The sequence below is a fragment of the Cupressus sempervirens genome, chromosome 2, assembly GCF_028749045.1.
Source record: "Cupressus sempervirens isolate cs-2001-9-10 chromosome 2, ASM2874904v1, whole genome shotgun sequence".
In the NCBI taxonomy this organism is placed as follows: domain Eukaryota; kingdom Viridiplantae; phylum Streptophyta; class Pinopsida; order Cupressales; family Cupressaceae; genus Cupressus; species Cupressus sempervirens.
Window position 1 is genome coordinate 76,760,557 of NC_143119.1, and position 144,179 is coordinate 76,904,735.

At 36.9% G+C, this 144,179-nt stretch overlaps 3 protein-coding genes across 3 annotated transcripts; 2 read left to right on the forward strand and 1 right to left on the reverse strand.

Annotated features, from left to right (window-relative positions):
* Positions 1-16,115: 16,115 nt before the first annotated feature.
* On the forward strand, positions 16,116-108,224 carry LOC149571122 (RNA polymerase II transcription elongation factor). The gene is made up of 4 exons (XM_089812683.1): positions 16,116-16,470; positions 16,622-17,001; positions 61,350-61,398; positions 107,166-108,224. Exons 1-4 carry the CDS (start codon positions 16,356-16,358, stop codon positions 107,594-107,596), a joined length of 975 nt encoding a protein of 324 aa, XP_089668809.1. The 5' UTR covers positions 16,116-16,355; the 3' UTR covers positions 107,597-108,224.
* LOC149571123 (uncharacterized) lies at positions 44,665-47,040 on the reverse strand. Its single transcript, XM_089812682.1, has 5 exons — positions 46,827-47,040; positions 46,557-46,709; positions 46,071-46,471; positions 45,561-45,966; positions 44,665-45,425 (listed from the first exon to the last, which is right to left on the reverse strand). Exons 1-5 carry the CDS (start codon positions 47,038-47,040, stop codon positions 44,803-44,805), a joined length of 1,797 nt encoding a protein of 598 aa, XP_089668808.1. The 3' UTR covers positions 44,665-44,802.
* Positions 108,225-143,311: 35,087 nt separating the features above from the next.
* LOC149571124 (uncharacterized) lies at positions 143,312-144,013 on the forward strand. Its single transcript, XM_089815678.1, has one exon. The coding sequence runs from the start codon at positions 143,312-143,314 to the stop codon at positions 144,011-144,013; it is 702 nt and encodes a 233-aa protein (XP_089671804.1).
* Positions 144,014-144,179: the final 166 nt, after the last annotated feature.

Genomic DNA, 144,179 nt, shown 5'->3' on the forward strand with positions numbered 1-144,179 from the left:
CTCCAAATGCAAATCTTTTGCAGCCACAATCTTAGAACAGTGTGAATAGAAGTCTTTTTAACAATAGGAGAAAATATTTCATCAAAATCACTGCCCTTTTTCTGTGCAAATTATTTAACAACTAGCATGGCTTTAAAAAATTTCTTGCCTCCATCCTCCTCTTTCGACCTATAAACACATTTATTCTATAAAGCTCTTTTAGTACAGGTAACTTACATAAATCCCAAGTCTAATTTTTTAGCAAGGAGTCCATTTCTTCTGTCACTAGTTACTCCCACTGAATCTTTGTATCCACCTGCATAAATTTATCATAACATTCATGTTCACCAACATCTATTAATAAAATAGATTACAAAGAGGGAGAAAAGCCTTGTTGACCATTGAACATTCACTAGGGTGTGTGTTATTTGTTGTTGTAGTTGTTGCAAAGCATGAGGGACTATTAAAACATCATCCTTTCTATATCATCCAACAATACATAATCATTTTATTTCTTCTTATGCTACTGCAACATATCTTTATACAACACTTTCTTATTCAATATGACATTCATGCTTCTTATTATTTTATGATTTTCAAACTCTCAAAGCCTATAACCAAATTAATCAATGCTTCCTCTAGAATACCACAATCAAAAGGAGTAGATGGACATCTATTAGTCTAATATACAATAGTATTGATAGCCTTTTCCCACATGTTTAAGGACAATCTAGCATGCAACCTCGCACTCCTTTATTGTTATGTTCATGTGTTTAGCCACTCTGTTTTTTTGTGGAGTCCTTGGAACATTTTTTTGCCTACGAATACCATTAGTGGAACAATAATTTTCAAATTTATTACTACAATACTCACTGCCATTATCAAATCATAGATATTATAAGCTTTTATTAATCTCATTTTCAACCAAGTATTTCCATTTCTTAAAAGTTTGAAATACATCATATTTATGTCTAAGAAAATAAACCCATACTTTTCTTGTTGCATCATCAATAAATGTAACATAATAATGAGAGCCACCAAGGGAAGATATCTAAGCTAGTCCTCATACATTTGTATGCATGAGCTCTAATTTCTCATCTTTCTTTTCCTTCCCACTCTTCACAAAGCTCACTCTTTTTTACTTTCCATACACAATTTTCATAGAAATCCATTGACACATTTCAAACCTAGTAAAACATTCTTCGAATGAAATAATTTTATACTATTCTCACTCATGTGCCCAAGTCTGTTGTGTCATAGTGTTGTATAAAAATCTACAACATCTATTTGTTCTCCCCGCTCAACTACTACAACTATTCTTAAACATTAATTTTTCTCTAAAATAATTAAAGTAGAAGGAACAATATGACATGTACAAAGATATAAGGTGTTTACTTCCACACCTTCGTCTACTACAATGGAATGTTTTTAAACCTTCCAAATTTTATAATTAAAATTAACTTTGCAACCCTCATCACCCAGTTGCCTTGGTAAAATTAAATTCCTACTTAGCCTTGGGATATGTCTTACCTCTTGTAGTATCCAATGATTCTCATTTTGTAACTTAATTTTATTTTTTCCCTTTCTAACAATCTAACAAGGTTCATTATCCCCCAAATAAACAAGCTCAAAATTCTCTTGGACAAAATCAAAAAAATAACATCTATGGGAAGCAACATGAAATGAAGTCCTAGAATCTAAAACCCATGAATTATTAACACTTTCTAAGGATAGAAGCAAAGCATCCTCTTTAGATTTGTTACTTACCACATTTTCCTCCTTACTCTCATTTTTTCCCTCATTCATTACTCTTTGGAGTCCATCAATATTTCTTCTTATGTTCTAGTTTCCCATAGTACCAACAATGTCTTGGTCCTCTTGATTGAGAACTCTTCCTTTTTGATTTATTGCGATTTCCAAAATTATTTCCTCTCTCATTTGTTGTCTTTTCTTTGTACCTTCGAAACACTTTCTAATGTAGATCCACCTAAGCTTTTCCTATGAGTTTCCTGCCTTAGAATAACACTAATCATATCATCAAATTTTAGGGTATTAGATCCAAAAATAGAATTAATTACTCACAACAATGACCAAGTCATTCCATTTTTCAGGGAAAGAACACAAAATCAATAGAGCCCTAATTTCTTTCTCAAAATTAACATTTATAGAATATAATTGACTAGAACTGTATTAAACTCATTTAAATGGTCTACAATAGATTTGCCTTCTACCATCTTTGTATTAAATAAATGCTTCACGAGAAATACCTTATTCGAAGTGGAGGGTTTTTCATACAACTTTTCTAGGGTTTTCATCAACTCTTCCATCGTCTTTGCTTTTGTAATATTAAATGTCATTGATTATTCTAGGCATAATCAAATACTTCCAAGTGCCTTTTATCCAAACTATCCTAGTCTTCATCTATCATAGTTGTCAATTTCTTGGATTTTCCTTCCAATGGTTAACATAAATCCTTCTTATAAAGATAATCTTCCATTTGCATTTGCTATAACTAAAAGTCCCACCAATTAATCTTTTCAATCTTTAACTTACCCTCGTCTGTCATTCCTCTCACTTAGCTGTGAGACTCCCACTCAACTGTGAGACCATTGTACAAACGATAACTGAAATAACCTCACTCTAATACCACTTGTTAGGATTAATGAGATAGAGATAACAATTATATGCAAATATATCCAATATCATTAAATAACAAAGCTCACAGAAGAGAACACAAGACAAAAAGATTTAACATTCTTCATCCAATCCCTGGGCTATGTCCACCAAACAAAAAATCCAATATTTTTTATTATCCAGTGATTATAACCTGATTACAATCTACAATCTATAATCCCTTATAGCTCAATATCTCCACAAGAAGCTACTATTACATCACACACACTAAAATCCCTAACCCTAATCTATTTTATACAAGTATTTTTGTTGTTTTATGGTTAGAATTAGTTACAACATGTCATCCCAAAAAGATTGATAAAACAATCTTGAACCCTAGCAAGGAATTATGGTTAGTGTACAATACTTTCTTGATGAGTCACCACAACCCAACAACGTTTTCCTCTTTCATCTACTTTGTTTGACATATATATCATCAAACTCGAAGAATGGCTAGACATGCAAAATAGTGAGGTTATCCAGTTAGGTTAATTTTTAATAAGGCTTCTCATGTATGCAAACAATCTCATTTTGATTGCCAAATCTGCACATGGTTTGCAAAAACATTACTCTCACTTGAGTGTCTTTGTAAAATGGTAGGTATGTAGGTCAATATCAGTTTAAGACTAAAGTCATGATTTTTCTCTAAAAGAAAAAGTGAACATCAAGATAGGTTCTATTTTGAGGGAAGTTGTGGAGTATAAATGCCTTGGGATTGACTTCAACAAATATTTAAGCTGAAAAGGTTGTAAAAAGAAAAGATTCTTAGGAGGATGAAAGACACTTTATGCACTTCAAAATAGGTGTTGTGGTGTAGATTTTTGGGATTAGAAAACTACTCTAACTTTGTTTGGGCTTCTTGTGTTACTGGATGTTCTTTATGGATGTTAAATATGTACCAATGACACTTCAACCTTATGATGGAAATAAATTGAGAGCATTAAAAAGCACTAGATCACAAGAAAGTTTTAAATCAAAAGCACTATTTCATATGATATCATGCTTTGTGAAGTGGGAGTTGCACCTATTGAGGCTCTTGCTATTATTCAGCTCATTAGCTTTCTTAAAAGAATTGTAAAATTTGTGCAAGTAGATGGCATAAAGTGCTCTTTTGATGATATTGTGTGCAAATGTAAAAAGACAAGGATGTAACAAAACATCAAGTGTATGAGCAAATGGAATTTCCATTTCAATGTGTCCAACAAATAATAAAGTAATATAGGTCTTTTATGGAGAAATTCTATAAGAGAAATTGGGGAAATGGGCTTGTAGGGAAAATACTAATTACATCAATGAGTTCAACCCCAAATGCAATCAACTCCAAAAGGCGTACATAGAGGCCAACATTGCTTGGAGATCTAAAACCCTTATTACACATCTAAAAATGAACTCTCACCAACTTTTTTTCTAGACCATACAGTGGAAGATGCCAAAGAATTTTGAATGACATTATGTTATAAGCAAAGGTACTCCAAGGGGTAGTGAAGGCTGTTGTGTGCTAATCTTTTGGAGTCATAGTAATCTGATTGTATCTTGAGAACATGTCAAGCATGGACATCATCTTTGAACCAACTACAATTTGCAAGATATGATCCATATGAGGTAAAGAAAAATAGTCTTTCAAGCTATCTTGGTTTAGGTTCTTGAAATCTACACATTCAAATTTCTCCACTTTCTTTGTAACTGGAACTATATTGGCTACCCATGTAGAATGATGGATCGGGTATATTGTATGTGCCTTTAGCATTTTGTCCACTTCTTTGAAAATTGCACCGACTACCCTAGGGTTATAGTTCCTCAATTTCTAATGGAAAAGAATCGTGCCTAGTTTTAAATGGTTTTGATGTTTGAACTTCCCTTGCCAAAAGGCCTTCAAGTCTTCATAGGACCATGTGAACACATCTCCAAACTCCTTCAACAATTTTAAGAATCTTTTTTTTTTTAGATTCATTATAACACTTGTCTAAGTTAACCAATTTCAAATTATCTTCAGTACCAATATTAATCTTCTTGCATTCCCCTAAAAGCTCTTCCCTTACATTGGTAGTCTTGCTATAATAACAATCCTTCCTATCAAATAATGATTCTAAGGTTACCAAACCTCACAAAATATGATTGCCTTTTAATTGAATAACATCATCACAATTCTCTTTTTCACCTAAAGGAGGTTCATGACATTCTAGGATTGAACCTTCTAAGTAAAGAGATTGAAATTGCCTAGCCCCTTGGAGAAATGCATTGATATGCAAGTCATTATCAAAAACTTTCCAAGAGGTTACATTATCTGGTATGCTAGAGTGATGGATGAACTCAATGGTATATACATCATCAAAAAAATTAGGATGTGGGATCATGAGGGAAGCTAAACCAACTAAAGCATCTGCTCTAGCATTATATCCCTGGGCATGGATTCTATAGAAAAGGCTTCAAAACCTCCGAGCTCATCCCACACTTTGTTTCTATAATATTTTAGCCTAGGATTCTTTACAACAAAGATGTTTTGAACCTGCTTGACAATCAGTTCAACATCTCCTTTGGCCCTCAATATTTTAACTCCTCTTCTCTTAGCCTCCTTAATAACCAAGATAAAAGCCTCATATTTGACAGTATTATTCATGTTTTCAAAATCATGATTAAAAGCCTTTGGAATAATCTTGCCTAAAGGTAGGATCAGGATAACTCCCACTCCGGAACCAATCGAGGTGCAACTACCATCAAATTCTACTCTCCATAGTTCTTTATCTACTAGTTCTTCTAATCTTGCAATGTCCTCTTCATGCAACACAAGATAATTAGAAAAATAAGTCTCATTATACATGATGTGAGACCTGGGATCTTCAAATGGAAAAAATGTATACTTGGCTTTGTTTTTTGGTTTCAAGATAACTTTTTTTTTATCCCCAATGGGTATAGTAGCCAGAGACCAATCTAATTTTACCTCACTTGGCTTTGTTTTTTGGTTTCAAGATAACTTTTTTTTATCCCCAATGGGTATAGTAGCCTGAGACCAATCTAATTTTACCTCCACATTTGAATCTATACAAAAATTTATGCTCAGGAGCATCTCGTAGCTAGCTAGAATGGCAACAACTAAGATAGTCAATTTGACTCTCTTATCAAGGAATTCATTCAAATAAACCTAACAATCTTTGATTTGACCCGCTAAGGGGAGTTGTTTGGAATCCATGGCATAGCATTTACCAAATGTTTTGGTCAAGGGAAAATCTAGGGCTTTGGCTACTATAGATGGCATGAAGTTATTTGAGGCTTCAGAGTCAATGATGCAACTACTCAACCTATGACCATGTATGAACAAGGATATATAGAATGGGTTATGGTTTTCAACCATTGAGCAAGTTTAAGTGGTTTCAACATGAATAAAAGATTTATCAATATTAGGTTCTTCTATGGGTTCAACGAGTGCTTTGATAGTTACCCCTAAATTGTTCTATTGAATTGAACTAGAGGGAACACAACCTTTAACATAATCAATCTATCTATCTAATTCATTGGGATTAGAGTTCAAATAATCAAAAGGAGAAATCTGAATCTTTGTAGACTTACAAAATTCAACAATGTCAAACATAGATTCGAGTTTAGAATTTTTTAAGGATCTAACCTCTTGAACAAGTTTCTTTGGAACTTTGAGCTCTTCCTTGCACTATCTCGTTTGGTCACACCACTTGCCTGTAGGTGTGGAAAAGGATTGAACAACAAGAAACTTGTCATTTTGATTTCTTCTTATAAGCATTGTACATGAAGGATGTTCAAGAGTAGTATAAACGTCACCACATCATTTTGACTAATACTCATATTCAAGGAAATAAATTATAGAGTTTCTAGGTCCTCTTGAAGACTCTTCATCAGTGGGTACTTCTTCAATAGTCTCCTAATAATTAACTTTCAATTCTTGACATTGTATCATCTGAGGGAAAGAGAGTCCACCATGTTCATCTATAAGGTGGAAGATGCACATATTTGTTTTCTTGTCTAAGGGACCTTCACTTGCCAATTTTTGGCTATTTGTTAGCATGTTTGGTTGTCTTCCTGCCACTCTCAAATGTTGGAAGTTCTTTGGGATGTCATTGTATAGCACCCTTGTTTTAGGCATTTTCCTTTTCATCTTTGAGACATTGTTCAACAATCTTTGAACTAGAGGATCTATTGAACCAGAAGTAGATGCCTATGAATTAGGAGTTTGCATATCTCGTCTCACCTTGCCTGTGGCAAGGAGATCATCCTCTAACTCAACAACCAATCTTTGGACCACATCAACATCTGCTACCCTGTCATGCCTTAAATGAAAGCTTATGTCAGGTGGTATGGCATTACTGAAGAATTTTTTCCTTTTTTTTGTTTGGCCTCTTTGTAGCAAGGATTTTGTGTAGGATTTTGTTGAACTTTTATATGAAATACACATGGGTTCATGCATTTCCTTCTTGAGTTGTGACAATTGTAGTAACAGGGTATGTTCATCATTAACAACCTTGAATCTCACCTGAAAAGCAATCCTCATAGAGGCCTAGTCAGTAATGGCATCATTAGGGAGATGATGAAACCAATCTACAACAACTTCGATCAAAGTTTGTACAAACAACCTGACTGCTATGTTTTCAGTTGGAACGACAAGGACTCCAAATATGGTGTTGACCACATTCAAGGTTTCATCTATTATTTTCTTCCCATCACCATTGAACTTGGGAAGGATATCCTTGGATCCTTTTGGGAGAGGGCCAGGATTAGGTCCCAGGGCAAGGTGTCCAACTTGGGCATCCCAACGATTTGCAACCATGTTTGGTAGTATGAAATTGATTGGTTGTGCATTGAAATATGTTGGGAATAGGGTTCTAGGTAGCACTAGGGTTTGTAGAGTCATAGTAACTAGTGTAGGCCTTTTAGGAGTGGGTGGTCTACTCTTACACTTGGTTATTCTTTTCCTTCTATGAGTGAGATCAGGAGCAAAATTATGCAATTTCACAAGCTCATATGATTCAACTATGGAACCTTTATACCTATCACTTTAGGTATACTTACTCCCAACCAATCTATTGAATTAGGTTCAATGGTTTGGTTGTTGAACTAGGTTAGGGTTATTCATTTTAGGCAGTTGAGCCAATCTTTCTACCGCTATTGCTTCTTGAGCAACCATTACTCCTTGGATTCTTCTTTGTCTTCAAGGATTTGACTAACCCATAGGTATTGTTCAATGCTAGTTCTTTTATTCCAACCCATGTGTTTAGATCATAAATGATATCCTCTTGGGTATTGTCAAAACCTAAGCTTGGTTGAAGAACAAGGAAAATGTCTTGACGAGGCAAGACTATTATCTATTATTAAACAAGGTTTCCTCGATAGAGTCACCAAAAACTGTTAGCAAATAGTTTTTTCCCCTTATCAGTTAGTATTTTAATAACATGAAAAAAATTAATTCACCACAAATGAGTCTTAAAATATCCTTTTTAAAAGACTCTCTATGTTCAAAGGCACGACTCCCTTCTTAAAAGATTAACCTTTATAACCCTTATTATAAAAGAATTGAATTATTTTCTCTTTTAACCTAAAAGGATGTAAGGTAATTAAAACATTCTCCCATAAACATAAAGGAATATTTTAGATCTAAAAGATGATAGCCTTACAACCTATACCACATGATGACATACATTAATGTGCTTCTTTGAAATCTGATCAAACTTACTAAACATCCAAAATGAATGTACACATTATTTCAACAAATCAATGAAGAATATATAATCATAGTAAGACTAAATTACACATGAAACATAATCCAACCAAATAACCATACGATCATATGAGAGATGACAAGAAAGTAACCACATGATTAATATTATTAATTCACTACCATAGAAAATGAAGTTTATCGATTGTATCAAAATAACTATATATGTTCTATGTTTGAACAGAGAGTCGACCCTTCAAAGATCTAACTAAACAAAATAAATAGCCATGTAGGGCTTCTGAATCAGTTTTTAAAACTAACTCCACAAGGAGTTACAGAGTGTTAAATAAACAAAGTTTTTTATGAAAATATTGGCCAAAGAAAATAAAACAACTATGGCTCATGTCCTCTAGCTCACTAACTAATTGCCAGCTATGTTGTTGAAATCAACATTCAGTTCTAGGGTTGTAGAGAAACCACCACCAGCTTCTTTCCAAGCTTTGTGAACTACTAGATATCTGATCAACTCATTTTGTTGATGGACTCCAAGTTGTTCAAGGCACACCTTCCTCATCACCATAATCTAAGTAACATGTTCCAGCTTCTTATCTTGTGCTTCCAAATGGTCAGTGCAGATAATAATCATTGAATTGACCCTAGCAATTATGGTTAGGTCTTTAACAAAAACCTCCTTCGCCTGCTTCAATGCCCCTATTCTTGAAAGGAAAGCCAATTCCAATTCTTTGGAGGTTTTTACCTCTTGGTCTGCATTCGCCATGATTTTTACATCAATGCCCTTGATGTTAGCAGTTAGGATTTCCTTCAAACAATTGATCTCCTTTTATAATTCAACACACTTCTCCAAGCATTGTTCAATTATGATGTTTCTCCATTTGAGATTGGCTTAAGCTATGAATAGGAAATCTACATTAACATTAACTCTAGGTTTTTCAGCTAAGAACTTATTAACCCCATTTTCCTAAACTTCAAAAATATCAATAATATATTCATCCCATTTTATCTTCTTAGACTCTCAAGCATTCATCTCAAACTCTAGAGCAATCATCTATTTTTTTGCCCTTGCATTGGTGTTGGTGAAGTGAGAGAAATAACTAACTACTTGAGTATTTACCACATTCAACCATTCATCATAAGCATGGGCAATTGACATGTCCCTTTCGACCTATTCAATGAAGCTTTTATTAATGAAGGAAGTAACATCTATAACGAATATTGCACTTGGTAGGGTTTTTGTATCCAGATTTTGAAGTTCATGTATATACTCTGCCATTCTATGGAGAGATTGCTTAAGCTCTTGCTTATCCCTTTGATCTTTCCAGTCATGCTGAGAAATCTTAGAATTACCAATGGTTCATATCTTCATGTTCACGGATCTAGATGTGGAGCCAATGACGATCTTCTCTACTGTGTAATCTTGTGGAAGCACATCATCTAAACTTTTGTTGATTGTTGGCCTTAGAACATCTGCCATCCAATGCCCTATTTTTTCATTAATATCTAACATAGTTTCAAATTTTGGCTTCTTGTCTTAGGATTTTTTCCAAGGCGCTTACTCACCATATCTTCAACTGGAAGGGTTGAAGGAACTAGACTTCTCTTCTTAAAAAGAACTTGCTTTGCCAACAATTTTGCCTTTTCTCTTTTTGACAACAATCGTCCACTCATCTTTTTTCGTGGTCATAGCAGGCTTAGCTTCTAGGGCTAGCTAATAGTTATACTCTAGTAGGAGACAATCCCTAATCTTGTGTTCGACAGACAGGCAATGATAGCAAGTGTTCAAAGATTTAGGTAGAGAACCTTTTGGGTGAAGGTGGTACTACCAACCTGAATCTCCATAGTTTCCTTGAGGTCCCTAGAAAGGTCAACCTCAACGCAAATCCTATGCTGAGGGAGAGCATTTTAAAACTTGTCTGGCTCAAGGAATATAATCTTGCTAATAGTTTGCACAATAGTTTGCAAGAATGACCAACATGGTATTGGGAACCCAAGATGTTAGGATTAACCACAAACATAAATAAAAGTTACATGTGGATATAACCAATATCGAAAAATAATAAAGTGCACAAATGAGAACACAAGACACAAGAATTTAACGTGGTTCACCCAATCTCTAGGCTATGTCCACCAACAACATGTCTAGTATTATTATTATCTAGTGATTACAATCTATAATCCCTTACAACTTAATACTATTGCAAGAAGCTACAATATCACCATACATTATGAAATCCCTAACCCTAAGCAATTTTACACAAGCTTTTGTCGTTTACAAAATTAGGGCTAGAATAAGTCATCCAATAGAAAAATAGTAGTTGACGCCTTTTACAATAGTAGGGTCATTTTTGCACCCATTAAGGGGGGCTACCCCTTGACCCCATCTTGGTGGGCTTTCCCCCAAACCCTCGTAGAAATAATCTTGGGGGAAACCATGCCAAATAAACCCCTGAGTCTGATTAGGCTTTACATCACAACAATCTCCCACTTGGAGACTAATTAGACTCCATGACAATAACCTCCCACTTGGAGACTGATCATAGCACCACTAAACCTGTAGCTCCCATTGGAATATCAAACCACCCTAGACTCTGTTGTTCTTTTATTCTGTTCAATTTAGAAGATCAACGGAAGCTCAAGAGGAGTTCAACTTCTCCCTTGTTACTACCTTGGGAAACATATCTATTGGATTATCATAGGTATGTATCTTCTCTAACTTTAACCGTTCGTCATCCAAAACTAACCGAATAAAATGGTAGCACAATTTTATGTGTTTTGTCTTTGAATGTAGAGCAAAATTCTTTGCAAGATGAATGACACTCTGGCTATCTATAAACAAATAATTATCCCATTGTGGGTGTCCCAATCATTCCATGAAGAACTGAAGCCATATCATCTCCTTAGCTACCTCTGTAGCAACAACATACTCTGCCTCAGTAGTGGATAAAGCATTAATCTTCTACAACCAATAAATCTAAGTCACTATTGTCCCACCAACAATAAATACATAACTTGTACTACTCTACTTGACATCAATATCTTCTACCAAAGTTGAGTCAACATAGCCTTGTAAATTAGTAGTAGAGCTCCCAAAATGTAAACATTTACTGGATATTCCTATCAAATATCTAAGAATCCATTTGATTGCATTTCAATCCTCAATCCCTATATGACTCATATACATGCTAACAACTCCCATTGCATGTGCAATATCTGGCCTAGTACATACCATAACATACATTAAGCTTTCTACAACTGAAGCATAAGGTACCTTGGACATCTTATCCTCCTCTTCTTGTGTCTTTAGACCCATCTCCTTAGTCAATTTCAAATGACTAGGTAAAGGCATGCTGACAACTTTGGCATTCTCCATAGAGAAACATTGCAACATCTTCTCAATATAATCAACTTGAGATAATGTAAATTTTCTGTTCTTTCTATCTTTGCAAGTTTTCATACCAAGGATTTGTTTTGCTACCACTAAATCCTTCATAGAAAATGAATGGGCTAACTATTGTTTTAAACCCTTAATGTGATTTATGTTAGACCCAACTACAAGCATATCATCAATGTATAAACATTAAATAATGTAGTTGTCATCATCTAACCTCTTAAAATAAATAAAATGATCTGAATGACACCTAATATATCCATGCTCATGCATAAAACTATCAAATTTCAGATACCATTGCCGAGGTGCTTGCTTCAAGCCATATAAACTTTTCTGCAATCTGCACGCTAAGTTCTCCTTACCTTTGACCTCAAACTCTTGTGGCTATACCATATATATCTCTTCATCCAAATAACCATGAAGAAATTTTATTTTAACATCAAGCTCCTCCAAATGAAAATCTTCAGTAGCCACAATACTTAAAATAGTGCGAATAGAAGTCATTTTAACAACATAAGAGAATATCTCATCAAAATCAATGCCCTTTTTCTATGCAAATCCTTTTACCACTAACCTGCCTTTAAATAGTTTCTTACCTCCATCGTCCTCTTTCAACCTGTAAACCCATTTATTCTGTAAAAACTTTTTTACCTGTAAGCAACTTGCATAAATCCCAATTCTTATTTTTTAGTAACGAGTCCATTTCTTCTTTCTTTGCAGACTCCCACTGAATCTTTGTATCCACATGCACAAATTCATCATACCATTCAGGTTCACTAACATCATTTAGTAAAATAGAGTACAAAGAGAGATAAAATCTTTTTGGAGGTCTACTTAGCTTTGTTAACCATCTAACATTCACTAGGGTGTGTGGTATTTGTTGTTGTAGAGCATGAGGAACTTCTAAAACATCATCGTTTGGAGTATCATCCAACACTACATAATCATTTTCTTTCTTCTCATGCCACTGCAATAGATCTTTGTACAACACTTTTTCATTGAATATGACATCTTTGCTTCTTACAATTTTATAATTTTCAAAATTCCAAAGCTCATAACTAAATTCATCAATGTCATATCGAACAAATACATATTTCTTTGACTTAGCTTCCAACTTGGTTCTATTTTCAGAATCTATATGTGCAAATGCTTCCTCTTGAATACCACAACCCAAAGGAGTAGAGGGACCTCTATTAATAAAATATACAGTAATAGTATTGACAACCTCTGCCCACATGTTTAAGGGCAGCCCATCATGCAACCTAGTGCTCCTTGCATGCTCCATTATTGTTTTGTTCATGCGTTTAACCACTCCATTTTCCTGTGGAGTCCTTAGAATAGTTTTTTGTCTGTGAATACCATTAGTGGAGAATTAATCTTCAATTCTTTACTGCAATACTCACCACCATTATCAGATCTGAGACATTTTAGCTTTTTACCAGTCTCATCCTCAACTAAGCATTTCCATTTCTTAAAAGTTTTAAATGCATTAGATTTCTGTCTAAGAAAATAAACCCATACATTTCTAGTTGCATCATCAATGAATGTAACATAATAATGATAGCCACCAAGGGAGGATACCTGAGTTGGTCCCCGTACATCTGTATGCACAAACTCTAATTTCTCATTTTTCTTTTCCTTCTCACTCTTCACAAAACTAACTCCTTTTATTTTCCATATACACAACTTTTACAAAAGTCCATATTGACACATCTCAGACCAGGTAAAACTTTCTTTGGGTGAAGTACTTTTATATCTTTCTCACTCATGTGCCCAAGTTTGTAGTGCCATAGTTTTGTATCAAGATCTACAACAATTGTTTGTTCTCCCTACTCAACTACAACAACTATTCTAGAACATTCATTTTTCTCTGAAACAATCAAAGTAGAAGGAACAATATGACTTGTACAAAGATATAAGGTGCCTACTTTCACACCTTTTGCTACTACAAGGGAACCTTTTGAAACCTTCCACTTTTTATCATTAAAAGTAACTACACAAGCCTCATATCCGAGTTGCCTTGTTGAAATTAAATTCCTACTCAACCTTGGAACATGTTTTACCTCATTTAGTAGCCAATGGTTCTCATTCTGTAACTTAATTAACTTTTCCCCTTCCAACAATCTGACAGGGTTCATTATCCCTCAAATAAACAAGCCCAAAATCCCCTTCGACATAATCAATAAAATAACCTCTATGGGGTGTAGCATGAATTAAGCTCCATAATCTGAAACCTAAGAATCAAAAACACTTTCTAAAGAAAAGAAGCAAAGCATCGTCTTCGAGTTTGTTGCTTACCACATTTGTCTCCTTGTTCCATTCTGGTTTATCTCCTTCATTGTTCTTTCGAGTCCAACAATCTTTCTTCTTATACCCTAGTTTACTACAATAACAATCTCTTGGTCCTATGGATTGAGACCTCTTTCCCTTTGGCTTTCGTCTTGATTTCCCATGATTTCTAGAATTGATTCTTCTCTCAGTCGTTTTGCCTTTGCTTATGCATTCAAAGCACTTCTTGATGTAGATCCACTTGAAGTTTTCCTACGAGTTTTCTCACTTAGATTAACACCAATCACATCATCAAATTTTAGGGTATTAGATCTAGAAATAGAATTGCTCACAACCATTACCAACCCATTCCAACTTTTAGGTAAAGAACACAAAATCAAGAGAGCCCTAATTTCTTCATAAAAAATTGACATTCACAGAAGATAACTAACTAGTAACAGTATTAAACTCATTTCAATGATCTGCAATAGATCTACTTTCTGCCATCTTCATATTAAATAAACACTTCGTGAGAAATACCTTATTTGAAGTGGAGGGCTTTTCATACAATTTCGCTAGGGTTTGCATCAACTCTTTCGTTGTCTTTGCTTTTGTAATGTTAAATGTCACTAATAGTGTCAAGCACAATCAAATACTTTCAAGTGTCTTTCTGGTTAAAATCTCCCAGTCTCATCTGTCATAGTTCCTTACTTGAATTTTTCTTCCAATGACTTTCATAAATCCTTTTGATAAAGACAGTCCTCCATTTGCATTTTCCATAACTGAAAGTTCTACCCATTAAACTTGTCAAGCTTCAGCTTACCCTCATCTACCATTGCTCCCACTCAACCACGTGACTCCCACTCAATTATGAGACATCCATGCAAAGGATTGCTAAAAAAATGACTACAGTCTGGCTCTGATACCACTTGTTAGGATCAACCACAAATAGAAATAACAGTTACATGTAGATATAACCAATATCAAAAAATAATAAAATGTACAAATGAGAACACAAGACACAAGGATTTAACATGGTTCACCCAATCCCTAGGTTATGTCTACCAACAAGTCTAATATTATTATTATCTAGTGATTACAATCCACAATCCCTTACAACTCAATACCGTCGCAAGAAGCTACAATATCACTATACATTATGAAATCCCTAACCCTAAGCAATTTTATACAAGCTTTCGCCGCTTATAAAATTAGGGCTAAAATAAATCGTCCAATAGAAAAATAGTAGTCGATGCCTTTTACAACAATAGGGTCATTTTTGCACCCCGTAAGGGGCACCACCCCAAACCCTTGTAGAAATAATTTTGGGGGAAACCACGACAAATAAACCTCCGAGTGTGATTAGGCTCCACATTACAACATAGGAAACTCAACCCAAACCGACACTTTAAGCTTGTGGTCATTAGAGACAACAAAGTCTTGAAACCATCTCTAGAAAACTAAAAGGCAAGACCTAACCGACTAGGGCCACATGAAAACACATGTTAAGCCCAGCTAGGGTTACCGAAACAAAACAAAAAAAAAACCCTTGGTAAGGCTTTGAACACCCTCAAGGCGGACACCCTGTGGTGTTTAGACCGTAGAAACTCGTTCTCTAAGCATGCTTTCAGAAGGAGTATGACCAACAAAATAGCCTATTAGAGTTTTTTGCTTGAGCCATGCACATGTAGAATCAAAATCCCTAGCATTGAAAACAATATATCAAGAGAAGAAACAAACTTGTGCGGTCATTTACTCGGAGGAGCCATTAGCGCCAATAACAACTCCAACACCATCATTAACTGTTGGGCCATAGAAGGTCCAGACCATTATAACTTATAACTAATTATCGTAGTAAATGTAGTATGATACGCGATAAAAATGAAAAGTTTCAAAAGAAAGCCGTTCAAACCCTAACATAGCTCATCCAAATTCCAAGTCTTACTAGCAAATATGTAATAAAAATAAATTCAATTTTTTTAAATATTAAAAAAGTTAAATTTATGTTTAATATTGATTTTCTTATATTTTCTTGTAATTTAAATTGACTCATATTTTTTAGTAGATTTTTCTCGCACTTTATAAAGCTTCATTGGAAAACCAAATTCACGAGTTTCAATCTAGATGTCGAATTAATTAAAAAAAAAATACAAGTGCCCTAGAATTTCAAAGTTTCTTTTGGAAATTCACTCCCAGTTTTTAGCCTTGTGGATCTAATTTAATTTCTTGTGAAATTCTATGGCCATGGAATAGGAAGTTTGAGGAATTTCTATGTCTATGGAATTGTAAGCTTTGAGGAAGTTCTGTCGCTAGGGATTAGCGAGTTTGTGGTGAACGTGTGAATTGTAAATAATGGCGAAAGCTCCGAAGGAGCCTAACACGGCGCCAGACCCCGAGAAATGGTATCCTTTCACGCTCGGTTCTTCTCTCACCGCTGACTCCAACACCAAGTTCTGCTCCCTTAGATGTAAGAAATCTAAACTTACCTTTCCTCCAAATTCATCTCCAATTTCTGACAATTCTTCCAAAAACCTATATTTCCAAAATTCAATACTTTTACAAGCCATAAATTTCCAAAATTTCAAATATCATATGATTTCAATCTTTTGGCTGTGCAGATGAATTCAAGCCTGCTTCTATTGACTTAACCAGGCCGGGATCCCTCCAGAAAAGCAAGGAGAACAAGGTTACCGTGGAGTTTAATAATAACCAGGCTGGAAAGCCTAAGTGTTCGTTTCAGGGGAGTGTTGAGGACTGCAAAGACTTGGACGCTGTCCTTTTCTTTGACGGGCAGAATTTCAGGCTAGAACGCTTGCACAAGGCCGTCAAATGCCTCAGATACGTCAGAGAGCCCGGTGAGTCAGCAATCGCCGCCTCGTCAGCACCGGCAGCGTCTACAAGTGTCAATGGTTTTGCTGCCACTGCTGCAGAGTCCAGGTCCCCTCCGGCTAGGGCTTCCAAGGGTGCAGCCATTAGGACTACGCTTAATTCTGCTCCAGTGAGTGATTTTAATCAGTAATGGAAATTGCCATTATATTTGTATTGACAAATCAAGAAAGTGTATGTTCAAGGCATTTAAAATTTTTTATGTTGAGTTTTGCTATTATTTGACTTCCTTTTCCGAAACAACTTTCAAATTTTTGTTCATAAGAAAACAAGTCCAGATAGCTATTAAAATTGAAAAAACCAACTTGAAAGAAATCATTCATATATATATATATATATATAGAAGTTTATAACAATGATTAAAATTTTATTATATTAATTATCTAATTAATGAATTGACATGTCCCATTCATGGGACATGTCTCTTCAGGGCTTATTCTCATTTAAATAAGAGGTTGCTGTCAATTGGAAAACACATATTAAATATAATGGCAATGCTTAGTATAGAGGCAGGTTCAAATGTAAGAAAACAACAAATATAGATACCACAAGACTCTTGTCATCGGTACTTAATCCACAAGAAACATGAGTCGTTGCCATGCCTGCAATTTGTGATCAAGTTGACAGAGGTGAAAAGAACGGATTAAGGTGTTTAATCAAGACAGAATACATACGTGTTGGAAATACACTTGGGGATGGCATCTACTTCTCCCGTGAAATGAGACGTTCAATCTATTATTCCAATGCTTTGCTTTTGAGAGTTCATGGAATGATCAAAGATTATTATCTGATGGCTGTTTGTGAAATCATGTCGGGAAAAATAACATATTCAATTAAAAGGATCTTCAAAGAAGCTTCAAGGAAATATAAAAAATTTGTGATTCTTGTTATTAGACATTGTGCAGTTGGCCAGAAAGGATTGATTGGAAATAAGAGTAAGTGACTGAAGCTAAAATTTGTATGGACTGAAATATTGGTAATAATCTGCAATTTCTATAAGTCTGGGACCGCTGGGTCTGCTAGGAACCTTCGTGTAAAGTGTGAAATCTGTTTGGAGGAGCTATACAGACCTAGGGCAGGTCAAACAAGCTGAAGAGGATCAAATGTATTCAGAACAACCTCTGTTACATGCCTGAGATTAGCTAGAACTGAGCCATATGAGACAAAGAGTGATTAAGAAGGGTGTTGCTCTCATTATTAGTGGATATTATGCGCTGCTGGGCTTGACATGCCGCATCTCAAACTGCGAGTTAACAGAAGCAACTTAAATCAACTCTCTGAATGTGTGATGGGAGAAATACATAGGTCCTATTTGATGAGATGCATGAGGTTTAAGAGATTGATGATGGTGGGAATGCATTGCTGAACATTATTGAAGTTGGAGCAACAAAATCGCTAATTACTTATAATTGTATTTGAAGAATAACAGTCTGTTGGACTGATTGGTATACTTACATCTTGAGGTGCTATTGATGATAATTATTGACACTACCCAATATGGCTCATAGAGATATATTATGGGGAGAATATATGATTCGGTGCAATCAGTAAAAGGAAATCATTATGTGGGAGATACATACGTCGTTTAATGACCCACATTACATGTGGTTAAGGTGGACCCACTATAGAGTAATAATTATAAATATTGGGGAATATTAAATATTAGTTTCTCTTATTATTATTTATTTCAATAAGAATTATTTGCCTTGATCTTTTTTGAGAATGTTTCTTTTAGGGAAAGGAAGATTGATATTAGACTTAGAGGGAGATTGAGATTTAGAGGGAGTTTAACATTTCGCCAAAGGCATGTTTAGATAAGAAGTTGAGAAGATTGATGTTCAAAGGGAGTCTGACACATTCGTTTGAAGGAGTGAATAGAAGATATGTTTCAATTGATCCTTGAAGATCTTGATCGTATCAAAACGAAATGGAGTTTTGACTTCATGTAAACATTTGGTATCATGCGTATGATTGCATGATTCAATGGGCCTACCCCTTGTGTACATCATGAGGAAGTGATGACTTCCAAATGATCATCACTTCTATTTGCAAAAGTTATTGAAAGATGACGATCTTACAATAATTTAATTTTCTATTGTGATGGATATCTTACAATGTATATGCATATCATAATAGATTATACTTTGCATGGTAGATGTTTATATGGTAAGCATTATGAGAATGCGTGTGCGCATACCTTATAAATATTTTTTTTAAGTATATGGGAATGTAATGCAAATTGATGTTCCAGAGGCCATTACACAGAGTACTTGGTGAATATCACATAACTTGATGTTCAAGAGACCATTACTCACAATACTTGGTGAATATCTTGCATCTTGACATTTTGGAGGCCATTACTCAAAGCATATTTGGTTAATATCATATGTTGATATTCTATAGATCATTACCTTATTGAGTACATGGTGAATATCAAGTGTTGATATTCTGGAGACCATTACATAGAGTATTTGGTGAATAACATATGTTGATATTTTGAAGGCCAATACTTGTGACATCAAATGTGATATCAAAATGGTGGATATCTTTTGATCAAAGATATCTTTAAAATTTGTCATTCCTAATATTACCAAGGGTATAATATATGTCTTGTGTTATCCTCCCTAGCTAAGAGGGAGTGTTGATGTTTGGTAGCTTCTTAGATAAATCTATATAAAATTATATTTGAGATATATATATATATATATATATATATATATATATATATATATATATATATATATATATATATATAATCTAATTAATGAATTGACATGTCCTATTCCCTTTTCATGACTTTTTCTCAATCTAAATAAGAGGTCGCTACCATTTGGAAAACACATACCAAATGTAATGGTAGTGCTTAGTACATTTGCAGGAGATCCGGGAAAATTAACAATATTTAGCGAGGTCACTCTTGAGTGAGCGGGCAAGACCTCTAATAGGATCTATAGATTAAATCCTTCAACCAAGTAGCTCCTAGGAGGAGTTTGGAATCCCTTAGCAGGGTGTTCTTAACAGGACTTGGATACTATCCTTTAACTGGGCTAATAATACTCTTAATTGGGTATACCTTAAAAGGGTGTTTGTATGGCTCCTAATAGGAAAAATTTCGTCAGTGCACTTTAGAGGAACATTGTGGGCATCACTCCATAAGTGGTTTTCACCCTCTAACAAGGTTTTCCACAAAAAAATTCGTGTCATGTGTTCGATTTGTGTAAATACTTTATTTGATTAGTGTCTATGTGATATTTTCCTTTGTATGCTTTTTGTTGTAAAAGTTGTTGAGGAAGAGCTTCAAAGTTTTGGATTCACCCACTCTCTTAAAGCTTTTTAGGCCTAGCAATTTTATCTACATGCTTCTCTCTCCAATGTTGCCTCATGCTCTGCAATATATCTTAATAATATTTCATTTGGTATAGGCACATTTTTTTTCCAGGGCATTTTGTGACTCCTCTTTCAGAGATTCCACACAAATGGCCTACCACACAATAATATAAACTATTCCTTTCTACATCACAACCTTGACATTTCCAATGAAATGCACCACCTCTTGGAACGGCTCTACAATATCAACACACTTCCACAAAGGAGATTTAGAATCTACAAAGATTTGATATTTTAAAAATAAAACTTAAACTTTTATTAAAAATGAGGAGAAAAAAACTTTAAATATTTCTAAAATAATTTTAGAAATCTACACGTTAAAAAATTTTGGAATCTAATTCCAACCATGAAACTACAAAAACTAGCCTATGGACATCGTTACCATGAAATGATATTTGATGAGTTAAAAAGGAAGGCAATAGCTCCGTAAATAGAGATTAGAGTTTCTAAAACAGAATTAAAAGACACAGAAGAATCATTCCAAATAAGAAAGCATATTAACTTAATATATCGAAAGAAACTATGGACAAACTTTATGATTAAATCAATAACTTTAGCACTCAGAACAGTGGATGAAGACTTGCAGATTTGCAAAAGATTGAGAGACTATTGATACTAAAAGTTGCAACTCGGGTAGGTGCTAAGATACACAACTTGCAAACCTATTAGAGTTTGCCTTGAGATGTACCCAAAGATGAAATGACTTGATTATGACACTTGTTGTGTGACATATCCTCTTCAATACTGATAACACTTCAATTTTTGCATCAAACAAACTTACTTTGCAATCGCAACTTCGTCAACCACAGGAAAACTTGATATCATCATTAATTTATAACAATTTCAAGTCGGGTAATTTCCACCACCTTAAATGAAGTCGGCCTTCCAACTAACTTTTTCCATCGACGATGCCAAAACCCAAAATTGAAATATTCAAGGTCAACCCTAAACATATCAATTCACAAACAAAACAATGTCATCGACAAAATTGATGGGCAGAGCACAATATATTGCAATATAAAAGAGTAGAGTACTTGGTACTTATGCATTACAATTTGCATCTTGTCTCACACAAGAATAAAGAATACAGTGAAGTGGAGACAAAGAGGTGCAATATAAATGTAGAGCTTTTAGACTTGGATGCGTCCACTTCTTGGCTTGCGCATGATGAATTTGAATAGTTTGACACAAAAAATATTATTGGTGTATCTGATCGCATTCACCTTAGCTTTGTTTGTGAATCAACTAATGCCAATGAAGAAGAAGAAGATGAAGAATGATATCAATAAATTTCTAATCTGTAAGTTGAACTTAAAATAATGATACTTGAACTTGTTGGTTATGATTTATCACTTGACATTTTAAAGTGTTGAATCTTTGATGTCAAGAACTTTAAGCATATGATGCTATGATGGTATGATCATGTTTCATGATGCTATGATTACAAGTTTATGATGTTTTTGCTGCTTTAAATGTTTTTATGATACTATGTGACATTCTAATCTTAACTCATGCTTTTGGGCTTCATAAATATGTATATATATGTAATATTTACATGTTTTTGTACTAGCAAACCTAAACCCCTTTTCAAAATTTTGCTGCATTGGGTAACCAACCCCTAGAAGCTGAACCTGAACCAACATCCTAGCAAAAATCATTGATGGAGGGTTTGCTAATTTGTTTCCATAGAAAAACATGGATGAATGGGTTTTCTGATGTTTTTCTACAAAACATTAGGGAGGGAGGGTTTTCCGATTCAAAAAAATAAATATGGAGGGTTTTGCATGATTTTGTCTTAAAAATGATTGTCCTATATTTCTAGATTTTATTTATTTTCAAAAAGAATCATGAGAGGGTTTTTTGTGTAATTTTTTTTAATACAAAAATTGTGGTTCTATTTCTCCAGATTTTTGAGTTTCTGGTTTTTCTTCAAAATAAAGTTTTTGCCCATTTTCCACAATATTGTGATGCTCGTTTTGATGATTCTTTGGAAATTTTCTGAGCAACTAATATTGATTTTTGCATCTCTGAATAGTGGGAGGGAATCATGTTAGAAGGAATTTGATAAACTTTGTCATATCCAAAAGTTGTGTAGAGTCAGGGAGGGTCTTAATTGTAAGCTCATGTAGCATGATGTTCTGAAGAGAAGGGGCAACTATATTTGTGACCAGATGACTTGTAGATTATATCAAGTATTTTGTAGGGTAACTAGTAGAATGACGCAAGGCAGGATGACCAAAAGGCCAATCACAAGCTACCCTTGCTAGAGTTACACACAAAAGCCAATAATATAGGAGGAACTACAACAAATTATTTTGAACTCAATGCAGATATGATGAGACAATCTTCTTTATACATGCTAGGCATAAGGCCTATCTGTTTGCTGCCATATACATCCAAATTACAATTTGTGATCGGGCTTAGAGAGCCAAATTCTTATTATCTTCCTTTTATCCAACTTCATTCTACCTTTCCTAAATCTAGATCTCAAATTATATAGTTTACAAGACCACAAGTTGGCCTGTCAGGCGGTTTATTACAAAATAGGTCCTGTCCCAAAAGGAGAAATCAGAGACCAAATAATTAAGCAAAACAACATCTGCGGGGACAAAGATAGGTCCACACGTAGTCCAAGAAGAGATCCCCAAGGCTATGGAAAGCCTTGATATCACAAATAACCTTGTCGAACCAAACCCGCACATTACTCTAGCTGCCAAGAAATAAGCACGCTACGAACAAAGAGAAAGATAACTTTTGTATATGATGGAATTGGGTTCCGCAAACATAGGAAAAAGATCCATGCTAGGTCCACATTAAGAAGCCAACTATGCAGAAAGAAATAAACCAAACAAGGACCGTGTCACAAACAACAGACAGGAACAAGAACAATAAATATTTTTGGTTGTTGCAAGATTGCCAAAGTACCCAAGATGCTCTTGCATCTAACATTTGGGGTAAATAAAAGACTGATGTCCACATCAAGAAGCCCTGATGTTCGAAGAAGTATCATAAAGATCCAACTCAGCTTGAGGTATCCAAGAACTGTCTTCGATTGGTTTATTCTACCATTGAACTAAGTATTTCTTGTAATCTCTTCCTCTGGTGCTTTTGCTGATTCTAGTAGCCAAAACTTTGTCTATACCTTATATCTTCTTTGTAGGATAATCAGATTTATCAAATGTCTCTTCATCATAGTCATAATACTCAAAGATGTCTGAAATATTGAAAATAGGTGAAATACCCATATCCTTAGGCAATTCAACTTCAAAAGCATTTCCACTCTCATGTTTCTTCTGTAATGTCCCCACTATTAGGGTTAGTTTGGGACAAGTAATACCTACAAGATAATGGTTAGAATCACAACAATAACACAACTAGCTATATTCTTCTACCCTCTAATTTAACCCCAACCTTAAGGATGTCTCTAGATCGAGCTTCTTAGCTCATAGCTACCTTCTTGGGAGTGCACCCCTTAAGATTCTTCTTGGATGAGCATCCTCTATCCAAGGCCAATGACATGCATATATTGACAACATCACAATATTTTGGCACATTGATTCTTGGCCATGGCGAACAATGGAGCTCTTAATATCTCACATGCTCCATGCTTCAAGTCTCATTAATATCCATGGTGCTAACCCCATAGGTTAACACAATATTATCCACAAGTATGATTCATCAATATAAATAAATTCGTAAACATAATTTAACAAATATAATTTGTTTACCTTCTTCTGTTGGTCCATGTGGCTCTATCCTTAGCCCTTCAATGAATTATTCCTTCTAGACTTATCTCAACTCTATATTTACTCTCTAAAATTTTATTCTAATTATAAGGAAAAAACAAAATATACTTTTTTGTTTCTTCTTTTGCAAGAGTCACAACCTTTCATAATACAAATCCTTTGAAATGTCACAACACTTCATAGTTATAATCCTTTCGAAAAGTCACAACACTTAACAAATAAAATCCTTTGGAAAAGTCCCAATACTTTATAATCACAACATTTTTGAAGAGTTGCAACTATTCATAATTATGACTCTTTCAAAGGTTCACATCCTTTCAATATCATTGATACCTTTTCTGAAAGTCATTTTCTTATTTTCTTCATTTTACTTTCCTCTTCCATTTTTCCTTTTTGAACTCCTCTCTTCTTCTTCTTTTTTTTCCCTCTCTAAAGTAAACTCTCCTCCCTTTTATAGCTTAAATTTAAGGAGTCATGTCTAGTTGTTAAACATCTCTTGACTTTCATTAGATTTAGTTAATTTATATTATTCTATGTTATATTATTTATTTACTTACTTATTTGTGTTTATTATTATTGATTATTAAATTCTATTTAGAAAGTTAACATACTTTCTACACTATTGTCTCTTGTATTTAATTTTATTTCTTTATTTACTCATTGGAATTTTATTTATTTTTAATTATTTAAAATATCATACTAAATATTATTTCATTAATAATAAAAATTAAATAATAATTATTTTCTAGTTTTATATTTCTATATTAGTTTTAATATAACTTTATTGTCATTATTTATTTAATAACATTGCATTATCTAATTATTATTAAAATTCTAGCTTAAAATGGGAATATGACATCTTCAAGGTCTTACAAGGCCCAAACTTCTTTATCTTCAGCTTACTGTAAGTTCCAACACAAAATTTATTTTTCTTCAAATGTACCACTGCTTCATCTCCAACCTCAAAGGTCTTATGTCTTGTCCTTTTATCTGCTCTTTCCTTATAGTTTTGATTACTCTTATTTAGATTAGTGTTCACTTCTTCATGCAAATTTTTCATAAAGTCCACAAATTCTTCAACTTCAGCACTATGTTTCAACTCAAAATATCAAGCTCCTTAACTCTGTAGTTCCTCTAGGGTTTAGTTCTTAGTACTTTTGTTCACTGAATTGTTATATGCAAATTCTACTTGTGCCAAAACCAAGTACCAATTATTAGGTTTGTCTCCAATCAAACATGTCAACAAGTTACCCAAACTTCTGTTTACAACTTTGGTTTGTCCATTTGTCTGTGGACGAAATATAGAACTAAATTTAAGCTCAGTATTGAACTTCTTCCAAAGTGTTCATTAAAAGTAACCAGTAAACTTATTATCTCTGTCTGAAACAATAGTCTTCGGTAATCCATGTAGTCTCACAATTTCTTTGAAAAATATGTTTGCTATGTGTACTACAGGTGATGTCTTTTTACAAGGTATGAAATGTGCCATCTTAGAAAATTTGTCAACCACTACAAAGATAGAACCATTACCTCTTAAAGTTCTAGGTAATCCAAGAGCAAACTCCATAGTGATATCTTCTCAAGGTTTATTAGGAACATGTAAAGGTGTATACAATGCAACATTTTGACTAGTTTCCTTAGCAATTTGACAAATTCTGCAACTCTTCACCATTTTCTGAACATTCTTATACATTTGTGGCCAAAAGTATCTTTTTAAAATCAACTTCACTATTTTGTCAACCTGAAACTATCCTGCAAGTCCACCACTATGTTTCTCCTTAATAACATTCTTTTTCATAGACCCTCTTGGTATACACAACTTTATTCCTTTAAACAACAAATCTTGCTTATCAGTTATTTGATTCTTACAAGCTGTCCAAGGTTCTGAAAAATCAGAATTAATTTCATATAGAATTTTCAAATCTAAGCACTTAAACTCTCATTTATGTCATCAAGCTTCTTCTACTCAAAGCATTTGCAACCTCGTTTGACTGTCCACTTCTATGCTTCAACATGAAAGAACACTTCTGCATATACTCAACCCATTTCATATGTCTTTGATTCAACTTATTTGACTTCCCAAAAACTATAAATCTTTTTGATTAGTGTCCAACACAAACTCTCTAGGCATCAAATAATGTCTCCATTTCTTCAAAGCTTGAATAATTGCATAAAATTCTTCATCATAGACTGAGTACTTCTTCATAGTATCATCAAATTTTAACTGTAAAAAGCTATAGGCTTACCTTCTTGACTCAAAACAAGTGCAATTGCACTTCCACTAGCATCACAATCAACTTGAAAAACTTTATTAAAATTAGGTAAAGCATCTACAGGCAATTCTGTGACCTTTTGTTTCAATGTTTAAAAGCTTCTATTTGCTTCATGTGTCCATTTGAATTCCCTTTTGTCACCTCTCATTGTCTTTGTCATCGCATTACATATTGAATTGATATTTCTAATAAACTTTCTATGGGAACTTAACTTCTCCAACACTTTTAGGTGTAGGCCAATCAATAATAGTTTTAACCTTCTCAAGATCTATCTTCAAGCCATCAAGAAAATTGCAAAACTCAAATATACAAGTTCCTCTTCCATAAAAGAATATTTCTCTAGATTTATTAACTTTTTCTCTTTCAACCTCTGCAATACTTGTCTGATATGCATTAGTTGTTCCTCGTTAGTCTTACTATAGATTACAATCACAAACTTACTCAAGAATTTCTTCAGAACCTCATTTGTCAACTTCATAAAAGTACTAGGTGCATTAGTTAAACCAAAAGGCATAACCAACCACTCATACAAGCCTTCATTAAAAGCAATCTTCCATTCATCTCGTTCTTTGATTCTAATCTGATGGTATTCACTCTTCAAATCAATCTTTGTAAAATACTTTTCTCCACTCAAACAAGCCATTATGTCATCCATTCTAGGCAAGGGAAATCTATACTTAATTGTTATTCTGTTTATAGCTCTAGAATTAGTGCACATTCTTCGTTCTCCATTCTTCTTAGGTTTCAATACAACAGGTATTGCAAAAAGACTCAAACTTTTTCTGATCAAACCATTCTCAAGAATTATTGCATTTGTCTATTCAGTTCTTAATTCTCTGCAAGTGTTAGTCTATGTGGCACTTTATTAGGCAAACTAGCTCTAGGTATTAAAGCCATACAATGACTAATACTTTCTTACAGGTGGTGCTTCATCAGGTACATTATCTAAGATAATATTTTGAAATTCAATCAATAAAGATCTAACCTTAGTTGCATGCTCAAGTTCATCTTGTTTCTTAGTCATCCTAGGGATTAACGCACATTTCCAGAATACCGGCAATTGGCCGCGATTCTGCTCCCTGTCTGTTATGGCAGACTGTATGGAATCAGACTCAACTCAGAGCCAGCAGATCAACACTTACCAAAGGAGGTTGTGTGACAGAATTGCAAAACTTGAATCCGACAGTGTTCAGTTGAGAGAACAGGTTTCCTCCCTTAGTATTACCATTTCCGAACTTAAGGGTGTCACCACCTCTAATACGGCTCGGTTTCAATGTTTCTCAGATACTTTTGCTAAGGAGACAGCAGGTTTGCAAGTTAATATCAGTTCTATCATCACACAATTGGAGGGTCTTGATGCCATTAAAGAACAACAATCCATCATAGCAGCTAAACACTCCTCTCTTATTTCTAATACGGAACAGAAAGTCAAGACATGGGCCTCTCTTTGTAGTAACACAACTTCTCAACCTCTGGCCAATATTGATAAAATGGTGCAAGGTAAGATTGAGGATGAGCGTGTGAGGCGGGTCCGTGAGCTCAATCTATGGGTTCGTGGACTCCCCTCTACCCATGATCCTCTCGCAGCGGGACGCTCTTTCCTCTGCGATCAACTTGGTCTTACTGAGATTACGTTGGATAGGTGTTGGTTTGGATAGGGGGAGGTCCTTTTTATCAGATTCTTTTCACTTGCAGATAGGCTTCAGGCTCTCCGTGCTAAGAGGAAGTTGTTTTCCCTTCCTTCGAAGATCTTCTTGGATGAAGATCTCACAAAGTCCCAGGTTGCAGAGCTCAAACATGCTCGTGGTATTGTTGCTAAAGCTAGGCAGGATGGTAAATGGGCTGTTATCAGAGATCTGAGAGCTATTATTAGAGATTCCTCCCCCAAGTGGTTGGGAAAAGAGGCAGGCCCCCAAGGCCAAATGATGGTCCCACCAGCAGTCGGACAAGAGGGAGGCCCCCATTTGCTCCCTTCTTGTTAACTGCTGGAATGGTAATGGATCTTTATGGTTCTTACCTGGTCTTCTTCTTGATGCTGTGGGTTCTGCCGATATTCTTGTCATATCAGAGACTCACGAGAGTCCTGTGCGTCCTCTGCCAGGTGTCACAGGTTTCCAGTGGTTATCCATTTTTAGGGATGAGGTTCGTGTTTCGGGTGGTGTGCGGGGTTTAGGGGGTGTGGCCTATTTGATTAAGGATGATGTTTTCAGTAGCACTTCTATCGTACACTCAAATTTGTTTGTCAGATTTATGTGGGTCCGTATTGATCGTAAGTGTTATCATCAAAGGGATATCTACTTGGCTGCTTGCTACTTTCCACCGGCTGTATCTCACTATGCTATTCATGGTACCGATGACGGTGATTCTTTTATTGATCTTTGCGAGACTATCTCTCAATTTACTGCTTTAGGGGACATTATTATTCTTGGGGATTTCAATGCGAGAACCAAAGCACTACAGACTCCACTTTATGATCGTCGCTCTAACCCCTTGTGCTCCACCGAGATTGATCCTACTTCTTTAGGGCTTCATAGACTTTCTGAGGATGCTCTTGGGCCGTTATCCGTGTATGGTAGACATTTGTTGCGGTTTTGTGAGTCTTCTGGTTTGGTGATCCTGAATGACCTCTCTTGCTTCCCTGGTTCTGAGATCTTCACTTGTTGGCCTCATGGTGGTGGTGCTAGTGTCATGGATTATGTTCTTGCCTATCCCTCCTTCATCCCGTGTTTTCACAGTTTCACCATCTTGCGCCTTCCTCTTGCGGATCATTCTCTCCTTAGCATTCGTTGTAGCCTCTCCCCTTTTTCTGCGCCCTCACTCATGTCACCTCATCATTCTTTTATTACCGCTCACTTGCCCATTTGCTTCCATTTCATTGATGGTGACTGTGAGCTCTTCTCCGCTCATCTTTCCAAACTCCTCAGCCCTTCGGGGTTCTCTGACTCGTTCGAGGCCACCCCCATGTTTGACTTACTCGCATCGGCTATTCTTAAGTTTGCCACTCCTTCCATCCCTCATCGCCCTCCCTTGCTCCTTCGCAGCAAGCGTCGTAATACTTGCCCCATGTACCAGTGGTTTGATTCAGACTGCAAATCCTTTCATTGTGCTATGCCCTCTGCTTTTGAGGCTCACTCCACTGACTTGGCCAGAATTCGCTCGTCTTATCTCCGCTTGCTTCGGAGTAAGAAGCGTAACTTCACTGCCTCAAAGTGTAAGTCACTTTGTTCCACACTGGTTAGCAATCCCCAACTCTTTTGGCGTACTCTTTTCCCCCATCATCCCCCTCCGCCTTCCACCCTTGACTTTCACTCCCTTGCGTTGCATACCATGGCTCTTTATGATATTCCTGGGTAGCTTTCCATTCACCCCCCCTCGCCTCCTTTCGTTCGCCTTTTCACCCCTTCCCACATTTATGAGGCTATCAGATCCATGAAATGTAGTAGAGCTGCTGATGAGGAAGGTTTTCAGGTTGAGCTTTTCAAGTTCGGTGCCTCAGTTCTGGGTCCCTATCTCTCTATTCTTTTTAATAGAGTGATTCACACTGGGTTTTCGGCTTCCTGGTCTAGGCACTTGATTCATCCCATTCACAAGACTGGGCCTGTCTTTGATCCGGGGAACTACAGAACCATCATGATTGGGCACACTTTTGCCAAATTGTATGCTACTGCTCTTAATACTATGCTATCAGCGGAGCTCGACAGGATTGGTTGTAGGGCTAGAGGACAGGCGGGCTTTTGGATGGATTATCAGACTATGGACCACATCTTCACGCTACGGGCTATTATTGAGGAGGCCAGACACAGATCGGAAAAGGTATACTGTTGCTTTGTTGATCTTCGCAAAGCTTTTGATTTTGTTCCTAGGGTGGCTCGGTTTGAGAGACTTAGGGAGATCGGTATTTCTGAGATGCTACGTATTGCTATTATGAGATTATATGAGACTGTGGTCGGCAGATTTCGGACTCTTGTTGGCTTCTCAAATTCGATCCATTGTACTATTGGGGTTAAGCAGGGTTGTCCTCTCTCTCCTACTTTATTTGGGTTATATATTGATGAGCTGGAGGACTTCCTCTTGGAGTATTCGCTCCCAGGTGATGGTTGTTATCTTCATTAGGTTCTGATCTCGATCCTTCTCTTTGCGGATGATATTGTTCTCCTTGCTTCCTCTCCTGACAGGTTACAGAGACTTCTTGATAGATTGGCTTTATTTTGTGATTAGAGACAGCTGGTGGTTAACTTGGGTAAGACTCAGATCATGGTCTTTAATTGTTTAAAGACCTCTCATCTTCACTTCACATTTCGAGCCCAGGAGATTGAGATTACTTCATCCTATTTGTATCTAGGTGTTATGTTTTCCGGACTGCGTTTTAGCATGAGACCTGCTATCCAGCCCAGAGTGAATAAGGGCATGGGTTCTCTTGCTTTGCTTGAGAAACAGTGCTTCAGACATCATTTTCAGGTACCTCGTCTAAGCTATTTCTCCTAGATTCTCTTGTTCGACCTATTGTTCTTTGTGGTTCTGTGGTTTGGGGTCCTTCTCTCCTTAGCTCTGATTGGGCCTCGATTGAGCGGGTCCAAACTTTGTTCTTGCGGCGCATTATCAGATGTCATAGATCTACTCCTCATGGTATCATTCTTGCTGAGTTCGGGGCTCATCCTTTCAGACTTGCAGCCATTTTTGACTTAGTTTGGTTTCTTCATCGCCTTCGTGGGTTTGTTGATATGGTTGGAGACCGTGATCGTTACTCCTATTTAGCTTATTGCTCTTCGGTTTCCATGGCGGCTGCTGAGTCTGGTGCTCATGCGCGGTGTTGGTATGCACAAGTCTCTTCTTTGTTGAGTTCGATTGGGATTGATATTGATCGTCTCCCCCCCTTTCAGTTTTCTTTGGATGCCCCTGCTCATCTTCTCCCTTCTCGGCAAGAGTTGAATGAGCATGTTCGTCCTGATATTTATAGATGTTACATTACTGCTACCTTGGTTAACCCTCCTGGTGGATTACGCCCACGGATGTCGTTTTATGCGACACACTTTTTGGAGATCTCAGATGGGATTATTGCCCGACCTAGCTATCTTTCACGGCGTCGGTCTCATGCCCTGCGAATCTCTTTAGGTTCTTTCAGAGTTGGTTCCCACCGTCTTCGGGCTCAGTTGGATCATCATATTGATAGGGAGGGGCGGACTTGTTTGTTCTATTCTTTAGGGAAGGTGGAGGATGAGGCTCACTTTCTTTTTCGATGCCCTATTTATTATGAGATCAGAGGGAGGTTCTTTTGTTTGTTTAGAGAGTGCTTCTCTCTCTATGATTTCTTCAGCTATTATGATCAGAGATGCCTTGCACTGCATTTGCGTGAGGCCACTATGCTCCAGGATAACATGATTCAGACTCTACTTCCACACTGGCACTCATCTACTCAGCTCATTACTGCCTTTTTTACACCTTTATCCCCCTTGCGTGGTGTGAAAAGGCCCTCTAGCTCTATTCGGCCTAGTGATCTTTCTAGATGCGTCAGATCCCGTTTTGCTTATAGGCACCAGCGACACTCTTCTGGGACAGGTCGGAGACAGTGTAGTACCTCTACGCATCGACATGTGTATCATTCTATGACTGATTTCTTCTCACCCAAGAAAGACTCCTAGTGCTTTCTGTTGCTTGTATTTGTTTGTTGTTTTTGCTTTTCTTCGGACACCTTTGTGTGCTCCTGCTGGCTTCAGCCCTGCTTTGTTGTAATCTTTCAGTCCCATAGACCTCTTTTTGGTCTTTTGTTGGACATTAATATCATTATCTTATCTTATCTTATCTTGTCTTTTACAATTTGATTTCCATCAACCAAACAGATTCTAACTGTAGTGCAATGATTCTCTTCAAGTTTCTCAATCAAAGGAATCAATACTTGTTTCTTTCCATTAGCCCAAATAGTATAGATTCAATCTACCATCAAGCAAAGTTTTCCTATCATATTGCCAAGGTCTTCCCCAAAAAATATGACAACAATCCATAGGCATAATATCACACAAGACTTTATCAAAGTAATTCTCAATCTTGAATTTCACAAGGCATTGTTCACTTTCGAGTAGTTTGTGTTCATCCTTACCCATGCAATGTGATAAGGGTTAGGATTGCTCAAGCTCTGCAAGTTTAACTTAGATACCAACTCCTTAGATGCTAAATTATCACAACTACCATTGTCCATGTTCACTTTGCAACATTTTCCTTCAATCTTATATTTGATTTTGAAAATACTTTTCCTCAAACGAGGTTCCTCATTCCTTTGTTCATTCCACAAGGTTCTTCTAATCAAGTTCTCTCCCCTTTCAGGTTCATTAGGCGCATCAATGGTTTCTTCTTGTATCAAAGCTTTTTTGCTATTGCTTCCTGTCTTCTTACTAGAAAATGTACATTAAGAGGCTTTATGGCCTTCTCCACACTTACAACAAGTACCTTTAAACCAAGATCTGTCCTCTCCTTTATCAATATTGTTATTTCTAGCGTAAGCAAAAGAATTACTTCTAGTATAGTTACCTCTTCCTTTTCTAGTATTGTCTTCTTTCCATTCTGATTTGCCTTTATTGTTAGATGTATTATCAGACCTGCTACTCTCTCCATAGGATCTTCCTCTACTTCGCTGAAATCTTTCATATCTTGTCCTTTGTCTACGCTCATGTTTCTTTGCCAGTTTTTCTTCAACTTTCAAGGCATACAAATATGCTTCTTCAACACCTTCCATTTTCACAAAACAGATCTCATCTTTTATAAAAGTTTTCAAGCCATTCAAATATCTAGCAACCTTTTCAACCTCGTCATCAACATGTCCAGATCTAATGTCCAACTTATAGAATTCCTCAGTATAATCTTTCACAATCATGTCTTTCGGTCTCAAGTTTTGCATTCTTCTCAACAAATCAACTTGATAATTAGTAGGAAGGAATTTCTTTTTCAACTTACCAACCATCTTCATCCAAGCCTTGATCTTTTCTTTTCCTCTTCTTTGTCTATTCGTCTACAAGTGTTCCCACCAAAGAGAAGCATGTCCCTTCAACTTTGTAGCTGCTATTCTCACTTTTCTATCCTCAGGGATACTTTCATAATCAAAATACTTTTCAGTCTCAGAAATTTAATCCAACAAAGAATCATTATCATGCTTTACACAGTAAGTCGAAAGTTTAAAAGTTGGTCTTGAATTCGCTCTAGCCATGCCCTAAAAAGTCTTTCCTCTTGTTCTTCTTCAGGTTCAAGGTTAGGTGCGACCAATTATTCTTTATCACTAACATCATCAAGATGTACTCTTCTCTGTGCTATCTCAACAGCTTCAAGTCTAGCTGTAATTTGTCTCAACATGTCCATTATAGCTTTATCTGCATTTCCTCTACCTCAAACCATTTTGACAATAGTTCGTGCAAGAATCTTAAACCTTTGAAAGTTATAGGTCAGAATCAAATTTGCCACCCTACAATCAATCCAATCAGGGTTCGTCATGATCCCAAGACTTTGCAAGGAACGAAACCTTCGCTTTGATACCGTCTGACGCAAGATAGGATGACCAAAAGGCCAATCCCAAGCTGCCCATGGTAGAGTTACACACGAAAGCCAACAATATAGGAGGAACCATAAGAAATTATATTGAACTCGATGCAGATACGATGAGACAATCTTCTTTATACATGCCAGTTATAAGGCATACCTGGTTGCAGCTATATGTATTCAAAATACATTCTGCAAGCTTAGAGGCTCAGGCTTATAGAGCCAAATTCTTATTATCTTCCTTCTATCCAACTTTTTTCTACCTTTCCTAAACCTACATCTCAAATTATATAGCCAACAAGACCACAAGTCAGCCTATTAGGCAGTTTACTACAAAATAGGTCTTGTCCCAAAAGGAGAAATTAGAGACTAAACAACTAAGCAAAATAGCATCCGCGAGGACAAAGGTGGGTCCAAACATGATCCAAGAAGAGATCCCCAAGGCCGTGAAAAGCTGTGATATCACAAATACCCTCACCAAAGCCAAACCCGCACTTTATTTGAGCTGCTAGGAAATATGTTATAAATAAAGAGAAGGATAACTCTCGCATATGATCAAATTAGGTTTTGCAAACATATTAAAAAGATCCATGCTAGGTCCACATTGAGAAGCCAACTGCATTGAAAGAAATAGCACAAACAACAAGGGCTATTCCACGAACAACTGACAAGAACAAGAACAGTAAATCTTTTTGGTTGATGCAAGATTGCCAAAGTACCCAAGATGCTCCTGCATAATAGAATGACCATCAAGGGCGAGTGTTAAAATAATTATGTAATGTCTCAATAATGGTCATTCTATTAGGATCTTTTATTTTTGTAGTTTGTTCTTATGTAAAATGCTTCTTTTCTATCCTTCGTTTTTGTGTTAGAAACTTTCCTTGTAATCTCTATTTAAGGAGCACTTGTTTGCTTTTTTTAACTCATTGAATATCAATCAATTATCATTTCAAAAATAATTCTGCTCACAACAAGTTTGGTTAGTTATTTTTTGTATATTCAATTGATGTCTTTATCTCCTATCTTTTTGCTCAATATACACCTAGAAATGTGTTGAAGATTGCAATAGTGATTACTATCATCAAACTAGCACATAATTGTGATTGTACCTATTGAATGTTGATTCCATTGTAACATGCTTGGAATTGTGCTTATGTGAGTGGAAATGACTTGGGGAAAAGTGAAAAAAGTGTCCCTTGTGAATTGCAGTTGGCCTCTACAATAATGATAGGTCCTTTAGGGTTTGGACCTTTAATTGACTCATTAATGTGGCTTAAATTGATTTCTTTGCTTGCATAGTTTGATGTATATGTTACTCCATGGCCTTGTTATTAAATCTTGCTGTTATGGACATGGAAACCCTTTTCAAAGACACATCATCAATTTGTGCCTTAATGGTTATTCATTTGTATAGAGAGTTATGTGGAGACAAATGGTGAAAAAAGGTGGGAGTGTTAGAGTTTGAGTGTTAGGAATGCCTAATGACGTAGAGGTCTGAGGTTTGAAAGGAAGGCAAGTCGACGAGGTGAAGTTTGACTCTCTAACAAGGTTTTGTGAAGGAGTGGGCTTTTGTAGAGGTATGCTATTATGGGCTTGGCCAAAGATGGATGTAGGTATGATTGAATGCCCAAGTCTGACACTTTGATGAACACAGGAAAATTGGAGTTGGGAGGAAATGCATGTTTGGATAGGGAAGTTTAAAACTCCAATAGGGATGAAGGAAAGGTTATACTTAGATGGGATCACAAAGCTTGGACAAAGAAACCCAAAACTCTGATGACTTGCATTGACCTAGAGGATTGGTCATGCCGTCATACTTAGAAATTATGAGGGTCTTAGGTGAATACATGGGGGATGAAAGGGAGGAATACATTCCTAAGATTGGATGAAGTGAGTTGTGGGAATCAAGAAATGGTTATTTTTTACTTTCCGCATAAATTGTATAAAAAGGGGACATGACAAGTCAACCCCCTTCAAATTTGCCTACCATTAAGCAATCGCAACTTCAGATGTTTCAATATCTATGGGCTTTCTCATGTGACATCTTGTTTGGGTAGGTCTTTCATCTAACCAAGTAATTCATGATGCTCTCAACTTTCATTCTCTTACCTTCATAATTGCTTTGAGAATCTTATTTAGTTTGAGTTCCCCATTCAACAGGGGTATTTGTTTGTTACATCCCAATTTTTGACCTAATTTTAAATTTGCTCATAGCCGTTAGATTGAACAGATTTTTCTTTCATAATCATGTGAAGTAGGTAGTTATTTATATTTGTTGTATTAACTATTAATGAAGATGGTCGTTATCCATTATTTGTCATGTGATGTTTAGCAGTTACTTGGTTTTGGAATTATGGTTAATAATTAAATTCTTTAAATGTTTATATGAAAATTATTATGAAACTTGTTATTATTGTGGAAGTATTGCAAGAGAAGATGAAGGGGGGAAGCATTGCTAAACAGGATCAACGGAATGGGATACTAGCCTACTCCAGTCATCAAGATTGATAGGTATGACCTTAAATTGCCTTGGCAAGGACCTAGCGACTTGAACTTCAGGATACAACTGAAGGACCACATGAGCTATTAAATAAATAATTTAAAACATAAAATAAATAAATTAAAATGTAATACATACCTCAAGGATTTTGAATGATCTTTCACAATATTATTTTAATATATACCTATGTACGTACACAGATATAAATATTAAGTGATGCCATAATATTATTTTCTTCTAATATAATGATGCCACCTCACAAATATATCTATGTATACGTAGATAGATAGAAACTATAATATTTTCAATTTTTAATCTTCAAATCTTCTTCCAACCTTTATTTTTTATTTTTCTTTTAAAAAGCGATTTAACACTTGACATCTTTAATTGGTGTTCAAAGAGCCAAGATATTCTTTTTGTTACAGAAGCCAAGGAGTCACATTATTTCTTTTTAATAGAAGTCGAGAGTGAGAGGCGGATATATCTATTCAAGCAACCGACTTCCTTTCTCAAGATCAACTCCCTCTATTATTTACGACTTCTTTCATTATTTTCCGTTCTTCCTTTGCTCATATTTCTGGCTTCCACTTACCATTCGAATCTCTGCAAACTCCAATCGAAATCTCTGCAGATTATAGTGTTGTCATTCTTGTTAGGGGCTGCCATATATTGTTCTTCCTTGCTGAAGTTGAGGTTCCATTTACATACTGTAGTTATGCCTAGTAATCAATTTGAAGAAGAGCTAATACACAAGTGTCTAACAAGACTTAGACATTTCTAGAATTTATACCAGGTCACGTGGTTGATCATTTTTCAAATATTGCTATAATTCCTTTAACAATTATTAATGCATTTCGATTTCCATAGTACTAAACTGCAGATTATACTCATTCATACTTAAATAACCTTCAAAAGTTGTTACTATAAATCATAGCAAAGTATCCAAGACATGGAATCATGAATTATTCTTGCCGTTGGAAATCAGAATCAAATGACTTATATTTTTGCAAGTCTTAAAGAATATAATCTCTCAAATCACAGATTGTGAAATGCTGAAAGCATCTAATTGTTGTAAATTAATAGAACAGAGCCGATTGCTCTGAGATTTCGAACACCTAGGACTCACCGACAGTATAGCCATGGAAAGGTGAAGAGGTGAGATGAAATTTGCAGACATGGAAGTGAAATCAGATATGATACAATTAAATCCAAATAATTTTACTTAATAGCTCATGCATATTCGTATTGTTGTTTCCTTGTTGTCAAGTCGAGCGGTGGTGATCGGGTCATTGAACCCATTAGAAAAACCTTGGCCAAGGTCGTTTAAAGGCATGTTTGCCATTTATTGATCATTTGATGTTAGAGGTGCCAGTAATGCAGACGTGTTTGTCCATAATTGTGTGGACATTCTAAACACATGCATGTTTTCCATCTATTGATCACTTGATGTCAGAGGTGCCAGCTGTGCAGACATATCTGTCCATAACTATGTAGACATTCTAAACACTAGAATGCTTAGGTGGCTGGACTAAAAGTATCCCAAGCCCAATCCCGGGGTAGGGAGGGCTTTTCTAATTCAATAGATTGTGTGGGGATAGGTATGGTCTAAGGGTGGGAGGTTAAGCCTAAGTCAATGCTTCTCCTCTTACCGAAAGTCGAGGTTTGCACAACTAGCTAAACACCCACTGGATAATACTTGTATGTTTCTTTTCTTCTTTCCATGATGAGCATTTACTTTACTTGTATGTAGAAAAAGAGAGTTAATTATTATTATAGTTATTGGTAAATATAGTTATTTTTCAGTTAAATAGTTATTTTAGTTGATCATTGATACAATTATTTTTAGTTAATCGTTAATCTAGTTATTTCAGTTGATCATTGATATAGTTATCTCAGTTGGACATGGTTATTTCAGTTAATCATTGATGGTTAAAATAGTTAATGTCATATGATAAGGAATTCAGTTATCTGTTCAATGATTGTTTGGAAAGATCTCTTTATAAACTGTCTTTGTTACATATATGAAAAACCATTTGTTACATATGGTATTAGAGCATTGGGTTCAACACTGAACCTAGGGCACACTACTTACTAGTAAACTTGAAAGTTCTTAGAATAAATGTGCATGATGCAATTATGTAAAACACTCCGCAAGAAGGTTTGACATCCCATCTTCTTGTATTTAATTAAAAATATGCCAAAATTCGACTACACTTGCTACTCCATGTCCCAAGACAATGAAACTCTGAACTAGGCTTTGCAACGAATGAAGAAGGAAAGAGTCAGGTGGACTCTTGCTAGTAAAGCAGCATATAGGAACAAACTAATTCAAAATTGAAACACTCGTTAGGGCAACTCTCTTCTGCATTTCCACAGATCCTAGATAATGCGGGATATGTACAAATCTGTATCAAAACTGAATGTTGAGAAGCAAAATTTAGATTCCATAATGTAAACATCCTCAGTAGAGGAAATTTTTGTAAATAAGGCTGCCATTAATGCAATAACAAAAGTATTAAAGTTAATTAAATAAATTGGTTTATGGGTGTATTATATTCAATCACAAACTCTTTTAATTGTTGTAGGCACACTAAAAAATATGTATACAACAAATTGACACAAAATTTTGTAAATTCACAGGTTAAATTAGTAAACAAACAAAATGAGTAGCAACGAGAATGTTGCAGATCATGACATGGTCCGTGAAAACACACAATCATCCACTGATTTATTACTTTAGATTTTGCAATAAACGCAACTGAAGTTAGATAATATAGAAAAAAGAATGAATGAGATGGTAGCCCAGATGGGGCAAAACCAAGAGGAAATGCAATCCTCGCCTCCTCCTAGAATAGAGATAGAAGTCTTCGAATACAACAAGAAAATGTCTTCACATACTGAAACTAAAAAACAAAAGAAACAAGAAATAGTGAGTGATCTGTCCGTAGATATTAAGAAAATCAAACCACCCAAATTTGTTGGTTCTAAATCCGAAGAGGATGCAAAGGCCTGGTTCATCAAAATGGAACAATGCTTTGAAATTAGGAACTTTTTAGAAACCTCAAAAGTGGTTTGGGGAATGTACCACTTTATTGGAGAAGCTGCTACATGGTGGGGAAAACCAAGGTTGAGCAAAACATTAAAACTACTAAAATTACCTGGGAAAAATTTGTAACCATTTTTAGGAATAGTTGGTTACCCCAAACTTTTTATGACAAAAAATTGTTAGATTTTTAAAACCTGAAACAAGGAGACATGACTAATACACAATTACTGGGAGAAATTTATTTGACTACTGAAGTATGTACCACCATATCAACAAGATAGAAATCTGAAAGTGAGAAAATGTATTATGGGTCTGAATAATAGAATAGCAGGAGCAGTTGATGTTCTCACTCCTTGAACCATGGAAGAAGCTTTAGAGAAGGTTGTCTGACAGGAATATAAAATCAAGAGAGATGACTCCATTCGGGATAATAAAAGGAAAACAAACTGGAATAGTGAAGGTACAGATACTGGATCTTAGAAGAAATAGTTTAAGGATTACAAGTTTAGCAAGCCATAATCAAAAGGAAATGGAATTAAGGATTTTAAAAGTAATTTCAGTATAAGTAAAAATAATAAGAGCAATGAAAAGAAAGGGCCACCTTTAGGATGCTACAATTGTGGGGGAGATCAATATGCTAGTAAATGCCCCGTCAAACCCAACACCAATCAGCCCCACCGACCACCTCTTCCACAATAGTAGCATGTTTATCAGCAAAGAATCCACGCAACCCTTGACAATAGACAAGTAGAACAACAGATAGGCTTGATTGAAACTCCGAGTAAGATCTACGGGAGCCCTGTCTCTATTTAATTGATACTGGAGCTTCTAAATGTTTTATATCGCCTAAACTATTAAGTAGATTTCCAAAGATATCTAGTTTTATGGCAAAACCATGGACAGTTGAGTATGCAAACCAGTGAAGGGCTAAGGTAGAGTAGTGTCTTTTTGAGGCTTGGGTTGATTTTCCAAATTTCTCTACTGAATTGAATCTGTATGTAGCACCTCTTGGGTCTTACAACATTATTATAGGCATTAATTGGCTCAATGAGCATAAGGCCAAGGTGGATTGTCTTGCTAAAACTGTAGATTGTTTGGATGATCAAGGCAAACCTGCAAGCATTATAGGGATTAAACATGAAGTTAAATCAAAACAAATATCTGCCATGCAACTTAAGAAATATGAAAGAAAGAGTTGTGAGATTTTTGCAATAAGAGTTGAAGATATGAGAAATCCTATAAATACCACATATGGTGATGACTACATTTTTGAAGATGGGGAAATTAGAGAAAAATTAAGGGAGTCTTTTGAAGAGAAATATCCCTACCTAAAGAATTATTAGGATGTGTTTCTCGAAGAACTTCTCGGTCTACCTCCATCATGAGTCTTTGATTTTACCATAGATTTGTTACCAGGAGTAGAACCCATTTCTTGGGCACCATATCGCATGACCACCATAGAATTAATGGAGTTGCAAATATAATTACAAGATATGTTAAACAAGAAACTGATTCGGCTCAATGTTTCACTATGGGGAGCCCTAGTATTGTTTGTTAGGAAGAAGGATACTATCAAGAACCGGTATCCACTTCCTAGAATTGATGACCTTTTTGATCAAATAAAAGGCGAAACAATATTTTCAAAAATTGATTTGAGGTTAGGATATCACCAGCTTCGTATCAAGGACGAAGATATTCACAAAACTCCATTTAGAACTAGGTATGGGCATTATGAATTCACAGTGTTACCTTTCGGGTTAACCAATGCTCCAACAATTTTTAAGAATTTAATGAATAGCATATTCCAAGATTGCCTAGATAAGTTTGTACTAGTCTTTATAGATGATATTCTAATCTATTCAAAGAACGAAGAAGAACATTAAGAACATCAAGAACATCTCGAAAAAGTCTTACAAAGGTTAAGAGAACATAAATTATATGAAAAATTGTCTAAGTGCGCTTTCTATCAAAAGGAAATTTAGTATTTAGGACACATTATATCAGCTCAGGGAATAGTTGTAGATCCGTCAGAAATCAAAGCAATTAAGGAATGCCTATACCTAAAAATGTGATAGAAGTTAGGGGTTTCATGGGATTGGTAGGGTTCTATAGGAAGTTTGTCAGGAATTTCTCCAAGATAGCTTACCCGATTACATCACTTTAGAGAAAGGGAAGGAAGTTTGTATGGACAAAAAAATTGTCAATCAACTTTTGAATGCTTGAAGAAAAAGTTAACCACAACACCCATATTAAGAGTACTTGACCCACAAAAGAAATTGGTTGTTATAACTGATGCATCAGGAGGAGTAGGTGTGCTAATGCAGGATGAGTAGGTAATTGCATACAAATCTAGGAAATTGGAGAATTATGAGCAGAATTATGCCCCCCATGATTTGGAATTAGCAGCTATTGTTTATGCTCTTCAAATGTGGAGACATTACTTGATTGGAAAAACCTTTTGATCTACGATCCGACCATCACGGCCTAAAATATATTTTTACTCAACCTATAATCTTAATGGTAGACAAAGAAGATGGCTGAAATTTTTAGCGGACTATGAATTTCACATAAGTTATATCAAAGGCAAGGAAAACAAAGTGGTAGATGCCTTAAGTAGGAGGAGACACATTTCTACAATGGCTATTATAAATTTTAGATTAAGGGACTAGATTTTACAACAGCTAGAGCATGATGAATTTTATGCAGAGATTAGCTTAGCTCTCATCAGAGACCCACAAGATCCCAAGTATCCGAATTTAGGATGAAGAGGATGGACTGTTAAGATATCATGACAGGATTTATGTACCCAACAAAACAAAACTTCAGAGAATGATTCTAGAAGAATCTCATTCAGCTCCATATTCAAGACACCCTGGAGTAACTAAAATGTTGTCAGATATAAAACCTCTATATTTTTGGAAAGGAATGAAAAGGGAGATAATAGAATTTGTGGTAGGATGCTTAGAATTTCAAAGAGTAAAAGCAAAACATTGATACCTAGCCGATCTTTTGTACCCAAATGAGGTACCAGAAGGGAAATGGTAGATAATTTCCACGGATTTTGTACAAGGATTACCATGACACGGAATAGACACAATACCATTCTAGTAGTAGTAGATAGATTGACAAAAGTTGCTTATTTTATACAAGAAAATCTAACTGATGGAGCACCAGAAATCACTCATAAATTCATAAAGGAAATTTTCAGATTGCATGGAGTTATAGAGAAAATTATTTCAGATAGTGATGTTAGGATAACTTCCAGATTTTGGCAAACATTATTTTCAGCATTAGGTACTAAACTAAACATCAGTTCAACTTATCATCCTGAGACAGATGGTCAAATAGAAAGAGTAAACAAGGTATTAGAAGATCTTTTGAGAGTTTATTGTATAGATCTGCAATATCAGTGGGAACGTATTTACCATTGGTAGAATTTTCTTATAACAATTCCTACCAATCCACCATTAAAATGGCCCCCTTTGAGGCTCTATATGGCCACAAATGTAGAATTCCTGGGAGCTGGATATATCTATTCAAGCACCTGACTTCCTTTCTCAAGATTGAATCCCTCTATCATTTTCGACTTCTTTCATTATTTTCCGTCCTTCCTTAGCTCATATTTCCAGCTTCTACTTACTATTTGAATCTCTGCAAACTCCAATCGAAATCTCTACAGAGTATAGCGTTGTCATTCTTGTTACAAGACTGTCATATGCTGAAGTTGAGGTTGCATTTACATATTGTGGTTACTTCTAGTAATCAATTTGAAGAAGAGCTGATACATAAGCGTCTAGCAAAACTCGGACATTTCCAGAATTTATACCAAGTCATGAGGTCGATCATTTTCCAAATATTGCTATAATTCATTTAACAACTATTAATGCATTTCGATTTCCATAGCAGTAAACTGCAAATTATACTCAATTCATACTTAAATAACCTTCAAAAGTTGTTACTATAAATCATAGCAAAGTATCCAAGACATGGAATTATGAATTATTTTTTCCATTGGAAATCAGAATCAAATGACTTTTATTTTCGCAAGTCTTAAAGCATATAATCTCTCAAATCACAGATTGTGAAATGTTAGAAGCACCTAATTGTCATGAATTGCTCTGAAATTTTGAGCACCTAGGACTCAACGACAGTATAGCCATGGAAAAGTGAAGAGGTGAGATGAAATCTGCAATGACATGGAAGTGAAATGAGATATGGTACAATTAAATCCAAATAATTTTACTTAATAGCTCATGCATGTCTGTATTGTTGTTTCCCTGTTGTCAAGTCGAGCGGTGGTGATCGGGTCATTGAACCCATCAGGAAAACCTTGGCCAAGGTTGTTTAAAGACATGTTTGCCATCTATTGATCACTTGATGTCAAAGGTGCCAGTTATGCAGACATGTCCATCCAGAACTGTGCGAACATTCTAAACACCAGAATGCTCAAGTGGCTAGACTAAAAGTATCCCAAGCTTGATCCCCAGGTAGGGAGGGCCTTTCTAATTCAATAGATTGTGTGGGGATAAGTATGGTCCAAGGTTGGGAGGTTAAGCCTAAGTCAATGTTTCTTCTTTTACCAAAAGTTGAGGCTTGCACAACCAGCTAAAGACCCACCGGATAATACTTGTATGTTTCTTTTCTTCTTTCCATGATAAGCATTTACTTTATTTGTATGTAAAAAAATAAAATTATTTTAATAGTTATTGTTAAATACAGTTATTGTCAGTTAAACTAGTTATTTCAGTTGATCATTGATACATTTATTTTCAGTTAATTGTTAATCTAGTTATTTTAGTTGATCATTGATATAGTTATCTCAGTTGAACATGGTTATTTCAGTTAATCGTTGATGGTTAAAACAATTAATGTCATATGATAAGGAATCCAGTTCTCTATTCAATGATTTTTTGGAAAAATCTCTTTATAAACCGTCTTGGTTTTTTATATGAAAAACCGTTTGTTACATTGTTGAAGGTACAATATTTTTCCCAAGTGCTCTCTTTAGGTAGGACCAAAGTAACAAGAATCGGAATCGGATCGGAATCGGCAAGGCCGAATCGAATCGTGAATCGGCAATGAATCGGCAATGAATCAGCAAATATGAAAAAACCCTTTAAATTTAAAGATTTTAACAATTTAAAACTTATTTCATGCACCCTTTATTGAATATAACTTAAACACACTATAACATCATCAAATAGAAGTTAAAACTTAACATACATAAACATGGAACATAAAATCCATCACATATGTAACTATGTTATCTAAAATGTAAATTGTAGGCTAGCTGAAGTAAATAGAAATCAAATGATCACAATGATTTAAATCATAGAATGTATGTAAGATGATCCATAAGACATCAAATCATAAATGTATGTAAGAATCTAAGATGAAGATCCATGAAAGTTTGAAACATATGTCTATCAATGATTCAGTATCAATATCTGTAAACAAAATATAAAAACAAGGCTCCAGCTCGAGCCTCAGACTCATAGTCATCATCATCATCCTCAACATCACCCTGAAGCTCGGCTGCAGCCTCAGCCTCAGCCTCTGAGTATCCAGTCTGCCTAGTAGCAAGGCGTCTAATGTAGGTCCTAGAGGACTGCCGAGCCATATCTCCCGCATGTAAGATGGGCTCATGAACGTCGCTAGGGCCTGTGCCTGTGCGTGCACGTGTGCGTCTACCAATGCCTGAAGAACGTGCTCTAGCTGCCTCAGCCTCTATATCCACCTGGTCAACCCACACACGGTCTTCCTCAGTGAAGACTGGATCCACAACCTCTGTGAGCCACTCTGATTCTGGATCAATCTCCTCTAGAATGATCGGAGAGGAGTCAGTGCCCAAAATCTGTCTGATCCTAAGACGGAGGTTGTAATGAACAAAGACAATATCATTCAACTTCTGCACTGTCAACTTGTTTCTCCTCTTCGAATGGATGTGCTCGAACATGGACCAACTGCGCTCACATCCAGAAGCGCTGCTTGGCTGACTCAGAATACGAATGGCAATTTTTTGAAGTTTTGGGGTTGTGGCCCCAAACATTTGCCACCATCTATCTGCAATAAGGGAAAAATTGAAAATAGAAACAATTAGTCTCATTTACAAATTACAAGTTAACTCTAAAATTACATAATCAACTTTAAGATTAGAATCTAGATTCATGAACATTGAATATATTATTTAATTTTTACCTGGCTGTAGTGTTGTCTGAGCATTTATGGCCATCCTGCTAGAGAAAAGTGGCCCCTCTTTATTGTTGAACTGGTCTAGCTCAACAATCGCAGCAGCACTATCTTCATCGCTACTCAACCTCTGAATCACTGTGTATAAGCCAGTGAGAACCTCCGCATCCGCCTTGAACTCAGGACGGAAACGATATGCCGGATTCAGAAAGTAAGCTGCTGTATGGATGGGTCGATGGAGCTGATTCTGCCATCTCCTATTGATGATGTCCCAAATAGGGCCATACCTCTCCTGCACTCCTGCATATTGGGCTCTGATGGCCTCCTTTGCCCTATCCATGCCCTCATAAATGTAGCCCATAGAGGGCTTCTCCCCATCAGCAGTTCGTAGCAAAGCTACAAGGGGCTCAGTGACCTACATATAAAGTAAAACAAAAAACTTGAGTCAAAACTTAAATATAAAATAATATAACTTAAAGTAAAAGTAAAATACTAAATGTTAAATTGCAATAAATTTACCTGCAGGATTTCTCTAGCGGGTTTCCAAAAACCATCCTCATCAAATATGCAATCCGCCACATCTATCCCTACAGTGGTTGTAGCATAGGAAGAGGAAATCCACTCCCGCCCAACAAACATGCTCCTCAATTCATCCCTTGATGTCAACAAGGACTGCAAGGTGATGAAATTCGAGGCAAACCTCGTGATACCTGGGCGAGCTAACTTTTTTCCTTCTGTGTACTTCCTCATTGTGCTAAGGACAAATGAATGATTATAAATGAATTTGCATATGTTTTTTGCCCTTTCCACACATGACTTGACAAACTCAAGTTTGCCAATTTCCTCCAACATGAGGTCAATGCAATGTGCCGCACAAGGGGACCAAAATATGGTGGGGTGCCTCTCCATCAAAAGTTTACCTACAACAATTTTAAGTCAATTAGAAATTCAAATTTCAAAATTCAAATAAATTTATTTTCAAAACTTGAAAAGTTAAAAGTTTACCTGCAGCAACATAACTTGCTGCATTATCCGTCACCACCTGGATCACATTTTGTTCTCCCACCTCTGCTATGACTTCCTCAATAGCCTCACATAAGTATGTGGCATTTTTTACATGTGCGGAAGCATCAATGGATTTGATGAACATGGTATATCCTACAAGTAACAAAACAACGAATTAGAATATTAAAATTAAATGGATCATCAACAAATTAGCATTCAACAAATCAAAATTTACAATTATGTATGTAGGAAAGTAGAATGATCAATTACCTCCACAGGATACAAGAAAATTGAGGAGTGTTCTATTCCTCCTATCTGTCCAACCATCAGTCATGATGGTGCAACCTTTTGCAATCCACTCCTTTCGGTTCTCCTCGAGCTCAGCCCTCATGTCCTCTACCATCTCATCCAAGAGGTATCCGCTCAACTCAGCCTCAGTTGGGGCTTTAAACCCCGGACCACAAATAGCAACCGCGTCTATCATGTTCTGCCAATAAGGAGACCTGTCACAAATAAAAATTTAGATGTCAAAGACTCAAATTATAAAACAAGTAAATATAATTAAAGTTTTACTTTTACTTTTAATTTTAACTTTAAAGAAAACAACGAAAAAAGAATCAATTACCTGGCTGCAATAAATGGAATGTTGCAAAAGTACCAAAATTTGCATATCTCCTTTCTGGCAGCATCATGAATTTCCTTGTTCAAACCCATGCCCTCAAGCGTGGGTTGGGAACCAGGAGTAGTGCGGGGCACAAAGTAACTATCCATTCTGTTTTTCCGCACTCTAGGCTGCAATAGGTTGGTGTGGGACTCTGTCTCAGTATGTGACCGACTAGCACCAGCACGAGCAGAAGAACTAGGATAAAAAGGAGGCCTAGAAGAACCCTCTCCAACACAACCTACAGATGCAGAAGCTGATGCAGATGCAGATGTGGATGCGGCTGCAGATGCGGATGCGGGAACATGGGAGCCAATACCCCTTAACCCTTCAAGTTGCATTTTCCTATTGGCTTTGTCTTTTTCAATTTTTTCTAATGCCATTAAGCAAGTGCGTTTTGCCTCAGGAGTTTGGTGAGTGCAAATTGTAACATCGTGTCCAGGTATAGCAGCAATGTGGTATTTCAATCTATAAATACCCCCAGAAGTTATTTTTTCTTTACAAAAAATACATTTTGTTTGATATTTGGTTCTTCCAGGAAACTCTTCGTTATATTTCCAACATTCATCTTTTCTACCCATTGCGAATTTGCAAAAAATGAAAGCAAAGGCTGCTGCAATAAAAATTTATATGTAAAATATCAAAGTTTGAAGCTAATAAAAGCTACAAAACAACAAACCCTAGTTTGCAACTTAGTAAAAATAAAGAACATTCAAGATCTAAACTAAAAATCTTGAAAACTATAAAAATTTAACAAAAAATGCATAATACACTAACATGCAAAAAAAAAAAAGAGCACTTACCTCTTGCAAATGAGTTGAGGAGTGTTGAGATTGGCTCCCTAATGCTCCCAATGCAATTGATGGCCTCCCCAAATGGATTGCTGATCTCTTTTGTGCTCTTTCTTCTTGCCGGTTAGAAACCTATGGCTTTTCTTTTCTCTTCTTCTCTCTCACTTTTCCTCTCTTCTACTCATGTTAAATAAATAGAAGACCCTTTAGGGTTATAACAAAGAGAAATGGTCAAAAACAAAGTAAAAACACCAAGCAATTTTTTAAAATTTTACAACTCTATACTTTATTGGCTGCGGGCGATTCCTGCCGAGTTTTCCAGGCGATTCATGCGATTTTTTGCCTGAATCGCCTGAATCGGCGATTCAGGCGATTCACTTGAAGAAATCGGCAATGGCGATTTCCGACTCCAAAAAAATCGCCATTGCTGAATCTAATCGCTGAATCGCCGATTCAGGCGATTTTATGGCGATTCTCGTTACTCTGGGTAGGACACATGAAACACACTATGAATCTTGCTTTATTTTGGCAATTCCAGCTCATAGAATACTTGCTAGCTCTTATAGATTTCTATAAGGCTTGCAAAAATGATGCTTGAGTTTTTCGGATCCACTCCCCTTTAAGGAGGATTGTTTGTAAGGTTGTAGTTACACACATATCATCTCTCCAATTTGAAATGTTCTTTCTTCGATATGGCAGCCTGCATACATCTTTTTCTGATTTTGTGCTTGATGGACACTGTGCTTGAGTGACTTTAAAATGCGATGGCCTTGTTGGATCAGATAACTCAATATGTTTGGAGTGGATTATGCCTCCCAGTGTGCATTTCCTTTGTAGTCTTCCTATACGTTGAACAATGAATATGAGCAACTTCCGCTCTAGCAAACATTTACATTCACAAATGTGCGTCGCTCCTTTAGTTGATAATACATTACAATATATGAAATAATCTCCTTTATATATATATAACTTTATATTAAGACTCGAGGGTTATTTCCATGGCAACTTTTGTCAAGGCCTTTCCAAAGCTGAAATAAATATATTCCATTAGGCTTCAATAATATGAGATCAACCATTTTAATATAGACATGTTCGGGCAAGCATCAAATATATTGATAGGTTATATAAATCATTGTAAACATGAGCCTCACCGTATATATATATATATATATATATATATATATATATATATATATATATATATATATATATATATATATAAAGACTCGAGGGTTATTTCCATGACAACTTTTGTCAAGGCCTTTCCAAAGCTGAAATAAATATATTCCATTAGGCTTCAATAATATGAGATCAACCATTTTAATATAGACATGTTCGAGCAAGCATCAAATATATTGATAGGTTATATAAATCACTGTAAACATGAGCCTCACCTTATACCCCTTATTTCCTCAGCAATCCTTATTTCCATAAATCATTTTTCTTACATAATGTTCCAACTAATATAATGTTAGAATATATAGTTCACTGATATAATTGAAAGGGGGGGGGGGGGGGGGTGAATCAGTTATTCAACTATTATCACAATTATCAACCTTAAACAAACTTAACCATATGAGCAATATAAACTGAAACTACAACAAGATACTCATACACAATAACATCAGATATGTTAACTAGGGAAACCCTTGATCGGAGGGAAAACCCCGGTGGGGATAGTTCCCACAAGATGATGTACTAATATAAATCTTCCTTGTTAGAGGATGGACTTTGTTAGGAGTCTATGAATACGTTCAGTACATATGAGTCCCTGCTAGGAGACTTTGAATCCGTATTAGGAGATTCCAACCCTATTAGGAGTTTTGCCAACCCTGTTAGGAGTTGTGGAAGACAGCTGGACCCACTGCCCAAACAGCTTCAAGGGCAAGACCAATGAACCCACTGTCCAAATGATCTTTGCATTATTCCTTGCAGAATATTAGAAATGAAATGTACTTCCTCTTCTTTTGTCTTGTCAACCGGACCTATGCTCCTTCTAATCTTGTAACTAGATCACAGATCTCGCATGCAATAATTCCTTGGATCGCTTACTCGCATTCAGTAAGCACTCTGCTCCTTTTCGTACTTCGCACTTCATACAACGAACACAATACTCATACTTTCTTGTTACAAACAAGGAAAACATCTTTCTTTTATACCATATCTTCATGATAATTCCTCGAGTCGGCCTTGAGGTTTTCTCATTTAATTATAATAAGATAATTAATAAATTACAATTACACTAACATTGTCCGCTGACAGTCTATACAAAACTTCACACGTGCGATACTAGGGCTTGCGCACTCATTGACGTCATGAATAGATTGTCTTCTATCATTGCTTGATTGTGCATCTTCTTACTGCATCTCAGATGTAAGACAGTGAACAAATATTAGGAACTACTTTCCCAATACTTTGTCTTTGAACTGCTCTCTGTAAATTAGGCACAACTTTCATACATCTTCGACTTAGACTTTGCACACTTGACCACGTCATTAGGACACTGTGCCTAAGATGTCCATAACTGCACATCACCAGACAATCAAACCATTGTCCGTACCATTAAGATCTCTATTTGTTACTCAACCAGTCCTTACAGAAACCATGCTATGATGACATCAATGACAAACACAATCATGAATGCAACATGTCACCACTCTCCAATGCTTAGTATACTCCCCCAAAGTAGTATCATCAGCATTCATGCTAACATTTAATGTTCTCACACAATAAATTAATATTTTATTGGCACTCAATAATATTTTGTTATCAATCTATAGTTATTTTGAAATAAATCTTTCACAAAAAATGATAAAATACATCTGTGAGTGTTTTTGCACTAGATGTTGTCTTTTATAGAGTCTAGTTCTATAATCTTCATTAAAAGTCCATTTGTTGAACTTGTTTGATTCTTCCAAGCTACATCTAGGTCAGATCTTCCACTAATGAAAATGGCTTTGTAGGCACATCCAAATAAGAATTGGAGAAGAAATCTGAAATCAATTAAAATAATATTAATTCCCAAATCATATCCTGCACTCTTTTTGGAAGTCTTATATAAAAATGCTTTCAGTTACATTCCCATTCAATTAATATTTAATTAATTAAATTTGTAAAGTTTAATTTTTTTAATAATATTTATCATTTATTTGATATAAATAACAAATAATTAAATATAGTGTTTTTAAACTTATAAAATTTATCAATTATTCAAATCTTTTCAAATGGGGACATTGCAAAATATTGTAAATTGTTGCCAAAGGAATTGTCATGAATTGCCCTAAAAGTTCTTTCCTTCATTTTTAAAATTTGGATACTACATAAAATCTTTTCTTTAGAGAATGAGTTCCTTGGATACTGTGTATCTCTCATTCAATAACTTCCTTCCCAAGACGTCAATATATCCTTAGTTATCTACTATAATGTCGACTTTCTTATTAATTGTGATGTGTGACATTGAGCAGAAATTAGCCTTTTTGGGTAAGGCACCACAACTACTTCTTTCTTTCCTTTAGCGAATTCAGTGTCAAAAGCTTGTATTTATTGACTATTTTTGTTGCCATTCGTTTGAATCCTTTTATTTCAAGTAGTTCTTTAGGCTATTATGATTTTTCTTACCATGAATTTTTTGCAAACCAAGTAGCATTGGAACTTAGTCAAGGCATGCATAATGGCTAGCATCTCCTTTTAATAAATTAAGAATTATTTTTTGCTTCCACGAGTTTGTGGCTCTTAAATGCAACAGGGTGGTTGTGAGAAGGGGCTTGCCTTGGTCAAGCCCCGTCTAGGAATTAACCTTGAAGTGAAATAATGATTGCATGTAAAAAAGATAAATGTGAGTACTCACCTTTCTCGAGAAATCCTCATGGATGGATGTTAGGATCTGATAGCATCATGAAGATGCTTTCTATGTTGGATAATCAAGGATGTCTTCATAAAAATATGGATCTACACATGCCAAATCCAAGATCTTTAGTGAATGTATGCTTATCACTTCAATGGAGAGAGAAAGAGAGAGAGAGATCTTCTTGCTTGCTTGTGAACTCTTCTACTCGGCCACAATAGGAGATTAAACTTGCACTTTTGAGAGAAGATTTCCTTTGGAGATTTTGAGATCTCGAATTGGATGCTTGCCTTGAAATATTAAATCCCAATTCTCAATTAGCTTGATTATACTTGCGCTTGAAATCACCAATAATTGTTTGCATAAGTTCAATTGCATATGATTGTGGTATAATGGTGGATGAAAAAATGAGAAGCTTTGATGTCCTTTTATTCTCATTTCAGGATTCAGTATTGTCGAGATGACCACAAGTAAAGATCTAGAAGAAAACCCCCCATGTTGGGCCTAAAGCTTGCCTAAAATCAATGCTCAAGGACAAGGCCGATTTAGGTTGACCTAGTCTTGATAGGGTTAATTTCAAACAAATATAGGGCTTTGGAAGTGTGAAAAGCCTCAAGGAGAGAATAAAAGGTGTTGCAAATCACACGTAAATACACTTGGATCTTGAAGTCAATAAAATGAGGTCTAATAGGTCCTATAGCCTCCAATTAAATGGTTGCTAACATTTGAAGACAGTACAATAGTAAATATCAATTGCTTATTCTTATTGTATATCAGATTTAGTATAAGTTTACATTGTATATCTCATAAGAACATATCAAACATAATATATAAATACACACACACACACACACACACACATTGATATCAGTTTGCATAAATTTATATTGATTACTTTAGACATAGTAGTTGATCTTTCATAAACCTCCATTACTCAATGCAAGTATATGATAGAGTGTGAGAAGTTGGGTAATTTCCCCACATTTCTGAGCTAGCCAAAAAGGGGATAACTTTTGACACAAATGGACTAACCCATTTAGGCTGATTGATAGGCCTACTATTTTAGAATTTAAAGATATGTAGTGATTCCTATTTTTAAATACAATTATTTATTATTCAACTTTAAAAATAATTAAATGGTCTTGCTATTTTATTGACAAAATTTAGTATTAGGCACCAATTAGGGTTAGAGTTAGCATTGGAATTTAAGTAAGGGTTAGTGTTTCACGTCAAGTACTGGATGACCATTCCAAGATAAGGCAGATACAATTAGATTAGGGTTAGTATTAGCTTTGGAGTTTTATAAGAATAGGAGTCGGTGTTCCTAAGCTTTATATGAGGGTTAGAGATAGTGTTAGGGTTAGAGACAATTATTAGGGTTAAGGTTAGTTTAGGGTTAGGATGTAATTAAAGTTATGGTTCATTTTGTAATTCTTTAATCATAATCTTGGTTGTAACCTTAATCCTAATCCCATTTCCATCCCTCAAACCTAATATAAGACTTGAACCTAACCTAACCTGATGCAAGAGCATCCTTGGATAGTTTGAGATCTTGCATCGTTTTGCTGGTTTGTACATCTCTTTGGTTCTTGATGATAGTTTTTTGTAGTTTTGGCTGTGGCTGGAGGTTGAGATTGGATTATGAATTGGTATCTTGGGATCTGGTTGAGAGATCCCTAGAGTTCTTGTGTCTTTGATCGCGCTTTTGAGTTGATTTGGGTGACTGGTTGATTGGTTATTGTCTCATTGGTTTGTTGCAATTGGTTTCTGTGTACTGGTTCGTTGCCATCGTCAATAGCTCGAGTCCTTATTGGTGGCTTGGAGTTCTTATCTGTAGTTGACATTTTTTACTAGTGCCTTGACGTTCTTATTGGGGGCGCTTTTGTCAATTATCTTATTGGTGGTTGCGATCGTGGATTTTGATCGTTTGCATTTTTGGTTGGATTCTCGAGGTGGATCTTCTCATGGTCAACAGGATGGATTGATGGATTTCAAGAAGCTTCTAGATTTAGGGATTTTATTTGCAATTGTCACCAATGGGCTTGATATGTCTGTCTTGGGATATGTAGTATTTGAATGCCAAGTTAAGAGGCATTGGGTACTAGTTTAGGGTAGTTGTCGGATTCATCAGCATAGATGATGAGAATCAGGCTAAGGGCAACCTGAAAGTTAATAGCTTGTGGTGGAAGCATTACACTTGATTTGAGTGTGAGTCTTTTATGTGGCCATAATCGAGAAGGCTTGACAACTCGACATATTGTATGAGAATCTGATGATTTCGTGAATGGAAGTGTTGTTACTTGGATTCTTCTTTTGTTATATTGTGTTGATTCCACTGTGTGATTCTCGCTGGGGCTTGGACATCTCCTTTGGGGATTCTTTGTGCCTTACACTGTCTAAGATGGCATTAGAATGTCGAGTGGATTCCTGTGGCTACAAATCCGTGTTTTAGTACTTGTGAACTTGTGGCAGATTTCATATTTGCCTTGCAACAAGTGAGAGGTGTGCACAAGGGAGATTGAATTGGACCTGTTGTAGAGGGTTTAGAGCCTGGGGATTTGCTTCCTTTGGTGGACAAACCACTGAACTTGAGGCGGTTGTGCTTGAGTCTTGGAAGATGCCTCCTAAAAGAGTAAACCCTAAGATGATGGAGCAAATCAAGACAGATCTTTTAGAAGAGCTTAGATCTGAGATGACTGGCATGAGGAATGAGATCATGTGTGCCATTGCCTGTTTGTAGAGAAAACTTGGATACGGTGATGGTTATGAGGAAGTTACTTTTGGAGCTGAGGTTGAAAGATCTGATATACATGATAGGTCTCACAAATTAGAGAGATCTATGGTTAGATTGAGTACTAGTCGTAGGATGCAAGTATCAAATTACTCAGGTACATTGAATTTAGAAGACCTAATTGGCTGGATAGGTGAACTTGAGGATATTAAAGATCCTCTTAGGGTCAAATTGGCCTAGACTAAGTTGAAAGGACATGCTGCACTTTGGTGGAAAGAATTGCAAAAAGAAAGGGAAGAATAAGTTGAAATGAGAATCACTAGATGGAAGCTGATGGTTACTAAACTAAGGGCTAAGTTGACATTGGCTAACTATGAGCTCGAGTTTTTTAAGAAACTGTGGAACCTAAGGCATAAGGACATGATTGTGTAGGATTACGCCAAGGATCTTTACAAGCATACTATTGGATTTGGTCATAAGGAACTTTGCAAGGAGAAGGTGGCTAGGTATGTTAATGGTTTGAAGTTTGCTATTTAAGACAAGTTAAGCTTGTTGAGAATAGATTTGGTCAAGGATGCTTATCAGTATGCCTTGAAGGAAAAATATAAATTGAAGAGGAAACATTAGTGTAACCATAGAGGTAGGGATAAGTAGGAAGTTAATGTGAAGGATAAGTAGGTAGCTGAATAAGGATATATGACAGAAACAGCTAGAAAGAGGATAGGTGGTGGTGAATTTAGAGGTACTTGTTTTAAGTGTGGGCTGATTTGGCATAGGGCTTTTGAGTGCAAGAAACTTCTTATCTTGTAGGAGGAACTTGTTGCATATGCTGCTACACCTGAGGCTAGTGAGAACTTGACGATTTGTAGGGCATTGGTGAATTAGTGTAAAGTGGATTCTAGACAAAGGAGAAGTTTGTTGTGAATTGTTTGCAAGTCTGGAAGAAATTTTGCAAGGTAATTGTGGATGGCGGTATTAGCAACAACCTTGTTTCTGAGGAGATGGTGCATAAGCTTGGTTTGAAAAGATTAAGATATCTTTGTCCTTACTGGATAAGCTGGTTACAGGATGAACATGCTTTAGAAGTTAGAGAGTGGTGCCTAGTGAATTTCAACATTGGGCCTTATGTGGATCAAGTGCTATGTGATGTGGTGAACACGAGTACTTGTCATGTGTTGCTTGGAAGACCTTGGCAGTATTGTTGTAGAGATGGCACAATTGTGTCAAGAATGTGTTCTTGATTGAGAAAGGTAGAAGGAAGTTTTCCATGATTCCTTTGTAGGAAGTCGAGACAAGTATGAGGAGTTTGAGTATCGGTAAGAAGGATGAGATGATGGCTGATCAGATGGTTGAAGATTGGAAGGAGCAATCTTCGTGTAGTTATAGAGAACCTGAAGTGTTAGAGAGGGCATGGCATTTGGGCTCATGTGCTCATTGTAGATAGAGAAACTGGGAGGGAAAAGGATTTGGAGAAGGGCAGAGGTAAACAAAGGTTGAATGGTGTTGCTGAGGATGTTTGGGTCAAGAATAAGTATGGGATTCATGTGGTGAATTCCTCGAGATGTTCTTGTTCATGAGAACATCTTCTTGTCACCTTGGGTGTTTGATGCAGGGTCATCCTTGGGTAGTTTGAGATCTTCCATCATTTTGCTAGTTTGTGCACTTGTTTGGTTCTTGGTATAGATCTTTGGAGGTTTGGTTGTGGCTAGAGCTTGCTATAGAGTTGTGAGCTGCTGTCATGGGATCTAGTTGAGAGATTCCTAGAGTTGTGTCTTTGATCACACTTCTTTCTAAGTTGATTTGGGTAATTGGTTTGATTGGTTGTTATCTCACTAGTTTGTTGTAGTTGGTTTTTGTGTACTAGTTTGTTGCTTTTACCGATAATTGGAGTCCTTATTGATGGCGTGGAGTTCTTATTCGTGGACAATGTTTCTTATTAGTGGTGCTCTTACCAATTAGCTTGTTGGTGGTTGTGGTTGTGGATATTGATTGTTTGGGTGTTTAGGTTGGATTCTTGAGGTAGATCTTTGTGTGGTTGACAAGATGGATCAATGGATTTCAAGAGCTTTTAGATTTAGTGATTTTATTTGTAATTGTCAGCTAACAGGCTTAATACATTTGGTGCGGGATTTGTAATGTTTGAATGTCGAGTTAAGAGGCACTAGGTACAAGTTTAGGGTAGTTGTTATATTCATCAACATAGATGGTGAGAATCAAGTTAGGGGCAACTTGAAGGTTGATAGCTTGTGGTGGAAGGATCGCACTCAATTTGAGTTTGAATCTTTGTTTGTGATCGTATACAGGAAGCCTTGACATCCCGACATATTGTATGAAAATCTAATGATTTTGTAAATGGAAGAGTTATTATTTGGATTCTACTTCTGTTATACTATATTGATTCTGCTGTGTGATTCATGCTGGGGGCTTGGGCATCTGCTTTTGGGATTCTTTGTGCCTTGCACTTCGTCATAACCTTACTCATGATCTTTATAATTTTTAATTCTTAAAAAAAAATCAAGGGTTTTCATGACTTCTTTCCTTTCAAATCTCAAGAGGGTTTACGATATTTTTCCTCAAAAACTGTTTGTGTTTTGTAATTTGCAAAGTTGTGTGGTGATTCCTTTGTGTGATTTTACCATTTTTCTGAAAAATTGATGATTTGTAATCTCAAATCTGGTGATTGTTTCCTCAAAATTGGGAATTTTTTGTAGTTTGTTTTGGGGCAGCATGCTCATTTACAAAAGTTTGAATGGTTTGTCAAATTCTTCTCAAAATTGTGGTTTGTCATACTCTGCTATCCAACATCAGGTTGGACATTTTGTGATGATTTCTGGTCAGAAGTTTTGCAGATTCAGGGAGGGTTAGTGATAGACTCATCTTCGAGGCAGAGTCAATGACAGACTCTTGTCTCTTGTTGTAGATCATTTTAAAGTAGGGGAAAGCCTTATTTGTTTTTTTGGACGAATTTCGGTTACTCTTGCTCATTAATATTCTGTAGATCTAGGGAGGGTCTCAACAGTAGCAAAATGTTTTGAAGAATGTATGCCCACAAGGCATGTAGAGTTTTTTTGTAAGGTAGTTAGATGACGATCATTAAGGGAGAGTAGTAGATTATTGTAATGTTTCTTAATGTTCATCTTTGTTAGCCTTTAGTTTACTCATTGATTTCTATTTTTCATTTTAGTTACCAATTGTTTCATTTACAAACTTCATCTTTGTAAATCTATATAAGGAGACTAGTCTCATTTGTATTATTTGTTTATGAGCAATGAATTACCATTTCAAGCCTAACCCTAACACAAGACATATCAATAATACAGATCATATTTATTCATTGTAAGCTATGTCATAAGTTTGTTGTCTACTTATGGTGTAAAAAGCTACAGTTTATAATGAAGGATCTTGGGGTACTCATGGGGAGGATGTCAACTGTTGATTTTTGTTTATCATGGAATATTACAAATTCTTATCACTATTCTTTCAATTTGCAACCTCCAATATATTATTTAACATATACCTTACTTAGAGTGTACATTTCTGGATTCAACTCTCTCCATTATCTTCATGCAGCTCTCTTTCATCCTGATGATGGATCATTGACTATGATCTGAAACATTGATGAAAAAAATTTGACATAGTTGAATTAAAAAACATACTCTCTAATTGCTATGGACTGTCAAAATCTAAGTCTTCTATACAACTTAGCAACGACGTAACCATTGTACCTCCTTTGGGTGCAAGTGCTAGTTAAGCTCATCTTAGATAAATTTCTTGTGGCATGATAATTGATTGAAGCTTTGATTTGACTTGTATTCCCAAGTAAATTGCAGGACAAAGAGTGTAAAATTGTATTAAATAACAAAAATGCAAACATGAACGAATGGGACTACTTGCTTGCCAGTGATGGAATACCCTTGTAATTCTGACTGTAACAGGAGTACTTATACAACAGTGACTTTGTTTTGGGCTTTTCCTTATTGTGTTCTCAATGTGAAAGGAACCATAGTAACTTCTCACTTACTTTTAATGCACGACTTAAGTCTTCATTAATCTTACTTATTCAAAATACTACTTAAATAATATCACTAAGACTAGGGGAACTAGGGGATAGATACGCAAATAGAATATTATGTTGTGCCAGATTTGAGTTATCGCTACTAGTTAGGATTTAATTTTCTTGTTAATTATGAATTGCCATTTTAAAATTGTTTAATTTTTTTGAGACAGTTCAAAGTATTATAAGCAAACAGGTTCTATGAAGGGTTTGGATGCTGTTAGAGTATATAGAATGTTTTTTTAGTAGGCTGAATTCTCGCATTATTCTAAAAATTCAACCATGCAATATAAATGATTTAAGTTGAATACCAAGGCAAATCAAACTCAAAGTGTGATAGGGAACTGGATTTCTGCAATTGGGTGTAGATGCTATTCTAAAATATAGATGCTATATGGGTAGTATTTGTCAACGATTTATATTGCTGTCTCTAACAGATTTAGCGTATTTAGTGTGTGATCAATAATCAAAATCTGTGATAGTGTGAAGATTTAAGTTTCATATGTGCAGTGTGACTGTTAAGTGTAATTTAAGTTTAAAGGGTGATAGAGAAGCAATCTACTACATGGGTATATATAGTGGTAGATTGCATCTATTTTCAGGTATTTAATAATTTATGCCAACCAATTAAGTCTAAAGTGTTTTCATATGAACTATTGAATTGCTGAGCGGCCTTCAGCAAGCAAAAGTTTGAAATGTTGGAATCTAAAAGAAAATTGAAAAACTTTTTTGAATATTTAGGATATTAGAAAAACAAAATTGGCACTATTCCCAAAATATTTTGGCTCTAAGGCCCTGTTTGGTTGCAGGAATTGGGGGGGGAATAGGAAAATCTAAATACCCGCATTTGCCAATTTGACGTTTGTTTGCAAAATACAAAATTGGAATTAGAAATCACCTATTCTAATTTGACCCCAAAATGAGCATAGCGGAATTCCTAGAAAAAGATGGCATAAGAATAGTTTATTCTTATTCCAGTTTTTAATAAGCTCAATTTGATGGGTTGTCGGGTCCGTGACTTTGCCATTTGATTGTATTTTGCCACTTATGCATTTTTGGACTATTTTCTCCATTCATCACAAGAAATAAACTAGGTCAACATTATTTAACGTTTAATATGTGTTTATTTTTAAAATGACAAAAAAGACTAGTATCATATTTGATATCTTTTCTAAACTTTCATAAAATTATCTTCACAAATAAATCTTGTGTTTGGTCTTATAATTAAAACTATGATGAAAGATCATTTAAGTATCATATTAATGATCTTGACTTATTTGTATTCTTTTTCTTCTTTAATATATTTAAAAATAAAATGATTTTTGTTTTGATCTTATACTCATTAAAATAATTTGATTTAATTTAGAATTAAATTTATAATATACAATTTAATGTCCTTTGAATTTCAATGAATTTCAAAGGTTGTGGTATATCTTTCACTTATAAAGTCAATTTAAAAAATAAAATAAAGTCTAATTAAAAATAATTTGGCTTTATAAAAAATTAATAAAAAATCAGTTTTTATAAATATAAAATCTCATTTATCTAAAATATGACCAAACTAAAATAATAATTTAATTATTAAAATTTTAAAACAAAACTTTTTCCAATTCCTATTTCAATTGTTGCAACCAAACATAGAATATGCATATATCGACTCCTCTTCCAGGTCAACCAAGCAGGTCCAAATGATATTCCAGAACTTATTTTAAGAATGCACGAATACCAGAAGAGAGCTTATTCTAGCATAGATGAATGCCGCATTTGGTAATTCTTGCAGCCAAATCGGCCCTAATTGGTGAGGATGATGGTAGGTTCCTGTTACACAATCTGCTAGGGTTCAAACCTCTAGAATCAGGGTTGACCCTTGGTTGACTTTGATGGATTGGTTCCCTCTGCTCATGGCAGCCTATAGCTGAAGAGGTTTTAGGAATAGATGTGTACTTCTTCAACATGTTATATTCTGCTTAAGTGCAGAGATAGCATTATCTAGATGTAATCCAGTTCACTCATCAATGTTTTTTTTTTGACTTCCATATTTTACCGTGCTCTTAAAAAGTCATTAAAGACTGAAATGGGGATGATGATAGCATGATTCTCTCTGGAGCATTTGATTAATTGTACTAAATAAATCCTTATAATTGTCCTGATTTCATGGAATTTTGATACCTCAAAAGTGGTAGAAGTGACACTTGTTCAAAGTATTTGACAGAAAAATAAAAGTTGCTAGCAAAAGAATGCCAAAATTGTAATTTTCATCTCAAGAATAGTGAAAAAATTCAGACTATAACACCCTTTAGAGATTGCACTCTGCAGGCAAATCTTTAGAGGATTAATTTTGTCATGAGCAAATTAGTGGTACTGGAACAGATGTAGCGTGTTCTGGCCGTAATAATATACCTGTTTTAGAATATTGATTATAGTCATGAGCAAATTTAGTGGCACTGGAACAGACATAGGTTTACATAGACAATAACGTGATGCAATTGAAATAGTTTGCAATTGCATCAGCCACGTGTTTAGATTAACTTATTTTCTTTGTATTCTTCAGTTAACATTAGTCATTCTAGTCCATGAAGGGCACGATAGTCAAACTCAAATTATTTTAGGAATTTAATGTTCACGCTTTTGTAGTTGGATTTTTGTTTCCAATGTCTGCACTGTGATGTGGATCTATATTGTTATGATTTTAAATTATTGTTTTCTTAACAGGTTGCTATTGAGCGAATTGATATTGGCGAGCCTGATAATACAAGCCCAGGTATTTCTATTCACCTTTAGCTGGAGCACTTAGTGTTATCTGTAATGGAAGTTTAATATTTATTAAATAGTTGTTATTTGTTTGCACAGCTGCCTCTCTATGTAACATGATAAATCATTTAAAAGTAAATGATTTTAATACTCAGAATTTTTTTAATAACCATTTAAGTTTTTATTTTTCCTATAAGCTTTCTTACTTCATGAAATAATGCTTTTAGTTGTCTTATGTAGCCTAGGCAAGCTGCCTCTTGTCTCAAACAACTACATAGTCAATTAAAGTAAAATTGTTTCTGTTTGTGTTAATCCAAAAACTTAGTCCTTTTCAAAGACTTCAAACATGTTGAAAGAATAAAATAAAATGGTTATACAATTCAGAATTAATCCCCTCACCATTCATGGCTTCGATGGGTGAACTACATATTGTATCTATGTCACACCAAGTTTTTGCAAGGCGGATATGACAAAAAATAGAGAGATGTATATCTGGGATGGTAGGCTGTGCCTTTTTAAGAGTAGTTTTAAGTGATGAGAGACTGGACAACCAGACCTTTTTTCAAGGGATGATAAAAGACGACAATTGCAAAATAGGATAAATTAAGAAATGTATAAAAATTCAAATATTCATATGAAGGCATACCATATATTATATAAGCTTATTATGAAACATTAGATCTGGATTGAGAATTTATGAGTCAACGTAGAGATAAACAAAATTTCAATGTATAATCATTTTTAAGTTTCATTACCAAAGTGCATACCCAACAAAATATGAAGGTTGAATGACTAGAACTTCAAAATGACAAAGTTTAGACAACTAGATTACTTGCTATACCTCTCCCTCAAATTCCTCCTAGATGAAAACCAAACTCTGAATCTGAGTAACTTCCAATATGAGGGATTATATCATTTAACGGAACCACCTCTAATCCCTCTTGTACCTCTTCAATTTGTGTGGCATCTTCATGGTCAACATCTCACCATATAGTTGGAGTTTGTTGATACTTTGTTGTCTTTTGAAGTTGCAAAGTAGTATGAATGTACGCTAACTTGCTTGCCCTTTGAGAGTTAAGGTTGTCCCTCTTGTTAGAGTGGATGGTGTAGTATGTGGGCGATTCCTCTTTGCAACAAAAAATTTATTAGATTTAAATCTCTCTATATTTGTCTCTCTCTTCTGTAGATTTATTTCCATTTCTAATGGTCACTCTTGTTCTATGTTTTCATATTTTCCATTTGTTCAAATATGGAAACTTTCTCTTTCACACTTTCTTCTATGTTTCTATATTCTCTCTATTCAAATATGGGAACTTTTTGTCTCTTCAAAATGTTTCTATTTCTCTTTTTGTTCGTTATAGATCATTTTTGTGTATACTTGTATATATAGATCATTTATGATCTCTGTTTAATAACACATTCATTACTTTACCATAATATGGTATTCGAGCTATTTTTTTTGAAAAATAATAATTTCATTACTGAAATTTCGTGAGTTAGTTTTCGAAATAGGTTTTTAAAATCACTAATTTCTTCGTGAAATTTTTAGACTTGTAATTTTCAAAAAGTTCTTTAGCCTGGGCGTGTTCAAAAATTTGTTCGCAGGAATCACGTGATGTCTTTTTGCAGGGTTTTCATACAACCATTGTGGTTCGTTTATTTTGGCGTCCCAACTCATTTTTCCACACCATCTAGGGTTTTGAAAACAATCCTCTTTCTTTGATTTGCAGCCAGATCTTTTCCACCACTTTTCTACTTTGAACTCTGCAATTGTTTTTAGTTTTTTTAGTCAGTTAGGGTTTCATTTGAAACTCTCTTTTGTTGTGCCGGTTTGAAAAAACTCTGTAGATTTTTGGTGGTTTTTTCAAGATCTCTATTGGGTCGTCTGATTTTTCTAGGTACTTCATTTTTCGTGCCTCAAACTTTGCGCTGCTAAAATTTATTATGATTTCAGATTCCTTCTGGGTCTTTGTCCTATTTCTTGGATCAGCTAGGAACTTTTCTCAAAATTCGTGCCATCCGTACCTCACCATTTTTTTGAAGTCTGTACCTAGAGTTGCCTTTGTTGTGTGCATTGGGATTTGTATCTTAGATTTGTGTTGTCGCCTCTTCTTTGGTTTTTCTTTTTTTTGTACATTGGGAAATGTGCAAGATGGCGTTTGTAATGTCCCCTCTCCTAGGGTAGAATCTAATAATAAATAATAATAAAAAGAAGAAAAGAAATTAAACATAACAAAAATTAATTATTAATAGATGAATATAAGATTATAATATCATCATAGTTAAAAGTAATATAACCTTGCCGAGGTATAAGGATTTGATTCTGAGTTGTGCAATTAATCCATAGCTGAGGTATTATGGATTAAATTCTGAGTATTGTTCAGCTCTAAATCATTGAGTCTTCCTTGTGTATCTACTATTGTTGGGAGACATTGTTCGTGTGGAGTCTTAATTGCAGTTTTAATCTACAAATTGGGTAGCTCTTTTCTTCACTGTTTGTCATTATCATCAAGGCATTTAGAATTCCTACCAAAGGTGAGCATTATCGATTGAAATTATCATTGCATATTTGTTTCTCGTTCGCCTAAGAATTGCACTCTTGGGCAATTACATCAGAGGGTTTGTTGGAAGCTAGGCGTGGAGTTGGTGCTAGGTCAATGTGGGAGAATTTGGCTAACTAATGTCTTGTCATCTGCATTGGGGTGTGTTAGTTTTCATGGATCGCTGCAAATGTAATGGCATTGCCTAATTATGTTATGTGTTTTCCAAAGGCAGCAACCCCTTATATGTATATATTGAGAATAATCTAAGAAGAGACATTTCCCTTCATGGGACATGTCTATTTATTAAATATAATAGTAAGTTTTAATTATAGTTTTGTGTGTGTGTATATATATATGTATAATTTTCATGAATTATTATTATATTAATTTCTCTGACAGAATAATACTTAGATATATATAAGTTTATATCTCATATATATATTATATCTCGCATATATATATATATATATATATATATATATAGTGTTGTCTTAAGGTTTATTCGGCTGAAGCTACCAAACATTGACACTCCCTCTTAGCTAGGGAGGATAAACACAAGATATAATATTACCTCAATGTAAAATTAGGACTGACAAGTTTTAAGTATATATTTGATTAGAAGATATCCACCATGTATATATCATCTCATGCTATTATGAGTAATGGCCTGTTGAATGTCAAGACACATGGCATTCACTAAGTACTTTTTGAGTAATGGCCTCTTCAATGTCAAGTTGCAAGATATTCACCAAGTACTATGAGTAATGGCCTCTAAACATCAAGTCACATGATATTCACCAAGTACTCTGAGCAATGGCCTCGTGAACATCAATTTGCATAACATTCACCAAGTACTCAAAATGTTCATAAGATATGTGCACACGCATTCTCAATAATGCTTACCATATGAACATCCATGGTCTGTTTAAGGAACTTAATCCACCATGCAAGATATAATCTATCATGATTTGTTTCAGCCATCATAAGATGCCTATCGCAATAGAGGGCCATGGTCTATTTAAAGAACTTAATCCACCATGCAAGTTATGATCTATTATGATCTATTTCAGCCATCATAAGATGTCTATCACAATAGGTGGCCATGATTTATTTAAGGAACTTAATCCACCATGCAAGTTATCATCTATCATGATCTGTTTCAGACATCAGAAGATGTCTATCATAATAGAAGATTAAGTTATTGAAAGATCGTCATCTTCCAATAACTTTTACCAGTATAAGTGATAATCATTTGGAAGTCATTACTTCCTCACGAGTACATTGGGGCAGGCCCACAAAAAATCATGCAATTACACACCTCTTAATATCAATTTTCTGAGCTCCTCGTCCAAAGTTGCCTTTGAAGAAGTGGTGGACTCCCCTCGAATCTGATTTCAATCTCCCTTTTCTTGCAAGAACATAGTCGGAGGAAAAGGTCAAGGCAAATAGCTCTTATAGTACGTATTGAAATAAGAGAGACTAATATAATACTCAAGGATAATAAACAATTCTCCAAAATAATATAAGATTATACTAATATGATATAGATAAATATCTAATTTAAATATATACTTTTAACATATATGCATATATTCCATCTTCTATATATATACTTTTGTCTATATTTCAGCATATTATTCCTTATTTTAATATCAAATATACCCCTAACCATTTCTCAATCAATACTGACTTAAATGCATAGTCATAATGGAATAGATAAATACTTGCCTCCAACTTGCTTTTGACTTTTGATCCCCTATGCATGAATGTTGGAGAGAGTACGAGATATAACTTAATGTAATATTCCCTTATTAATATGTCCTTTGTCCTTTTATTATTATATTTCTTCTTTCATTGCTAGTCTGTACTTTCTTCACTCAGTTGGTTTTCTTGGGAATTACTTGGTCTGCATGGGTTGGTCAATGTCCTATTCGTGAGTGCCATGGTACTTTGGCTTTGTTGGCATTTTATGTAGTTTTACTCCTCTTGTTTGTGATTGGTGGGTCCACCCTTTTGAATTTCCTTGGACTATCATACATTTTCACTTGACTTATCTGGAATGTTGGATTGGATTAATATTGCTTTTGCCAATCGAACTGACACTTGTCCTTTTGTCAAAGTGCCTTCCCTGGTGTGCGCAAGATGTTGATTGGAATTCCCATTGTTCAAAACAAACATACTCCTCCTACTTAGATTATTAATCGCACCTTCTTATCCTTGTTTTGTCACTCTTAAGTTGTGTGACATGTGGTATTACACCCACCTATTGTTTGATGATGTGGGGCTTCCCTTGACTATCAACCCACTTCCTTTCTCTTTCCATGATGCTCTCTTCCTTTATATGAGTCTGTCGATTCCTCACCTTGGTTCCACAATCTTGTTTGTCTGTTATAATGTGTGGAGGACCCTTCTTGTCCTTAATGTCTGTTAGCATAGGCTCCTCTATCAAATATCGGTGATCACTCTTGACGACGGTGACATTTGGCTGCTCTTTGGACTCCAATGATGATTTGCACTACAACTCATATGATGATAACACTTTCTTGTGTAGTGTGGATAATCATGCTTTGTGATTTTTCGAACTGGTGGACCGATATACTTTTATGTTGACTAGACCCATCGACTGTTCCTGCTATCTTATTTGTGGGCGGAGGGTTACATTCTAACTGTCTCTACAGTGTGCCTTTAACTATGTGTGCGTGATGCTCTTTTCTTTTGAAATTTTTGGTTTCTATGTGTTTTCCGATCCCTTATGTCAGTGCTTTTGCGTGCATCAATGGTATGATTCACTGCCTTCTATGAGCCTTGGAGGCTGGTTATTATTATGTTTTTTCTAACCTTTGATTTCTGCCTATCTCCTCTCCAATTGATGTCGCCAATCCACTTTAATGGTGATTGGACCTATTCTTTTCCCTTATCATTGATAGTGCATGTGCTTGTGCTCTGATACCATGTTAGTTTTCATGGATCGCTGCAGATGTAATGGCATTGCCTGATATTGGTATGTGTTTTCCAAAGGCAGCAACCCCTTATATTTATATATTGAGAATAATCGAAGAAGAGACATAGGGACATGTCTATTCGTTAAATATAATAATAAGTTATAGTTTTTTTTTTGTGTGTGTTTGTATGTATGTATATGTATATGTATATGTATATGTATGTATGTATGTATAATTTCCATAAATTATTATTATATTAATTTGTCTCACATAATAATACTAAGATATATAAATTTATCTCATATACATAAATATATATGTATGTATGTATATCTACAATAGTATTGTCTCAAGGTTTATTCAACTGAAGCTACCAAACATTAACAGGGTGTGATTTCTTGTAGCTTCCTAATGCCACTTGTTTTGCGAACTGGGTGCTGGCTCCTGTGATAGTGTGGGGGTTGAATTACCCTATCGGGGTGTTACTGATTGCACCCTGTTTGGCCTCTGAACCTGTGGATGTGACTACTAATTGGGCTACATTCTTCAAATCACCGCCCAAGCTGAATTTGATGCGCAGCCTATATCAGGCATTGCAAAATTGGGTCTGCTAGTGTAAGGGGAGTGTGCAACGTGAAGCCTTCTGCAACCGTTCCACGAACTATATATTGGACAGGTTCATTTCTTGCAATAATTTATATCATTGCAGCCATTGATGATATTAAATAAAAACTTCAGAATAATTCCTGTGTTGGGAGTATTGTTTATATTCAGAATCCCATATTAGTGTCTCCTTTTTCATATGCATCATCAAAAAAACACAAAAAATGGTGCAGAGCACCTAACTTTCATTCATCTATATGTTTGTAATAAGGTCTAGGGATGGATCTAATGATCTCCCTATGACCCATCCATTTTGTAAGGACACAGACCCCTTGGTGTGATTATAAACCTTGGGCATCATTTGGTCCTAATGGGTGATATTTTAATCATTTTATGTCTTTTAGGGTGTGTCTTTAGGGTTTGGAAACCTAATATGGTTCCTAAGTGTCAATAAAGTCCAATTGCAACATTTCTTGCTATAGCGCAAAAATTGCTTAAAAGTTGTCAGCAACTTTTGTAATTTTGCTAAGCAACTTTTTGTTTAAGAAACCCAACAGTCCAAACCATTTGGTGGTTGGGTAAAGTGGTTGGAAACAGCCTATATAGGCTTGAGGCATTCGAAAATGGATCAGAGAAGAAGATCCAATGTTAATCTTGCTTTCAAATCAATAAAATACTGCTGTTTCAGTGCAATTTGCTGTTATTTTGCAAGTACAGTACGGAAGAATAAGGGTTGGAGGATGGTGGTTGTGATCTAAAAGTTGAAGTTAATTGTCTGAAGGTCTTTGGCATTGGTTAGAAGTTTCCATCTTTTCCTTTTCAAAAGTAATTGAATTTATTAACTTGCTGGTTTGTGAAACCCTCAATTTCAGGGTTTGGGCACTTAAATGGCCCTAACTTGCTGATCCACCGGTGGAATTACTTCTCCACTCGTATGATGCAAGCTAGGGATGTATGCTACAAGATTTTTGCAGTTTTGGAATAGGAGTTGAAGGCTGTGAATTTTGGGAGCAAGCCCTAGGTCAAATATTACCATGTATTTGACCTAGTTTTGAAGAAATCGAATGAGTTATGGAGATGGAGAGGTTTTGAGGACTTGATGATAAAACAAAGTGCCCTTGTTTGAGTCAGTAGAACACCCTGGAAGTGGAGTTTTGGTTCTATGCACCCATTCTTAACCACTTGCTTTGAAACCCAAGCCTAACCTAGCTAATTAGGCCTGTGGACTTAGTCTGAGTTATGATATGCTGGAGGGGAGTCAGTCTCTGCAACTCTGGGGTTTGAGAGAACTTGGAAAAGGGTGCTTGAAACTGTAATTTGTTCCTCAAGTCTTTTGGAAAGTTTTGAAGTTATTGGCAAAAATCAGAGTTAGGAGACCTAATAGGATTCTAGGTCTTTTCTTGCAAATTGTGTTGTGGGTTGTTGGGATTGCAACCAGTGGTGGATTTGGCTTAGTTCGGTGGAGACCAAGTAGTTTCAAGCCTTTGTTGAAAGTTGTGAGGCCTAGAACCATAAAATCTCTATTCTACCCAATTTAAAGGAATTTATCCTTAAGGCTTGATTTGGGATCAAGTTAATTTGTGTCTTACTTGGGTGTGGCAAGTCTTGAAAACCTTCACAGTGGTTCATAGGAGGGATAGATACTTGTAGTAGAAGAACAAATCATAAGTTCAAGCCTTGAATCATCTTGAGTGGTGTTTGGGGATTGGGCCTTTGTATTGTGCTTCCATTGTTGACCTCTGCATTAAAAAAGATAAAACAACAGAGGAATATTTGGCAATCCATCAGCATTAGATAGAAGAGACAGTCAAAGGTCATCACACTATAGGAGCAGAATATTGTACAACTGCAGCAGTTTGTGAAGCCACATGTTATCATGCAAGAACATGTTTAACAAAACAATATTCAGCTCCAACTTTGTTCAACTCAGGAACAGCACCCCAACATCTTCACCAAGACTTTTGCACTTGTGAAGTTTGAAAGTTTTCTAGACTCTTAGTACTCTAAAACATTGATGTAATAAGGGGGAATTTTGGATATTTCAACATTTTCCACCCGTAGATAGTTTGTTAATGTTTGTCATTGTTTGATAGTCTATTTAGGAATTTATTTAGTAATTACTAATCTATTGACCCTGTCACTGACAACATCTACATGAGGTTTCTCATTTCTCTATGTATAGATTCATGTCATCTACAACAATAAGAGATGAACTGGGTAATGCTTTTCATAGGAAGGTCTTGTTGGACATTCATGTCCTAGATTTGGGTCCCCAGTGTTACTCCAGGGGAGGATCCTTAGAAGCCATTTGGTATCCTTTATATTCTAACATCACGTCTTTTTCAAGGCCCATGGCCTGCTTGTTTGTGTGTTACAAGGCACACATGGACTTATTATAGACATTTAGAAAAATTTTCTTTAATCATATGCTAATGATCCTTTTAACAGAATTTAATTAAGTTGTTTAAGGTGGTTTCAATTAGTTTGAAGGAGACATTTTTGCTTGGAAATGTAGTATTTCCCTTCAAAATAGCCATCATGGAATTGAGAAACATATTCTAGAACTAAGGAAAATAGACCATTAAGAAGCCTTAAGGTTCATGAATTGGGGATACTAATAAATAGGCACTTTGAAGAAGGGAAGTTCAACAATGCAAACAATAAAGCATTGTTGACATGTCAAGATCAAACCTCATGTTTACTGTTAATAGGATGCTTAGATAAAGAAATCTTGGAAGACCAACATTTTAGTGATATTACTAATGAGTTTTTTTAGGATCAAACTTTGGAACGACCCTTAATGAAGATCCACAATAAAGAGATTCTGAAATGTCAATTTCATAAAGAATATAATGATTAACTCTAGCGGGGTTAGACTTTGAAATAACTCCTAACAAGTTAAATAAGGAAATCTCAAAAGCTCACTAAGTATCAAATTGGCTAGAGCTCTTAGGAATTCTTGATAGAAGAATGATGTAAGAAAAAATATTCATGGCTTATACCGCTGATAACATAAGCATAGGGCTGGCATTGGAGTTATGGGAAAGACATCCTAGAAATATCAAAGAGACACTCCAAAATGGGTTTACATCAACAAGAATAACAACTTCCAACTTGATGGCAAAAACAAAAATCAAGTGCATGCAAAAATGATAAGGACAAAAAGAAAAATTGAAACAAAAAGAGGAAAAGACTAGAAAACAGAAAAGCAAGGGCACACACAACCCTAATCACAAGGAATTCTCAAAAGCTTCAACAATGTGAAAGAACAAAAATAAACATAGGAAAACTGAAGAAATCCCTAATGGTACGTCAGTTTTGGAAACTTTACCCAGTACGATAATGATAAGAAACCATAGAGAAGGCAAAGAACACTCTTCACAATCAATTGTTGGCTATATGCAACAAGATACAAAAATCTGCTGCAAAGTAAGGTTGAATCTGATCAATTATGGCAAAAAGATTGCAAAAGTTGTAGATTGTAGAGTGTGAAGAGAAATAACTACAAACAGAAAGGCTACATGAAACATTAGAGGGTACAAGCGAGGAGGAACAAGGGTGTAAATCTTGACATTAACGTAAAGCAAAAGGTTAGCTGAGGGTTGTTGATGTTGTAGCAGGAGTTATCTTTCCCTCCTAAATTCGAAATAAATAAATAACTTTGTAACATTAAGGCAATGTAGGCACATGACAATGAGGGGTCTTCACTTTGTAAAATCAAGGAATGAAGGGACAAGACAAAGAACAATCTTCACCTTGCAATATCAAGACAATGAAGGATCAAGATAATTATATATTCCTCCAGGAGGAATTCACAAATACAATATACAGATTGATTTTTTTAAATTTTCTGTACATTGATAGGTGCAGTGATCATCAGTTCAGTTTAGCTAAGTGTTTGGGCAAATTGTGAGTCCGTCCTTTGCTCTTTTATTAAATAAATAAGTGATATATTTGTGGTTAGGTTTTCTCCCTCTAGTTGGAGGGTTTTTTCTAGGATAATTCGTTGTGTCTTATTGTGCATTGTTTTGTTTTGCTGCTTATCTTCATTTCTGGTATCAAACATTAACATGGTATTAGAGGAGGGTGGGTAACAACAAATAAGGGACTCAACTTGTGCTGCTTTTGCATTAAATATTTTTGGAGGCTTTGTTTGCAAGGAATGTTGAGGTTTTGCAAAGGCAAGCATGGTGGAAGGTTTCAGTATTCAGAGTGTCAGAATAAGCAATGACAAGTTTATTTCCCTGGCTGCATTTAATGAAGTGGTAGATTTCTATGTGGCCAAGTTCGAGTCTAGGCTATAGATTTCCAAGCATCGGTGTAATCAACGAGTTATAAATTTAGTAATGTTCACAATTGCTTGTGTGGAAAGGAGTGCACTTGTTCGAGAGTTCATCCAGGAAATTATGTAGTCTTTGTTGAAGCAGTTGATTGAGACCAGTATGGGAATTGAGAGAAAAATTAGCATTAGTACCCTTCGGATTGAGGGGCATAATGTTACCGTTTCTGACATTATAAATGTCGTGAACACTAATGTATTTTGGCATCATTATCATTGTATGAAATATCATTGTTGTGTACGGAAAAGCATTTGATAATGAATAGTATTTTGCATTGATTATATGTTTTCTTTCTTGTTCACCCACGGGCTGAACATTTGGCGCTATTGCTAGTTCGAATTCAGAGTAGTATGGAAGGACGGGGATAAATGGGAATAACAGTACAAGACAACTGCAAGACGAATGATGACAGCGAAACAAATTTTTTTGAAGGAGAGCACGAGGCAGCGCAAAACTTTCACATTCTGTATTGCGTAGGTTTGGAAACTTTCATATGGAGAGAAGTCATGGAAAACGGGGTTACGACAGACAATGTGTAGGATGCTATGCACGCAAGCCCAACCACGAACAAATTTTTAGACCAACTTCCCTGTTTGATCGCACAAGCCTACGTGGCACAAAAGAGATGCCGGGAGGAAGCGGAATGTGAGGAACACCATCAGGAGACACTGAAGAAATTCTATGAGGAGAGATGCACGACATTATAAAACTGAACCATGAGCGGTTGCGTCGTGGTGTCAAGGGCACTCAAAAATCTGTAATTGTTGCATAAGTTGACACATGATGTATACAAAATAAATAAATAAAAGAGTGTTATGTTTTGATTTTGTTTTATAATGGTACTATATGCCAAATGCCCAATCTTTTAAATAAGAATAGGAATTTGGGGAAAGAAATCGACAAATTACAAATTGTGCGTGGCAAAGCCAAAAGACGACAAAGGATAAGACAACGCACCAGGGAACGGACTGAGGGTCAGTTGGAGAAATCACCTAGTGTGGTGGTCGTAGCGGGGTTCACAGGAACCAACGAAGGGTGCCTCAGTTCGTCGGAATGACGGGGACGGAGCAACGAGGAGTTGCTTGAGGAAACACGGCATCGATTGGTAGTGCTTGAGGAGACAAAGGAGCAATTTTCACATTCATCACGTACACCACTACGAGAGGGAACCTGTGAAGAAGTAGGAGAAAAGAAGAGGCCGACAGAAGACACTAGGGCAAAAGAAAGTGCTGGAGCGACACGGCACGGTGGTAGAGTAACCTGTCGGGATCAACTTCTAATAGTTCAGCAACACAATCTAGTGGTAATACGGTGGTCAGAGTAACCTACCGGGATTAACTTCTAATAGTTCAACAGCACAATCTAGTGGTAATCAAAGGGCAAGAAGCACTATGTCTCAAAAGCAAAAACTCTCGAAGTTTATGGGTGACGGGAAGGAAGATCGCGTACGGCATTGCAGTACGTGTGAAACGATATGGACCGCCGACACGGTCACGGATGTGGATGAATGGTTGAACCAATTTCCCGCCAGCTTACGGGGGTTAGCGATGGATTGGTTTTCCAACATGGACAAGGCAAAGATCTCCACATGGGATGATCTCAAGAAAGAATTCCAAGTAGAATTCCGATTGCTCTAGGATGATAACGAGGTTGTAGTAAAAATTTACAACTGTAACAAGGGAAGGACACTGTTCGAGCTTGCAATCGAAGGCTTAAAGATCTTAGCTGGATGGGTACTCAACTAGTAGACGAACTAAAGAAACGTTGGTTTGTAGAAGGCCTCCGCAAAGCATTGAGAAGAAAAATGAAGATAGTTCCGCCCACGTCCTACACCGATGCATACGACCGTTGCCCTAAATCTAGAAGAAAGTGAAAGCAAAACAGCAAAGAAGAAGAAGAGGAGAAGTAAATCTTCATCCTCCTCCAAGAGCGATGAATCCTCCGACAAGGGTACTAGTGTAGACAGCGAGGAGGAGCCCAGCAAGAAAGTACAAGCACTTCAAAAAGACTTAGAACGGATGCGAAAGGAATTCAAATCCATGATGGTAACCAGTGGCCGCATGGAGAAAGGAGAAATTTGATGTACAGATTGCAAAGAAAAAGGTCATTCAAAGGGAGCATGCCCCAAGAAGGCAATGTGTGATATCTATCAAGTCCTAGGTCATTCTACAAAGGAATGTCCGTTCAACATGAAGACTAGAAGCCAACATATATTGTTCACGCAGGAACAACCATTCACTTCGGGCACAAACAATGAGACCCAGGGCAACATTAATGCCACATCCGGCAGCTATTGGAATAGCCACCAAGGAGGGTGGGGCGGGGTGGGAATGACAATAGAAATTGAATACGATATGATTCCAAGGGAAGGCCCAAAATCTAATGTCGGGCATGTAACCGGTGGGGCCACTTCGCCAGAGAGTGTCTGAAGAATGACACTCCGCAAAAATTATGTCGATGGTGTGGTCTAGGGGACCACAAAGATGCTAATTGCCCAAAACAATTAAATCTCATTAACATTGATGAGGAAAAGGTTTTGGTTGTCACCTGTAACCAGGCTAAGTAGGCCACCTATCTTGACCCCTGCACGGAGAAGCAAAGGCTGCGGGAGGCACGGGAGGACGTAGAAAAAGCAATGAAGGCTATGAAGGATATGAAAGATGCTATTCCTCGGCGATCAGAGGGAGAAAACAACTTGGTCAATTAGATCCTACAAATGGAGGTGCTCGTCAGAGTTCAAAACCTCTTACAAGTAGTACCGCAACTAAGGACGACATTGTTGAATACTTACGCACACATGTTAGAGACGAAAGGACAGCCACCTGTACTAGGAGGGTCCGCGACAGATCCCATGTTGTTGACAGTAAGCAACGATTGTCATCCGGTGGTGGTCGAGATGGGAATCCTCTAAACCATCCTGACGGACACCATCGTGGATGGTGGGTCCGGGGTAAATGTTCTTCCTAAGGAGATGTGGAGGAAATTGGGAAAGCCTGCCCTGTGGCTGTCCACATTCAACCTACTCACGCCGACCAATAGGGGATAAAACCCTTGGGGACCTTAGTGGCTCAACAAGTAACTATCGGGACACATCCATTTGTGCTAGATTTCGTAGTAATCTCCTTGAAGAAAAAGGGATATGACGACATTCTTGGAAGAGGATGGCTGGTGGTCGCGAAAGTAAATCACAACTGGAAGAAGAATATCCTGTCAATGGAAAGTGGAGGGCGGAAGTTTGCGATTGATTTTCAAACTCAAGTGGTAAGTGAAGAGATGGCATCGTCGTCGGAGTCTGAGTCAGATGGAGAGCACCAGACAGATTTGGGAAGAATGGATCCGAACGACGAAGGCGTTTTAGAGTTGGAGTGTTCAGAGGACGAGACAAGTTCACTGAATGAACTTTTTCATTGGAAGATGCAAGACTATGAACTCTTCCATACATACATGCTAGGCGTCGAGGAAACTGAAGATGAGTAGGTATTCCCACCACAGTTCGTGGAATACAAAGAAGGAAATGTAGAGATCAATGAGAGTCCTACCTATTAGTTTTGTATCACTTACATAACATATTAGGATTTGACTATTCAATATGGGATACCAAACATGCAACTCCTCTCTTGAAAAGTTATTGCTCATAGGACATGAGTATAACTCCAATGTTCCTTACACTGTTGGATACTCGCTCAGTTTTATTGATGTGATTTGCTGATAATCACGTAGGCGGCCTTACGCTATTCATTCAAGGATGACTTGGACTTTGGTGGAATGAAGGTGATGGTGACTCGGTTTGTGAAATGTGCGGAGGCAGATAATGTTGATGGTGGTGGTGATGGAGGATGTGTCTGCCAGTGATGATGTTGATGGGAAAGTGATGGTTGTGGAAGGTGAATGGGGATGTGTTCTAATACTCGACTTACTCCTCTAACTTGCTTCTCTAAGCTTTGACTACCCAGCTACTTACTATTCTACTCCTACTCCTATGAATGGAAGGTTAGCAAATGGACGGCGATCGAACCTAATGAGTGCTGACCAGCGGGCTCACTTCCACAGGTGCAATGATTCAAAGGAATAATAAACTAGCTTACCACACAAAGCTTCCCAACTAGTCGCTAGGATGCTAGTGGCCTAGTATTGACCCCTATCAAACATTTACCAATGCTACCATACCACTATCTATCTACTTTACTCTCACTTAAACAACTTGAAATGAAATTTGCTTCAACAACTTGAAAAGAAATCTAACTATGTGGAAGTAGAAAACATGCAATAATACCCAATGTTCTTATCAACATGCAAATTGCAACAATGAAAAAGAGAGCAATTTTGGTATTATCTTTGCAACAATTTCTCCAACCACTTTACAAATGAGAGCAAATGGCCTTTTATAGGGGCCAGAAAATACAACGGACGATGGAGATCAAAACAAGATCAACAATCCAGATTGGATCCTCAAAACCCTAATTAGGGCTGCCACCCCATCGGCCAATGAGAAGCCGCCACCTCATCAATGGATCAATGAAAAAAGTGGCAACCAATGAGAAGGCACCAAAATAGTGGCCAATCAGAAATAGACACTTGTCCTATTCTGGAAGAAAGGGAAATTTTCACTTGGGCTTACATCAAATGATCTAATATAAATCTTCCCTTTTCTTTCATCTTCTTAGCTAAGGCAATGAACTTAGCTAGCCTTTTGTTAACTTCCTCCATAGGAGGACAAGGTGCGTGCTTCGCCTTGAGTTTTGCTGACTTTGCCAGGCTACTTGCTACTAGTAGTATCTTTTCGTGATCCTTCTCATATTCCTTCACAAATCCAATAAAAGCATTGAGAGAGGAAAGGGTGCCCAAATGCTTCTTCTTGATGGCAACCTTTCCCAACTCATCCAATCTCAATCCAAAATCTGTCTCATTGATATCCTCTTTGCTAAGGGGGATTGTCCTTCCTTCAGTCTTTCCCTCATTCGTATCATGTCCACTGTATCGATATTGGTGTCGGTTATTCTCTTCATTTTCGAGAAGAAGGGAGTTTTGGGCATCATATCCTCTTTGTCTTTCTTAGTGTTTGCTCGCTTGGGATTCTTACTTGCACTAACATCTTCCATGCTCGTTGCCCTATTACAGGATGGTAGAGTGGCAGACCAGAAGGCAAGAAGAACCAAGAGGAGCAATCCTTAGACTAGAACGAAAGAAGGATGTCAACTTAAGGACCCCTTGCAACTCTAGATGATGAAAATTCACCTTAACCAATAATCTTACAGCGACTTTTCGGAATTAAGACTTGACCTTAAGAACTTCAAATCCTTTGCAAATCAGAAATTTATCATGCAATTCACCTCCAAATAAAATTACCCAACCTAGGGCAAAAATTGCAGCCTCTTGAAAAAATCAGAATTTTATCTTCCACAAATTTCGGCTCCCACAAATTTCGCCAAGCAAGAAGAGTGCAGATCTGCTCTTGCAAAATCACCAACACCTTGAGAAGGAGAAGTGAGAAATGAGGAAGAAATGGGAGAGAGGCCTCTTCTTATACCCAACTTTCTTATTCCCCCCAAGCTGGCCGACTTGGACCCTGGGAGAAAGAAAAACAATAATTAATGGAAAATTATGGCCCACAATTAAATACTTAGCTAAATATTAATTTTGCCAAAATGAAAATTGCCTTTCAAAATTGCCAATTAGTTCTAAATTGCAAAAGGAAATTAAATGGTGCCTTGGAGATGTTAAATATTTCCACTTAATGAGGATTTAGTAATTAATACGTCATTAAAATTGGATTTTGGCTAACCAAAAGCCATTTTTCAATATTAAATTACCAATTTCATTAAGGCAAAAAGTTTTCAAGGCAATTTTAATCTATTAAAGCCATTTTTTGCAATATTTACCCAAATCGATTTTGCTGTGCCAATAAAAATAAAATAAAATTGCATCTAGAACCAAAAATCGATTTTTTGTAATTTAGCCCCATTTCAACAAAATTAAAATTTTCACCAAAGAAAAATTTGAGATTTTCCAAAACTTAAGTTTAGCAAAAAATTTTCTTTTCAAAGATTTTTTAAATTTACACATTTATATCCAAATTTTCAAAAGAAAACATCTAAGCAAATTTACAATTTTATCCTGCCAAATATTGCTCTTTAAAATTTTGTTCGGCCTAAGGATGAAATTGGTTGCTTTGGAAAATCAAGCGGAGCCGGGTGAAAATAAGTTAAGTCTATCCACATTTGTCCTGAAGGTGTCCAAGGCGCGAAATTTTCAAAACTCAAAAATTTTGGGGAATCCAAAAATTTGCCAAGGCGATAAAAAAGAAGGGGGGTCCCCAAATTTTTGGGGCAATGGTGTGAAAACCTCACAACAGATACGAAGAGCCTACCTTTGAGGTTACTAATCTGGGAGACGCAGAGAATCCAAGGAACATACTTGTGGGAGATGACTGGAACCTGGTAGTGAAGGGCTTGACATTCAAAATCTTTTTGGAGTACAAAGATGTATTTGCGTGGACTTACAAGGATTTAAAAGGAGTCTCGCCGGGGCTATGTCCACCACATACAGTTGGTACTCGAAGCCATACCTATGTAGAAGCACCCATGCCATAGTAACACGGGGACGCGTGTCCCCCCTTTTTGCCTGACGTCTCGGAGACTTCAATGCACCGGAGACTTAGGGACTCCGTTTCCCCATCCCCAGCAGCGCCACCAGATTCCATCACCTCCACCGAGGATGGGGGACATCCTGATATTCACTATTTGCAGATTCGACTATTTATGTTTAATGTTCAATGTTCCAATTCAATGCAATGTTCAAGTATTCACTCTTTTACATCTTTATATCCTCTATTGCAATACATATTTTCATAACTAGCATTTTTAAGTATCATATGCATAGATATATTCACCCCTCTTTTCCCCTGCCGCCGTCCCCCCACCATCCCCTCGCCGTCGCCAAATTAAGGCCCCTCTGTCCCCCCATCTCGGAAACTTATCCCCTCATTCTGCCGTCCCTCCGTCCCCCAGGGCAGTGTAATTATGGCCCGTATAGAATGAACAAAAACTACGTAGCCCGCATAGATGAGGAAATACAATGAATGTTGGAAGTCAACATAATATTCAAAGTGCAAACAAGTGAGTGGGTATCACCAATTGTAATATCGATGAAAAGGACGAGGTTCTAGCCATGCCAACTTGTGCTTCGGTACAACGGCCGCAACGAGATAAAATCAAGGAAATTCAAGGTTAAATGGCTTGGACCATATAAGGTGAGAGAAGTCGGCGACAATGGATCCATAAAACTATGGATCTTGGATGGGCGCGAAATTCCCGATGCTATCAATGGATCGAAGTTAAAAATTTATTAGGAACGACAGGGAGGCGAAGTAAGAAACCATCGCAAAATTAGACATAGTTAAATTTTTTTTTTTTAAATAATAATAATAATGATAAAAAAGAAAAAGATGAAGTGCCCGCGGATGCTTTGGCCACGGGTGACACAAAGTGTCCTGTGAACACTTGGCCGTGGGTGACACAAAGTGTCCCGTGGACACTTGGCTGGGACCCCAAGGTGTTTCTATGAGAATATAAACCGCACGAAAAAGGAAGTGTTTCTAAAGGGATATAAGCTGTCATCGCCGCATAAGTTGCATGAGAAGAGAAATCATGCCGCAGGTGCAAACTTAAATACATGCCGCGAAGAGTTTTTCTTTGCCGAGGTTAATACATGCAAGTAAGCCAGCCACGAGAGGAACAAAGAATTTTACGGAGGAGAGAAGGGCAGTCTGCGATAGCCATTGGTGTCGACAAGGAAGCCATAAGAAGAGTGTTCGCTGAAGGGAAAAAAAGGGAGAAGCTACGGGAACCATATTTCAAAGCATAGCATCCGTGGGAAGAAAAGAATATTTGGAGGGAAGTAGAGGACAGCAAAGGCAATCAACGTGGGAATCATTGCCGCTAAGAATCATTGCTGCGGAAGACAAAAAGAGAGAGAGCAAACCCTTACCGTTTCTTGTGGTTACATTAAAAGACAAAACAAGAGATCGTTATTATGGAGTCTGTAGGAAAAAGAAAAATCAGCTGAAGGCAAATATTGAAAAGAATGCGGGTGTTGGCTTTTGGGGTTCGAGTTGTAGGGCCGACAGCATCCAGCAGTAAGAAGCAGAAAGTGAAGGCTGCCTTGTCACACCTTATAGTTCAGTTTGAAGGGCTAAATGGTAGTGAGTGTCGGAAATGGTGGCAAAAGACTGCAGATAAAGATTTAATCAAACAAATTCTGATACGAGCACAAGTACATTGGGGAATACAACTTTCAGTATTTTCCATTCGATTGTTTGAATCAATCTTAAGAATTATGATAGAATCGTACAACAAGAACAGCAGAATGAGTACATTTGTTTACAAGAAGCACCGTATGACAATCTCTTTCAAACCACAAGATTTCAGTAAGGTTTTTGGCATTCCTGGTCAAGGAGGTCAGAAAGTGGAGACCAAGAATTGCAAGTTGTTGCAAGAATGTAAGGAGTATTGGGTGAAATTAGTGGGCCGCGACCTCACACCAGAGGAAATGGAGTCTGTGGTGAAGGGTGCCAAGAGCCGAGGACTACGATGAGATTTTATTCGGGAGGGCCACTAGAGATGTATTATGGATGTAACTAAAAACAGGTTGATGGGGGCAAGTCGGGCCTCAGATATAGCCTTGCCGCAGATTACATTCACTGTGTATGATTGGGCCATGATTGAGCCACGGTCCTTGCCGACAGGATGGAGGAGTTTATGACACTCCAGCATTGGACATTTTCATGCCGCATTATGCCATCGGCTTGTTTTTGGAGGTAGCCCTTCATCAAGTTCCAGTTGACGATTTCGAAGTGTCACCGGGGGGGAAGTTGGCGCCAGGAGAACCCCTAGTATTCTACTAGAGACATATAGACATGGGTGGAATCGCGGCCGGTCAGAAGAAAGTATTGCAAGGATTGGAGGCATATGGGGACACAGACAGCGAAAGGGAGGAAACTGCAGAGTAGTGGGGCCGATTCTAGGGAAGAGATAAGATAAGATAATGATATTAATGTCCAACAAAAGACCAAAAAGAGGTCTATGGGATTGAAAGATTACAACAAAGTAGGGCTGAAGCCAGCAGGAGCACACAAAGTTGTCTGAAGAAAAGCAACAACAAACAAATACAAGCAACAGAAAGGACTAGGAGGCTTTCTTGGGTGAGAAGAAATCAGTCACAGAATGATACACGTGTCGATGCGTAGAGGTACTACACTGTCTCCGACCTGTCCCAGAAGAGTGTCGCTGGTGCCTATAAGCAGAACGGGATCTGACACATCTAGAAAGCTCGCTAGGCCGAATAGGGCTGGAGGGCCTTTTCACACCACTCAAGGGGGATAAAGGTGTAAAAAAGGCAATAATGAGCGGAGTAGATGAGTGCCGGTGTGGAAGTAGAGTTTGAATCATGCTATCCCGGAGCATAGTGGCCTCACGCAGATACAGTACAAGGCATCTCTGATCATAATAGCTGAAGAAATCATAGAGAGAGAAGCACTCTCTGAACAAACAAAAGAACCTCCCTCTGATCTCATAATAAATAGGGCATCAAAAAAGAAAGTGAGCCTCATCCTCCACCTCCCCTAAAGAACAGAACAAACAGGTCCGCTTCTCCCTGTCAATATGATGATCCGACTGAGCCTGAAGACGATGGGAACCAACTCTGAAAGAATCTAAAGAGATCTGCAGGGCATGAGACCAATGCCGTGAAAGATAGTTAGGCCGGGCAATAATCCCATTTGAGATCTCCAAAAAGTGTGTCGCATAAAACGACATCTGTGGGCATAATCCACCAGGAGGGTTAACCCAGGTAGCAGTAATATAACGTCTATAAATATGAAGACGAACATGCTCATTCAACTCTTGCCGAGAAGGGAGAAGATGAGCAGGGGCATCCGAAGAAAACTGAAAAGGGGGGAAACGATCAATATCAATCCCAATCGAACTCAGCAAAGAAGAGACCTGTGCATACCAACACTGCGCACGAGCACTGGACTTAGCAGTCGCCATGGAAACCAAAGAGCAATAAGCTAAATAGGAGTAACGATCATGGTCTCCAGCCATATCAGCAAACCCACGAAGGCGATGAAGAAACCAAACTTAGTAAAAAATGGCTGCAAGTCTGAAAGGATGAGCCCCGAACTCAGCAAGAATGATACCATGAGGAGTAGATCTATGACATCTAATAATGCGCCGCAAGAACAAAGTTTGGACCCGCTCAATCGAGGCCCAATCAGAGCTAAGGAGAGGACCCCAAACCACAGAACCATAAAGAACAGTCGGTCGAACAAGAGCATCTAGGAGAGATAGCTTAGATGAGGTATCCTGAAAGTGATGTCTGAAGCATTGTTTCTCAAGCAAAGCAAGAGAACCCATGCCCTTATTAACTTTGGGCTGAATAGCAGGTCTCATGCTAAAACGCGGTCTGAAAAACATAACACCTAGATACAAATAGGATGAAGTAATCTCAATCTCTTGGGCCCGAAATGTGAAGTGAAGATGAGAGGTCTTTAAACAATTAAAGACTGTGATCCGAGTCTTACCCAAGTTAACCACTAGTTGTCTCTGATCACAAAATAAAAGCCAATCTATCAAGAAGTCTCTGTAACCTGTCAGGAGAGGAAGCAAGGAGAACAATATCATCCGCAAAGAGAAGGATCGAGATTAGAACTTGATAAAGATAACAACCATCACCCGGGAGTGAAGACTCCAAGAGGAAGTCCTCAGCTCATCAATATATAATCCAAATAAAGTAGGAGAGAGAGGACAACCCTGCTTAACCCCAATAGTACAATGGATCGGATCCGAGAAGTCAACAGGAGTCCGGAATCTGCCAACCACAGTCTCATATAATCTCATAATAGCAATACGTAATACTGATCTCCCTAAGTCTCTCAAATAGAGCCACCCTAGGAATAGAATCAAAAGCTTTGCCAAAATCAACAAAACAACAATATACCTTTTCCGATCTGTGTCTGGCCTCCTCAATAATAGGCCGTAGCGTGAAGATGTGGTCCATAGTCTGATAATCCGTCCGAAAGCCCGCCTGTCCTCTAGCCCTACAACCAATCCTGTCGAGCTCCGCTGATAGCATAGTATTAAGAGCAGTAGCATACAGTTTGGCAAAAGTGTGCCCAACATGATGGTTCTGTAGTTCCCTGGATCAGAGACAGGCCTAGTCTTGTGAATGGGATGAATCAAGTGCCTAGACCAGGAAGCCAGAAATCCAGTGTGAACCACTCTATTAAAAAGAATAGAGAGATAGGGACCCAGAACTGAGTCACCGAACTTGAAAAGCTTAGCCTGAAAACCTTCCTCATCAGTAGCTCTACTACATTTCATGGATCTAATAGCCTCATAAATGTGGGAAGGGGTGAAAAGGCAAACAAAAGGAGGCGCGGGGGGGGGCGGGGGGGGGGGTGAATGGAAGGTGGAAGGTTGTCCAGGAATATCATAAAGAGCCATGGTATGCAACACAAGGGAGTGAAAGTCAAGGGTGGAAGGTGGAGGGGGATGACGGGGGAAAAGAGTACGCCAAAAGAGTTGGGGATTGCTAACCAGTGTGGAGCAAAGTGACTTACACTTTGAGGCAGTGAAGTTACGTTTCTTACTCTGAAGCAAGCGGAGATAAGATGAGCGAATACTGGCCAAGTCAGTGGAGTGAGCCTCAAAAGCAGAGTGCATAGCACGATGAAAGGATTTGCAATCTGAATCAAACCACTGGTTCATGGGGCAAGTATTATGACGCTTGCTGCGAAGGAGCAAGGGAGGGCGATGAGGGATGGAAAGGGTGGCAATCTTAAGAATAGCAAGAGATTACTTCACCAGAAGTTGGCAGCGACGCGGCAGCCAGCGGGTCCACATTCTTCACCCCTCCCCAGTTGCCAATTTTGGCACACTTGACAACCACTACCTTGCTCATTCCTTTGTTTGGTTAGAGACATGTGTCGGTCATCATGACTCCACTGACGGCCATGACAGATGTTATGACTTCAGAAACAGTCACAACAGATGTTATGCCTCCATAGAGTTTTTCGTTAGACTCAGTTGCACCGGCAATGCCAACCGCAAAGATAGTGGAGATGCGAGTGCTAGAGCTCGAACCTTAGGTTCGATTAGATGTGATTGGCTCTGACACTGTGGTCACCATATCTTCCTGTTTGTTGGTCGAGGCCTAGCCAACCCAGCTAGTACAACCAGTTGAGAGCATTGAGCCAACATAGGTAGCACAATCCGAGAAGATTGAGGGGATGGACAGAGCCATTGCATTCCTACGACAGCAGTTTTGTCTCATTCCTGCAGAGGTCGATCCTTCCAATCAATCCTCGAGGCATGGAGAGGTATCCCTAGGAGCAGCTGCCATATTGGAGCCACAGGAGTTGGGAGTACCACAGTTCGAGGATGCACACGAAGAGGAGGTGGCGACACCGGATGTGGACATGGCTACTGCAGGAGAGGCAGGGATGGATATCGACGGGGAGTGGACTATCGGCAATGTGGGAAAAGAGGATTATGGGTCGGATGAGGATAGATGCAAGGCATGCCTCAAAGCTATGCAGGTTGTTATGGAGAAAGGACACATCATTGCATGCCAGGCTTTGATTTGTAGGAGGGAGTTACATTTGATCCAAGCTTATATTCGAGGGGTTTGTCTTGAGTGTTTTTGCTCCTGCTTTGAGGCCAAGGGATGGCCAGCAGTGGAGACATCAAAGATGTTGGCTAATTAGGCTACAGAGCTTGAGTTGGGATTGTGCAACACTCCGATGGAGAAGCTGGCACATGAGATAGTAGGGTTATACTATGTGGATAGGCGTGCAGAGGCAAACAGGGCATCAGAGAGGATCGCAGCTGAGAGATCTATGACAGTTGAGAGGGAAACTAGGGAGAAGTTAGTTGCTGAATTGGTTAGCCAGCAGGCAGCATGGGCAGCCGAGCACGAACTATAGGCGGCCGAGCAAGAATTACAGACAGCTAAGGCCCAGGCTATGGACGCAGCGCTTCTTTTGAAGGAGGTAGTAGAGGTTAACACTCGGACTCAGAAGGATTTATGCATCCGCACTGATCAAGTGTACAAGTTGCACCACCAGTAGAGCACTTCAGGGACGACACCTCTTCCCTAGTCTATATTGTTTCTATGTTGTATGTTGTCTCCTAATTTTGTTAGTTTTTGAAGTTGCTAGGAGACAACTTTTCTTTTTGGGGGGGGATGATGTTGTCCGACAAAAATTGTTACATAGTTGTATCGTTTCATTGGCACCGTTTCGGACATTATAAATGTTGTGAACACTTATGTATATTGGCATCATTATCATTGTATGAAATATCATTGTTGTGTACTGAAAAGCATTTGATAATGTATAGTATTTTGCATAGATTATATGTTTTCTTTCTTGTTCACCCACGGGCTGAACACCTTCCTATTGGACCCAACATCCAATGGAAAGTATTTCTCAATGTGCTACTTTGGGATCACTAAGCAATTTAGTTTCTCTACGTCGTCGGGCGTAACGGTCTTCTCGAACATGTGTTGTCATGGAAGTATCCCATGTGGGTGAGTGAGACTCAAACCCACAATTGATGATTTGCCATTTTTATTCCCATTCCCATTTCCATTTCCATTTCTAGATTTGTAGGTCGATTGGTGGAGCTTATCATGGAAGGTGTGTTTCCTAAGCTTGTTAATGATTTTAGGCTTGGAATGACGTTGGAGGATATGGGCTTTTGGGTGGTGTTTGTTGAGGAGGGGGGAGGGGGGGAGGGAATTGATAATGGCATTATAGCTACACAATTTGGAGGCTGCTATATCATATGCTTTTGTGACTATTTCACCATTTAATGTGCCCACCCATGCTCTCTAGTATTTTTCGTATATTTGGGTTCTCTAACGACCATTCGGTTGTGGGGATACTTATTTGTATTGGGATGAGGGAATTTTTCCTAGTTTTATTCTTTGAATTGTTGGTGTTGGTATGGTTTTCTATCAGGAGCCTCCTTAAAGGACACTGCTATTTATGTCTTTGCCCATTATGTCCAGGACTGCAGATGGGGGTGGAGAGGATGAGGAATTTGAGTTTGTCATACAGGTGCTTGTGCCCTATTATTTTGCATTGTGCTCACTCGTGCTAATAGTTTGCGTTGAGATCTCTCTGACCTTGTTGTAGCTCCCAAGGAGGATCTTGGCAATTTTGGATTGTTATCTTAAGAAGTTGATGAAGAACTACTTACAGTAGCAGTCAGTTGGAGAAATTGTGGCTTTATATGAAAATGAGAATTTTGTAATTCATTGTGAAATTTGCACATTTATGAGACAAGGTCAGTGTTGTCGAAATGTTGCCCTTGCTTAGAGGGATTCTCAACATCAATCATCCCTGCCACATGCTAAAATGCGTATTTCTTTGAGAGGGAGAAATATGAAGTTAAATCTCGCTAAGAGATCTTGCTCATTTCACACATGGGAGTAGCCATGACAACATTATGTTGAGAGACACCATGATGACATCACATTGAGTGACTTTGTGCTGAGCACTTGTGCACATACTTCTTTCTACACATGAGTGTAGCTAGGATGGACACCGTGTTAAGTGACTCCATGATGTTATCACGTTGAGAGATTTTGTGATTAACTTCTATTTCCACACATGGGAGTTCCCATGGTGGTCGTCGTGTTGAGTGACTCAATGATGTTATCATGTTGAGAGATTTCGTGATAAACTCTATTCCACAAATGGGTGTAGCCATTGTCGGTGTCGTGTTGAGTGGCTTCATGACATTATCACATTGAGAGATTTCATGATAATGGTTTTTTTTCAAAAATGGGTGTAGCCATTGTGGTTGTCATGTTGAGTAACTACATGACATTGTCACGTGAGATTTCGTGATAAACTCCTTTTCACAAATAGGTGTAGCAATTGTTGGTGTCATGTTAAGAAACACCATGATATGAATATCTGGAAAGGTGCCTCCTTAGCTAAGGGGGAGTGATGATGCTGTAGCAGCCGAAGTTATCCTTCCCCCCTCAATTTGAAATAAATAAATATTTTTGTAATGTGAAGGCAATGAAGGGACAAGACAACAAAGGGTCTTCACCTTGCAATGTCAAGACAGTGAAGGGTCAAGATAATTATATATTCTTCCTGAAGGAATTTCTAAATACAATATACAGATAGATATTTTTATTGTCTGCACATTGATTGTTGCAATGATCATCACTTCAGTTTAGGCTAGTGTTTGGGCAAATTGTAAATCAGTCTTTTGCTCTTTCATTAGATATGTAATTGATATATTTGCGGTTGGTTTTTCTCCCTCAAGTTGGAAGGTCTTTTCCAGGATAATTTGTTTTCTCTTATTGTGCATTATTTTGTTTTGCTGCTTATCTTCATTTATGGTATGAAACGTTAACAAGCATGACATCACATTTTCTATTGGAATGACCAACTTTGAAGGTCCAATAATATAATGCATTGGGCCAATCAAGTCCAATTTGCAAAAAGGAGAATGTTATGGTTTCAAAGTTTCTACTTATGACAGAATGATCAACTTCAAAAGTCCTATATAAAAAGAATGCCTTAAAAAACTAACAAAAAACCAATAAACAAAACAAACAAAATGGTTATCAAAAGGCAAATAAACAAATAAAGCAAGATAAATAAAGGAAAGGAAAATGTGAGTCCCTATTGAGGCGAAATAGGACATGTTTGTATATGACACAATATAAAGAAGGGGAGGAAGAAGATATTTGTGAAATTCAAGTTCTTGACATTTGTGTATATAAATATTACAACTTTTCTCATTAGTGGATGGGGTTTTTGTGGGATTCTTTACTTGAAAGGGTCTGTAATGTGCTTATTTTTTTAAATTCAATTTTTTTTCCCAATCTATATGTAATGATCAAATTGCCTATCAATTCTATTTCTCCACATTTATTACAGCCAAATTGGCTATGCAAATTGTTTTACAGGAGATACTATAGCTAAAAAGTTGAAAAATTATATTTTCTTTATACAATTTTTAATAGAATAGTATTACAGTATTACTACTGACAGTTGATTTGTAGGCATAGAAATAACTATTATTATATCAAAATTGCAATATATAGTTTAAAACAGAAAAATGTCACTGTTTGAGTTGAGTATTACAGGTTAGGATTAAATAGTACAACGTTTTCTGAACGTCACATAAAATTATCCGTTTTTATAAAGTAGAATATATAGAGAACTTTGGTACTCATTGCTAGGTGCATACTTTGACACTATATTAGGTCATGTTTTTGTGATTGGCATTTAAATATGTTAAAAAAATTAATGTGGGAAGGCTGAGCTTGAACCATTATATGGGATTATCGTGATTGACATTGTGACTGACTTTCTAAATAATATTTTATTTTTGATGGAGAGATCTTCATCCACAAAGTCTTTAGCTACCAAATATGGGAGCACGAGCAACAAGAGTTACTTCGTGTAAAGCCTTCTAATGGGTTCATTTATTTAGCAAAGCTTCTTGACTTATCAATGTGATTTCTTGGTTCAACTTTGTCACCGCCCTCTTTGATAAACACTTGGACAGGGATTCATTCAAGTCACTCAGTAGAATTATTTAGGATAAGCATTTTGAATTGGATTATGAAGTGTTAACAATTTTACGTCAACGAAATATATTTTTTAATAAGATTGAATGTAATTGGCAAGTCACTTCTGAGTGATCATTTTCATATGTTTAGTTACTCTTCAAAGAAATATGAGAATCTATGTCTACATTTTGCTGAAATCCCATGCCTTATTGAGCTTGATCAAAGTGGATAGTGCAGGGCATAACAAAGCATTTATTTAATTAAAGATAGTAGTTGGGTTGGGTTAGTTAGGAAGCGAGGGGGTGCGTTTGTTGGTCTCGCTAACCAACCGAGCACTATTTAAGAACATTGGAACATGAATGATGTACTATTGGTTCTTGTCAATAAATAAAGAATACTATTTCCTTCACGAATATTAGGTACGGTTGTCATTGGTAATAATTGCTTAGATTGGTATTGGTAATATCAATTCATGATTGATCTATTTTGTACTATAACTACATTTTGGCGTCGTTGCCTAAGTTAGAACCGGGAGGTTCTACTATAGGCGGATGGAAAAATTGGCAGGCTATTACTATCGCAAGTACAGGTCGTAAACATCCACTGGGAAGGCAAAGCTAACTAGGTAACAAGGGTTGGTGGAAACGAGGGAAGTCTCGGTTGTCGGTACGTGCAAGAGGAAGCCAGCAGGAAGTGGTTCCTCAAAACACGATACAGAATGAGCTTTCGAGTACTGTTGGCCTTATATGATTGTGTGGAAAAACGACCCGGAGGCTAGAGTCTTGGAGACCTAGTCCGAGAAACACTGAGATATTAGAGTACAAGAGCAAGACGTTTGTCCTGTACGAGAAATCTGTCTTGTACAAGAAAATCTGACCTGTAAGAGAATCTGTCTCATACGAGAAGTCTATCGTGTGAGAATTCTGCCATACGAGAATTTTGTTGTACGAGAATTTTGCCATACGAGAAATCTGAAGTAAGAGTACGCCAACACACTAGGAGGAGGTTGACAAATGCTAGTAACCCAGAAGACAATAGCGGAAGAGATAGAATGGCTACAGGAAAGCAAAAGCTGCCAAAATTTACAGGAGAAGGAACGGAGGATCCGACACAGCATTGTAAAATTTGTATTGCTATATGGCAGGCGAGTGGGGAGAATGACACCAATAAATGGTTGAAGGCATTTCTTGCCACCCTAAGGGGTATGGCTATTGATTGCTACACAGAATTGGAGACTGGGAAGAAGGCCACATGGAAGGATCTCCGCACGACCTTAGAGGAAGAATTCAAACTCCTAAGGGATGATGATGAGATCGTAACAGAGATATACAACATGAGACAAGGGAAAAATGAATCAGTGAGAGCTTATAGTAGGAGGCAAAGGAGTTGATAGGGAAACTAGATTACAAACCTACAGATGAGCTAAACAAAAGGTGGCTTATTAAAGGGCTAACTCCCTCTCTAAGGAGGAAAATGAAAATTGCTCCACCATCATCATTTGTCAAGGCATGTACTCCCGCAATGGATATAGAGAGTGAAAACAAAACTGCTAAAGGAAGGAGACATGGGAGTGGAACCGAAAGTTCAGAAGGAAGTGGGGATGAGTCTAAAACTATCCAAGCTTTGCAGGAGGACATGATGAGGATGATGCGGGAACTAATTGCAAGTAAGGAGGAGAAAAAAGAAGGAAAAGAACTATGGTGCCCAGAATGTGAGGACACAAAGAATAATTGTCCCTGAAAGGCATTCTGTGACATATGTCAAGTATTGGGGCACTCTATTAAGGATTGTCCCTACAATTTAAAGGCCCACAGTGCTCAAGTATTGTTTACTCAAGGAGAGCCATCCACTTCTCTACGTAACACAAGCACGACAACATCACCTGGAGGATGCCAAAACAACATGAGAGGCAACAACAACAATAGTAATAATAACACTCCAAAGAGCATAATACAGTACGACTCCAAGGGGCAGCCTATGATACAATGTAGGAGGTGTCATGAATGGGGACACTTCGCACACAACTGTCAGAGTGATGGACAGACTGAAGGGATGCTTTGTAAGTGGTGCGGACCGGGCAACCATGAGGATGCCAACTGCCCCAAACAGAAAAGTGAAGTAGAGCCAGAAGAGGAAGTATTGGCTATCATGCGGATATAGGGGATAAAACTTTTCATATCTTGACATCGAGTATGGAAAAGAAGAGGTCGGACAAGGCTAGGAAGGTGATCCAAGACGTCATGGAGGAGGAAAAAGTAAATACTTCTGAATCTCCTTTCACTAAATCAATTTGGGAAACAATATCATGAAGCAAGTTCTTGAGGCCACTGTACCAGTAAAGATTGGAGATCTATTGGAAACCCTACCACATTTCAATGTGGCAATAGCACAGAAAACCAGTACTAAGGAGGAACCACTGAAGGAGGAAGTAAAAGAAAGGAAGGATAATAACATTGTGCTATGGCTGGGAGAGTGTTCAGAGGATGGAACAAGTTCTCTCAATGGATTGTTCCATTGGCAAATGGAGGAGTACGAGGTGTTTGAACCAAATTGTAATATGTTGGAAATTGGCAATGTGGAGGGAGAGGGGGCCGCATACCCTAAGGAGTACAAGGAGTACAAAGAAGGAATGGTACGGATAGATGATACACCAGCCCACTAGTTCGGGGAAGATGAGAAGATAAAGTACGAAGAGCCAATGGTGGTAGAACTTAACTTGGGAAATCAAAAGGAAACACCAACAGAGACAACAAGCCATAATAAGGTATGTGAGTCACACAAGGGTAGGGAATTTTTGCACAAGGACATGACAAGAGAAAAGATATATAAAATGAATAAGGGCCGAACTAAATGAAGTCCAAGACTTATGAAAGGCAACAACACCTTGATTAGGGAACCATCACTCGCACAAGCCAAGGCACTAAGAACCAAAGCCTTACGGGCATGTATGGCTGCGAAGAGGAACAGCTTGTACGTGTGTGTGAAGGTACGAATTGTCCATATGAGCACCAAGGAAACATGAGGGCCACATGGATTGCTTGTATGAATTGTACAGAAAGGAGACATAGAGCTTGTACAAGACGTATATATAAGGGAGGAACAAAGGTCGCACAAGTCGTACAGAAAGGAGGAGCAAAGGCCGTATGAGCCGTACAAAAAGGAAGCACAGAAGACATGCATATGACTGTACACATACGAAAACGAGTATTGGAAGAAGTGGTATAGTACACACTTGAAGGGGAGAACGCGTTAAGGAGAAATTGGAGAAATCTCACATGGACACATAGAAACAAATGGTTGGATCAAAAATAGAATCAAAATTGCCGAAATAGTTGCACAATATTGCAAAATGGTAAGGACAAGGATTGGCAACCCAAGCAGAGGGAAGGAGGTTCCATACACGCGTGAAGAACAAACTCAAACGACAGAAGAAGGTTAGAGGAGGATTAGAGTTTCCGTAGAAAACAAGAGGACGCAGTGGAAGGAAGAAAATTGATCGTATGGAAGAAAATGATGTACCTGAGGATGGAGTAACTCCATCGTACACTGTATGGATTGTAGAGGACTATGCATCGTACCTTAGAGGAAGTTGGATTGGTTGAGCCAGGCGTAGCTATAAAGGTTATGATGTTTGAGTCATCTAGAAGACTTCTTTTGGGGGCGGATAATGCAAGGCATAATAAAGAATTTATGTAATTAAAGATAGTAATTGGGTTGGGTTTAGTTAGGAAGCGAGGGGGTGTATGTTGGTCTCCCTAACCAACTGAGCACTATTTAAGAACATTGGAACATGAATGATGTACTATTGGTTCTTGGCAATAAATGAAGAATACTATTTTCCTCACGAATATCAGGTATAGTTGCCATTAGTAATAATTGCTTAGGTTAGTATTAGTGGTAGTTGGAATAAAGTACTTGTTATGTTTAGTACTTGTTAAAGCTAGTCGGGTTGGGTAGATAGGTGGTGAGGAAATGCGTCGGTTGGTTTCCAATGAACTGAGCCGTCTATAAATATTTGGAGCATTGGTAATGTACTCATGTTGGTTTTTGGGTATCAATAAAGAAATTATTTCCTTGCCTACTGGTATTGTGGTATGAATGGTATATGTTAGGTTTTACTTCGTGTATGGATTGAACTATTCTATGTGATTAACATATTTCTGTATTTGAGGAACTTGGATGATATTTCAACTCTACATTTTTGGTGTCGTTGCCTAAGTCTGAACTTGGAGGTCAACAGGATGGCGTAATAGGAAGGCCCTTTGTACTGCTCATCCAAGTAATAAATAGTGATAAGAAGAGGAGGAAATAACTAGGGAAGATCAGTTGACATGTGATCTGGTGTCAGCCTAGGAAGTTGCGGTCAATCAGTATGTACGAAGGGAAGCCGAGAGAACAGTCCTTGAAGGTACGGTACACAACAAACTTCCAGTGCCACCAGCGGTGTACGATCTCCTAGGAGAGATTCCTTGCTTGTCAGCAAGCAATTTGTACGAGTAAAAGAGAAAGACAATAAAATTGATTCATGCCCTTGATTCCAAATATATATCCTAGGCGGGTACAAGGAGAAGAAACCAAGGAAGAAGTCACCTTGAGGGTACTATGTTGCCAGTAGCAACAGGAGAGATGTCATAACTTAAAGGGAGGACAAGGGGATTCCATGAGAATCAAAGAAGGATTGATCGAGCATACAATTGAAGGTATAGCAAAATTAGTCATCTCGGAGACACTAGCAAGGAAGTTGGGAGACAGAAATCCAGAGATACCTGCGAGGAAAGATCTCCGGCAAGAGCAAAGTCAAGAAGAAGAAGATACTTTCAGTAGTTCCTCTTGGAAAGCAAACTTCCAGTCGGGAGGAAGTGTTCCATCCAGAGTTCAATCCGAAAGAAGTGTTTCATCGGGAGGAAGTGTGGGAAGAAGTGTTCCCACAAGAGGGAAAAAACCTCACATAATGGCTATAGACAAACAAGAATTGTCAAGGTTCATAGGGGACGGCTTAGAGGATCCCACTCAGCACTGTAAAACGTGCATAACAATATGGCAAGCGAATGGAGAAAATGACCCAACAGAATGGTTAAAAGCCTTCCCCACCACACTAAGGGGTATTGCCATTGATTGGTACACTAACTTGGACGTAGCAAAGAGAAACACCTAGAATAATATCTGCACAGCTTTTGAAGAGGAATTCAGACTGCTGAGAGACGATGATGAAATTGTAACAGAGATTTATAACACAAGGCAAGGAAAGATTGAATTTGTCAAAGCCTATACTAGACGACTGAAAGAGCTCATAGGGAAACTGGACAAGCCGACAGATGGACTGAAGAAACGATGGTTCATTAAAGGACTAACACCATCCCGTAGGAAAAAAATGAAGATCGTTCCACCATCAACCTTTGGGGATGTGTGTACTCGTGCCATTGACATAGAAAGTGACAGTAAAACCTCTAAGGCAAGAAGGCATGGAAGCTCCAGTAAAAGTTCGGAAGAGAGCGAAGAAGAATCCAAAACTATTCAAGCCTTAAGAAAAGATCAAGGAATAAGGAAGAAAAGAAAGAAGGGAGAGAAATTTGGTGTACGGAGTGTGAAAAAGGCCATAGTAGGGGAGCATGCCCGAAGAAAGCATTTTGTGAGATCTGCTAGGTACTGGGGCATGGGATTAAAGATTGCCCCTACAATTTGAAAACAAGGAGTGCCGAAGTATACTTGACCCAAGGGGGGCAATCCACACCTCCCTCCACTCTGCCCAAGGACACAAATATAGAAGCCTCCCCAAGGGGGTATAGAAACAACAGGAGAGGAAGGAACAATAATAGTAACAATAATAGCAACAACAACACACCGCGACGGCCACTCTAGTATGATTCTAAGGGGAGGCCGATGATTCAATGTAGGAGATGTAATGAATGGGGACACTTTGCATGAGATTGTCAAAGCGGAGGAGGACAAAATGTAGGGCTGCTCTGTAAATGGTGTGGGCCAGGCAATCATGAAGATGCAAATTGTTCGAGACAAAAGGGAGTAAATATGTTAGACATTGAAGATGTAGAAGACAAAATTATTGCGGTCACGAGGTTGCAAGCCAGACAATTAACCTACCTAGATGCTAGTACGGAGATGGAAAGATTTCATGAAGCAAAGAAAGACATTCAAGATAGCATGGGGCAGCGAGGAAAGACAACATCGGAAAAACCTACTTCTAGTAGGGGTATAACAAATATTGTGAGGCAAGTACTGGAAATTGCTATCCCAGTAAAAATAGGGGGTTTATTAGAAACATTACCCCAATTGCAGGTGGCACTAACACAGGGGGCAAAATCGAAATAGACAACCTCAAAGAAAGAGAAGGAGAAGTACACACAGAAGACAATACATTGTTCACGATAGGGGTGGGGAGAACACCAACGGTAGTAGAGATGGAGATATTAGGGTGTAAACTCTCAAATATTATTGTGGATGGAGGTTCCAGTGTAAATGTCTTATCAGAAGAAACATGGAAGGAATAGCGAAACCTACACTCCCCCAACGTTTCAACTAGTAGGAGCAGACCAACATGGAATCAAGAGGGAAACCTGCACTCTAGCCCTCGACATTTCAACTAGTAGGAGTAGACCAACACAGAATCAATAGTATAGGAACACTGATGGGACAAAAAGTCATCGTTGGTACGCAACAATTTTTTTATTGATTTTGTGGTTATCCCTTTAGAAAAGAAAGGGTATGATGCTTTAATAGGTAGGGGATGGTTGGTCATAGCAAAAGCTACCCATAACTGGAAGCGAAACACTCTCTCTATTGAGTCGGAAGGAAGAAAGTGCATTATAGACCTCAAGAATCAGTCAGTAAGCCAGGACTTGGCTTTAGACTATAAAGGAGAAGACTATGGAGGGATGGAACCAGATGAGGAAGGAGTGCTCAAACTAGGGGAATGCTCAGACGATGACACAAGTTCCCTTAATGGATTATTCCACTAGCAAATGGGAGACTATGAAGTTTTCCATGCAGAATGTAATATGTTGTAAATACAAGAATCTCAGTCAAAAGGAAGGTACTTGGAGGAGTACACAGAGTATAAAGAGAATAGGGCAATAAAGTTATCTACTTTAGATAATAAACCTATTAGAGACCTAGTAAATGGGTCTAAGTTGAAAGTGTATGAAAAAAGGAATAAATTAACAAGTAGCTATTTTATAATTGCAGAAGAGGGAAAAGTACGAAAAACAAGAAGTGGCAGTAACCAAGAAGGAGAAATTGAACAGAGTCCTTATAAAGAGTCACTAAACATCACGATAATTGACAGAGGAGGAGGACAGGACAAAGTAGCCCTAGTTGTACGAATATTTGTATGACTCGAAAGAAAGGTGGAAGGAGTAGGTGAGGAGATATTCGTACAACCATCCGTATGAGGGAGAGTGGTCATACTAGAGCAGCCCACAGAGAACGCCGTACAAAACAATGTCCAAAAGAATAAAGTATTTTCATCTATACGATAGTTTTTCTTAGCCGTATGACAGTCCTTATCCATACGACAACTAGCTGCATCCGTACGAGAACAAAGTTCGACATCTGGAGGAGCATCTGTACTGCAGGGATGTCGGGGAAGTGATCTCGTACGACAAACATATACATCCGTACGGCAACAATAGTTTATAGAAGGTGACTGTTGCCTACGACAAACACCTATACAAGTACGAGGGATACTCAGGTATCCGTACACATGGGAATAGAGGTTGGTTACAATCGATTACTACAGAAGGATAGTTGGTACAGGAGGCATATACAATTAGTTCAACAGATCTGGGAACTAACACAATGACACACAACGGTGAATCTTAGTATTGGGAATCCGAGCAAAGGAAACATTATCGACTCCAAAAAGAAGAAATTTGCCGTATTGCAAGCAAAGGAGGTAAGAAGACAAAAAGTAAAGTGGTACAGAAAATTACCATCACTGTGGAGAATATCACATTCGAAAGTGTGATGGGAAGCGAGTGCAAGACTTGGTGGGAAAAAGCAGAGGTAGACCATCCCCTGAAGAAAGCGTTATGTACAGCAGAGGTAGATAAGATCATTTTCATGCCGATTTTTGAATTAAAAGAGTTCGAGTCTATCCTACGAAATTTAATCATAGGGTATGAGAAATCAGGTCATAAATTTGTAATACAACATTCTCAGCAACAGGTGACAATTTCTTATGCAGCAGAAGAAATAAGGTTTTCGGAATTCCTAACAGAGGGCAAGAAGTGGGAAAAATTTCTATGATAGTAGTAGACAAGAAAAAATGGCTGAAATTAATGTGTTGGAAGGACCTTACAAGTCTGGAATGGGAAGGAATCCTGAAGAACAGTAGGGGTCTGAAGAATTTTTTTATAGCAAATGATGAATGGCGCTGTGTGGTAGATCTGGTTAAAAGCAAGTTCACGACGGGCCGCTGCACTTCCGACATTACCCTATGGATGTTACCTATAGTGGATGGATAGTACAAGGAGCAGATATATAATTGGGCTAAATTTCTTTCCGATAGACTTTGAGAATTTATGGAGTTGAAACATAAAGCTTTTTATATGCCTTATCATACGGTGGCCATGTTCTTAGAGGTAGTATGCATAGCAGAAGAGGAAGAGGATGATGAAAGTTCAGAAGAAGAAGACAGGGATATGGATTCATCCTCTGACTCACAGGAGGTGAAGATCCGTCTGAGTCATCTCTAGGGGACTCCGTAGGCAGTGACGTTTTTACCACCTACAGAGGGACCACTTCCAACAGGGGTAGCAGAACCTCAGACACATTACCAAAAACCACCTACTGATCCTGAAAAAATTGAGGCAGTAGGTACTTCCAAGCCAAATCAAGCAGGAGTCAAGGAAGGAGCAAGTGGAGGTGGCAAGCAACAAATCCCAACATGGGGGGCTTCCAGAGTATTAGTTTTGAAGATGGTGCCACTTGTCTTTCTGGAACAACCCTCTCGTACTGAAGTCATAGATTTAAGGTGCCAAACAAAATGTGCTCATAAAGTAAGGGTACAAACACCCCGTGGTCCAGAAGTAGTCCATCCGGTTGCTCTTGTGGTACAGCCAGAAGTAGGAGAGGAGAAAACTGGGAAAATTCACACCCAGGGTAGCATGACGACAGTAGCTGGTACAGATGGGGCCATGACAGATACGGTCCTGGAGGAAGTAGATAGGTTACTCAAAGAGGAAGGCATGGTGTCTTCACCCTTAGCGATAGCTGCTGAGGAGCAAGTTGAGATACAAAGTGAGCACGAAGAACCACCAAACAACATCTTTTGCAGCCAAGGCCGAACTATTCCTCACTGAGCTTCATGCCATGGAGCATTCTACTAGGAGGATTGTGCAGTAGGCCAGGGCTCAAAATCTAGAGACCATCATCACCACAGTAGAGGCGTTGATCGCCTTTATGTAGACTGACTGCCACACAGATTGGGAACTTCTAGAACAAGGTGGCTATTCAGAGGAGGACATGGCTACCACATGGACGGGCAGCTCTATCATTTCCGTGGGATAGGAACAATCACCTCTCCTAGAAGCGCTGATAGCAATGAAGGTTGCCTTTTGGGGAACTTTTTTGAAACTTCAAAAGGAGAAAAACCTAGCTAAAGTTTGGGGGCTAGAAAGAAAGAGTTTGCAACAACAGTGGGCAGCGGAGAAAGTTGCTATGCAAGAAGCTTGGAACAAAGAAAAAGCTGAATTGGAGAGCAAGGTTGCCGCGGCAAAAGCTAAAATGATGGATGCGCTATGGGTATTACAGAGCATTCGGACAAAGCAAAAGACAGTGGAGCGAGACCTACAACAGCTAAGGGGAACTCCGAGCCCAGGGATGTCCCCCCCATCCTTCTTGAAGTTAAAGTTGTTTTTGTTTCATGTTCTAAAGTCATCTGGAAGATGACTTCTTTTTTTTGGGGGGGGGGGGGATAGATGTAGTCGGAATAAAGTACTTGTTAAAGCTAGTTGGGTTGGATAGTTAGGTGGTGAGGAAATGCGTTGGTTGGTTTCCAACTAATCGACCCGTCTATAAATATTTGGAACATTGGTAATGTACCCATGTTGGTTTTTGGGTATCAATAAAGAAATCATTTCCTTGCCTGCTGGTACTGTGGTATGAATGGTATATGTTAGATTTTACTTCTTGTGCATTGATTGAACTATTCTATATGATTAACATATTTCTGTATTTGAGGAACTTGGGTGATATTTCCACTCTACATTGGTAACATCAATTTGTGTTTGATCTATCTTGTAGTATAACCATTCTATAGATAGACCATTGTTATCATTTTGAGGAGTGTCAAGATATCATAACTATGTTATGTGCATATGCATAGATAAATTGAAACAATAAATTGAGATAATAAATTTATGTACTCTTCATCATTTGGATTGACTATATATTAAGATCAGTTATATCTCAACGTAAAGTGTAAACTTGAAAATCTTATACATTTCCATTAGTTGTTATTAAGAATAATATTCATCCAACTTTGATATATTCACAGAAAATAAGCTATTTAAAAAAAACTGGATAGTAGATATTTTTATTTTACATTTGCATAGGATGAAAAATGTACATTAAAAGTGAAGTGTTGATGTTTTGTAGCTTCGGTCGGATAAAAATCCTATGAGACAATTATGGAAGATATATATATTTAAAAGATGAAATTTAAATATTATTACTTATGTAATTCTGGAGAAACTAATATAATAATGATTTAAGAGATATTATATATATTATATATATAGTTATATGTATTAGTATCAGTATTATTAATTTCATTTTAATTACTAAGTTGACCAATCGAATATTAAGCATCTGCAGTTTCGTCGGCTAATTATGTAGTGTCGACCATATTAGTTCATGTGATAATATGGAGTCACGTCCATGATGGATCGTGACCCATTGTGGAACATGACTCCGTGATCAAAATAAACCATTATATATAATGCAGAGCTGCAGTGATCAAAAGCGATAACAAACACATCAAAAACTGTCTTCAAGTTGCTGATCTTCCCAGGGAATTTTACAATAAAGTTCTGGCTAATAATTATTCTTTACAGCAGAATATAATTAATGGTCAGTAAAATAATATAATTAAGTTGAATAATTATATTAAATCAACTAAGTTATCAAGTAGAAAACAAGTTTTCTCATTATACAAAATCTGAATTATATTTTACTAGGTTGCATGGGTACGCGTACCCACACCCCTGGTATGCGTACCCAGGTACCGGGCACACATACCCGGAGTACTGGATACTCTGTGGAGAGCATCATAGCTAGGGACCTTGATTAAGATTTCTGATTTTTGTTTCGATGTCTTTTTGGCATATCAGCTTGTTGTTTATCAAGCTTAATTCATTATGTAATCAATTTGAAACTTATGATTCAATACTAATTAATTGTAAACTTTATTAATGTTCAAGTCGGAATTGTATCATTTGCGATATGACATTGTTATATGATTTATGATCTTCTTGTTCATTTTTAAAGTATGCCTTCTCTGTTATGCATCTAAACTTTTTTCATATATTGTTATTACAAATCTAAAACTGAAAACAATACATTACATTTGCAAACTTTATTAGTGTTCTTGTTTAATAAGCCAATGTCATGACTCATAATTTCAGATTTTCTATAAATATTAAATTATATATAAAAAAAGTTTGATGTACCCAAGTACCCCTGTCCTTGTGCAACCTTGATATTTTAACATGGTATCAGAGCAGGTTTAAGAGACACTCAGATCATATTTTTTATTGACCATATCCACATATATAATTTTGGAAAATTACACTCATCAAAATGGCATTTGGAATCAAACTTGAAGACGTATTCGAAGGTGTTTTAAATTTCAAGGCATGGAAATTATGAATGATGCTCACACTAAAAGGGCATGAGTTATAAACAATAGTGGAAAATTCAGTTCCTGAACCTAGTGAGAAAGATGAAAAGATTCAATGGGAGAAAAACAACACCAAAGCAATGAAATTGTTGGTAGAGTAAAAGACCACATAGTGCTTTTTATCATAAAATTAGACTCAGCATATCCTATCTTTAAAGCTCTAGAAAATATGTTCGAGATCAACAATACTAGTAGACTTCTTGCTCTTAAGAATCAACTCTCTCATATAAAGATGAATAAGGGAGAGACTATCACCTCACACTTTATGAGGATAACAGAATAAAGAAACCAACTTTCTACAATTGGTCATACCTATGATAGTAAAGAATTAACAATGATAGCCCTAAATGAACTTCCCATCTCTTGGGAAACATTTATACAAGGAGTAAGTGCTCGTTCCAAACTTCTAAAATTTGATCTACTAAAAGTTGACTGCATTCCAGAAGAGTACAGATTAATAACTAGAGGAATTGGAATAAACTCCACAAAAGATGATATTCAGATTCTCACAACCCAAGCTAACAAAAGATGGAAGAAAACTATTTTAAAACGGAAAAAAGGCAAGGACTCAAATGCGAAAACCATTCAAGAAACAAAATGACTTTTCTAAAGTGCAATATTATAGATGCGACAATTATGGTCATGTTGCAGAAAGTGCCCTGATAGACTCAAATATCAAGCCTCCTTTGCTGAAGTCAGTAAGACAAATATGGATTCAAATAAACTTGTATCCTACTCCACCCTATCCTTTTAAGTATCAAACATACCAAACACTTGAGTAATAGACAGTGGAGCTTCTCAACATACACCAAACTTTAGAGAACATCTTGATTTCATAAAAGAAGACTACGATGATGAAGTAACTATTGGAGATGGTACAAGCTATCCAGCAAAGGAAATTGGGACATGCACTATCAATCTTAAATCAAGCATCTCACTTGAACTCAATGGAGTACGGTATGTACGCGAGATAAAAAAAAGGAATTTAGTTGCAATTTCAGCACTTGAGGACAATAGATAAAGAATCACTTTCATGGAAGGAGAAGGCCTAGTTTGGCCTAAGAACACAAACATTTAAAATGCTTATACTATTGGAATAAGTAATGGGTGCCTCTACAAACTATGCACTTCTCCACCTTCAATATTAATTCATGAGTCTACTAAACAAAATGAAATCTGGCACAAGATATTAGGACTTTTTTTTTTGAGGGTTACCTCCTTTAGAGAAGATAGGTAACATGATTACCTAAACTCAAACCTAATCATGAAGGGACATTCAAAGGTTGTGCATTAGGACTAAAAACACCTTTCACAGTAGTAAAAGAAAATCTGAAATGTACTTGAACTTGTTCATTTTGATTCATGTGGACCTATGTAAGTTCCTTCCTTAGGAGGATTTTTGTATTATATTATCTCTGTAGATGACTACTCTAAGAGGATATATTTTCTAAACTGTAAAGAACCTGAAAAAATTCTTATCAGGTTTAAGGAATTTAAAACACCAGTAGAAAACATATTATGAAAGAAGATCAAAACCCTAAGAACAGATAATGGGAGGGGATATACATCATAAATTTTTCAAAACTTTTGTAAAAATGTTGAGATTAAGAGAGTTATATGTTCCTTACAACCCCCAACAAAATGGTGTTGCAGAAAGAAAGAACGAAATCATTGTTGAAGCTGCAAAAGCAATGATGCATGATCAAAACTTAGAAACTCACCTTTGTGCTGAAGCCTTATTTTTGTTTTATGCATTCAAAATAGATGCCCTCACTCTCATCTTGAAAATAGAACCTTGGAAGAAGCATTCTCTGGAAAGAAACCCAACATCAGCCACCTAAGAATATTTGGCTGTCATGTTTACATTCATTTTTCTAGTGAGAAAAGAACTAAACTAGAGCCTTCTCGAAAAAGAGGAATTCTTGTTGGATATAGTGAAATTTCTAAAGCCTATTGAATATACATTCCTGAACAAAGACACATTGAACTAAGTAGAGACGCTATATTTGATGAAGATACTGCATTTAAAAGATCCAAGAATGAACATGAATTAAATAGAAAAGATCTTAAAAGGGATTTCTTTGCAAAGATTTAGAGGGAGAATCAATATGTAATAAAAGGCAATAATTCCATTAAACCTATGGATACATCAGATGAACCTAGAGAAAATAAGAAAAGACCTTTATGGGCTAAGAAGATGATTGAAGAATCGGAAAAATATGCAGCACCTCCAAGAGCTTTTAGAGAAAGAAAAAGGCCAAACAAATCCTCTAGTTATATTGCACTCATGAGCGAACTTTCAAATTTAGAGCCCTCAAATGTAGAAGCCTTGCAACATCAAACTTGGAAGGATGCTATGATAGAAGAATATAATTCCATTCTCAATCAAGAGTGGTATCCGGGATATTATTCTCAGACCCAAGGACAAGTTAGTTCTCTCATCCAAGTGGTTGTTTAAAATTAAATATGCAATAAATGGAAGCATAAAAAAACACAAGGCTAGATTCGTTGCAAGAGGTTTCTCTCAAAATAAAGGCATTGACTATGAAGAGACCTTTGCTCCAGTTGCTAGATATACCTTTGTCATAACAGTGATTGCCATTGCTGCATCAAAGGGATGGAAAATTCACCAAATTGATGTAGAGATTGCTTTCCTAAATGGAGTGATAGAAGAACAATTATACCTAGAGCAACCAAAAAGATTTGTAGTGAATGAAAAACAGTCTCATATATGCAGATTGAAGAAAGTTTTGTATGGTCTCAAACAAGCTCCTTGAGCTTGGTATGAAAGGATAGATCATCATCTCTCTAAACTTGGTTTTTCGAAGAATGACGCAGATCCAAACTCATTCTTCAAAATACAAATTGGAGATATGTTGATTTTGGCACTTTTTGTCAATGATTTGATGATTATAGGAGAAGATCACCTCTTAGCCAAGTGCAAACAAGATGTTGCATCCGAATTTGATACGGATGAATTTGGAATACTTCACTACTTCCTGGGCTTAGAAGTGTGGCAGCATACAAATAAAATTATTCTAAATCAAGGGAATTATATTGTTGACATCCTAAAAAGATTTGGGATGATGGATTGTAAATCGATGTTGACTCCTGTAGAGACAAATCTACACGAGTTGAAAGAAGCAACCGTAGACTCAAAGGATGCTGACCCAACTCTCTACTAACAGATTATTGGCTTCCTGATGTACTTAGTGAACACCAGACCTAATATTTGTTATGCAGTGAATGTACTTAGCTAGTTCATTTGTGAACTTAAGCAAGTACACTTAGGAACAGCCAAACACATCTTAAGGTATCTTCGTGGCATAGTTGAATATGGTTTAAGATATAAAGATGTAGATCTTAATCAACATGGTAACACTGATTTTGATTGGGCTAGAAATTATGTGGATCTGAGAAGCACCTTAGGGTGTTACTTCAGCTTGGGATCAACAATGATATCTTAGTTCAGTAGAAAGCAATTGTCAGTAGCACAAAGCTCTATTGAAGTAGAGTATATTGTAGCATCTATGGGAGCATGCGAAGGAGTATGGTTGAGAAAACTTATAGTTGAATTACTTGGAAAACCACTAAAACCTACCATCGTCCATTGTGATAACCAGAGTTGCATAAAATTCTCCTTGAATCCAATATTTCATAACAGATCAAAACACATTGAGATACCATCACTACATCCAAGACATGGTTGAGAAGCATGTAGTTGAGCTGAATTAAATTAGTACATATAACTAGATAATAGACATCCTCACCAAAACTCTCGCGAAAACGAAGATGGAACTCTTCCAAGGTAAACTTAGTATGGTTGTAATTATTGAGAATAAGTCTCAACATCTTTGATTATTGTACTAATGAAATTATTTTTAATCATGAGTGTTATTTCATGATTTCGTGGGCCCTTTGTAAATCATGAAGAAGTGACAACTTCTAAATGATTATCACTTGTATTTGTAGAAGTTATTGCAAGGTGACAATCTTACAATAACTTAATCTTCTATTATGAGGGATATCTTATGGTTGATATCTAAGCAAATCATGATAGAGTTTATCTTGTAAATCAATCAACTAGAGATAGATACTGCTACATAAATATCTCTGAGTTGTATTGTTAGATATATCATGCTGGATTAACATTCATAAACAAACCATGATTTAACATTTCTATGGTAAGCATCACAGGGGGATACGTGTGTAGATACCTTATCGACTTTTTGAGTACTTGGTGAATATCATGTGACTTGATGTTCGTAGGCCATTACTCTAAGTATTTGGTAAATATCATGTGATTTGATATTTGTAGGCCATTACTCATGATACCATGAGATGATATCCAAATGGTGGGTATCTTCTACTCAAAGATATATGTAAACATGCCATTTTGATATTACATTGAGTTAATAACTTGATATCTAATCATGTTGATTATCCTCCCTAGCTAAGAGGTAGTGTTGATGTTTTGTAGCTTTGGTCGGATAGAAATCCTATGAGACATTTTTTTATGTATGTGTGTATATATGTTTAAATACTTATAATATATATAATATTTAAATGAAGAAATTTAAATATTATTACTTATGTAATTCTGGAGATATATATATATATATATATATATATATATATATATATATATATATATATATATATATATATATATATAGTAGTATCATTATATTAATTTCATTTTAATCACTAAGTTAACTGATCGAATATTAAGTATCTGCAGTTTTGTCAGCTAATTATGCAGCATTGACCATATTAGTTTATGTGATAATGTGGAGTCACATCCATGATGGATTGTGACTCCATCATGGAGTCGTGATCCATAGTGGGACATGACTCCGTGATCAAAACAAATCACTATAAATAATAATACAGACCTGTGGTGATCAAAAGCAATAAGGAACACATCAAAAACTTGGTCTTCAAGTTGCCGATCTTCGCAAGGAACTTTACAATAAAGTTCTGACTTATAATTATTGATAAAAGCGGATCAGAACAGTCAGTAAAAGAATATAATTAAGTTGAATAATTATACCAATTCAACCAAGTTATCAAGTAGAAAACAAGTTTTCTCATTATACAAAATCTGATTTATATTCTAACATAAAGGTATAAATTAATTACGATCTTCATTATTCTTGCATCAAGATTAAAATTTATTCCAATTTTATGTTATTATGTTGATTATCCTATATATGCAACTTATATCTAAGGCTATGTTTTGAAAATAATGGTGCCTGTGTTGTTACATGGATCGATATTATTTAACTTGACAAACTCATATGGCTTTTAAGTCTATAGAGTTTGAATACAAAAGTAGCTACAAAACAATCAAGGTGGCCTAGGAGATTATTGGAAGGGTTCCATTTGGTTACTTTTATAAGTCCCACTAAAATATATGAAAATCAAAGCAATTTACTCTTGCCAAATGTTTATGATCAAACATCTAGAAGAAAGCACATTGAAGTTCATAGGCACTTCACTCAAGAGACATATATCATGATTAAGATCTAGGCTAGAAATACCTGGGCCTTTGTAAGACTTATGAGCCATAGATAAGACCTAAGGGCACATGTAAGACTTATGTGTGTTTTAATACATATGGGATTGAATGTGATAATCATGGGCATTTTACATGCTATATACATAAGACTGGGGACATCTCTATATGCTTATAGGCTGGAAGGGTTCCATTTGGTTACTAGTAAAAGTGCCACTAAAATATATGAAAATCAAAGCAATTTACTCTCACCAAATGTTTATGAACAAACATCTAGAAAAAAGCACATTGAAGTTCATAGGCACTTCATTCAAGAGATGTATATCATGATCAGGATCTAGGCTAGAATTACCTGGGCATTTGTATGGCTTATGAGCATTAGATATGATGTAAGGGCACATGTAAGACTTATGTGTGCTATATGGGATTGAATGTGATACTCATGGGAATTTTACATGCTATATATGTAAGACCGGCGGCATCTCTATATGCTTATATATAAGGCCCATGGGCACTATGTATCACTTCCTTTATATTCCTTTTTCGTTTGTAAAAGCATTGCATATAAGACTTGCAAGCTTTTTAAAAGATCTGTGGAATTAGTGTAACAAGAATTTGGGTGACTAGTTTGAGGATCTGGGTTACAACAAAAGCTAAATAAGATTTCATTGAAATATCATCCTGAGGAAATAAGGGGTAATTTATAAAGTTCAGATGATAAATTGATTAATTAAATGTATAACCAAAAGTATATATGGTGAAAAGCTGTGATCTATTCACCAACGTCATAGATTTTTTTAAATGCAAGCAATGATATATTTTATATTGTTGTACACCACGTACATTGGTATGTGCTAGAGGCAAGATTTAATAAGAGGTGCATTATTATTGTGCATATGAATGAGGCATTACAAAGAAGGGGAGGAAGAAACCAGGTTCTCGATATGTTTGTGTACACATTATTTTGAGTTTTCTCAATAGGGACTGGTCTTTTGATAGGGTGTTTTCCCTGAAAGGGGTTTCCCATGTACATTCTTTGTAATGTAGTTTTCTTTTTCCTTCTTGTAACTTTATTCTAGTTAGATTTATCTATATGCATTGATTAGTTGCTTATTAATCTGTTTCCTGACATTGCCTTACAATCGAGTATTTAGATTTGGTTTCAGATCAAATATTCTAAATGTATATATAAATGACAATATTTAAGTTCAGAAGAAGGGGTTCTCTTCTAAAATCTGTATGCTATTAACGTCATTTACAATTTATATGGTACAATGCTTTTGAATTTCTAACAATAAATTTGTTCATGCAGCCGGAAAGAAAAATTGCAAGAGAACTGCAGATGAAATGAATGCACCATCACCTGTTTTAGCATCTCCTGAAGAAAAAAGTAACAATGAAGAGGAACATGTAGATGTGGATGATGATGAAGATATGCAAGCAAACCATGAGGTGTTGATTGACACCCATGAGACTAATGTGAACATCGATGACAATGTATCTAATGGTAGTGACAGTGATGATGAGATTGCTGATGTAGATCTTAGTGATGATGAGCCTGATAAAGGGCCAAATGCTGCTGAAGCTTTGAGAGCTCAAGTTGACGCTGAGCAGAATGAGAAACAGCAAACCTCTAGTTCAAGTGGGACTAGCAGTGGAAGCAGTGGCAGTGGCACTGGTAGCAGCAGCAGTGACAGTGAAGGCAGTGATGATGATTCAGCTAGCTCAGGTGGAGATAATTGAATGTTGGAAATGCTCCTAAATCATTATTCATATATTGGAGAGCATGCTCAGAAAGATGTCCTTACAGTACCTCTGGCCTAGTGAGCTCCCAAAATAAAAGTTCCACCTAAGTGCCCGCAATTGTAGTAACATGATGGTGGAGAAAAAACAAAATTCAAAACAACAAGAGCTATGTAGACTTACAGAGGTTAGATGAAGAAGTTGAAGATTTATGAATAAATTAAGTGGAACTACCCTCTTCAATGTGTAGGAAAATAAATGCTGGACTGCCTCCTACTAGTCAGTTGATCTGACTTGTTGGGGGTCAAAAGCTATATCTCTGGTGGCCAACCAAAGTTATCAGGGAAGCACTACTTTCTCCAAAACATTCTCACTCGAAGTATGAATTGGAGAAAGCCCTGGCTTTGAAATGTTGGGAGTGAAGTTTGATTCCATGGTTACTATACAACAATAGGTATAACTGTCCTAGCAACTATGCTAAACACAGCAATAGGTATATTGTATTTGTGTGTATTTATATTAGCATACACACTTCTTCCAACAATAGAGAAATTGTTTATTTACATTATAATATATTTGCTAGTGACAAGAATGAGGAGAAGGAAATGAGTATTAATCTTTGCATGCATGTAGCCTTTCAGGATCTTCAGGAATGATTATTTATTTTTGATCAAACTGTAGCCTTTAAATTCTGAACTTCTATCATTTTTATCCATCTTTTGAAAATAGTTGCAGTCATTTGATGAAGTCAAACAAGGGGTTCTAATTAAGGTCTGTATAAACCTTGCAACCCAAGTAAATTCCCTCAGGATGACAATCCAAGCTGCCAGCATAATCACAAACGGTTCTAGAAGAATTCAACAACACTAACATTTACAAATATGGATTGTATGATTGTTTACCACTCTTGTTACATCACAAAATCCGTGATTAGCATGTAGGAAATCATACTAAGCTACAATGATTGAATTTATAAAAGGGAAGAAATTACAAAATCAAACCTGCCACTTCAATCTTTTTTCCATTTGCTAACAGATCGGCATGAACAAGGACTATATTCAGCAAAGCATTAAATTGGTCTACCTTTCCCATAAATTATCAGAGCTACGCCGATGAGCATTGAAAATAAAAGAGAAACAATTACAGAAGTCGCACATGCCTCTTCAATCTCTTTTCCATTTGTTAATAGAACTGCACTACTCTGAGCAATATTCAGCGAAGCTTTCTCATGATCCCAGGTCCTAGAAATGTTCAGTGTGTGGTTACACAACTTATCTGCCTCTATGAGCTGCACGATTCTATAAATAAGAGGGAGTCATTTGTAATGCTACAAAGGGAATCCTATACGAGCTAAGTAGTGTAGTAGAATACTCCAATTCTCTTTGTAATGCTACAAAGGAAATTCTTGGATCAACATGACATTTTTAAAGCATTATGAGACCGATATTAACTTTCCACACTTATGTGAACTGGCTGACCTTTGCAAAAGATTTTGGATACGCAACTTACTTTAGAGGGCTAATATTTGCTAATTGTAGAAATTTACTAATCATGTGAAAATATGCCATCCATAACAACCTTTATGGAAGACTTGTGCCACGTAATTAATTGTAGAAATGCAGACTGTTAGCCCTGATATTTAACCATGACCAATTTCAAACTTTTGCAATCTCTAATTATTTGAAAATTTAGGCCTCTTCTCGGACCAAAATCTATATTGTTTTTGTTAAGGAAATAAGATATAATACCTTTTAAATTATATATATATACCTTATGTACTGTATTCACAAACTTGTGTCTTATTTTCTTGCATATATATATATACTTAATGTTATTCTGTGTAGGTATATTTTACATTGAAAACATATATATATATATATATATATATATATATATATATATATATATATATATATATATATATATATACTGGCTGTTATTATGTGAGTATATTTTGCATTTGTTTTCAACGTAAAAATAACTAGATAACCTGAGATAACTGCAGATGTAATGGTACTGTGTGTATTTCTGTATTTTCCAATTGCAGTGATAGAGGGACGAGGCATGTCCCATGTAGGCATATGTCTCTACGTGGCTTAAGCATGGGACATGCCCAGTCAGATACAACTCACGCCAATTCCCTTGAAGTAATCACAGTCAAAAACCACAATATTTAATTAAGACGATTAGTGTTTAGGGAAATCGATACTCATTGGTTATTATTGATTTGTATTTAGCGATCTGTTATTGTTACAAATATTAATTGCTTTATAAATTATTCGAACTGCATTAATAAGAAATACTAGTGTATATATGATCTGTATTATCATACAGACAGATTATTGATTCGATCAGTCAGGAGTATAATTTGTTAATGACTCATTCAATAATCGTCAGGCAATAAAGATACTATATGCGTGTGAATATATATATATATATATATAAAAGATAATATTATTTTATTTATAATCATATTAAATTTTTATTTATTTTTTTAAATGGAGGGTTCGGACCTGCAAGGCACGAAGCTTGCGAGCTACCAACCAGCAAAGGCCACCAACATAGACATTTTAAGAACCCGATATGGGCCCACTTGTGCCCGAAACTTTTTCGGCTTAGAGCCAAGGAGTAAGGGGCATTCACGCCGTCAAAATCACCCAGGGCACGATCCCGGTCCATCCCTTATGATGTTGGAGCCTTGCACTCAGCAAGACTTGATCCCTGGTGGGCTCTTTGTGAGTCATTTAACTTTACCAGTGTACCAAGGGCCCATTGACTATTAATTATCTTTTGATAAAATCAATCTAACAAAAGCTACAACATTAACACTCCCTATTAGCTTGGGAGGATTGTTTATAGATCAACACATTGTGCTTATGAGAAATATCATCTCAATATGATATTTTAGAAAATAGTGCGAAGAAAGACAACATAGATCCATTGTTTAGATGTTACCTTACAGTTTCATCAAAGTATGGAATATACAAGAATGTCATCCATAAGATATTCACCATACGTACATTTTCTTTGGTATGTAAATCTCATGATACCTTCCAAGAAAATATGCGCACACAGTGTCTCTAATACTACATCCCATGCCATATCTTAGTAGTATAACTTAGTTACATAAGAGACACATACTATCATGATCTCCATAGACATCAATTAAATGACATCCATCATGATAGTAGGTTGAAGTATTGTTAAGATCATGACCTCACAGTAGTAATCATCATAAAACATCAATGAAAGATCGTCATCTTTCATGATGTCTCTACATGGTCATGTGGCAACTCACATGATAAAAGAATATACACATCTTTTAATTAAAAGAAAATCGAGACTTGACCTTGGAAAATACAATTACATTTTAATTATACCAAGTTTACCTCTGAAGTGATGCACTTTTGCCTTTGAGAGGGGATTGGTAAGGATGTCAATAGTTTGCTCATTTGTGCTTAATATATCTCAACAAATATCTCAACGGTATGACATTTCTTTCCACCATATCTTTGATATAATGTTAGGGTATTTCAATGTGTTTTAATCTGTTGTGAAATATTGGATTTATTGAGTTTTATGCAACTTCGATTATCCCAATGTATAATAGTAGGCTTCATGGATTGTCCAGACAATCCTACAAGTAATTTTCTCATCCATGGTGCATCTCAAGCTCCCATGGATGCTACCATGTACTCGACTTCCATAGAACTTGGTGCAATTGGAGATCTCTTTTTGTTGAACCAAGATATCATGGTAGAGCCCAAGCTAAAGCAACATCATGTAGTGCTTTTATGATCAACAATAATGTCACCCCAATATGAGTTTCAATATCTATGGATATGTATATCAACATATCATATTTTAGATTCAAACATTATCGTATATCAACATTATCATATCTCCTCTCGTGCTATTATATGCATATTTAGGGTCTTTTGGCCGCCTTCATCAACTTCTTTAGTGGTTAACCTATCATTGGAGCCTATTATTACATGTTTGGCTCACATTTTCCCTTTAGCCAAGGGTTTTTTCGCTGCCAAGTTTGAGAATGTTTTGAATTGACAAATTGTTCTTTGTAGACGGTTTTTTTACTTGGGAGAACCACTTCCCTTTGGTGATGATTCTCTGGCATGAGGATTTCAACCTTTCTTTAGGATCCTTTTACAAGATGCCTATTTGTGTTTGATTCATAGGCAGGCGCCCCTCTTTATCTTTGGGTGGATCTTGTCTTGGAAGAAGTTGGTGATGCACTTGGCAACTTTCTTATGGTAGATGAGGAGCCCTTTGACATTCTCTAGTCTACCTTTGTTTGTACTCTTGTCGACATTAATGCTTCTAAGATTTTACCTGCAGAGATTAAGTTGATGTATCCAAAGGGTTTTTGGATCCAACGTTTGGATTACGAGAGCATATCTATCTTTCAAATGCAAAAAGCATTTCAAGATTGGGCAGTGGTGGCTAAATGTGGGATTGAGAAAGCTAGACCAAAAAATTCTTCTTCATGGTGGAAGAGTGCTTCTAAACATCATTATACAGTTCTTAAAAGCTCTATGTAGGCCCTTGATGGTGAGTTTCCTCCTTCCGTTATGGATTCTTCCTCTTTTCATGTTGTTCCCTCAAATGATGTTATTGAAGGTGCAACCATTGTCCCTGCTAATATAAACCTTGTTGACTCAAATAGTGTTGTTGTCTCTACTTCTCCTCTTGCCTCTAAGGAGCTTGGTGTCCTTGTTGTTGCTGGTAATGTTGACTCAACAGTTGTTGATGTTTCTACTTCTCCTCCTGCCCCTAAGGAACTTGTCCCTATTGTTGTTGTTGGGTATGTTGTGTCTTCTGTTAGTGTTAGTTCTTCCCTTGGAGGGCCTATTGATCCCATCTCTTCTGGTCCTAATAGATTTGTGGAATCATTGGCTTAGCAAGCTGAGGCAACCAAGGTTAGGATGGATTATGGCCAACGGAAAACATTCAAAGAATCTCACTCCTTTTGACATGACCCTTAGATCCCACGAGGGAAATCTTAATCTTGTGTTTTATTCATTAGTGTATGGTCTGATAATTGACCATCTTATTGTTTCTTGATTGTCAGATTGTTGTTGTGGGGGAGGGGTGTTGTCTGTCTCCCCTTTCTTCATCTTTGTCCTGTTTTGTTCTTATTTCATTTTTCTTAGTAGATCTTATTACATATCTTACAATATGGGTTTCAAGTCCCTCTATAAAACATGTCTTGTATTGGGATTCAGGGTCCCTTCAAAACCTATTGTCATTTGATAAAAAAACATTATCATATTTTAATTCGAGCCTAATCATTCCAAGCAGATACCTCATGATATGTTTTATTTCTGTAAGATGTATTTTCTTGTGTTCACACATGAACAAACTGAGACTATTTGTAGTATAACAAATGTCAGGCCTTGTATTCACCAAATGCATTAGAGATCCAATTATTTGATGATAAAGAACAAGATCGACTAATTCTGACTTAGAGGTTGTATTTTTTGAACTTGTGTAGATTTGTTTCCATGTGTGTAGGCATAGGTTTACAGTCCAATATTTCAAATATGTGTAGAATACCAATAGTGTATTTACCTTGATTTAGGATGATACAATTCTATTCTTGCCATACTTCTAGTCCAAGGAAGTAATGTAGGAGACCTGGGTCCTTAATATCAAACTCAGAGGCAAGATCTTGTTTGCATTTCATGATGAGATGATCCTCACCTGTGATTAGTAAATCATCAACATAAAGAACTAGGATTAGCATATCACTATATAATACCTTGAAGTAAAGATTAGGATCTGCTTAATTTTTTATGAATCTCAACTTGGTGATATAACTGTGTATCCTTTACATACATGAGATGTGCTATCATTGATAGTAAACCCTTCAAGTTGCTTAAGATACACTTCTTCTATAATACAATTCAAGAATGCAATCTTTAAATCGATCTTATGTATTTTTCATCCTTTTGAGACAGTGATAGCAATAATGGTCCATACTGATACAATGATTAGAAAGTAGCAATAAGGCTTGATCTGATAACAATTTACAACTCCATTTGTAGATTATAGATCTCTATTTCAATCCTCCATTATGCTTGGTTTTCACACACATCAGCTCTAATAGCTTGTTCACCCTTCAAGCATCCATACGCTTAAGCCTTCTTGCTTTTCTTGCCAATGCAGATTCTTCACTTAGGTCATTGAATAAAGCAATACTCTAGACTCTTTGTCTTCCTTGGGTTCTCACACATGACAACCCTTGCTTCTAACAAGTGATCTTTATAAATAGAGAATTAAGATATTTTGTCATTCATCCTCCATCGTCCATGTTAGGGTTAGGTTGGATTAGGTAGGATTCAATGAATCTAGCCCTCATTTGATTTCATTCCCTTCTAGAAATTTCTCTTTTCAATCCTCTTTGAATTTGCCTCAGACTCATTAAGCTCATCTTCCAAATGGTTCACACAATCTAAGAAATCAAATTTGTCGGCTCAAATTCATCGAATTCTCGATCTTTCTCATAATGTTGACACTCGGCATTAACTAGCTTTTGATGCTCAACACATAATGTGTTGCTCGACATCCTCTATCAAAACACTCAGCACGAACTAAAGTTTACTAGTGCTTGACATCAACTAAACTTTACCCAGCTTACACTTAAATTGACTTTGCTCGTCTCCAACTGATTTTCTGTTCGGCTTACACTAACGTTGCTCGACATCTACTGTGCAGATTGTTAAGCTTGGCATACAAACTTTGTTTAACTTGTTTTTTTGAACTTAACCAGTGTAACCATCATTTGCAACCATAAGTAGATTATCAATGCACTATAATATCACTATCTTAACTGATCTTTGTACTGTTTTTTATATCATAACTCAACCTTTCCTTTAGGTGCTATTGTTAGCTCATTTGATCAAATCCTCTTCATCAATCAAACAAATGATAGTACTTAAATCATATAAGCAATTGTCTTACCAGCAAGTAGCAAGTTTGAGATTAGTGACAAAACAATGATTGAAACATATCTATCATACTTGTGTCAATTTGTTTTCAACACTAATTTGCATGAAGAAAATTATGTTCCTATTTTTTTTAAAGAAAGCTAATGATCATTCTATTTGCAAGTTAGTGAAAAAAAAGTTATGATTTGAAAAATCTCTAAGAAAGTGGAATGTCAAAATCAATGCTTTATTTATTACTCAACCTTTCATTAGAAGTAAAATAATCCTAATCTTATAGAGCATTGTGAAGATATATCCGGATTATTATTCTATACATCAATGATTTGATTGTCACTTAATGTTCTAGCCATTTGATTTGTGATGTTAATTCTTGACTCATTAGGGAATTTCAAATGGTCAATTTAGGTTTGCAACATTATTTTTTGGTGAGCAAATCTAACAAATGGTTTAACAAATTCTTATTTCTGAAAGGAAATATGTTCAAGGCATCTTAGATAGATTCAAAATTTAAAATGTTAATCTTGTTTCTATTAAGTTTGTAGCTTCAATCGGATTGATTCGATCATGAGATACATTTTTGATGGTAGATCATCATTTAGATAAATAATCTTACACACACACATATGATTATTTATATTATTAATATATTATCTAATGATGATTAGCCATATAGACATTTTTTCAAATTTATAAGTCTTCAAATTTGCATTCGAAATACACCGATAACAATGGCAATGTTATTACATTTGCAAAAATTGATTGTAGATAATTCAACATGGTATCAAAGACAAACTGTGAATGTATTGAGGAATTATGTAAGATGAATCGCACTACATAAGATGCACAAATGTAGCTGGAAATACACACTATAGAGGGGAGATTACCACAAAAAAAATGCAATCTCAAGTATTTGAGAGAACAACTACACCAGTAAGAGTGAAGAAAGACATTATAACCCAATTAGTGAGAAGGACGACAATAGGATCCATTCCATTAAATACAATCCAAGTCATTGGAAAGGAAAGAGACACTGTCTCTTCATAACATTTAGAGATTAAATATCTGCAAAGGATTTATCTCATCTTTGGCAAGTGATAAAACCCTAAATGTATATAATGAACTAGATTGATCATCTTTCTTGGTAACCAGTAAACCGTATAAGAGGAATTGATTAGGTAGTGAACTCCGATTCAATTCAGCAAAGCAATATACAATCATTATACTAAGGAGTAAGGAGCAAAAATAAAGTCAACATATTGAATGGACTAAACATTAATACAAGCAAGGGATCACTGATTACTTCTCTTCCTCTCAGGAAAAGATAAATACAAATTTTCTTGTTGTCCAAGTATGAGTGAAGGAGAGAAAATGGGGATTGAGAAGATTGTTAGTTTTGGTAGCTTTGGATAGATGTTCGTCCATATGTAGTTAATTAGCAAATAATTGTTTTGCTAACTAATTTATTAGATTAGGGACAAATATTTGTTAATTAAATGACCACTTTTGGAAGCAACTAGAAACCGACTTGGTTAGGGTTGTTAAGTTGTTTTAAATCTCGACCGTCAATTGAGAATTAATCTCGGTTGTTGGTTTTCCAACAAGAGTAGTATAAAAGGGGGTCAGGGGGGCATTTGGAGAATAAGCTTTGAGAAGCTTGAACAAGCAAGTAAAAGCATTTGTAGTGTTAGCAAATGAGTTTGCAGTGATAGCAAATTGTCTTGCAGTGTCAGAGGGCATAGTGATAGCATTTGGGAGAGTAGCAGAGGAATATCAATAGTAGAAATTAGGAGGTTGTCGGAGTTCTGCTAGTGAGAGGCAAGGAATTTTGTATCTCTTGATTTGCTAAAGTTAATAAATTTCCTCATCTGCAGAACTAGTTTTCCCTTAGGGGTTTTTCCAAGGATGATTTGTCCAAAAATATTATGTTCTTTGTGTTGTGAATTTCTTTCTGTATTTTTTGGTGAAGTTGCAGTTCTGTTATTTTTCAATATTAGTTGGGAATTTATTTTCAACAATTTAATAATCATTTACGATAGGAGATTAATAATCAGTGATTGCAATAGGAACTTTCACATGGTATTATAGCTTTGTTGAGGGTAGAGTTTTTTCCTAGGAAAGAAATTGAGGGTTTATAAAACCTAGATTGATCTCTTTAGATTTATTATTGCTTTAATCCGTTGAGATGGCTTCAGCTGGTTTGAGAGGTTAGGGCAGATTAGATGGTGCCTCAAATTTCAGTGTCTAGAAGGCTAGACTTTCTTTATTGTTGGAAGAGAATGGTATCAAGGATTATGCTACCACTGGTATAGTTGTACCTATAGATGCAACACAACTTGTAGCATATAAGAAGGGCAATGCCGAGGCGAGGAGGATAGTCCTTGATGGTGTCAAGGATCATATTGTTCCACATATCTTAGAGCTAGATATAGTGAAGAAGATGTGGGATGTCATTTTGAATTTGTACCAGAATGCTACCACCAATAGGAAGATGATTCTCAGAGAGAAGTTGAAGAATACTCGGATGAACCAGGCATAAGACATCAAAAGTTACCTCACCAGGCTTACTTGTCAAGGACAAGTTAGCAGCTGTTGGAGATAGCTTGAGTGATGATGAGCTAGTGAGAATAGCCCTAAATGGGTTTACTAAGCAATGGGGTGTCTTTGTTCAAGTTGTCAATGGACTAGATACCTTATCGAGTTGGGATCGACTGTGGATTGATTTCACTTAGGAGGAGTTTAGACTAAGTCTTGTCAATGGGGTCAACAAGAGTAAGAAAAGTGAGGTGGAACAAGAAAACATTGCCCTATCGGGGAAATGGAAAGCAAAGAAGGGGTCTAGCAAAGGATCGAATTCACAAAGTGGGAAGAAGAAGGACCTTTCTAAGGTCAAGTGCTTTGGTTGTCATGAGTATGGTCACTATGTTAGTGATTTCCCACAAAGGGAGAAGGCAAAGAAGCAGGTGGCAACTTCAGCAAGTGTAGAAGAACTCTCCAATAGATTGGAAGATGAGTTTGCACTTATAACTTGTATGGTAAGCTCAACCTCATAGAGTATCTGGTATATAGATAGTGGGGCATCATTTCATATGACAGGAGTTAGTGAGTATTTCTCCAATTATAAGGAGGAGAACACCAATATCCAGATTTCTATGGAAAACTTGTCCAAACTCAACCCAGTTGGGAAAGGGACTGTTTAGTTTTAGAGGGAAAATGGAAAGATAATTCCACTTCATGATGTACTGCATGTGTCAGGCTTAGGTATGAATTTGATTTTTGTATTTGTTCTTCAAGATAGGGGGTATAATGTACTCTTTAGAGGGACACGTGTTGATTAAGCACAAGGATTGGAAATCACCCATAACTATTGGAGTTAGGAGTGGTTGCCCTTATAGGTTGCAGTTTGATACTCCTGAGGCAATCATGAGCAACAATAATCCTAGAGATCTTGGAGAGCTATGGCATAGGAGGATGGGCCATATTCATCATGGAGCGCTCAAATTGCTTTGTGAGACAGTGATAGGTGTTCCAGAAGTGAGCATAAAGCATGATGATGTATATAAGGGATGTGTTTTGTGGAAGTTTGTGAAAGAATCTTTTCCAAGGAGTGACACCAGATTTGAAGGTGTTCTTGATCTAGTACATTCAGATGTATGTGAATCGGTTTCGATAAAGTCTCTTAGAGGATATGAGTACTATGTTACTTTTATCAATGATTTCTCCAGGAAGACTTGGATATACTTCTTGAAGACCAAGGATGAGGTTCTCAGTCAGTTCTAAGAGTTTAAGGCTCTTGTGAAGAACTCGTTAGGAAGGAAGATAAAGGTTCTTCAATCAGACAATGGAGGCGAGTACAAAGGAAATAACTTCTAGGAGTTATGTACTAGGGAAGGAATCAAGAGAGAGTGGTTTGTTCCTTATAATTCACATCGGAATGGAGTTGCTGAGAGGAAGAACCATTCTATATCGGAGGCAGCAAAGGCTATACTACATGACCAAGACATGCATCGTTATTTATGGGCGGAGGCGTGTGGTACATTAGTATACATTCATAATAGGGTTCCACACAAGGCACTATGGAAGATGACACTAGAGGAAGTTTTCACAAGTAAGAAGCCTGATGTTAGCCATTTTTTAATATTTGGGAGTTTGGCATATTGTCATATTTCAGGTGATACACGTACCAAGTTAGTTCAGACTGCAAAGAGGGGGTACTTTGTTGGGTACAGTGAAACCTCAAAGGCATATAGTATTTTTTATCCCTGGGACTAGAAGAATTATTGTTAGATGTGATGTTAAGTTCATGGAGGACAAGGCATTTAGAAGGTCTAGAGACTTGCTAACAAATGATCAGAGTGAGGAGCCAATAGAAGCTCCAAGGCCTAGTCAAGGGCAGCAAAGCACAAGTATAGTTACTAGTACAAGTGTAGGCTTAGGTGGTGAAGTTTCATAGAGCATGGAGCAACAGATGCAACAAGAAATGCATCTAGAAGACTTAGAGGTCGATATTTCATCCTTTACAGTTGGCAGTAGGAACCGTGAGTTTCAAGAGACACAAGGGGATACTCAGGAGTTTGTGGGAGCTCCTAGGAAGAGTACTAGAGAGTGGCGAAAACCAAATAAATTCAATGACTATGTGGCATTAGTCAGTCGGTAGATAGTGAACCTTCTAGCTATCAAGAAGCCACACATTATCAGGTATGACAGGATGCTATGGTTGAGGAGTATAACTCAATTATGCATAATAATGTGTGGGAGGTAGTGCCTAGACCAACAGATAGATTAGTAGTTGGATCACACTAGATCTACAAGATAAAGCATGGTGCAGATGGTAGCATCGAGAAATACAAGGCAAGGTTCGTGGCCAAGGGGTTCTCTCAAAAGGAGGGAATAGACTATGAGGATACATTTTCTCCAGAGGCTGTGTATACTTCTATACGAGTCGTGATCTCATTTGTAGCACAGATGGGATTGCAAATCCATCAAATGGATGTCAAGACAACATTCCTTAATGGTGAATTAAAGGAGGAGGTATACATAGAGCAACTAGAAGGCTTTGTAGCACACAACAAAGAGACCCACGTACAGATTGAAGAAAGCCTTGTACGAACTCAAGTAAACTCCCAAAGCGTAGTATGAGTGCATTGATACATACTTGTAGGAAATGGACTTTGTGAAGAGTGAAGTGGATGCTAACCTCTACTACTTGGTGGTTGATAGTGAGATTCTCATTCTTATTCTTTATGTGGACGACCTATTTCTTACAGGTTCACTAGGGCTCATAGAGGATTGCAAGAGGGACCTTGCAAAAGAGTTTGAGATGAAGGATTTAGGACTTATGCACTACTTTTTAGGCATGTAAGTGTGGCAGAAAGATGGAGAGATTTTCCTTGGTCAAGGGAAATATTGTATTGAAATCTTGAAGAGATTTAGGATGGAGGATTGCAAAGCCATGTCTACACCCATGATCATGAATTGGAGGAAGGTAGATACATCTAAGGAAAAGGATGTAGATCTCGCTTTATATAGGTAAACTTGGTCAACCCTAGGTAAATATTGCATTTGCAGTGACCTCTCTTAGTCAGTTCATGGTTGAACCAAAGACAATGCATTGGACAATGGCCAAGCATGTGTTGTGTTACTTGTGTGGTATAGTTGAGTATGGGATCAAATGTGTTCGAGGTGAAGGTATCAAATTGATAGGCTATACTGACGTAGATTGGTCAGGAAGTATAACAGACAAAAGGAGCACTTCAGGGTGTTGTTTCAGTTTGGGATCAGGAGTTGTATCTTGGTTCAGTAGGAAGCAGAAGTTTATGGCTCTAAATTCAACAGAAGCATAATACATAGCAGCTAGCATGGTGAGATGTGGCTTCGAAAGTTGTTAGTAGCCTTGTTTGGTCAGAAGGTTGAGACTACTATAATACACTGTGATAATCAGAGTTGCATCAAGTTGTCTGAGAATCCAGTATTTCATGATAGGTATAAACATATAGACATTATATATGACTTCATCAGAGACTATGTACAACGGGGAGTTGTTCAACTATAGTACAAAGGAGCAGGTAGTAGACATTCTGGCTAAGGCATTGGGGAAGGCAAAATTCATCTTCTTCAAAGATAAGTTAGTGTCATGCAGAACAACTTCCTCACTAAGAGGGAGTGTTAGTTTTAGTAGCTTTGGACAGTTGTTCATCCATATATAGTTAATTAGCAAATAATTGTTTTTCCAACTAATTTGTTAGATTAGGGACAAATATTTGTTAATTAAATAACCACTTTTGGAAGCAACTAGAAATTGACTAGGTTAGGGTTGTTAAGTTGTTTTAAATCTTGACCACCAATTGAGAATCAATCTCGGTCGTTGGTTTTCCAATAGGAGTAGTTAAAAAGGGGGTCAGGGGGGCATTTGTTGAATAAGCTTTGAGAAGCTTGAACAAGCAAGTAGAAGCATTTGTAGTGTTGGCAAATGAGTTTGTAGTGATAGCAAATTGTCTTGCAGTGTTATCAAGGGCATAGTGATAGTGTTTGGGAGAGCAAAGGAGGAATATCAGCAAGAGAAATTAGTAGGTTGTCAAAATTCTGCCAGTGAGAGGCAAGGAATTTTGTATCTCTTGATTTGTTGAAGTTAATATATTTCCTCATCTGCAGAAGTGGTTTTCCTTTAAGGATTTTTCCAGGGAGGATTTGTCCGAAAATATTGTGTTCTTTGTGTTGTGAATTTCTTTCCGTATTTTTTGGTGAAGTTGCAGTTGTGTTATTTTTCGATATTAGTTGGGAATTTATTTTCGGTAGTTTAATTATCATTTATGATAGGAGATTAATAATCAGTGACTGCAATAGGAATTTTCACAAAGATAAAGTTATGCATGGACAGTATGCATAGAGACTTACAGTTAGCAACCTAGCTATATGGACGTAGTGACCAATATACAAATAGGAATAAAAATGTTGCACTTTAGAAATTACATGAAGAGAGAATTTAGATATCTTCATTGTAGTGATACAAGCAAAGGGCACATCAAAATATATGTGGTCATATTTGAGCATCGTTCCATACACAATAGTTAGGGGACAAATTGCATATTCGGTTCAATCAAACACAAGAAAGTAAATGTCATTTGTAGACTACATCCAGAAAATGTGAAGGAGGAGAAGGTAGTTAGCATCATAAATAGAGTGGTCAAGCATTTTTAATTAATATTGCAATTAGTAATGTGTAGCGACTATATTGTACATGACTTTAGCTATTCAATGAGGGACCAAGTATTATAAATTTTTGGAGGTAATATCAAAGGAGGTGAATAATATCACTTGAGGAATTAGAGCATACCTTTGAATCTCATACTAGCAAAAGGATTACTATAAAGTATTGAAGCTTATGGCCTAGTAGGGAAATAAAATAGCCATCTTACATGTCACCAGATATATCATACCTAAATAAATGAATGAATTAAAGAATGATATTCAATGGAGATATCAAGACGTGTGAGTCTTGTTTCATTTAATCAAATTCAAAATGAGAAGCTCACCGAATCATATACATTTGGAGAGCAATCTAAAGCATGTGATGCATATTTACAAATTAAAAGTATTATGCATATGAAACCTAGATTGCATAAAGATAGTGATTGTATTCAAGGATCTAGAAAATATAAATATTGTGACAATAGTACATTAGTCATTCACAAATCCATCATTGGAATCTAAGATCAGTATGAACAAGAAGAAATAATCATCACTATAATAGGTATAGATCATTATTGAATTTCATGGATTGCAAGCCATTATTAGATAGAAGATATATCTATATTAGAATTGTTCTATGACAGATGACTTGTGTATAATATGTACACAGATATTATCGTTATATCTATTTTCAGTTCATAATTAATACATACGCCAGTCACAATTAAAGGAGTGAATAGAAACAAGTTCTTGAGGATTGAGAAATTAGGAAAAATCTTAAGTCATTCTGATAAGGGATATATATATATATATATATATATATATATATATATATATATATATATATATATATATATATATATATATATATATATATATATATATATATATATATATATATATATATATATATATATATATATATATATATATATATTGTTGGTTCAATCCAACTTAGTAGGTGAGATATGGCATAATTCCTATTACTTAGTTCAAGAAGTGAAACTTACCCAGAGCAAATGTGAGAAGTAATGTAATATTGCCACAATATTCCAAGTTAACAAAATTGATGATACATATGGTTTTACTGGATGAGATGTTATACATAAGTCTTAAGCCAAATGCTTTTAGAGGTTTGGAATAGCCTAGAGGTCATAGTTTTTTTTTCTTTTTAAAAAAATTTCTTCTATGACAACTTATACTTCATTTTATGTTGGTAATATGAGGGATAGAAATGATCGTGTTCATACAAATATACACTGGGATTAAAAGCTCACTCCTAAATAAAATTGGAAGAAATGTTCTGACTCTTTAAAATGGAATGAGTGGGAATTTTATATTGTGGGGGAATAACAATAACCAATGGTCCATCCCCACTTGAACCAACTTTAAAAGAAATATGTCAGGGAAGGGACATTATTAGACTTTCAAATTTGAGTCATTCTTTGATTTGATGCATATGGGCCTTCATTTAAGCAACTAATATCAAGGATGTTGCAACAAATAAGTATTTATTATTCTTAAGTGTTACATTTATCTACTCATTATAGTCTCTCTTATTTGTAATTTTATACATACTATATGAGTTATTTTTATTGATATTTTCCTTTGTATCTAAAGATGATCATGCAAGAAAAGAAGAATGGTACACTAGGCATATTGTGCAAAACACAATCTTACGATAGTAGTTTCAAAGAAGTTGTGATCTAGAATTCATTAGTCATCTAATGATAAGGCTACGTAAAATTAGATTCTTGAAGAAAACATCTTTGATGATTGAGATTATGAGTATTATTCTATATTAAGAGGGAGTCTAACGCTTCTTCAAGGAAATGCAGGAGCTTAGAAGATTGATACTTAGAGGGAGTCTAGAAATACATGTGTGTGATTGCATGATTTTGATGGGCCTACCCTCGTGTTCATCATGAGGAAATAATGACTTATCACTATAAAGTCAAAGATTTATATCAGATCTAGGAGTCTGATAGTTAATTACAAGCATCCTCGAGCGAAGAGAGCCTCTAAGGTAGTAACTACAGGACCTAACTTCCCAGGATCATTGTTCAAAGGGATAATTTTGAGGTGCAATCCCTTGTGAATGGTATTTTCTCTATGAAGGAGAAGTTCTAAGTGAAAGCCGTTCCACCCTTTGACTTGGTTCATGGTGGTTACTATTTTGCATATTCATTAAAGGTGATATATATATGACATACTACATTAACTTATTGTCCCAAAGTGTCGGAGATCAAGATACTTGTCATGATAGAGTTCATGACATGTTGATTACTAGTTATCTGATCGACTTCATTAAGTTGTTGTCCCGGAGTGCCGAAAATCAGATAACTCATATCCTACTAGGATATAACATATTTTTTTGGTAGGCATCAAGAATTTGATGTTTGTGCACATGCCAAAAGAATATAAGTATGGCGAGTATCATATGATTAATATTTCTTGTTTAAACATGCTTTGGATTATATTGAAAGATAACATCTAAGTTAATGAATATATGTTGATATCCTTATATATGTCATTCTAGGAATATCATAATGAGATGATATCTCTTCATATACTTGAAAGCATAATGTGTTCTATAACAATCCTCCCTAGCTAAGAGGGAGTGTTAAGTTTGTAGCTTCAAGCAGATTGATTCGATCATGAGATACATTGTTGATGGTTAATCATTATTTAGATAAATATTCTTATATATATATAATATTATATATGTGTGGTTATTAATATATTCTCTAATGATGATTAACCATAGAGACCTATCTTCAAATCTACATTGGAATACACCAATAACAATGGCAATGTTATTACATTTGCAGCAAACAATCCTAGATGATTCAACAATTTCTATCCCTTATGAATTAGTAACTAAACTAATGGTTGATATGGAAACTCCTTTGATTGATGTTACTTTGAATAGGAAATAATTTTACAAGTGTAAAATATTTAACTCTTACTAGACCTAATATCCATATGGTGTTGGTTTAGTCTCTAGATTTGTGTCTAAACCTCAAAAGTCATTTTAAAATTTGCAATGAGAGTCTTCATATATGTTATAGGTTCTCTTAATGTTAGTTTATTCTATGATGAAAAATGTGAATTTATTTTAAAATTATATTATGATTTAGACATAAGGGAGATCCCAATAATAGGAGATCTACTTGTTGGTATGGTTTCTTAACTAGATCAAATGCAATCTCCTGGAATAATAAGAATCAATAATCTAGTTCTCTTGGCTCTATTGAAGCTTAATATAATGGTTGTACCAGTGCATCCAGAGATGCCCTATGATAAAAGAAAGCTACTTTATGGCTTGGGGATACCTCAATATGCTCCTACACTTTATATAATGACAATTGAAGTGTCATTGCCTTGGAAAAGAATCCAATCTACATGCAAGAACCTAGCATTTGTCCTTCAAAGTCATTTCATTAGGGTGAATTGAAGATAGATTAGTTTATCTTTTGTATTGTAAAGGTGAAGGTTAAGCTGCAAATATTCTCACCAAACCTCTTTATAAAGATAGATTTCTCAACCATTGCAAAAAAAAAGTAGATCTTAAGGGAGGTGTTAAGAACAAATATTTATCAGTATTATCAGTTTTCCACAAACCATTCAATTTTACAATTAGTAGCTTCTGGATTAGATTGTGTGTATATTTTTTTCATCAACGTTTTAGGTCACACTCAGTGATCCATATTTTATTATGCATCTCTTACTTTCATGCATTCTAGTGATGGCTCATTGAGTGTGAAATGAAATGTTGATGGTAAAACTATACACACAATCTAATCTAGAAGCTACTAATTGTAACATAAATATTTAGTTGTTAAAATTAATTTCTTTTATTTTGCCTCTTGTAGGAATATTTTTAACGAGTGTCTACAATTCCTTTCTTTTGTTTCCGCTCTCATGAAATAATAGATTCTCTCCTTATGAGTGCATAAGATGTTTAGATGAAATCCTTAGAATTGGGACAAGTAAACCTTAAGGAGGTGTTAAGAACTAAGTTTTACTTCATAGCACACATAAGATGTTAGATGGCATTCTTGAACTTAGAAGTTACTCCCTCACATCTCTCTCTCTCACACACACACTCACACACACACACACACACTTTTTAGGATTTTTCTATGTACATAAATTTGAGATTTTTTTTCCCTTGCAAATCTCATGTCTCCTTGGACCTTAGTGTGCTTGCTCTTATTTTAGCTTCCTAAATATTCATCTAACTACTCGATTAGTTAAATTTTTATTTTGTATGCCTCTTTCTTGGAACACCTATTTCTTAAATTGAAATCATGCATTGATATTTTGTTGATGATTCAATGAAAAAATGTTTTATATAATATTCAAGTTCCTTTAAGGTATCATCATCACAAGGAAGATTGTCAACATCATCAAGTGCAACAAGACAATTTTAAACATGATCATTTGGGAATAGAGGAATACGTGGATCTCAAAAGATCTTCCAAATCTTAGTATAAATTGTGTACAATCACATGATTCCTATAACTTGATAGTAGGTATCTTTGGAGATGCTTGCACTAAAAACTACTACCAATTATTCTTGTAACATGATCTTTTTTATTACCGTAAACAAAGTTCTTCAATTGCGTATTTGGCTAATGAAAGAATCTATAAAGATGAAGAAAAATATTATGCCACATAAAATGTGTTACAATGCATTTTTATCATGACTCATTTGTCTTTGGTCAAGGGGATTACACAATGACAAGATAGATAGATAGATAAAAATTTAATGTCCACGAGGCTAAAAATAGCCTATGGGACAGCAAGACAACTCAAGCAGACTTAAGTAGCATTGTTCGCCTCTTGTGTAGACTAATGATGAGCCCCCCCAATTGCTCAATGTACTCTTCGTTGAACAGGATATGCCAAGAATTGTCACATATAGTATCCGCAAACTTATCCCTGCTATCCTTGTAGGCCTCACATTCTAGAATAAAGTGTTGTTCAGTTTCCACTTTCCCAGAGTTGCAAAATCTGCAAATTCTCTCTTCCCAAGCGTCCTTTGGCCTCTTCCAACGCCCGGTCTCACAACGAAGTTGGTGAGAGTTGGTTCTCAGCTGAGCAATAAGAATTTTAGCTCTCCAAGAAATGTTGGCTCCTATGTACGCTTTTTCGAGTTGATCACAAGTGGGGTTGAACTCATTTATATAATATAGTTTCTTCCTCCCAATCTCGCTTCCCCAATTTCTCTTGTAGAATTTCTCCATAACAAAGACCTTTATTTCTTTATTATTTGTGGGGCACATATTGAAATGAATATTCCATTTACTCATCCACTTGATGTTTTGTTGCATCCATGTCCTTTTTTGCTTACATAGTGTGTCCCTAAAGACAACTTTCGGCCATCTATCCTTTTCCATTTTTTTGATTCTTTTTAGATAGCTTAAAAGGCGAACCATAGCAAGTGCCTTGATAGGCGCAGCCCCCATTTCACTTAGCATGATGTCATATGGAACAGTGCTTTTAATTTTAAACTTGCTTGTAATCAAGCGCTTTTGGATTCCTTCGATTTGTTTCCATTGTGCTATAGTAGTGTTGCTGGCCCATAATTCACACCCATAAAGAACAACTGGCAGCACAAGAAGACCGAACAAGGTTTGAATAGTTTTCCAATCCCACAACTCCGTTTCACGGCACCTATTCTGAAGAGCGTAGAAAGCCTTCCATCCACCTAATGTCCTTTTATACCTGCAGCTAGATCAGCTTAGTTTTTTGTTGAAATCGATTCCAAGGTATTTATATTCCGCAACTTCTTCGAGAACACTTCCATTGTAATAAAATTCATGTTGATGCTGTTTTTTTATTATTAGAGAAAATCATAACCTTGGTTTTGCTGATATTGACCTGCATCCCCACCATTCTAAAAAAGCGCTCAAGAGAAGATAGATGGTCTTGCAAACCACAAGCAGATTTGGCAATTAAAATGAGGTCGTCCGCATATAGGAGTAGCTTTATAACAAATTCCCCTAGCTGAATGCCTTCACGCTTTTGCATGTTTAACCACTCTTCCAGTTTGTCAATATATAAACCAAATAAAGTAGGGGATAAAGGGCAGCCCTGTTTGACCCCGATATCGCTCCTAAAACATTCTGAAATGCCATCTGAAGTTCTGATTTTGACTTTCACCTCTTCGTACATCCTATGAGCAGCAGCTCTGAGATGCCTAGGAATCCCCAATTCTTCCATCCTTAACCAAAGCTTGTCTCTTGGAATGGTATCAAAAGCCTTTTTGAAGTCAACAAAGCAACAAAAAACCTCTTCCTTTTTCTCCCACTCTTTTTCAATAATGTGTCTCAGAGTGACACAGTGATCCACTGTCGAGTGCTTTGGCCTAAAACCAGCTTGCCCTTTAGCACGTTTATGATTTTCTTCTGCCCATTTGCTGATCCTAGTTTCTATCATACTGCCAAAAAGTTTAGCAAAGAGGGGATTGATCATTATAGTCCTGTAGTTGGAGGGATTGTTAACATCACCACTCTTAAAAAGTGGTATTGCAAGGCTGATTGTCCAATCTTTCGAAAACCCTTCCTGGCAGATTTTGTTGAAGATTTCAGTGATGTGCGGTGCAAGAGTTTTCATACCCCACTTCAAATATTCAGCTTGAAGCGCAACAAGGTCTTTTTCTTTGCCTCCACCCAACTTCTTAATCCCTGTCTCTATCTCTTGCACAGTAAAAATATTTGTGGTATCATTGACCAAAGGTGGCTGTCCCACTCCACGCTCTTGTTCATAAAGTTTCTTAGCATAATCAAACCATTGGGTGGCAGTAATATTATTTTCAGTTTGCTTCCTCCTTGGTTGGAGTTCTTTCCAAAAACGTTTGGGGTTATTTCTGCCCAAGAAAATTAGCTCCTCTCTCCTTGTGGACATAAAATCGATTTTTTTCTTCTTTAGGATCTGTTTGTAGGTCTTAATGTCAAGGTTAGTTTAATTTGACTCCCTTAGATTTCTCCTAGCCCTCTTGCATTCCTTATCAAACCATGCATTGGCTGGAAAACAATTAGTTTCAGATTTTCTATTTTTTGCTCTCTTGCATTTTGAAAGAGCCTCGTGAATCAGATTTGATAAATCATGACTGTTAACACCATGCTTATACATAGGGTGTCCCATACAAAGTTCCTCAAGAGTAGCCCTGAAAGTGTTACTATTTTCTGAAGTTAACAAAATTCTGCCCTGAGAAGGTGGGTGTTGAGGGCCTTGGATTTTTGCCCCAATCCTCCTATCCTTTGCCCAATACAAATTTACGTACAGCGGTCTATGATCTGATTTGAGATCCCAAATGTGCTCTCCAATTTCAACTTCTTTAATATTGCTATACAAATGCTGCGAACAAATTACATAATCTACCACACTTGCCCCGTTGTATGTGTTGCAAGTGAAATTGCCCGACTTAACCCATCTAGCCAAACCATTACAGATTATTAGATCAAATGTGCCACACAAAGTGATCAATTCTTCCCCAAAATGATTGCAGCCTTTAGCATCTTCGGATATTCTATCCCATTGATGATTTCTCTCTTATGTGAGCCAAATAGGGTTATCATTTACTTCGGAGCTGAAAATACTTGCTTGCCAATTTGTTGTCCTAGCATTGAAATCTCCAACAAGAAGGACATCCCCACGTTGTGAAAAAACAACAACATCTTTCTTTAACGTAGCATAAGGGTCATTGTGATCTAAACCACACTTTTTATAAATTTTAGATACTTGTGGAGCAAAGTAACAAGCTGCAATCCTGAGAAGAGTGTTATTTTTCACGATTTTGAGCCATATAAATTGTTTATTAGAATCAGTCTTTTCCAGCTGAATGACACGACCTTCTCTTTCTTTTACTAGAACCATTATACCTCCATGACCTTTACCATTTCCCGCTGCCTCATTCCACACTACCATCTTCCAGTATCCTTCAAACAATGGGGTCTTACATCCCTCATGCTCATGTGTCTCTATGAGACAAATAATGTCTTTGCCTTCCACAATAGGCCCTAACCTAGGCCCACGCCTCCACGGATAACCTCTGCAATTCCAACAAACTAAACTTAAGGACGCCTGGGCTAAGCTTGATTGCTATTTATTTTGATGTGAAAGACTCGAAGTTGAGTTATTATCGCTAGGTGTGATTATGGATCTTGTTGTATCGCTGCCTGTTAAGGTGTTTTTTGTTGCACCTTTGTTGCCTTCTTACTGCCCTTCATTGTAGCGATGGCCAAAATGAGCAATAACTGCTTTTCCCTTGAACATCCAAGCTCTTTTGCCTTCATTTCTAGCTGTTCTGATTTTTTCCATTTCCATCCTTCTTTCTACTTGCTGTCTCATAGTTAAATCCTCCTCTAAAACGAAGCGAGAACCCCTCAAGAGCTGTTTTTTGTTAAGTAGATTTTGTTTCTCGCTAATGCTGAGCATGACTACCTTGATTGGCCTATTTCTCTTAGCGTGTGGTTTGCCAACCCTCCAAGCTTGGCAGATTTGTCCTTGCCACAACAACACATCTTGTAGGAAATCCCTCGTTAGGTCAAGGGTATGTTCGCCTTCCCTGTAGTCTTTTATTCCCTTGATAATTATATTGGATGCCCTAAGCTGCCTTTCCTTGACCTCTCTGTCTTGCATGTTCATGACCTATAAGTTGAATGACCTATAATTACAATAACGATTCGCCTCAATTCATAAATCAAAAAGCAATTTCATAAAATATAGTTGAAATAAAGTGAATAGATCAACACAACATCTCCCAACTATTAAGACACCTGAGTCATCCATTGCGATGCAAAAATTGATAAATTCAATGAAACATATACTCGGGCAAGATCTAAAAGAGTGCATGGATGTCATAAATAAGCTTAAAAATACATTTCTAACACCATAAAATCAAAGATAGTGGCAAAAAATTATTAGCGAGTTAAAATAAAGATTTGACTTTAAACAACTATAAATATATGCAAAAAACCAAATTCTAGAATGTTACTTGCATTACAAGAAAACTCATGAGAAAAACTTTATGATAATATTTATTTCAATTGGAAAAATTAGCCATCACCTGTTCAATTATGAGCTAAAAAAATAAAACAAGGGCTCTGGTCGAGCCTGAGTCCTTCCCTTCCGTTTCATTGGAGCAAAAACAGTTTGTCAACTGCCTTCTGTGTTAGCTCAAACAGTTGTGCAATATCTGCTCTGGCCTACTTTATCTGCTCTTAACTAAGCGACTTCTAAAAACCACTTAATCTGATGGCAAAACAGTCCAAATAGAATGTTCGATGAAGCAAAAAAATTTGACAAAATGATTCCAATCCAAATCAAGGATAAAAACTCATGATGGTTCAATTCAAAGCTATACGAAAGGAAAATATGCATAAAAAGAGAGGAATAGTGAAAGTAAGTAGTACGTAATGGAGATCGCTAATGGCGGATTGGGGAAATTCAGCAATTCCGTAGCAGAAGGCTTCTCTATAGGCGACGCATTTGCTTTTTCGCAGCTCGTCACAAATGAAAAGAGCAGCACCGTCCAGAGCAGAAAGAGAAATATTGACAGAAACTAGCGGTAAATACTTATACAAAACATATTAGGAACAAAGACAGAATTTCATAATAATCAAGACAGCGGAAAACGCCCTCGCTTGGAGCGAATCCATTGAGACGTAGAGGCAAATCTCTTACCGTTGTTCTCTTTTCTAATATTTCGCGTACAGGATTTCAATGCGGAGGGGAAACATAGTTTTCAGCAAAAGAAAAGTTTTAGAAAACCCAAATATCTGCAGAAAACTTAAACCGCCATTTCTTACAACGAAAAAATATATGGTATATTCTACAGTTGTTGGCCTTTACGGAACAATTAATTGTTTCATGCTTTCTGACATGCCATAAATGCATTTCTATCCTTTCATAATGGCTATGATCAATGCCTTTTAATGCCTGCTGAGGGAATTTATTCCAATTTTAAAATTTGAAAATGCCTGTAAACCCCGCTAATTTCCGTTTCGTCCAATCACAAATTAGCAATAACCACATCATATTTGTTTTTTAAATCTTTTGTCTGGGAACATTATACTATGACATTGTCCAAGCAAAAAATAAATAAATTAGGGACGAAAGAGGGTTCAATGAAAACATTAATCCCTACCTTAAAAAGGCAGGGACTAATAAATAAACCCCCCACAGACACATAGAGGGTTAAAAAGGCCTTGGTGGCTAAATGACTCCAACACCAAGTGACTCATACGTATAACTCATCCTACAAAAAACAAATTAGCAACACACAATTTGGGTGTCATAACCTGTAATGGACACAAAATCTGGTGTGTAGTGGACACCAATCACACCGAGTAGAATGATGTGATCTTTCACTAATGTGGACACAACCCAAGGCATTTGGTCCTTACTCAAAATCTAAATTCAATTTGCACAATATAATTGTTTTATTAAAAAATGGAATGTAGAAGTCAATATACCATGAATGAAGCTCTTGGCCACCTGTAACAAATGGTTAATGTAACCAAGTGGGAAAAAGCTAATGATTGTTAACAAAGTGCTTATTTTTTAGATTATGCATACCTTACGATTGGCATGGATCCATGTGGTCATACAAATTTCAACCAAGTGAAAAAAAAAATGAGTACCTCTTAGAAAAAGGAGTAAATTTAACAAATCTACGAACCTTATAGAAGCTTTCAATGTCAAGGACACAATTGGCCCAAAGTGCCCTACTATTTTGACTACCTCAAAGAACAGACAACTTTAAACCCTTCAAGATTTCTCAAAATTTGCCCAAAAGGAAAAGAAAACCTACTTTTCTATGACACCATGAATTCAATGGCAAGATGAATAAAATCTTGATCTCCACCCAACAAATTTGTCAAGTCAAAATACTTTCCTCAAATTTGGGAAAGTCTAGAGCCGATTGGGTGACTCTCCAACACACTCCATGATTTCTAAGATTAAATCTACAAGAGAGAACGAATATTAGTTTGCAACTTCTAGATTATAAAAGGGTTCCTTTCAAGCTACCAAAGAAAGGTTTCATTCACATCACTTGAGGTGTGAAACCAACATATTGAAGATCCCAGGGCCCGTTTGGTAGTCAGAATTCAATGGGAATAGGCAAATCCAACTGCCAGAATTTGAAAATTCAGCATTTGGTTGCAGACACGAAAAGTAGAATTAGAATTTACTAATTCTAATTTGGCCCAAAATGAGCATAACAGAATTCCTACATAAAAGGCGAAATAGGAATAGCTTATTCCTATTCCATTTTAAAAAAAAACCAAATTTTGTATCTCATTGGCTCCGACCCTAGTTCCATGCGCCAAATTATTGGAGGTAAGTTATTTTTTGGTCAAATATGGTGAGATAGGCTACGATAGAGGAATAGTCAAGGAGTTTGAACAGATTTGTTTCAAATGTATTGAGCAAGCCCAACTCCGAAAAGACTTGTTAATGTTGTTTGATGCTCAAATTATTAAAATTTATAAAAAAAAACTTATTCCAAAGATTTTTTTCAAATGTAGTGGGCAAGCCCAACTCCAAAAAGACTTGTTAATGTTGTTTGATGCTCAAATTGTTACAATTTAAAAAATACTTATTCCAATTCCAATTTCAATTCTTGCAACCAAATATAGAAGATGCATCTTTCAACTCCTCTTCCAATTCAACCAAACAAGTCTATATAATATTCTAGAAATTATTTTAAGAATGCATGAATTCTAGAAGTGGGCTTATTCCAGCATTAGTGAATGTCGCATTCGGCAATTCCTTCAACCAGATAGGCCTTAAAGAAAGGAGGGAGGAGAGAATATGTAGGTTTTGTACCGAGGGTGCAATGGAGACCGAATGGCACTATTGTAATGTCTCCATTTTAGCAGTTGACCAAGTGTGTGCACGTTAGCCTTGTTCTACATGGTCCCGAGGGCTAACGAAGGGTTTAATGGGATCTTGGAGTGTTTTGGCCTAGTCATTTCCAGTTTGGGCCAAAACGAAGTTGATTTACTTAGTTTCAGGCATACTTACTATTTTTAGTAAGTCGGCAGGACACAGTGCAGGTCAATTTTGGTGATTGGATTCGATACTCCTCGGTGAGAGCTTTCCGATGAGCTATCACTCGCATTATTCGGAGTCCGATTGCTAATACATTTTAATGCCTAAAGTTTTATTAAAGTAACGTCTAATTTAATTGTAAAATATTAAAGTGTTACTTTAATATTTATTTTATGGTGATGTGTACCCAAGGGAGACATAAGGGGTATTTTAATATATGTTTTATATTACACATCTTTTATCCCACATTGCCCATAAGAGTTGAGGGGACCCGTGGGAATAGAATAAAAGGAAGCATTTGTGGCTTCATTAGACAGGTTGAATATGAGAAGAAATTGGTGTGTGAGTTGCAGCTTTGTTTTTGGCATTTGAGGACGTCTATCCTCTCTTGTAACATTCTAGACGTCATTCCCTTGGGGTTTGGCCTTTGGAATTCTTTCGTATTGGCTTCATTATCAGGCAGTTTAGTTGCATTTCCAACTACAGGGAAATTTGATATTTTGCTCATATCTTCTTCACTACTTGTCCGACGCTTATGCCGCTTGGAGGGAATGGTATTATGAAGGTAGTGGACTGATTGGAGGACAAAGTATTGTAGCAGCAAGTTCGTAAGCATGGGCTGGAGTATTATGACAATATTGCTGAAGTAATTAGTGAGTTGATAAATCTGCTATGTATTTGATTTTATGAATTCTGAAAATAACATTTTGTTAGCAGCAGTTCATTTCCACTTTGCATATCATTGTAGTTGCTTTCTTGTTTATGTTGTATGATACCAATTCCATGCACGAAACACAACAAACAATAAATGTTTGATTTTCGAAATTATAAGGGGTTTACAACATTAAACGGAGAAAAAAGAAGTTAAATGCAAACTGTTTGACATAATTCCTTTTAGCAATTTGGTTTAGTTTTTTATGGACATCCAGGGGTGCCCATTACAGTGGTATCAGAGCTATAAGTCCTGCCATCCTGTGGAGGTCTTATAGGGAATTTGGAACAGCCGGATAGAGGGAAAAGTAAGTAAAAAAAACACAGGCTAAGCATTTATGTTTGAGCATGCGACAGGGGTCTTATAATTTCCGCGATACCAGAGCAAGACAAAATCGGATTTCAGACTTGCAAAGCAAACAGTCTAGTACATCCGTGCAGGGGGACATTGAATTCAACCATACAGACACAGAGGAGATATTCTGTGATCAGGACAATAATATGGGTGATCGAGATGACAGGAATACAGGATTAGGCGGAGGCAGAAATGCTAGTCCAGATCAAGGGGAGGTACTGTTCCGACAGTTACTGGATACATTAGAGCAGGGGCAGCGTATGCAGCAGGAGCAGAATAGGCGAATGGACATGATGTTGCAGCTCATGGCTAGACAGATGGGTGTCAATATTGATCCAGGTGATGCCAACAACAGAAACAATAACAACGAGGGAAACAATAACAACGGGGGAAACAATAACCATGAAGGCCAAGGCAACAACAATGGTCCTCAGAATAACATTAATGGTAATAATGGACACGGCAATAATGGGAATGAGGCTGATAACTTTAGACACGTTGCACGCCCAGCACGGACTGTGAGCTCGAGACCTCTTCTACCCACTTTTCCACCCAGAGATCCGGTTCATCCAGTAAACGAACCGCAGATTACCGAGTTACAGGATCAGTTCAGGAGGGACTGGGAGGCTAGTGGACCAGAGTTTCAGGCGGATATTTCTCTTAGAGATTATATGGACTTGAGGATGAGACACATGCCTAAAGCAGGAGGGAGGAATCAAAACTTTGAGCTGAGGAAGAAAGTTGGAAAACTTTCTTTACCTTATTATGATGCTTTAGGGAAGATGACTGCATGAGCTTGGGTGCAGAAGGTAGATACATACTTGCAGCTTAATCCTATGCCTGAGGAGGAGGCTATCAAGTATGCGGCTATGCACTTGGATGGCGTTGCACATGAATGGTGGCATCATGGCATGGTGACTTTGGGGCATAATCAGATTACATCCTATGAGGAATTCACCGAAACATTGATTGGGAGATTTGACACTAAGGATCCCGAGTTACATTTTAAGGAGCTAGCACAGTTAAAACAGTTAGGTTCTGTGGATGCTTACATTGCCGAGATTTAGCGCTTGTTTGTACTTGTTACTGATATCTCTCCTAGGAGATTGGTGGTGTTATTTTGTGATGGTCTTGCTGCTCCATTACGAGGTTGGGTGAAGGGACATGATCCACTCACGTTAGCTGAAGCAACTAAAAAGGCACGAGATTTAGCCCCTTCGGCATACAAAGGAAAAAACCATTCAACAGATTCTTCCTACCGCAAGGACAAAGACAAAAAATCATTTCAGAAAGAGTATAGCAAACCCAAAGAAGGATCAAAAGGACTAGACAATGAAACCTTGAATGAACTTCGAAAGAAGAAGCTGTGCTTCCATTGTAGAGAGCCTTGGGACTTATCTCATAAATGTTCTCTCAAGGCCAAGGCAAATCAAATGGAGTATTTTTCAGCAGAAGAGTCAGAGTCAGAAGGGGAGGATCAGCACTCCGATTCAGATGAGGGTAACACTATAGAGGAGAGCAACATTCCTAAGGATGATAGATCGTTGGCACGCTTGACAGGGGCCCAAAAGGCAATCACATTTAAGGTTAGGGGTACTATCCAGGGGCAGAAAGTGATATCACTTATTGACACTGGGGCTACACATAACTTCATAGATGCACAGTTGGTAGCCAGGAGAGGGTTACAGACAGAGGAGCATGATGGGTTTAGAGTCATGGTGGCTAACGGTGATAAGTTATTATGCACTCGGAAGATATCTAATCTTCGCATCAGGTTTGGAGATGGCTACGAGTTGGAAGATGAGTTCTATGTTGTGGACATGGGAGATTATGATGTCAGCCTCGGCATGACATGGATGGCTTCACTAGTTGAGTTCACACTCAATCTAGCGAAATTGGAGATGAGATTCCAGCATGAGGGGAGAACTGTGGTACTTAGAGGGCTTTCAGATGGAGGTTGCAGAATAGTGTCCTTGAGGAGAATGCAGAGACTTTTTCGTCATGATGACATAGAGTGGGCGGCAGAGTGCCACATTATGCCAACTTCACCAGAGCCACAAGAAAAGAGTCATCCACTAGATGTCCAGAAGATACTTGATAGACACACTAAAGTATTTAGCGATATTCCTCATGGGGTTCCTCCTGAAAGAGGGATGGAACATGTTATTGAGCTCGAGGAGGGAGCCAAACCAGTTATGATTACTCCCTATCGTCATCCTAAGAAACACAAGGATGAGATAGAGAAGGCGATTAAGGATTTGTTGGAGATGGGGCATGTCAGGCCCAGTAAGAGCCCTTTTGCTTCAGCAGTAGTATTGGTAAAGAAGAAGGATGGGACAATGCGCATGTGCATCGATTACAGGGCACTGAATAAGAAAACAATTAAAAACAGGTATCCCATTCCTAGGATTGATGAGCTGATTGATGAGTTGCATGGGGCATGCTTCTTCACCAAAATTGATTTGCGATCCGGATACCATCAGATCAGGATGAGAGCAAAGGACATTGAGAAAACAGCCTTCCGATGTCACTATGGCCACTTTGAGTTCATGGTTATGCCATTTGGTCTAACCAATGCACCTGCTACATTTCAAAGTTGTATGAACCAGGTATTCAGGAAGCAGCTGAGGAGATTTGTCTTGATCTTCTTTGATGACATCTTGGTCTTCAGTAAGACCTGGGAGGAGCACTTACATCATCTGGAGGAGGTGTTATCTATTCTGGAGAGAGAGTCATTGTATGCCAAGGAATCTAAATGTGAGTTTGGCATGACTGAGCTCCTTTACCTGGGGCATATCATTAGTGCAGATGGCGTTCGGGTTGATCCCGAAAAGATTAGAGCTATTGTAGAGTGGCCTACTCCCACAAACCTTACACAGCTTAAGGGATTCTTTGGTTTATGTGGTTTTTATAGAAGGTTTGTTAAGGGATTCTCACAGATTGCTACACCCTTGACAGATCTTACCAGGAAAGGAGCCTTTGTGTGGACAGGGGCAGCACAGAGGTGTTTTGAGCATTTCAAGCAGGTAATGTCTTCATGTCCAGTTCTAGCTCTACCGGATTTCACAAAGCCTTTTGAGCTTCATTGTGATGCATCAGGTGATGGGATTGGAGCAGTATTGATGCAGGAGAAGCATCCCATTGCATTCGAGAGTAGGAAGCTCCGAGGAGTTGAGAAAAGTTATTCTGTCTATGACCGGGAGATGTTGGCCATAATGCATGCATTGGCCAAATTTCAATCATATTTGGTAGGTGGACGTTTTGTGATCAAGACTGATCACAACAGTATTAAATACTTCATGAGCCAGCGTGATCTTAATGACCGGCAACAAAAATGGGTGACTAAATTGCAAGCTTATGACTTTGACATAGAGTTTGTCAAAGGTAAGAAAAATGTGGTGGCTGATGCCTTATCTCGGAGACCTCACTTATGTGCTCTGGCAGAGATTTCAGGAGATTGGAGAGATCGGATTATAGCAGAGTATGTCGGAGATGCTTGGGCTTCTGGATTGATTTCAGGTACCATACAGGATGATCGCTATGAGGTGATAGATGGATTGATCAGAGTTCAGGACAGGGTTTATTTGATTCCGTCATCACATTTGAGAGAGGCGATATTGAAGGCATTTCATGATGCACCCACAGCAGGACATCCGGGGGTCTTCAAGACCTACAGGCAGATCCGAGAGCGGTTTTCATGGAAAGGGCTCAAGGATGATGTTCAAAGGTATGTCAGGGAGTGTATGGTTTGTCAACAGAATAAGGGAGAACACACATTTCCTGCAGGTTTATTACAGCCCTTGCCCATTCCTGATAGGAAATGGGAAAGTATTTTGATGGACTTCATCACTGGTTTACCACGAGTGCAGGGAAGGGATTGCATCTATGTGGTGGTGGACCGCTTGACGAAGTTTGCTCACTTCTTTGCTATTCCGTCCACTTACACAGCAGCACAGGTGGCAGATCTTTTCTTTAAAGAGATATTCAGGTTACATGGGCTGCCCAGATTCATTGTCAACGACCGGGATAGTAAGTTTATGAGTGTTTTTTTGGCAAGAGTTGTTTAGGTTGTGTGGTACAGATCTTACACCTAGCACTAGTTATCATCCGCAAACAGATGGGCAAACAGAGATTGTGAATAAATGGGCGGAAGGATATTTGAGGAACTATGTAACTACACAACAAAAGGCTTGGATCAGATGGTTGCATATGGGAGAGTATTGTTATAACACCACTTATCATATGTCCATCAAGATGACTCCTTTCATGGCACTCTATGGTTATGAAGCACCTAGCTTCATGGATTTAGTTTTGGGGGACAGTAGAGTGCCCAAAGCCAAAAACTTATTGCAGGATAGTCAGGACATCCTGAAAGTGCTCAAAGAGAATATACAACAGGCCCAGAATCAACAGAAATTGTATGCTGATCAGCACCGAATAGAGCGTAGCTTCGAGGTAGGGGATATGGTTTACTTGAGGCTACAACCATATAGACAGTCATCGCTCAAGAAGAGCGGAGCTGAAAAGTTGAAACCTAGATTTTATGGTCCCTACAGGGTGATTCGCAAAGTGGGCAAAGTCGCCTATGAGCTTGAGCTTCCAGAGGGCAATCGAGTGCACAATGTGTTTCATGTGTCTAGGCTTAAGAAAGCCATTGGTCAGAGTGTAGTGCCTTCTGCAGATTTACCCCCTTTGGATGAGGAGGGGAAGCTTGTGTTAGTACCTGAGGCTATTGTGGATACCAGAGAGAGGAAGCTTAGAAACAGGATAGTGAAGGAGTATTTGGTCAAATGGAAAGACCTGCCGGAGGAAGATTCTACATGGGAGAGTGAGCAGGTTATTCAGCAGGCTGGACTGAGATTGCTTGAGGACAAGCAATTTCAAGGGGGGCGGACTGTAATGTCCCCATTTTAGCAGTTGACCAAGTGTGTGCGCGTTAGCCTTGTTCTACATGGTCCCGAGGGCTAACGAAGGGTTTAATGGGATCTTGGAGTGTTTTGGCCTAGTCATTTCCAGTTTGGGCCAAAACGAAGTTGATTTACTTAGTTTCAGGCATACTTACTATTTTTAGTAAGTCGGCAGGACACAGTGCAGGTCAATTTTTGTGATTGGATTCGATACTCCTCGGTGAGAGCTTTCCGATGAGCTATCACTCGCATTATTCGGAGTCCGATTGCTAATACATTTTAATGCCTGAAGTTTTATTAAAGTAACGTCTAATTTAATTGTAAAATATTAAAGTGTTACTTTAATATTTATTTTATGGTGATGTGTACCCAAGGGAGACATAAGGGGTATTTTAATATATGTTTTATATTACACATCTTTTATCCCACATTGCCCATAAGAGTTGAGGGGACCCGTGGGAATAGAATAAAAGGAAGCATTTGTGGCTTCATTAGACAGGTTGAATATGAGAAGAAATTGGTGTGTGAGTTGCAGCTTTGTTTTTGGCATTTGAGGACGTCTATCCTCTCTTGTAACATTCTAGACGTCATTCCCTTGGGGTTTGGCCTTTGGAATTCTTTCTTATTGGCTTCATTATCAGGCAGTTTAGTTGCATTTCCGACTACAGGCAAATTTGATATTTTGCTCATATCTTCTTCACTACTTGTCCGACGCTTATGCCGCTTGGAGGGAATGGTATTATGAAGGTAGTGGACTGATTGGAGGACAAAGTATTGTAGCAGCAAGTTCGTAAGCATGGGCTGGAGTATTATGACAATATTGCTGAAGTAATTAGTGAGTTGATAAATCTGCTATGTATTTGATTTTATGAATTCTGAAAATAACATTTTGTTAGTAGCAGTTCATTTCCACTTTGCATATCATTATAGTTGCTTTCTTGTTTATGTTGTATGATACCAATTCCATGCACGAAACACAACAAACAATAAATGTTTGATTTCCGGAATTATAAGGGGTTTAAAACATTAAACGGAGAAATAAGAAGTTGAATGCAAACTGTTTGACATAATTCCTTTCAGCAATTTGGTTTAGTTTTTTATGGACATCCAGGGGTGCCCATTACAACTATATCAAGGAGTGTACAGCATATGAAGACATCCGAACAATATTAAAAAGTTTTTTGAGGGACCAAGACTTCACAAAGTGGCCACCTTGTTAATGCAGCTCCACAAAAGAAGTGACAGCCTGGAAAAATCCCAGCAGGATATTTAATGGATATTTAGCAGATCCCCTTTTTGATCCCATAGACCTTTGGTCTCGTGGACATTAGTAAAAATCATTTCATTTCAAGATGCTTCTAAATAATTTATAATGGAGCAAGAGCGGATGCGATCGAGGTTTGAACGTTGGGGGCAACGGTCACCTGCAACAGACAGGCGAGTACACCAGAGGTTCACAGAGTGGAATCCAGGATTCAAACGCCATGAGGGATGGGCATATGATGAGAAAATCATTAAAAGATGGCCAATGAATCAGTATAGGTGGAATGGGGGGCAGAAAGAAAAACCTTACTACCAAAACCGGCGACAGTTTTATCTACCACAGAGAAGACAGGATGAAGCAAAGAAATGGGGATGGAGCAAGACAGGGAATGGAAATGACTGGTTTTATAAAAAGTTTGATAAGTTTGACTATTCCAGAATTGCCCACAAGTTTTACAGGCCGAAGCAGTAGGAGAAAGCGGCCATGGGGGGGAAAGATGCAGTGGAGGAGCGCTCTCAAAGCAAAGAGGACAATGCCACCTATGAGGTAATGTCTATAATCCGCATCAGTAATGAAAACTGGCTAGAATCGGTTAATGAAATGAAAGAGAAAGCATTTTTCTTTAAGTGGTTAGGGCCATGGCCGTCAGTTTCTATTATTAGGCAGGGGAGCCGATCTCTATGGGGGGTAGAATGTAGATTCAAAACCCTAGCAAATGGATTCTATTTGGGAATAGCACCAAGTAGATCTGATAAAGATGGCATCATGAGAAACGACCCCTATCTCCTAGAAGGAAAGGGTATTATTTTAAAGGAGTGGACACCAAACTTTGATCCAAACAAAGAGAAGTTACAGTCATTCCCCATTTGGATCAATCTCCACAACTTACCAGTAGAATATTGGGGAGAAAAGGTGCTGGTGGAAATTGGAAACACAATAGGAGAATATGTTAGGTCAGAAATGGTCCTTAATAAAGTTGACTCTTCCTCTCATCCAAGGCTACTGATCTTGTTAAAGGAAGGAAATCCATGCCCGGATTATGTAAACCTAAGCATGGAATATGGGGTTTGGAAACAGCAGGTAGAGAAATGGGAAGGTGAGGATAAAAATTATCCAAAAGAGGTATCCTGGAATATCAGTAGCAGGAAAGGGAAAGGTTTGGAGGTAGATAAAATCCTATATTTCTTAGAGATGGGAGAAGGACAGAAGCTTCAGGCACAGATCCCTAATGACCAAATACCCACAAACATTGAGGAAGAAATTCAGCATCCTCCAGTACAGTTAGAGGTTAGAGATATGCAGAATAGAGAGGAGGAAGGGGTTAAAAGGGTCACAGAGAACTCCACCCAAAGAGTACTAGAAACCCCATGGGAAGAAGAATGTGAACCAAGGGAAATGGAGGTGCAGAGAAACTTTCAGGGTATAGAGGGTGACCAACAAGGGATGAATGACAACCCTATAAACCTAAGAAGGTGTAGTGCAAGTTTTGTAGAATCCAGAAATAATAAGATGCAATCCCCAGTAGGAGGAGTGAGTGGAGGGTGTGAAACACCGAGAAATAAGGATCTAGAAGGTAATGATGAAACAATTTTTAAAGACATTGAAGTCTCTTCGGAAAGAAATCTAAGTGATTCTTTTGAGGAAGCCCTAGATAGCAGTAGTGGAATGGAGGAAATGGGTTTACCTTTAGAAGAGAACCTATTAAATGACCTTGGATTAACAGAGATGCCAAGAATACAGGCAGAGAGATCTTTAGAACAAACAAGCTCCAAAAAGCAGAAACCGAATGTTGGAAGCCAGAAAAAACGAAGACCAAAACTAGTCAAAGTTAAGCTGGCAATGACGGGCAAAGATGCAAGCCAAACAAAAATTTTGAGATCGGGAAAAGGCTTGGCCTTTTCTCGGGAGCCATGAAAATCCTATCATGGAATGTCAGGGGCTGCAATGCCCCTGACAAAATTCGATTGATCAAAAGGTGTCTTGATCAATCGAAGCCAGATTTAGTTTTTCTTCAGGAAACCAAGATAAAAGAAGATGCTTTAAAAATAAATTTAGGAGATGGGAATGTTTGTTGACAGGGGCACAAGGAGCTTCAGGTGGATTGGCTATACTTTGGAAGCCTGAAACAATCACAATTTTGGAGTCTAAGTTAAATGCAAATTGGCAATGGGCAAAGATCTTTGTTAAAAACCTACATTGGTCATTTATGGTGATAAATGTGTATGGACCAAATAAAAATACTGAGAAGAAAGAGTTATGGGAAAAATAGCTGAAAAAGTACAGGAGTTTCCAAATGAGGTAACAATTTTAGGTGGGGATTTTAATGCCATTCTAAATCCGGAAGACAAAAAGGGAGGCAAAGGATGGATTTCAGAGAGTCAAAAAGATTTCAGCAACTTTGTAAATGACAATGGATTAGTAAATATAAATTTCAAAAAAGGTGACTTCACGTGGACAAACCGAAGGGAAGATTTTGTGCATATAGCAGAAAAGTTGGATAGGTTTCTAGTGGCAGGGAATTGGGCTGAAGCAAATTGGTCATGTGATGCAGAAATTCTACCTTACCAGGGTTCAGATCACTTTCCCATTTTTCTTCGAATTCAAGATGAAAAATCTCCAAATAGATGCCCCTTTAAATTTGAAGCAATGTGGCTAAAAGCAGAAGGTTTCTCAAACCTGATTGCGGATTGGTGGAAAAATGCCCCGCCAAGGAAAGGTAACAAAGCTTTTATTTTCTTTAAAAAGTTACAATTTCTAAAAGAGCAATTAAAATTCTGGAATAGGGAACACTTTGGTAATATCTTTGATAAAAAAAAAGGATATAGAAGTGAAGTTAAAAACTTTTTAAGTCTCAAAGTTATAGAAAGTGGAATGTTTGAGGATGATTGCAAATTGGAGAAAGGGCTTGAAAAGGAGCTTGAGGATTGCTTAAACAAAGAGGAAATTTATTGGTGTTAGAAATCTAGAGAAACATGGCTAAAAGATGGAGATAGGAATACTACTTTTTTCCATAATTCGGCAAAAATAAGGCGGGCAACAAATAAAATCTATGAAATAAAAGATATGAATGGAGTTTTAAAGACGGATAGTGAAGAAATAAAACAAGAGGCTATAAATTTCTTCT

What these genes read in the sequence shown, in the direction of transcription:
- LOC149571122 (XM_089812683.1), top strand. Translation starts at nt 16,356, where the DNA reads ATGGCGAAAGCTCCGAAGGAGCCTAACACGGCGCCAGACCCCGAGAAA. An exon ending in CAAGTTCTGCTCCCTTAGAT is followed by an intron (nt 16,471 to 16,621) that starts GTAAGAAATCTA and finishes TTGGCTGTGCAG; the next exon opens with ATGAATTCAAGCCTGCTTCT. An exon ending in GCCTGATAATACAAGCCCAG is followed by an intron (nt 61,399 to 107,165) that starts GTATTTCTATTC and finishes TTGTTCATGCAG; the next exon opens with CCGGAAAGAAAAATTGCAAG.
- LOC149571123 (XM_089812682.1), bottom strand. Translation starts at nt 47,040, where the DNA reads ATGATAGACGCGGTTGCTATTTGTGGTCCGGGGTTTAAAGCCCCAACT. An exon ending in TTTTCTTGTATCCTGTGGAG is followed by an intron (nt 46,710 to 46,826) that starts GTAATTGATCAT and finishes TGTTACTTGTAG; the next exon opens with GATATACCATGTTCATCAAA. An exon ending in CCGCTAGAGAAATCCTGCAG is followed by an intron (nt 45,967 to 46,070) that starts GTAAATTTATTG and finishes CTTTATATGTAG; the next exon opens with GTCACTGAGCCCCTTGTAGC.
- LOC149571124 (XM_089815678.1), top strand. Translation starts at nt 143,312, where the DNA reads ATGGGAAAAATAGCTGAAAAAGTACAGGAGTTTCCAAATGAGGTAACA.